Source organism: Nesoenas mayeri (genome assembly GCF_963082525.1).
Source record: "Nesoenas mayeri genome assembly, chromosome: 15".
NCBI classification, from domain to species: Eukaryota; Metazoa; Chordata; class Aves; order Columbiformes; family Columbidae; genus Nesoenas; species Nesoenas mayeri.
This window is the reverse complement of record NC_137559.1, coordinates 16,954,192-17,098,370: the sequence shown is the minus strand read 5'-3', so window position 1 is coordinate 17,098,370 and position 144,179 is coordinate 16,954,192. Positions and strand designations below refer to the sequence as shown.

The 144,179-nt window shown below is 41.8% G+C and overlaps 2 protein-coding genes across 4 annotated transcripts in view; both read right to left on the bottom strand.

The window, feature by feature from the left end:
- Positions 1-52,735, bottom strand: part of MRTFB (myocardin related transcription factor B) — a gene marked incomplete at both ends in the record, with an annotated part of 54,649 nt that extends 1,914 nt beyond the window's left edge. The window contains 15 exons of the mRNA XM_080354001.1: positions 577-637; positions 2,488-2,625; positions 2,925-3,083; positions 5,919-6,074; positions 7,476-8,501; positions 10,170-10,323; positions 11,860-12,107; positions 13,522-13,662; positions 20,396-20,580; positions 21,143-21,304; positions 22,341-22,416; positions 24,355-24,410; positions 26,485-26,550; positions 51,292-51,426; positions 52,615-52,735. Coding sequence (XP_080210127.1) covers positions 577-637; positions 2,488-2,625; positions 2,925-3,083; positions 5,919-6,074; positions 7,476-8,501; positions 10,170-10,323; positions 11,860-12,107; positions 13,522-13,662; positions 20,396-20,580; positions 21,143-21,304; positions 22,341-22,416; positions 24,355-24,410; positions 26,485-26,550; positions 51,292-51,426; positions 52,615-52,735 — 2,884 coding nt within the window. The remainder of the gene's footprint in view (positions 1-576; positions 638-2,487; positions 2,626-2,924; positions 3,084-5,918; positions 6,075-7,475; positions 8,502-10,169; positions 10,324-11,859; positions 12,108-13,521; positions 13,663-20,395; positions 20,581-21,142; positions 21,305-22,340; positions 22,417-24,354; positions 24,411-26,484; positions 26,551-51,291; positions 51,427-52,614) is intronic.
- A 33,993-nt stretch (positions 52,736-86,728) lies between these two features.
- ERCC4 (ERCC excision repair 4, endonuclease catalytic subunit) lies at positions 86,729-101,462 on the bottom strand (the record flags this gene model as incomplete). 3 transcript variants are annotated; one of them, XM_080354036.1, is made up of 11 exons in its annotated part: positions 86,729-89,809; positions 90,849-90,961; positions 91,625-91,717; positions 92,906-93,497; positions 94,617-94,727; positions 95,244-95,372; positions 95,718-95,898; positions 96,874-97,081; positions 97,889-98,084; positions 100,099-100,279; positions 101,289-101,462. In XM_080354036.1, the coding sequence occupies 11 exons, from the start codon at positions 101,460-101,462 to the stop codon at positions 89,076-89,078; spliced, it is 2,712 nt and encodes a 903-aa protein (XP_080210162.1). In that variant the 3' UTR covers positions 86,729-89,075. The 3 variants fall into 3 exon arrangements, with proteins under 3 accessions (XP_080210162.1, XP_080210164.1, XP_080210163.1); XM_080354038.1 differs by lacking the exon at positions 101,289-101,462 and adding an exon at positions 98,482-98,571 and having other exon boundaries at positions 100,099-100,108; XM_080354037.1 differs by lacking the exons at positions 100,099-100,279; positions 101,289-101,462 and adding an exon at positions 98,482-98,897.
- Positions 101,463-144,179: the final 42,717 nt, after the last annotated feature.

Below are 144,179 nucleotides of genomic sequence, written 5' to 3'. Positions count from 1 at the left end.
TATGCCCGAAAGTAGCCGTCTTTTACTGCAAAGCTACTTTGTGTATTACTTCAGTTGTTTCAGTTCCTTTCTGCTGGCTCCCTTGTTTTAACTGACATAGAAAGTTGTTATTCATTACTGACTCTATGTAGTTCATACATACTTTTCCCAGTAACATATCTTTGATGTTTAGAGTTGATAATACATGGTTACGTTTAATGAAATTTTAGTATCGATGTGCTTTAACTCTTACCTTATTCTGTTTTATGTATAATTTCAGTTTACATTACATGGATTTGCTCAACTTCTCCAATTTTGGTTTTAAACCAGTTTGTGCTAACCCAAGGTGTTATTTTAATTGTTTGAATGCTGTGTGAATTATTGCAAAGGTCTATTTTACAAGTAGAAAAGTTCCACGGCAGGTTGACTGTGTGTTTTGGTAAATGTTTTCTTTAATAGATAATTATTTCAGAAATACTAGTTTCATCCAAGCCAAATAGCTTCTACCTTGGAAGAATTCTTTCCTTTTATTTCTTTCACTGAGTTTTTATTATCAGGTTTTAAATCTCTCCATCGCAGAGATGTCAATTATCTTACCTCCGCTCTTGATGAGAATATCAAAAAGGTCATCCATCTGCTGACTGTGGGCACTGGAAACCTGCAGTGCATGAGACAAGGGTTATTCTTTTTCTTGTAGTATTTTTCTCCTAAGCTGACTGATTCTAGCTTCTCTCAATAGTACGTAAGTACTAACCTATGATCAAGCCTAAAATTGTTCATCTGAAATGGTCAATCTAGAAAACAGAGAAACAGTTTGGAGAGACACCTGTAATCCCTGTGGTCGGTTTCTGTACAAGGGAATAGGGGAAAAAATCTGAAAAGGAAGACAAAGATTTCATGAAGGGAACCTGCAAGTGAGGTGCAGAGAACCAGGGATGAGGAGGGGAATGACGAACCCTGTTTTGTACCAGGGTAAGTATCTGGAATAAGTGCAGGACTTTGGGGGGTGCACCCTGAACTGCTTTCTCTCAGCAATATCCTGCAAATAGCTACCCTGTAAGATGCATGTTGTTGGTTGTTGTGGTGTTCGTTTGTTTGTTTTTTCTCCAGATGTAGATTCATGTTTTCCTTTTTAAAGGGGGGAAGCTTTCATCAGCTGTTTATCTGTTTGTTTTTAGCAGCCACCTCTGAAATGTCCGAACATTAAGCAAAAGGTAACAAAACCCCCACAAACTGACTGAAGGGAAGAAGCCAGAGAGTCGTGGTCAATGGGGTAGAGTCCAGTTGGGGCCTGTATCCAGTGCAGTGCCCCAGGGGGCAGCACTGGGGCCGGTATTATTCAATATATTCATCAACGATTTGGACGAGGGAATAGAGTGACTGTCAGCAAGTTTGCTGATGACACCAAGCTGGGAGGAGTGGTGACACTGGAAGCTGTGCTGCCATCAGAGACCTGGACAGGCTGGAGAGCTGGGCAGCGAAAAACTGAATGAAATAGAACAAGGGCAAGTGTAGAGTCTTGAATCTGGGCAGGAACAACCCCAGGTTCCAGTAGAAGTTGGGGAATGACCTATTAGAGAGCAGCGTAGGGGAAAGGGACCTGGGGTCCTGGGGACAGCAGGGTGACCATGAGCCAGCACTGGGCCCTTGTGGCCAGAAAGCCAATGGGACCTGGGGTGGGTTAGAAGGGGGTGGTCAGTAGGTCAGAGAGGTTCTCCTGCCCCTCCGCTCTGCCCTGGGGAGACCACACCTGGAATCTTGTGTCCAGTTGTGGCCCCTCAGTTCCAGCAGGACAGGGAACTGCTGGAGAGAGTCCAGTGCAGCCCTTCCAATCCCTTACATTCTGTGATTCTGTGAAACCCATTCTTTCAAAAATGGTCTGGGAAAAGTGAAGACTTTTACGACAGTCTCAAAACAAACCCAGCATTTTAAAGCACTGGTTATACTCTGGAGATGGGAAGCAGTTTGTCATCAGGAGATCTGCCTCCAACGTGAACGGTATTATGGTAAACTGACAAAGCACCCTGTAAGATTATTCATTAAGCTCACTAAATACAGACTCTTTCAAAGCAAGCACCTATGCTCATGTGGATATATATATATATATATACACACATACATACATATATGTTTGCATAAGTATATAAACACATTCTTCTCAAGTTTACACACTTTGGAAAATATGAATATAGTTTAAGTCTGAAGTTTGGCTATCATACATGTTTGAAACGAGTCAGTTGAAGGCTAGTTGTAGTTAAGTAGCAATAGCAGCATTATCCCAATTATACATATAACCAACTGGATACTGTAAAACTTATTGACATGTCAGTTGCTTTAATAAAAAGAATCATGGAATAGGAGTCCAGTAGTTAAACAGAGTTATGAAAATATTAACAAGGTACATTAGGAAAATATTAACACCAAACAAAAAACTAAAATAAGTAATGGCTTGGATACTTCTAAAGAAAAAACCTGTTTTTAATAGACTAAACAGGAGAAAATGATTACCTCACATTGCGGTGTCTGAATATTCCGGGTCTGTTTTATGGCCTCTTCATAACGAGGAGGATCTTTCGCCTTGGATACTGTGTTGTTGAAGAGGGGTTGTTGAACAACATAAGGCTGGGCTTGAGATGGAGAGCCAGGCTGCGTGAAATAACAAAGTAATACCTAAACAGTACGTTTTAGTGAATTCAAGATGTATAAAGGCCACAGATTGGTTTTGTCACACCAATCTACTTATATACAAATAACAGTGCAATAGGTCATTTGAGGGACAAAATAATAGTTTATATCTCTTTCTCGCACATACATACATGTAAGCATTATTACAATCTACAAAACATTCCTCCTCCTTGAGTGAATGGCAGTATGCACAGTGTCACGTTATTTAAGAACAGTAACATAAAACTGAGCTTTATGGAACACTGGTGAGCTAATCTTACCTTATTAGGAGTAGCAGGTCCGTTCTGCACAGAGGCAACCTGATTACCAGCAGGGTGAATGGTAGAGTTTGATGCTTTATTAAGAAAAGATTGTGAAGGTGTTGTCACTGGTGCAGTCTGATAGGAAAATACTGTATTTGATGTGGTAGCTGGAAAAACCTGTAAAGAATTAACGTATCAGTCTTAGGTTATGGGTTTTTTTAAATTAATAACATTGGGTAAATGACGTCAATCAAGATTAAGACTTTTTTTTTTTAATACTTGCTTGCTTAGAATACCTGTTAGGGGAATGTTATTTGTACTGATTTTTCCCTCCAGTGTAATCATTTATAACAATTACTCTTTGAAAAGAACCTTTGTGCTGTGACATATTTTCATTCTTCACTGATAACTGAAAATACTTTCCTGCGATTTTGCAGTGAGCGTATGTTTTTGCAAAACATGTTCAAAAGTGTATGGAAGTTTAATAGATGTGCATGATCTCCCCACCTAGTGGACAGTCAATAAAATGAGCTTATTTCTGGCCTGATACAAACTAGTGTATATATCCACACATGCTGTATACTGCCTAAGACAGAATGGTTTGGTTTGTGCCATATAATTCTAGATTATTTTACCTAAAGATATTTATGAATACTAATGGAGAGAGAGGCAAAAGATATAACTGATTAACTCGAGTATCAAATGTAAACTTGGTTATGGGTATTTAAACTTGTGATTTCTTCAACTGACTGTCCACATGCTCACTGCAAATGATTCCAAACAGTACCCTACTTCTCATATTTTGAAGTTAAAGGGAGAGCAGGAGGAGCTATGAATGTCTGAGTGCATAATTCAGTATCACTCCCAATACCTTTGTGCTAAAGGTGTGACAAATCTTAGATCAGGATGGAGATAAATCCAGGGTAAGCTTTGTGGAGTACAGTCTGAATACCAAATCAAGTCTGCTGTGCGAGGGTTTAACACAGCTTTTGTTAGCCACCCGGGTCATGTCTGGAAACTGTTGTGCTTTTCCAGCTGTCTACCACTGAGGTGAAGGGCTGTGGAGATGTTTCCTTACTACTGAGTGAACTGAGGAACAAGTGCCATGTGGTACCGAGGATGTGAAGAGACACTTCAAACACATAGGAGAAAATAAATAGAATAATCAGCTGGTTTACATAAAAAAATCTGAGCTGCTTGAGGAAGTCTAGATGGATTCAAGAGAAACCAGTTCTGGAAAAGAACTTTCTGTGGAGGTGATTGCTATTAGGAAGACAAACTTCACTAAAAAAGTGTTAAATTAATTAGTAGCATTACTCACAGTTCATTACCTCAATCTGCCCACTGAAATATCCAAGCCTCATGAAAGGCAAACAGCAGACAGGCAGATGTAATGCTGAAGGCATGAAGATTGTCCTGATCTATTGTATCACATCAAGTATTTTACATTCTGGTGTAAAAGCCAGTGCAATGACGCTGCCTGGTTTGCTATGTGAGAGGGCAGGAGATGTGAGCGGAACAGCAAGGGCAGGCCGGATGCAGCCACACGTCTGCTGGGAACCATGTGGGCTCCAAGACAACTGGGCTGAACAGGGGGAAACACCAGAGCGCACAATTGGTATCTCCTGTAATCACTTCAAGGAACTTGTAGACAGCACAGGAAGCAAACTGCTAGTCTCTGGCACGAGTACGTGCCTCAGGGTGACTGGAAAAATTCTATATGGGACCTGTCAAATAAACAAGGTAAGATTAGGCCCTCACTGAATCCCAGAGAACCTGAACGAAATCTGCTTTTGGGATGTGAGTCAGTTGTGACTTCTGTAGGATAACCTCATTGTCTATGAAATCAAACAGACTGAACAAGCATCCTGAAGTGTGATGATGCTCATTTAGTTGTGTTCCCCTTTATTAGCCAGCTGCCTAGAGAATGGCAGGGCGTCATCATATATCTCATAAGATAAATTCTTATTAGATTAGAGGACACTGCACAGGTAGAGGCCTCAAATCGCATCAAAACATGGATTTTATGATGCACTTCTGTAAACTGAAATATAAACCTTAAAGGCTGAGATATTTTGTAAGTTATATAACATATGGTAAAAATTACTGTCTTCATCTTGAAATGTCAGTTCTTTCTGAATTATCCTTTCCTTGAGGCAGGCCGGAAAACCTTGTTCTCCTAAGTGTTAGGAGCCTTAGAGTTGACAACACTGGTAAGGAAGCAAGGAAGGTCCAAAACCAGTCTCTGAGTTGCTAATAACAGAGCTCAGCCTGGAAGAAGCTCCGATGAGGAGAAAGCCTTTCCCTTTGTGACGACCGGAGCCGATGGCTGGTACCAGTTACCATGTGACCACTGGCACTCACAGCTGTGTGTCCAGTGCTGATGAACATCTGTTTTGGAAGGGGAAATTTCAGAGTGGATCGTTTTGGGTAGGCAGGGAAGGATGTCTCTCTGAAGCATTCCCCCCATTCCCCAGGAAGAGATGTATTGTAGGCATAGTGGAGTTCCTACTGCCTGGAACTGCTGTCCTCAGTACAGTCCATTAGCTTTCTGTGTAAGGAAGGATGAAATGGACAGGGAAAGTATGAAAATTACAAGGAACTCCTATAGATAATAAACCTCTGAAGCCATAGGCAAAAGCTTTCTCTGAACAACTGCCTGCAGGATTTTGAGCCAGTGACAAATAACAGGAACTGACTGCAATACCTGGTACACCGATTGTGCCAAGCATGAGGAAGAACGTAAGAGTGCTGCCGTAAGAATACTGTTAAGATAAAGTCTTTAGCCTTACGTATTTATTTGCAACTGAAAAAAAGTCCTGCACAAACTGAAACTTTGGAAAAAGTGAAGGAGTTACAGCCCATTGTAGCACACAGAAAAACACGGTACAGAGGTGTTAGGTGACTTGATCATTTATATACGATGCAGATGACACATAAAAGATTCTAAAAGCACTGCCTAGAGTTAGATTACACAACTCTTTATCTTAACGCTTATTGCTATCCACAAACCTTTCTCATTTGTTGGGTCTGACCGAGTGCGTGCTGCGTGATGGTATTTTGTTGTGACTGTGGAGTATGCATCTGAGGTGCTGTCTGGACCAGGCCAGAGGAAGAAATAGGAGCAGGTATTTGTGATGGGGTCTGTATTCCAGCTTGTGATTGAGCCTAAAGGACGAAGATAAAATATTTGCATTATTTGTATCTCACAGTAAATCACATCATGTAAAAATCAATTGCATAGATTATGCAGAATACCAATAGCACGTGTTCTGGGACGGATGAGTGTGAGCTGTGTACAGGAGACAAAGCGTTTACTCTGTCTGGTACTGGTGAGTTCCCGGCTAAAAGGTGGTGTGTATTTTGCCAAGAGAATTTAAGAAAGACAAACTGGAGAGGGTCCAGCAGAGAGCAATGAAAATAAGAAGAGACAGAGCATAACCAGTAAGAGAGGACTATAAGAACTGCGCTTGAGTAACCAGAAAGACAAAACTGATGATACAAGGAAAAGGTTGTTTTTAAGAAGATCATAGCAGTTTTTAATGGCCACTGAAAGACAAGAAGCATGTCTGACCTCAGGAAAGACAATCTGAGCTGGCAGTTAGGAAAACCTGCTGCAGCATCAGTGAAGTGAAATACAAGAACAAGCTGCTTAAGGTCATCACAGAATTCTAGACAAAATTCTAGAACAATTTAGACAAAGATCTGTCTGGATGGGTAGTTACCAGGAATAGCTGAGGGCTCTGGGGCTCATCCCCATCAACCTTTTACAGCCCTCATTAAGTATTGCTGAATGTGATGGCGCACAAGCTAGCACCAAAGCCTGGGCCCACAACACGCCACAACAGCCATGCACAGGCTGGAGCTGAGAGAATGCTGTGCTGGCACAATAATCATGCGGCTGGCAGGGATTTCATCCAGCTGTGGCACAGGAATGCCACTGGGAAGTACATGTGTAACTCTGCCTTAGACCAACAGGGTAAACTGTTTCAGCTTGGTCACACTACTCTCTACCTCTTCATTTAGAACCCATCTTGGTTTATGCTGTATTTATTCACTGTGGTATTACCTGTAATCACCCTAGAAATAATACTTGTGTAACCATGGTTTCTTTTTATAACTCCACTGGAGTTCTACAACCTACCATTCATGTTTTTTTAATATAACGAGCCATCACCACACAAGGAAGCTCAAACACACATTTTGCAAACAGGTATTCCTCAAAATAAAAAGTAGTGGGAGTGTAGCTCTCTATTACAATTTGGAGTTAACAAAATGGTGGTATACGTGGGTATAAATCAAAATTGACTGTGCATGGAGGCAGTAGATGATAAGACAACTACTTTTCAGGAAAGGGTTATCTGGGAACAAAAACCACAAAGCAAGCAAGTACTAGAAGAAGTTATAAAGAGATTTGCTTTTGAGTTTTTCTACTGTTTTCCCTAAGGCAGAAACAAGTGAGGCCTCATTTTTTAAGTTAGTCTTACAAGCAGCATATTTACCTATTTATACTAAATTATGCAAATAGTGCCATGTAGTTTGCATGATGAAAAACAGAAACACCCTTACCTGCAACTTTATATTTCCAACTGGCAGCTGCACTGCAGTGGTAGAATTGGGTCCCTGGATCGATAGCGGGAGGAGCAGCTGTGCAGTTCCTTGGGTTGTTAATAACGCCTGAGGTTGGGCAACAACTGCAGTTTGTGGCTGCCTCTGTGGACTAACATAAAACTGAGAAATGGCATTCTGAGGTTCGGCTTTGGCCACAGGTATCTCCTGCTTGATAACAACCGCCTTTTTGGCAACTGGATTCTGGCCACTGGTATATACAGATTGTCCTAAAGAATGACTAACTACAGGTACAGATTGACTTGTACTAGAGCAGTCAGTTAGAGCATTTTCATCTTTGACAGCAGCACTGAATTGTTTCTGTTCCACAGCAGCTGAGTTACCACAAGTCTGAGACTGCTGCTGTTGTCCCCGTTTCTCAACCTCAAGTTGCATTTTCAGTACTTCCACAAGCTTTTGCTCTTGTTCCAGTTTCCTTTTGAGCTCTTCAATCTGCTTTTCTTTTTCTTGAAGCTTGCGGTCCTTTTCTGCTACATCAAACTCCATGGCTGAGATGCTTCCACTGGTGCGATTCTGATTATCATCACTTGTATTTGCTCTTAGTGGCGAAGTACTTAAGAACTGGGACGGTGACACCATGGTCATCATTTCTGTGAAGGTATCTGCCATACTAGTATCATCTGTGCTTAGACTCGATTGTTCTGAAGGAGAGGGAGATATAGGCAAAGGTGAGCTGATGTTTTCAGTGTTTACCCCTTTGCCGCCAGGTCCGGTAGGTGTTTTTTCTGGAGGAAAGCTGGATATCGTATTAGCCGCTGGTTTATTTAGTGTTGCAACAGGAAATGCCACAGTCACTTCCCCAGTGTTACCCGTGGCCCCAGTGGAGGTGGTTACCGTCACAGAGCTACTAGTAGTGACGCCATTGTTATTAAGATCTTGATAGGGCTTCAGACGCTCGATAAGATCTGTTTTTGTTCCAGACACTGGTAATCCCCGCAATTTCAACTCCATTTTAAGCTCTGCTACCTGAAATATGATAAAGCACAATAGTAAAAACATATTAAAAGTTATTCCTATACATTTTACCTCATTACATCCTAGTAAGAAAAATTACTTTTCAGCATATTTGCTAGTTGGTACAGCTCTGAATTCTGAGAGCACGCATTATTTGTAAGTGCATTCCCATGACCTGCTACTTACTTCCACTGTTTAAGTGGCCAAAACCTTAGTGTAGTGTTCAGTTGTACAATGAATAGTAGCAAAGTTATGCTGATTTTTCATAAATTTTCAAAATGGTAAAATGAATGCACAGCTCCGGTTCTGGGCTGGGAACTCCTGTCGACGGCAGCAGTGCAGATAAAAGCACGGAACGCTAGCACACGGAGCTCCTTTGTTCCACCTTCAAGGCAGATTGGTCTATTTTTCAACAATGTTATCAGGTCAGCTGGGTGATTTAACAAACTTATCAACCACAAAAGGCTCTCTCTAATTAGCAACCGAACAGTTACAGCTGTGTGCCGTCTGGGTTTCTTTTACAAACATAAAAAGTATAAGCAGGTAAAATGAATCTCATTTCTGATAGAAAAATGTTCTCAATTTTCCAGTAAGCTTACAGGCGTATACAAATGTATTGAGTGTAAATAATTCTGTGCTTCAACATATCAGTTAAAAAGAAGAGTCACAATGAATGGCTTCTGTTTATGATATACATATACCGCATCTAACTGTGGAGTGTGTGGGCTCTACCTACGTTAGAACCACCTCTGCAAGAATACAAGGTAGTGACCTTGGTGATATTTCTGTACATTGCCAGCCTAGAATTTTAAATCCTAGGTCTTTGTGATCTGGAAATGATGAAAAGACACAACAATCCATTTGTGTAGTATCTCTGAGAACGACAGCAGTTTTATGTTAAATAGCTGTCTATGTAACAATGATTATCGGCCGTTTCACCCAGTCTGGTATCCTCTACACTTGCTGCAGAGTGCATTCACATTTTCTGTTTTTCAACAGCGCATTTCTGAATTCTCACTCAGAACTGCTTTAGATTCAAAGTTAAAACCACCACCACCAGGCCTGCACGTCTGGCTACCATGTTAGCAGGAATAAATTATGCAGAAATGGATAAGTGGACAGCTTTAATCACTGCAAAGCACAAATTCAGATACTAACTTAAATATCTTTAAATGTTATTAATTAATAACTTAAAGTTTGAAAAGCTTATTTCAAACACTGTTGCTTGAATTGCATTTTATACACTTGTTTCATATTAAAAGATTTGCTTTAACTGATGACAATACATTAATGTCTTGAGAATCTGATCTTCTGAAACCTCTTTTTTAAAGCCTAAAGAAATACTGAGTCCCGTCCCGCAGCTGCCCAGCCCCTGCTCAAGGAAGGGAGCACTGAATGCCCCGCGCAGCACAGCCCCCTCTGCTCCCTCAGCTCCGGCACACGGGGAGAGGCTCTGAATCCAACCCCACCGCTTCTGCCCATTCAGTTTTGTTATGTGTTGCTGAACGAACCAAAAACTATCCAACGCCTTCAGCTTACAGTTAAAACGGTTATTTGTACCTACACGAGGCCTTTATGAAATGTCACGCTCATTTTCAGATAATGTGTTGAGCTCTGGCAGTGGTTTGCAAGTTGCCTACGGTGACGCACAGGAATGGACAAATCCCTCTTATTTTTTACCTTCAGGTCATCCAAGCTGGAAGGCAGAGGCCCGGGTTTGCGGCTGGGAACGGTGCTGTTCTGCCGCGGCGAGCTGGCCGCTGGTGCCGGCGAACTGTTGTTCAGAGCGTTCAGCGGCGTGTTCCCATTGTTACCCTGTTTGTCATTCAGTGGCCTTCAAGTGAGAAGAAAAAGGGGGACAGTAACGTCAATGCTAAATGCATGGTGTTTTCAGGCAAGCAGCTGTGATTCTGAAGCTACTGTCTATCAAACTGATGAACATTTTTTTTAAATATATATTTACATAAGACATTACTGCTAAATATTCTTAGTAGAACAACACATAGAAGAAAACGGAGAGTAGTATATTGATATTTTGTGTTCCTTTCAGTACTAATTTATGCTTCATAGTTTTTATTACTGTCATGGTATCCCCGAGGGATACTATGGACCGCAGAACCAGTTCATATAAATGAACCATCAGCTAGGGCAACTAGTTACGTGTTTGTTTGCCATCAACAAAGAAGTCCCACAATACCGAACTCTATAACCCTATACACATCTCCAATGTTCATATATAATAAGGACGGATGTGAAGGCAGTTTACTGGAAAGATGACACATTTTTATCAGCTGTACTTAAAAGAAGAATCTCATACAAGATCTCAAAATAATGGTAAAAACATTAAAAATGCCATCAATTACACCAGGTACTGTAAGTCAGCTTTTTTATTTTATTCAACTGATTTATGGAGAAATGTTTCTGAAATGTCAGTAAATGGAACATAAGAAGCGTGGGTAAGCAGGCAGAAACATCTCTAGTCCAAATGTTAGGATACATGGTAATTATAAATATAACCACAGATGGTATCTTTAACTTTTCTAGCCTCACTTGCTGAGGAAAAATAACTCAGTGAACACTCATTAAAAAAAAAAATAATTGGAATTGAGGTTTGTATGACTGTGCCAGGTTACACTATAAGCACTTCCAGGAAACAATTGGTGTCAGATGGTGAGGATGAAGCTCTGCAGATCGTCTGCTTCTCATTCTGCTATAGGGCGCTGGCGACTCTTTAAAGATTTATTTTTGACCGCTTCTCCCAATAAATCAGAAAGCGTACTTCCCACTGTTACACGTGCTGAAGTTAACACTGATGAGGAACTCCTGGAAGCATCAGAGATGCGGCTATCAACAATATACACATTTCACCTAATTTAAAATGACTCTTCTTACTAGTAAACTGCAGAAGTGTGGTCTGTCAAACTGACATAAAAAGACAAAACCACAAGAATGTCCTGTGTCTTTGCAAAAGCCATCATCTGTAAGCTCTCTTCTGTTCTGCCTATGTCATACTTGAGTGACAATGGTGTCAAAACTTTCTTGCCTTTGCATAAATGCTTTAGGATTTCAAATACGCAGCTGGTCAGAAAAAGTGCATCTGACAGGGAAGACATTCTGTTTCCACGTCACACAAAAGTAACCAGAACCATTGAAAGCTTCATCACAGTTCAGGAGCATTTTAACAACAGAACTACCTCATCAACCTGTTAAATGAGGCACATAATACCCCAGTGATGCACACTGCCATTGACGTTTTCTTGGATCCCAACTGTTTCCTAGTATTTGCAACACACGGCTACTCCTAAAGCACTAAGTCTATAACTGAGGTGTATATCTTTTCTTTAAAGGACACAAACAATGCTTCACATACTTCAGTGGTGCAGGCAGAATTGTCTGGTAGTTGTAGTGTTGTTGCTGTTGGCTCAGGATCTGCAGCTGCAAAAACAGTTGCTGCTGTTGTAGCAGACGAGCATAGTTGGAGTCCATCTGTGGCTCATTTTTCTCACCTTTCTGATCAGGTGGAATATATTGATGATACTTCAATTTTTTCACCCTTGGCTTAGGTTCTTTACATTTCTTGCTTCGATGCTTATCGTTGGGATTCTTTGGGTGGCTTTGCTGTTTATGGATGGTAAAGATTGAAACAACGGTAAGAGCTCACTCACAAGCAGTTACGCAAGGTACAAAGATACAGCATACAGGATGCATCTGCTGCAAGGAGTTGCTGAATACAATTATCCCTGCAAACCTGCCCAAAAGGATCCCCTACCATCCTTGCAAAGTCAACATACTCCGGATGGCTTAGACTGCGCACAAGATGGGGTCATCAAATCAGTTTGGGAATGTTTTTTAATGGATGGCACAAATGAAGCTGAGGGATTCTGCCAGCCATGACCTGCCATTGCAAAGAGGGATCGCTCTTAAACAGGCAAGGTCAAAGCCACTTAGCACTTCGTGCAAGCAAAAGCTGGTGTCTTCAACTCCACCTGTAAACACTCAGAAGTACTTACAGGCTAGATTAAAAGCAGGGACAGCCAGTCCTATGAATGACAGGATTACTCTCACGAAGTTTCCACAGTATCCCTTGTAGCAACACCTGCACATGTGGTACAGCTTCTTTAAAGATCTTGGAAATTATTTTGAGTGAAAAGTTGAAGGGCAGGTAGTCACCCAGTCACACAGAGTGCAGCAGAGCAGAAATCCTCTGTTGGTCTATGCACATTTATTACACATATAACCTGTTCTGGGGGATGTCTGAATTTGTCATTAAGGTCCTGCATTAAGTAAGCTGGTTCAAGTCCAGTGATTTCACTATATATAGCCAAATTTATACTAGAAATTGACTATTAAAGGTCATCCTTGCAAATGCAACTGAGAATTAATTTAATGTAGTTAGGCAGAAGTCTACATACGGAGCTGAAAACCTTTGGCAAAGTTGCTGAAATATTATAGACATCATCTAACACAACTGTGTTTGAAAAAGTTTTCCATGCTACTGGCTATGTCAGTGCAGAAAAGAGAACTGAGTATGTTCAAGTACAAGGATACAGCAGCTCCTCTCACACTGTGTGTTCTGCTTATACAATAAATGGACTAAGAAAATAAGTCACAGAAAAGGAGTGATGCTGTTCACCAGTTTGGTTATAGGTAGACTAGGAATGCAGTTGCCTCTGTTCCTATTAAATGATTCACCATAAAAACTAGATTAATTAATTTCACCTATAGGAAGCAGAAACTCAATACTGCAAAAATCTCATCCCTGTTTCTTAAGATTTGTAAAGTGCAATTGAAAACTTGTGTCAGCTGTACTGGAAGGACCTCCTGAAACAATGAGCCAGTGCCTCCGGGTGCCGGTGGCTCAGCTCAGCACACAGAAGCCTTCAGTCAACAACCCGCTGTGTTCTCCCGGACACCAGTACAGTTGTTAGTTACAGGCACTATAACGTTACTCATGCATTTTTTCACTAACACGAGCACTGGGTAGGACATGGATCAAGAACATAGAACAGATGCCACGACTGCAGACACTGACCTTTACTAACGTTGGCGCAGGCTTTGCCGCAGGCGTGGTGCTGGTGGTCGGCGTGGGTGCAGCAGTAGAACGTGTAACGTGCTGTTCAATTGTAGAGGGGGTTTTGAGAAATTCAGGAACTGGAGAGGTTAAAGGTGGATACTAGTATTAAAAAAATATAAGGAGAAAGAGAAACATTAAAAACATCCACCATCTGAGTCATTGAAAAAATGTGATAAAGTTAAGACAATTTACTTAAATTCACAAAATATTTTTGGGAGGAGTAGTGAAAACTGGCCTTTCTTGTATTTGTGCCTACAAATATTCTAACAAGGCATATATTGGCACACTACAAATACACTGAGTGAGATAAACTGGTTTCTTACCTTGACTTCTTCATTTGTATTATAACTACTGCATGTAAACGCATCCAAAATCTGGTTTTACTAATACAGAATTTACTTTTAGTTTCACCAAAGGGAAACAGTAATTGACTTTAATACCAATTTTGGGGTGTATCATAAATATTTTTCTGACATCATTAACATTTTTCTTTATTATTATGATTATTATTCTTGTTTTTTTCTGTGGGTAGAAAGAATGATAACCACAAAGGATTTAGAACAACATACAAGATAGCCCTCAAGAAAGGGCTTTGTTTTTATAACCTTTACACTACTGTTTTAATTTGCAGTGTAATTTAATTTTCTCCTTCTAACACACATGCAAACAAATAAAGAAGTATCATCAAGACATTTTCTTTCTTTCCTTCTTATAAAACCATCAGAAAGAGCTGGAAGTGCCTTCAGAACTAACCTCACCCATTCAAGTCAGGAACATGTTACTTAAAATGTTCCTAACACGTATTTGCCCCTGGCTGGTGGCCCAGAATCAGATTAACTAATTGATGCCAGCTCTTAACTTGATAATTGCAAAACTCTTCTAGACCTGACAGCTGTCATTAAAGAAACCTCCTCTTCATGCAGCCTGTCAGAATTACAGCAAGAGCTTATGTCTACTATTTTTTCTGGTTAGCATTACCATGTTTCATAGATGAAGGCTTCTAGAACCAAAGAATTACAGCTTTTAAGAATATAACCAATACTTTCATATGCAACTAAGTACAGAAAAATAGTTCAAATAAAATTGTATTAATTACAAAACAAGGAGAGATAAGGGTTAAAAATAATTAAAGGAAGAATGGAGTGCATTGTTAGCAAGTGTTAGCAGAGATACCACCATTTGTTATTACTCTGCTTGAAGCAGCATTACAGCCTGACCCCGGGCACACCAGGGGCACACCAAAGCAGCTGCTGAATTCACAGGAAACCCGCTTTATTACTACACGCTTGAGGCCTTCATTATTTTCTGTCTGTGGAGGCAGAATCTTGTGAACACAAGAACCTTCCCACCCAGACCAGGACTGCCAGCAAACCTCCTCTCTTCCATGAGGGCCAAACAGCAAGATAGGAGAACAGACTTTGCTCCGGAGGACCCCGCGGCAGCAGAGCAGCCTGTGTTGAACAGACAACTTCCCGCGGTGTTTTCGTGGCAACCACAGCCCTGCCTGCGCCCGGAGCTGCGTTTCTTCTGTATGTGCCCCCCAGCACCATTACATGACTGTGTAGGTACAGTCCAGCAGCCTGAGCGTCACTGCGTTGGTTCCCTTGCTGTTACAAACACCATGTGTGTCATTTCTTCTGTAAACTTACTCAGTTCCATACTGACTTAAGACTTCTTTATTATGATTCTTTTCCTGGCACCACTACACCTACCAGAAGATTGCCAAAAGTTTTCCTACATAATAAGCAAACTTCACCAAGCTTAACTTTGTCATATCCATTTTTCTTGTTCTGAAATTGTTTTCCGATTTAAAACCTATTTCCTTCTATAGTCAATATCCCTCTGATGGGATATAGACCCTGTACACAAACAGATCTCAGCCCTTGTTTTTTTAGCTACACAAATGAATTTTTATTCTTTTCTCATAAAAGAGACTTTTCACTTTCTGCTCATCCTTTCCTATTTGTGTTACAACTTTCATCAGTGTTTCTTGGCTCTAAGTGACTGGAAATGTACAGGATATTCCATGTGGGATCCTCTCTGAGACACATGGAGCAGCTCGCTGCGGCCCCTCCGTGTGCCTTCCCGCTTGTCCTGGTTTTGTTAAAAACAAGTCTCTCTTTTAGTGAATTTGCCCGTCAGCTAAAGCTTCATATGAGCTGCATTTTCCTGGAGAACCAGATCCATGTTTTGGTGAACACAGCAATGGAATGTGAAGTTATTGATAAGAACAGAGGCCCATCTCACAAGAGGGATGAGAAACAGGTGACCAAAAACTGACCAACTGAGTATAACATCCCATTCACCTGATACTTCAGATAAAAGTGGGAGATCACGAGGATCTCGTCCCTTTTCCTTATGGCGACATTAGGAGAGGGCCTTGCGAGTCATCCCTGCGAACTGAGGCCAGTGACAGACTGAATCCAGCTCCGGCTGGCTGCAGAGTCCAGTCCAGGACTTCGGGTGCCGCTCTGCAGTTGCTGAGACTTTCAAGATTGGTTTTGTATATTTTGTATTATTTTCTCTATCCTTATTAGTAGCATTAGTAAAACATTTTAAATGTTTCCAACTCTCTTCTCTCTGTCCTTCTTTCCCTCCCGATCGCCTGTGCTGAGCGGGAGGGGGGAGAGGGAGGGGCAAAAGGGGGAAGTGGGGGGGTGAGAGGAGGTTAACAATACATCTGCCAGGGTTTGATTGTCACCCTGCAATCTAAACCCTCAACACCGCTGCGTGTGCCTTCCCCTCCGCCTGCACCGGAGGCCCCAGCTCAACACAGTTCCTTTTCACACGAAGGAAATGTCTTGTGTATTTTTTTAAGAACTGTTCCGTTCTACTGGAACTCCATCTCTCTCCTAAAAGCCAAATCAACCAGTTCTTTCTGCATACCAGCAACCCAACTGTGCTGACTGTGCCCTCCAGCTTCTGGTACGTGACCGATTCTTATGTCAAGGTTGTTAATAACATGAAACCAGAATGCCCTCAGATCAACTCCTGCCAACTTCCTTTCAACCCCGTGCTTTCCTCTTTCTGCCTTATCTCTGCTAATCTCCATCTTCTCCGGTTTTGCCAGCATTCAATATCATACAGAATTAAATCCAGACAAATGAGATCACTTTCATTTCCATTGTTTAAGAAAGCAATTAGATCACCTAGTACAATATGCCTTTTATAAAAGTCCATCCATTTCCCTATATTCCTATCAGTAAATATTCTTTTTCTTCAGAATACCTTCTAAAACCTTGCATTCCAACTAAGGCAGATGGGTACTTCTCCCTAATTAACTTCTTCCCGTGCTTTACTATTCTCCCATGAGATTGCACCAGAAAGGGCTTAAATCTGCATGCTAAAAACACTTTGTACACATTTTGCAACTGTATTCTTTTGTATTTCTGGGATGGCGTCTATCAGGCTTCCCATCTGCATGCGCTAAGCTGAATTTTGCTTGCAATTACATGATAGTTGTTTTCCCTTCTATCTCTGTGTTTGTTCTACACGTTTTGCTGTGTCTCCAGCGGCCGTTGGGCTCGGCAGGTCTGCTCACTCACCGCGCCACGGCTGCGCGGGGTTGTGTCAGTTCATGGTGGCAGCCTCAAGATATAAATGCCTCTATTTTTAAATCCAGCTTTCAAAGCATTTGCTCTGGAAAGCATCCGATAGCTACACAGTATCTGTTCTTCGCTGGACTGGCATAAGAATTGGCAGGGGACTACAGAGGGACTTACCCTTTAAGAAAGAGCTCTGGATGCCGTACTCCAACATATTGCACGGGAGAATTCTAATGATCTCTTGATATTCATTGATTCCTACATTTTCTTTTCCTGAAGTCGCATCTAAAAAGCATTTTAAATGTTTGATCCTACAGCTCATTCATTACTTAATCTTTCACCATTCATCATTCTGATCCTTCTTGAACCTAAACAAATGACTTGATATCAAATACACTACTCAGCAACCCTTTATAGCTTATGAAAACAACAGCACAACAGAATGCTTTCAAAGAGGAAAGTTAGCAACTTCCAAAACAATCTGACAACACCACGAAACAACAAACCAACACCAGAACAAAACCAAACCCCCTCCACCTCCCTTATTCATAATGCATTGCTTTTTCCTTATATTAGTTATCCTCATCTACAAAGGGTTATAATGGCTACATGAAATGCAAAGGTTTTTACCGTCTTCCCAATTTTACCTGCAGGTGTTAAGTACGGCAATGAACCATGCATATCATTTATTTGATAATTTTTTTAAATTCAAAAAATTAAATTAATAGGTCTCAGCCTCTTAATCTTTCCATTACTTTATGAAGTAATCAGATTATTTCCTTTGAACAGATGTTCTATTTCCGGTTACAGACAGTATGATTTCTGGACCTTTTATTCTGGCTGCAGACAAGCAGGTCAACAAGGTATGTTGGATATATGAAGAGAACAGTCATTATATTCTGTCTCAACGAGTAAAATACTTCAGCTATTTTGAAGAGATGTCTTCAGAACTGTGAACACCACAACTGCTCTATTTAGAGTGGTATAGTTAAAATGCCTATTCCTTACCAGATGCAAATACATGAGGTTAAAGCAAGTTTTAGGTCACCAGTCAACAAGAGCTGAAGGGTCTCCCCACTATGTCACATCCTCGGAGGGCTGGAAGTGTGTGCCGGAGGAAGCCTTGAGAAGAACTCTGGCTGCACTTCACTGTTTTCAAACATTCTTTGTATTTTATGTTGTAATAAAATGTAAAATTTGTCATAGGAAATGAAAAGAATGAAGGAGCAATTTCCCAGACACGTCTCCTGTAGAGACATGAGGTGCTGTTCTTCTTTGTTCCAAAAGGAACAAGATAAGCAGCTGTTTTATTCTGCAGCAAAGCAGCTTCACCTTTTAGATCTGTGCACAGAAGCGGCTGTAATACGTTATGAAATCCATGAGCAAAGGATTGAAGTTCTACCTGAAGTGCTTTTTCAATCAAGTTCAAGCGCTCTGTTATTTTACTGCTGCAATCACATGTCTTATGCTTCCTACTTTAAAAGCTTTTGGCATGTACTGCTTTGAGTATTTTGATTTAACTCTCCATTAGGAACCTAACTCTTTACTTAAGAATCTCATTTCACGTGGTTTGTTTTCAAATTATTGAACACCAATTACGTTCTGTGGATGTGAAATGCAGTTCACGTCTTAATTCATACGCTGGAGAACAACGAAATAAACCAGAAGCGCCAGACTCTGTATCCAGCATTGGTTTGTCATATGAACTTCACAATACTTTTCTGGCTACTCCTGTAATAAGAAAACTGAGGAGAGTAATTCCAGGTCCTGAACTACTCGGCTGTCAAATATCCATGGTCGTTAGGACAATAACATCTTTGGAGCATGAACAATATTTATCTCATATTTAACTGTTTAATTTTGCATTACTTTATAAGGTAATAACTAAATATTCGGTTCTGCCTTATCATTTCTTTGTGCCTTAATTAATAAATTTCAGCACAGTTCCCTATGTAGAGCCCTGGGCTTTGCTACGAATCCTCTTGAGAGTTTAAATCCATAAGTAAATGCATTTGCCAAAAGAATGCTTAATAAAAAGCCGTGAAAATAATTAGAGCTACAAAGTTATGCATCTTTTTCTCGTTTGTCTAGTGGAGAAAATGATGAAGGCACACTCTCAGAAATCCTCCTGTAAAACATCTGTTAGACATCACAGCCGATCAACACCAACCTGAAGAACGTTACACATTTATAGTAGTGCCATTCACATATTGGTCAATTTTGATACCCTCCTAAATTCTTTCAAAATAAAGTATTTTGATGTTTGAGTTACACAGGCTAAACCAACTCGTTTTTGCCAGGTACAGACTTGCATGAAATTAAACAAATTAAAGTCTAAAGCTTTTGAATTTCCATCAAATTCACACTTTCTGCTTTAGCAATACTGTTCAAATTAATATAAAACATTTCAGCTAATTAAACAAAACCGACAACATTATCAAAATGTCTGTGTTTGTACACACGTGATATATTGACATCAAGTACACAAAGCTGAGTGCAATATTATTAAACTGATGTCACTTTGAAGTCACTTCGTATCTGCAATGCTGTGACGAAACCCCATTAATTAATAAACTCAAAGGTGAAGATCAAGACCTGTGACTCAAGCACTGTACACAATACTCTAGAAAGCACCCAGGTCACTGTATGGCCATGCATATAATCCTGTGTTTGCAGTTGCTAATAGAAGATAAAAGTCTCCCATGGCAGGCTTAGTTACCTTCTTTTCTTTCTAAGGAATCTGAGAAAATACTAAAACCCTCACAGAAAAACCCACATAAAGGTTATTTTTATTTCTTATATAGTAAATTTCTTAGGCTGCATTTTAAAACTATAGGAGGGGACATTTAAATTATGCAGGAAAGCTTATTTTTATGGACTTTTCTGGAGAGAATGGAACTGACGTCAACTGTTGTTGTTTCAGCTAAGCTTAATTCTAAATGAGTTCAAGACCTTGCCCAGAAGGAAGACAGACCTCGAGTAATCAATAACAGCTGGAGTAAACCATGGAGATGACCTTTTAAACAACTTCTGGGAAAGCTGTAGATCTGTAACAGGCCATAATGAATTTCAGGGAATTTACGGCTTTACGACAGTCTATGGGAATTTCATCACTGCCAACAGCTAAGCCAGGGTGCTAGTTCATACACCCAAAACCACAACACGGAGCCCCAGGCCCTCCTCTGCAACAGCAAATGTTCATTGGGTGTGAAACTCCGTCCCACCTCCACAGTGCCAGACCAAACAGCGTGCGTAGCAGACTTAGTTTCAGCACTTGTGAACTGTACCTGTGCTGCCGCGGTGGCGCTTGGTGTCAGTGGGGACGGCGAGTCGCTCGCTTTGGGCTCCCCGGGGGAGGCGGCTGAGCCCTGCGACTCCTGGCTGGCCGGCTGCTCTGGGGACAGCGCGTCGCTGCTGTCCTCGTCAAAGGAATAGTCATCCAAAGCCTGAGGATAGTTCTCTTGTCCAACTGCTAGAGTGTTTACAAAGAAACAAGCAAAATAGGGTTTTTTAGTTACACTAATTAAATGTAGATGGCAGAATTAGCTAATTGCTGGAAAATGATTAGTTTTCAGCACAGTCTAAACATACGGTACATAAGTATTTACTGTGTTTCTAATATAATGACGGCCATATTAAATCATATTCAAGCAATCACTAAAACTAAGTGCATATCAGAAGTTGTTTTATTAATAATAAGAGATTAAATGGTACGTACAACATGTGGAGTGCACACAGGTACCTATGACAGACTGAATAATGGCCACGTACTTTTGATTATTTTGTAATAATTTTTCTTAAGAACAAAGTCTTTTTAAAGACAGTATTATACCCCAACTATACAATTGTAACTTAGTTTTGACTAAAATAGGATAACTTTAATTAAATGATGACACTTTAGGACTCAGATGCTGAAAGAGTAAGGAGTAATAAACTTCAAGTATGTTTTTTCTGGTGTACTGTACCCTCCAGAGTTAAATTAACATTTTCCACAATGCCATCTAGACGACAGAAGCTGAGGGACGTCTACTTGCCTATAATGGCTTCTTTAACACTGGAGTCTACGGGAAGAATGTTTTTTTCCACCAGCTCCATGGGGCCGGGCCTCTGCGCAATCTTCTCGTTCAGGTCATCGGCCAGCCGAGCCCTCTTCAGCTTCAGCTGAGTGGCTTGTAGTGACGGCTCTGCAAAGGTCTCTGAAAGACACACTGATTTCAACACTCCGTTCCAGCTTTTCTCCAGTTTCATGGCAAACAGCACTGTGTTGGCTTTGCAATGACCATTCCACTTCTAGCAAAGGCAGGCAAGTACTGTTCAAGTTTATGAGCAAAAATAAGATGATATGAGTAGATATTGTTCATCCCTATGATCATGTTTTCCTACAATCTCTTTTTTAACGGCAGTAATACTTTTGGTAAACGTTTGTATAACATCCGACAATAAAACAGGGAATATAAAATAACAAATGCTAATTATAATCTGAAGATAGCGTTTTCTGCTCTAATGGTTTACTAGTGTGCGCTATGGTGCGGGTTTCATCAATCCATTGATTTTTGAATTCTCTCTTGATAAACATCTTCAGAAGTTTACCTTTAAAAACCACTTCTGTCACAAATTTGAGTGTATTTCAACGAGCCTATGGAGAGAGTCTGTGAATATGCGTGCGATCTATCAATATGGAAACTCCTGTCTGGGTTTAGGATCTAATGGCTATGAAATTAACTTGGACGACAGTTACTTGGCAATTTAAGATTTGGCAAGATGATGGTGAAACACAGTAATCCAGCCCCATTCCTAAACCCACCAGTGCTTCAAATGACCTGAGCAACAAGGAAAACAGCAAAACAGGGTAAAATTTGAGTTTATCAAAGACTGTTTAGGATAGTGGGGGGCAAGGGGGAGAAAAGTACAAGGCAGTCAGGTTATTTTAGGGTATGAGTAGAAATGGAAGCAATATATACACTAGATAGACATACACCACAGTATAATTACCATTATAGAAGAAAAGCAATATACGATTGCAAACAAATACACAGTGGAGAATACTTTCAACTGCCACAGATGTATCTATGATCAAACAGATTTAGAATACAGATTACAAGAGCCACTGTAGAAGTAGAGCTTATGAACCTAGAAATAATTCATACCAAAGCCTAATGCAGTTAGAAAACTGAGTGCATAGCAGAAGTTCCTCTACCAGCAGCTCAGCAGGTGCACACAGCTGGGACGTACCTTCGAGGATGTGCATTCTGACCAGCTCAGAACGGTCCGGCCTGCTTCGAATCTTGTGCTTCAAAAAATTTTCAGTCTGTAAAGAAATGAGGAAATAGTGTTAACTACTGTTTACAAGAGAAGCCCAAGTAGCTTGATAAATCACTGATGTCCAATCAATGAATATTTGCAGTTGCATTCAGATGGGTGGCCATGGCTGTTAGAACATGGGCAGTAGTGGATATGGTTTGCTCTGTTTTTCTATCAGTTAAGCAGTGTTAACGAATTTCTATCTTCCCCAAACAAGGGAGCAATTAGGCAATCTGGACACCCATAAATCCATGGGTCCGGATGGGATGCACCTGCGGGTGCTGAGGGAGCTGGCTGAGGTCATTGCTGGACCGCTCTGCATCATCTTTGCCAAGTCTTGGGAAACGGGAGAGGTGCCTGAGGACTGGAGGAAAGCAAATGTCACTGCAGTCTTCAAAAAGGGCAAGAAGGAGGACGCAGGTAACTACAGACTGGTCAGCCTCACCTCCATCCCTGGGAAACTGATGGAACGACTTCTCCTTGGTGCCATCTCAAGGCATATCAGGGATAAGAGGGTCATTAGGGGCAGTCAACATGGCTTCACCAAGGAGAAGTCGTGCTTGACCAACCTCATTGACTTTTATGAGGACATAACGAGGTGGAGAGATGATGATAAAGCAGTGGATGTGATCTATCTTGATTTCAGTAAAGCATTTGACACAGTGTCCCACAGCATCCTCACAGCTGAACTGAAGGAGTGTGGTCTGGATGATCGAGTAGTGAGGTGACTGTGAACTGGCTGAAGGGAAGAAGCCAGAGAGTCGTGGTCAATGGGCAGAGTCCAGTTGGGGCCTGTATCCAGTGCAGTGCCTCAGGGGGCAGTGCTGGGGCCGGTATTATTCAATATATTCATCAATGATTTGGACGAGGGAATAGAGTGACTGTCAGCAAGTTTGCTGATGACACCAAGCTGGGAGGAGTGGGTGACACTGGAAGCTGTGCTGCCATCAGAGACCTGGACAGGCTGGAGAGTTGGGCAGGGAAACATTTATTGAAATAGAACAAGGGCAAGTGTAGAGTCTTGAATCTGGGCAGGAACAACCCCAGGTTCCAGTGTAAGCTGGGGAATGACCTGTTATAGAGCAGCGTAGGGGAAAGGGTCCTGGGGGTCCTGGGGACAGCAGGGTGACCATGAGCCAGCACTGGGCCCTTGTGGCCAGGAAGCCAATGGTACCTGGGGTGGGTTAGAAGGGGGTGGTCAGTAGGTCAGAGAGGTTCTCCTGCCCCTCTGCTCTGCCCTGGGGAGACCACACCTGGAATCTTGTGTCCAGTTGTGGCCCCTCAGTTCCAGCAGGACAGGGAACTGCTGGAGAGAGTCCAGCGCAGCCACCAAGATGCTGAAGGGAGTGGAGCATCTCCCGTGTGAGGAAAGGCTGAGGGAGCTGGGGCTCTGGAGCTGGACAAGAGGACACTGAGGGGGGACTCATTCATGGGGATCAATATGGAAAGGGGCAGTGTCAGGAGGATGGAGCCAGGCTCTGCTGGTGACAACCAGTGACAGGACAAGGGGCAATGGGTGCAAACTGGAACACAGGAGGTTCCACTGAAAGAGGAGAAGAAACTTGTTGGGGTGAGGGTGTCAGAGCCTGGCCCAGGCTGCCCAGGGGGTTGTGGAGTCTCCTTCTGTGCAGACATTCCAAGCCGCCTGGACACCTTCCTGTGTAACCTCATCTGGGTGTTCCTGCTCCATGGGGGGATTGCACTGGATGAGCTTTCCAGGTCCCTTCCCATCCCTGACACCCTGGGATTTCCCCCGCTTTGATCTGCAAAGGATTAACAAAGTTCCTCTCCAATTTGACACCAATATTTTCTTTTAACGGATTCTTCCAAGATAAAAGTGTATGTTGTTACTGTAACGGTAATCATTTTTTCATGTACTCAGAGAATTTTGTATCAGGTACAACATTTTCAGATGTTAATAACAAGTTTACACAAAGCGGTTTACCCTGGCTCGCTCCAGGCTCTTTATCTGCTCGTGGAATGCAGCTGGACTTTTCAAAGCTGTGAAGGGAGAGTAAGAGTTAAATTGACAGGAACTGATTTCCAAAAGAAACATCCTAATCAGCAGGTCTGTATGGGTGTTTAGCACCATCCCAGAGTTGTGTTTGACCATGCTGACATTTGACTCATGCTAGAGCAACACTGCTCTACAGAATACTTAAATATTTAACAGATATTACCACGTAACAGGTAACTTCCACTATGTACACTGGTGTTTCTTTACCAAAACTGTTGCACAGTAGAAATTTTAGGAGGTGAGGTTCAGAACACCAAAATACTGTTTCATTTATTCCACGGTATTTACTATCTGTCTGTACCTCATACTTGCTGTTACTAGAGGGAACTGGACCGTCCCTTAGGAACTATTTGTGCTGATTTAAAAAACAATTGTAGAAGCCCCAAATGTTCAGATCAGAAAACAGAATGATAGTTGGATGCTAAATAGCTAAAAAGAGTAAAAACCGCTGTTGATCTAGAAATAATAAAATGAATTACAGAGTGCTTCAACTCAACTGGATTGTTGAAAGGAAGTAAAATGGCAGCAGGTATGATCCATCTCACTGGACACACTTTTGGCAGAGATAAGCCACTGCAAAACAAAATCTGTAACGCTTCCGACAGTTTAGAAGTTCTTTCCCAGGTTTCATTCAAAAAGCAGCAGATCATTCTGTTCACAGATGAATCTTTTGACAAATTTGACCTGATGTCTTGAGCCCAGTCTCACCCACACTGTCCACTAAGGGGTTCTCGATGGTTTCTGGGCACCCGTCACTCTGAGGCCAGCCTGACCTCCAAAATGAGTACGTTATACTAAACAATTAGCACAGGCGTTGGGAGCCCAAGTGGAACACCAGAACATCTCTAAGGAAAGAGTTAACTGCAGCTGAATCCTAGGCCAGAAACATCCGTACTCAGGAAGACCATCCAGTGGTTCCTAAATTGCTTTAGGTATCATAGGTGCTGCCGCTGAAACAACCATCATCTCCAACAGACTGAAATCAATAAAGGGGAAAATGGACTCTGGCAAGGTGCAATTGCATAGCGCATGCCAGTTACTTACTTTCAAAATACCAGTGCTGTGAGTGAAGACATACAAATGTGGCAAATATCCAAATTTACAAGCACTAATCGCTTGTGAAAGCAGCATGATCTGCTGTTCAATTCCGGTGGGAGAAGAGAGTCAGAGATACAAAAGGTTTCCTGCAGGACTGGTAAGTTCTGGCGCGGCTGTCACGGGGAGCCAGCCCAGGGTCGGCAGCGCAGAGCCTGAAACCACAACTGCAGCTCCGGCTGCACCCAGGGATCTGGGGACATTGCTGCTTAGCGAGACGCTTCACACTATCAGCAGCAGCGCAGCTCTTCCAAACACAGCATCTAAGGGCATTCAGGGAATCTTTACCACTGTATAATCTTTGTTTTGGAAGAGAATAAAAAAACTCTTCAACCAAGTTTGCCAGATGTAGGAAGTTGATCAGGAACTTCTGGCAACTGGAAAAGTGTGCAAAAACCAAAACAATTTTCTACAAAACCCCCCAAGCCCGTTCCCGTATTCTTGGGAAGGTGTCCATGCTTGGAAAGGAGGGCCTGGGCACAGAAGCTTCTGCATTAGGTCACTGGAGCCGGTGACCGATGCCCAGTGGAATCCACAGCCTGACGTCCCATCACGTCACAGCTACAGGACAGCTCTGTTGGGGCACGAGCGACAACTCGTGTGTCCTTCCGTTTTGTCTGGCAACCCTCGCTCTGTGAAGCCTGCTGGCTTTGCTACTGATGTCCACTCACTTATAGAATTCTATTTTTAGTAAGATTAGTCATAACTTAAAGAGAGAAAATAAAAGGAGAATCAGACTGCAAATCTTGTGTTTTCATCACGATAGCTATTTGAACTGAAACATTAGGTGAGCATGATGAACTGACTTCAGATTCATTTAGATTACCAAAAGGATCCCACAAGTTTTTTCAAATGATCTGGTTATTTTTCATGATTCTCACAGAAATGCTTATCATCGTTATTTTGTATATTCAGCTCTTAATTCATTCAGTACAGTCATACGAGCTACTAGAAACGTCTTACGTGGCATGATGCCCTGGTCCACCAGCTGCTCCCGTGTCCGTCGCTGTTGCAGCCTCAGCTGAAGCACTGCCAAAAGAGAACATTCATTCACAGGCAAGAACACCATCCCTCTGAAGGACAAAAAGCAGTCAAAACATACCAAGTATTTCAACTTTAGAAATACTTTTTGTATGTGTGTAGACTGACAGTAACCTCTACAACACCGATCGTTAAGGATTAACTGCTACTAACATAGCTTGGAGCCATTGCTTCCCCTGGTTCGATCAGAGTGTGCTGCTTTTTGGCCACATCTGCTAAAGGGACATACATCACACATACATCCACTCTTCCCATCGGGGCGGCCTCACGAGAGGGATTCAGAATACAGCTAAACCTAGGAGTTAGTTTTCCCCTTATAGCACTACTGTTAGATGACAGATTCAAGAAAACATAGTGAGGTATAAGGAGTTTATACCATGAACTGCAACACATATTGATTATATAGCCTGCTTGTGTCTTAGACCAATCTTACATGACTATACCATGCTGAAATACAAATTACGTTTGCAGAGCATTTTAAAAACAAGGCTTTATGTGTTTGGTTGATCATTTTTCCTTAAGGATTTTTTTTGATATAACAGCTTATGGTGCATTTAAATAAATCCTGCTGAAACACAAGGACCTGAAGAGGAGCCAGATTTCACCTGGTGTTTTATAAAACACCAAAACACTGATTCAATCGGAAACAGACTTTATCATGTCTCTGAACGCCAGAAAATGCTGTTCTCCTGATTAAGTGTTATAATCATTTCAAGGCCCAAATCAATCCAATACTGTCAAACACTGTTGACTGTTTCAGAGGTAACTTATGTTTCAGTACATTTTATAAAACGTACAAAGGTTCTCATCTTATTGTTACTGTAAGAACAACCGATGTGACACACATTAAATAGTACGCCAGGAACTGCACAAAACCAGGGGCACGGACACAAAGGCTGGATTTCAAAGGTCAGGGCTTTTTTGGAAATGTTCCCAGGAGAAGAAAAACCCAAGGTAGACATTTGTTCCTTCTGTTGTTCCCTTTTGTTTCTGTATCAATGTAGCAGAGAGCTTCATTATTTCTTCAACACATATAGCCATTGCCCTCATGTGAAATTGCATCTTTTGAACAAGAGATGGTCAAGAAACAAAACACATTAAAGATGTGATATTTACATTCCTAAATCCTGCGTCGCCAGCTTATTATGGATGTACGCTTATGACGTGCTGTTCCCATTGTATTCCACAAGGAAGCAAAACAAACTAATGTATTGTCTAAAACATCAAAATGAATGTAATTTCTAAAAAATTACGCTAAGGACAAAGTTCATTGTTTCCAGAACTGAAAAGGAACCAGCTTATTTCCTGTGCTGCGGTACAGGAAGGATACTCCTCTGACTAAGGCATTAGAGCAGGAATAGCAAGTCCTGAAAACAAGGACGTTATTTTCTTGTGTCACACAACACCGAGGACTGAAGCACAAACACGGCGGGGCTGCAGCACAGCGGTTCTGCTGGGACCCCGCGGGACTGGTGCACCAGAGCTGCCACGGACAGCGACGGGAGCAGCAAAGGGACAGCAGGAACATGTACATTGTTGGAAAGTCATTAATTCCTCTGGAAACTTGAAAATACCTCCGAGTAAGTGTCAATTAAGAAAAATAAGGTATTGGGTCAGGACTTTGCCCATTCCTACAGAAATGGACATTTTAATGGAAACGCATTTTTAGCAGACCATATAGTGTTATGATGTTTAAGCTTCTATCCCTGGGACTACTTCTAAGAATGTCCTACCGTGTGAGCACCAAGCACTGAGAAAGGCACCGACTGCTGTGGTGTTTGCACAAACTTCAGGTGCTCTTGTTTTGATTCTCTTGCTTACCAGTGTAAAATGAAGAAAGCCCAGAGTTAGTCTTAAAACTAAACAGGCAATGCCTTTAAAAATCTTAAGAAAGTTCTACCCATCCACAAGATGTGAGAGAGTTCACAAACAGCCCGCAAGAATACCCTATTTCAGACCCAATATTCTTGAGGAGAGGAAAACTGGACTTGGCGCTGTTCCTGGCTCAAACCACACGTCCTTTAACATACCGAAGAAGCCATGGGAAAGGGCTGAAAAGCATGTCCTGCTCGGGGCAGGAATCTCCTCCATACTGTGCAGATGTATTTGGTCCAAATTTATACCATACTTAAACGTGGCTTTCTTGGAAGGCTAAACACACTACAAATGTGTCACCAGTCAGTTCTAAACATACGCCTCTTTATTTCGGGCTCAAGGCTCCAAGGAAAAGGCCCTGCTCCAACACCAGGAAGGCCCAGGGCAGAGCCCATACACAACATCAGACACAGCAAGTAAATCAGAATTAGTATTTTCTTCAATCTCATCACCTGGAACACAGTGGATCAACAAGTGACTATTACGACAGGTGCAAGAACGTTATCACTGACGGGAGTCATGTACCAACGTAAGACAGGCAAGTCATCTATTAAGAAAAAATGCATTTGTGGTACATGGCAGTTCTGATTTCTGATATGCTTTTTTCTCATAGGTTCTATTTTACTGAGCTTTATAAGAGAACCTGTTTTGTAGGTGTAGCCAGCTCAGCTGTGGTTACCCCAGCATTGCTAGGACGGTGCTTTCAAATGGCAGCAAACAGAAGTGGGGAAGTTAAACAGCTTCAAACTGCCCTTCACACTGTAAAGCGATCCCACTTTTGCAGAGCTGATAACGAACACCTGAACGCCCTCGCTAATTCACCAGGTTGTACAGCTGGCTAAATTGGAAAATTATTTTGGTAGGAAGAGCATACACCTACCCTATGAAACCTACTACAGGTAAAAGATCCTTGTTCTTCATCTTATTAGACTTTACTTATTAAAAATTCTGCAGTAATATCACTGCAATCTCAAATGCGATGTGCGAAATAACTCAACAGTGTTTTCTTAAGAAATTCGTTTAACTGTTAGAATTACATATAAAGGGGCAGAGTTTTATCAGAAATTTATTCTCTATTAATTAGCGGTCTGGGTCTCCCAAATCCAGATATTGACGTGACTCTCAGATAAGGCTTTTCATCTTCCATACACAAAGGACTGGACTTGCATTCATCTGCCCCAAGACAGACGATGCCCACTGTTAGGTCCCATGGTTGGACTGGACAGTCTCAACACCCCTCACCGGCTCAGCGTTCAGCAACTATCACATTTTCATTGTTCACTGGTGAGACTGTGGGACGAAAATGATCAGAAAGGCTTTCACCAGCAATTCTGAAATGAAGAAAGTTTAAAAACAGTTTAGTGTCCCATTGTTTTTGTTGTTGTTTGAATGCTGAACACACAAGAAAAGAAAAGGAAGTTTCTAAACAGTGAATGAAACCCCTAAATATATTATTTTAAAACACCTGTCCCTGAGCTGCACAGCGACGGGGCCAAAGAGGACACGGGTCACAGGGCTGTGCCGGAGCAGCTCGCACTGCAGTGACCTTTCTATTGTCGCTGCAGCACGACGGACTGAGCCCTGCACAGGATCTTTATACCCGAGATTCCTGAAGCGGGTAAAAAAGAAGAGAATAGCAATGAGGTTTGTGAAAAGCTCCAAAGGAAATGAGGGCCCACAAAAAGCGGCTCAGAGAGCAGCCAGAAAGATATGGCAAGCGGGAGCCATGGAAACTAAATCACAAGTTTTCAATAAGGAAAATGTGATGAAACTATCTTCAAAGAATGGCCAAGGTGAGAATGGAGCACAGCTTTGCACTTTGGGCAAAGAACTGCTGATTTATTGCAGTGAGAATCTCTCTGCAGAATAGAACGTGGGTTGGTTTAAAACTAATGTCATTAAATCTAATGCAGACTCTGCTTATCATACATACAGATATCCACATAGCAAGAGATTTCTAGAACAGCGACGCACACAGAGGTAAACCTAATAAAGATTCCAAAAAAATCTAAAAACCACAGAGATATTAGGCAAAGTTATGATACTGCACTATTTACGCTGGTGTTGGGGGGGTGGGGGGCTGCTGGTGTTCTTGTTTGCTTGTTTGTTTTGGGGTGGTTTTTTTGCCCTTTATTACAAAGAACCGCTCACAGACACAGTGTGGAACCTGCAGAAGGGAGAACTCAGAACGCATGAGGTGCTGCAAAACAAAGTTCTCCTTAGCACGGTACTTACTCAAACACCATCTTTAACAGATGGTTCTTATCAGGGTAAATCCATTCAGCTTGTTGCCCCATAACTTACATCTCGCTTTCACACTTGTAAGATCAGGTAGTTACCTGCCTCACATCTAAAATCATCTCCAAAATAAAGGCCCAGAGTTGACAAAGCTTTAGGTATGTTAATACACTATGAACATCAGTAATACTGTTCCTCGTATTTAAAATGCACGTGCAAAAGAAGGGCCATGTTAACACTGCTGGGCAAAACTAGTTGCTAAAAGACGACACAGATATTAGGGACTTCACATTACCTGGCAGGAACCCCCTTCACACCACGGCAGCTCTAAGAAATTGTCTTTGCATAAAAGCCACGCACAGAGGTCAGTCAGAGTCCCGTCTGGGCGGAAGGGGAGTGCCACGGAGGGTATTCGTTGTTATTTTCAAGTCAGTGTATGATTTTAAGATTAACACTTTTAACACCATGTGAAGAAATTCCAAAATTTCCATGTGTTTTCCTCAGTCAATAAAATGATCATTACATCTTAGATCCCTTATTTAATACTTAGTGACAAAACCCAAAAGCATAAATTCCTCGTCGCAGTAAGAACGGCCGGTTATCTGACTGTCATAAAGTCTGACTGCCCTGGAGTTCCACCTTTTCCCCGCCTGAAAACCTGAGTGCCGGGGCTGCTGCTCCCAGTCCTACAGCTGCTGTGCCAGCACTGCGGGGACTGGGGATGCCGCCTACAAAAGGAGAGGTTATCGGCTAACCACAGCACTCGATCATTTTGAAACATATTTCTATATAGCAATATATAAGGTTAATGGCCTGTTTCCAACCAGTGAGTACTGTTCAGGTTCACACACGCTGACAAATGACCCAAGGCAGCAGATCCCGCACATACGAGCACCAGCACAACCCGGCAGGTCAGCGAGGACACCCGGGCTGGGCAGGACCAGGACGGGAGACACGCGGAGCAGCTCGGCCAGGGCTCACCCCGCACACGGATACGTGAAAATAAAGCCTGTTACTAAATCACTGGGGACAAACAGCTACTATCAAAGTTGAGCAAGTCATTTCTGTTGCTAATCTGTAATTTGTAGCCTATGGAAAAGATGTCTCAAAAGTGGTGCTATACAATCACAAGCACTGGAATGTAAAGAGGCCAAAAATAAACGGATAGTTGTCCTGCAGGAACAGTGCTATCTGCACTGATTGACATGCTGTCACCACCACTGCTTGCCTTGAAAAACACCAGAACCTACACTGTGCACAGTTCCAGCACTAATAATTCCACATCTCACACAGCTAATTACATAGCCTATTAGTTACAAATCAAATTTACATTTTGTCTTTTTATAGAAGGTACTATGAAACAGCAAAAAGCTGTAGACATTTAACAGTTACAGGGGCTCATTTGACAGCATACAGCTCTTTCAAACGACAGCAGAAGAAAAAGAAATCCACATTTTTTTACATTTTGTATGTAATCATCTCATTATGTCTTGCGAAGTTAAAATCCACTGGATATTGGCTATTTAAACCCTGAAAACTGAAAGTAAAAATGGGAAAATGTAATGTCCAAGATTCCTGTGTATCCCTTGGAAATTTCCGAGGCGGCGTCATCCCGGCGCAGCTGCCGGGCTGCCATGGCAACACCGCGCCAGGGCCGCGCACCGCAGCCTGCTACGCAGACAGCCCGCTGCTTGCTGCCCGCTTAAAACCGGCTTCGTGCAGCCGTGGGCTCCAACACGCGGAGGCTCAAACACAACAGACATCCCGGCTGCAATGGAGCTGCAGGAGATGGACTGCTCTGCTGCACCCTGGATCCAAAGTGATTTGTAACCAGTTATTTGGCATCAGGACTACAACATAAACACAAGTGCATGAAGAGGAGGTGGCAGTGAAGTAGAGGAGAGTCTGTTTTAAGAGAGGGGGTGCACCGTGCATCAGCTTTGTATCAGAATGCTGGCCCAGCCCCTCAGAACAGCTGCAGAGCTGCAGAAATCAAGTATCGAGGACTTAACCCTGCGCCTCTTCCAGCTGTTACCCTGGCACCCTAAACACTATCTGCTTGGAGTCAAAAGTCTATATGGCATATTCTAAACACCACAGTTTACACGGAGTTAATCATCCGGAGACAGACGTTTTGCTTTCTCCCAGTTGTGATTGCTTCTCCCTCAACTCCACATGGGGTAGTGTTCTCTATTTATAATTCGTTGAATGCTTGACTGAGACAAAAACGGTTCATCTTTTCAAATAATATTTGTTCTGTGAATACAACTAAAAAGTTAATAAATGGAATATTTTGTTTGTTAAGGAAAAGAGAGTGCAGGTGCTATCCAGGGCACACATTTCAGGGAGGTTATGGTATACGGCAGCTAGTTCACACCTGGCATTGCTCATTGCACGTGTCCAGGCAGAAATCCGGCAACGCAGCGTTCTCCATTTCTATGGCATGTCAGAGGAGGAAGGAAAGAAGAAAGGAAGGAGGGGAAAAGCCACAACAATATTTAGCTACCTGTAATCTGTTGGAAGTGATTCTCAATGAGATATACAGCATTTTAAAGATAAAATGCATTTAAAGTTGTGGTGCTCACTTCCCATCAGCCTGAAGATGGTGATACAGTATGGTAAATACTCTCCATTTAAAAATAAAAATAATGCATCACTAAAAAATCAGACATCATTTAAACATGAGTGAATATGTTATACTGGGTTCAGTCTTCAAAACTTTCACATTTGCTGGAGTATAATTTAAATGTTTTACTCATTTTTTCTTGTTTTTGTAAAAAACCCCTTATTTTAATGTTCTTTTTTCCATTACTGTAGATGTTATTTTTCTGCTAAGACTATATCCAAAATAATGAGGAGAAGTGAAACAGCCTCTGATGCATGCTTAAGTGATCATCCAGTTCTACTTTCATTTCAGTTCAGAAATGTTCTGATAAATGTAAAGCATGTGAGCAGAGTCTCCTGAGGGGCATTTCAGAGAAACTCTTCACAATTCTGGAGGGAAACCCTGCAGGACCTCCAAATCTTCCCAGTCATACCCCTGTGATTTCAAGCTCTTTCTGTAAGCCAGTAATGATGCACATGGAACCGCTGCCAGAAGCAGCATCATCACACTGAAAGCAGCAAACGAAAGGCTGGATGGGAAAGATAGCTAACTGTAAACATTTAAAACACAAATATAAAGCATAACATTATCGTTGGTGGAGAAGCTTCTAATGACTGGGATATAGGACAATCTGTATTGCAGCCTATTGCTATGGAACATGTTGCTTAGAAACAAGCCAGAACATACACAAGCCTCCAAACACATGACCGCAACATCTGCCGGATGAATATACACATATGCGCATGGATATGTAAAAAGCAAAATCTATACTTTTCACAACTCGGTTTAAACCTTTAAAATGAGAAAAATCACTATCATCCTGGGTGGAAAGTCTAGATAAACTAAAGCTGACATTTCAAGTATTCTCTAACATCGCAAACCTTAAGTATATTAACAATAAGTACATCTTCTAAATCTGCAAGTATTGCTTTGCTTAGTACAGCCTTCTGAGTTTTTAAAAAACCGTTTGCATTTCCCCCAATAGTCCCCCCAAGTCAGCCAAGCGGTGCTCTGTCAGGGCACCCACGGCACTCGGCTTCACTTCCACATCTGCTCTGGACGTGCTTTGTGATCCCCTGGAGCACACTGCACTGAAGGACGAGGCACCCGCTCCCATCTCTGCTCCTGGGCACAGCTCAGCCACCAACCCAGCGCGTCCCCAGAGCACCCGCCACCTCACCAGAGCACACAGGGATCCACCGCTGCACATGTAGATCCACAGTGATCCACACCACCGAGCATGTGGATTCAGTGATCCACACCACCAAACACATGGATCTACAGTGATCCACACCACCAAGCATGTGGATCTACAGTGATCCACACCACCAAACACATGGATTCACAGCGATCCACACCACCAAGCATGTGGATCTACAGTGATCCACACCACCGAGCACGTGGATCCACAGTGATCCACACCACCGAGCACGTGGATCCACAGCGATCCACACCACCAAACACGTGGATCCACAGTGATCCACACCACCGAGCACATGGATCAACAGTGATCCACACCACCAAACATGTGTATCTGGGGCGAGATGCTGCCTGCAGACCGGGTGTCAGCGATGTCCCTGTGTCCACAACACCAGACCCCTGCAAGTGCTTGCTCAGTGTGTGAGGTGGTGGCTTATGCTGACAGCAAAGCTGCTGTGTTAAGAAGGACTCTGCATTAAAAAGGCTGAGGTACACACATGTTTTCTCAGATACTTTGTGAAAAGAAAGAAGAAAACCTCCAGCACAGCAACAAACTCATGGTTTCACATGTGGTTTCATAACTTCATATGACCTGAGACAGGATTAGTGATGAGAAGACAAGGGTCTCTGCAGCCGCAGGGGCTTCTGTTGCAGCAGCACGGGCCAAGCCGCAGCCTGGCGGGTCAGTGCTCCGAGCCGGCTGAACAAACAGTCTGGCGATACCTGTTCCCTGCCCCCGGCTCTGCCGGCCGCGGCAGGAGGTGCTGGTACCGGGGCAGGGCTCCGGCTCCACCTGCCTTGTGTCAAACCTTTCCCAAATCTTGCGGCTGCCATAGCAAGTTTCCATAGAACTCTGGGTTAGCCGCTGTATCCTCTGATCGCATGCAGACCACACACAACATCACATTAACACCTTGTGGCCTCAGTTTGCCCAAGTATTTAAGCATGTGTTTGTTATAATGGGGATTACCCACTATTGACTCTTCATTTAAGTGCTACACTGAAGAAGGAAATTTTGTGGAGTAAGTGCTGATATACTTGTAAAACACACAATTATTCCACTGTCATTAAAGACTATTTATGGTACATACATAAAGTTAAGAATTCTAACACAGCCTCACAGGATCAGTACATTGAATTTATAGTGCTTCCTTTATTAACTAAGATGACATATTTTTCTCATTATCTCTATCTCAATAAACATATCTGATAGGCTGCCACTGATAAGGGGTCTTAAAAACACCTCCAAAGAACGTGTTATCAAACTTGGAGGTTTTTTTCAACAAACAAACAAACAATAAACCAGATACAAAACCAAACGCAGCAAATCAACAGCAGAATCCAAGTCTAACGTGTCCTGGCAGGAGAGCAGCAGAGGTCGAGAGCATCACCAATACTCAACATGCCAGCAATAGCAGGAAATCTGTTAAATAAACAATTCTCATGCAATATTGATTTGATTGCAAGAGAGGAAGGGAAGAAACCCTTCCTGAGTAAATCTGGTAATCTATTAACCAGGCAGCGTGAAGCCATTTCCAGTAAGCACCTGAGGAATTCACTCATTCCATCCTGTATCCTGTTTCTAGCACTTGCCAGTCTCCAGTTCCTCACAAAACAGCAAAATTAAAGAGCGATGTAAGTCCGGGAAATAGATCATGTTCCAAGGTGGAAAGCACATTTCCTTCCTGGTTGGTTTATTTTTTCCTTACAGTAACCTGCAGGCCACTTTGAAGCCCACACTGATCTATGAAAAATATGGTGCAAACAAACTGATCCAATCTCCTTTTAAGTCCCAGCTGAGACAGCACCATCCTGATTGGTTTCACCAATTTAATGCTGTGTCTTCAGAGTTCTGCGTGGTCACACACTCCTGCAGGAGCTCGGTCTGTACATTAAAACAGTTTAGGGCACAAGGCAAGAGCTTCTAAACTCACTCCTCAGTTAGAATCCTGATCTGCAGCCTAAATATATTCCTAATTCCCAATATATGTATTGTTGATGATATCAACTCTTTTTTACTAACTGTATGCACAACGATGTCCTGATTTCATTGAAGGCTTGTGACTTGAATATTCTAAATGTTATGGCCCCTTACTCAACATTAGAAGTCAATGCTACAGGAATTTCTGAGAAAGCCGTATAGTTAGCACTGTAAACTTAAAGGTAATTTAGATAAAACAGATAAAATTAAGAACTGTTTGCACAGGACAACATGTAACGATAACATGAGAGCTATTTACAAGAAAGTACGGTAATTAAGAGGATTTCTTCCTGTGCTGTAGGATTCTATAATGTGTATCTTCTAATAATACTCATTGGCCCAAGCAAAGAAAGAATTTCATCCTTCTAATCTAACTTTCCAATGCTCTCAGTATTAATTTGCTGAAGACAGTGTTGTGATTTGTGCTTCCATCAAAGCCTCTTTCATTCTAAAGAAATATTACCTAAACCCCAAAGAACTGCACCTAACAACTCTCCTAAGGTTTCACTGCTGCAATAAGCACACTGAGCTCTCTCAGGACTTTTAGATTAGTCAAACCCGTGCAGAACAGATTGTGGAGCACAGGCTGGAGCACGTTCCGAGTTACTCAACCTCTGGGTGCTTCAGTTTTGCCAGTAGAATTATATTTTCAATTTTGGCAGTTTAAACCATTCACAGATGATATTCATAAGGATTCTTGTGTCCTAACAAAAAAGGGCTGAGGATTTAGGTGGCAAGAGCAGTCACACCATTTCAGTGAAAGGAAAAAGGGAGGGAGGGGGAAGAAGAAAAAGAGAGGCAGAAGGGCACAAGCTATTTTAGAATATACTGTTCCAGAAAATAATAAGTGGTTTAATGTTATTTATAGTGTTATTTAAATAGGATGAAATTGCAAACTGCAATTGAATTTTTAAAAAAACTAAAAAATCTCCAAAATATTTATTTCGTAACATTATAAACTGAAAAGTTGAAGCTCTGTTTTAGTGTCTTTTAGATGCAACTCAAGCAGATTTGCAATGTTTTCAATAATTCATTCTATATACTACAAGAAAGAAAATATTTGTTTTTTCTAGGCTTCAGAAAGAGGAAAGGCTGGAACATGGGCTCCTGTAGTCATCCACACTCCCAAAAAAGATTCATTATTTTAATCACTGAGCTGCCAAACTCAAGAGAGATAAAAGCAATGTTCACTGAGGAAGAGTGAAAATGGAAAACAGGTACTACAGCAAAGACAGTCATTGCGGAAAACAATTATATCTGCTTTTATGCACTGAATAATTTAAACTCTAAAATATTAATGAATTTAGGCTGGAAGACTGTCACATAATTGCAGATTTTTGCTACTCTGACCATCATTATCGCACTGGACACTCCTTCATCCACTTTCTAGTTAACCAACATCAACATCTGCAAAGGCTGAAGACACAATTACTGGGGTCACTCATTACCCACCTACCCTACCTGCCATGCTCGTTTTCACACATCTGTCTCCCCTTTACTCCTTGGTAGCTCACATGAGCTGCGAGTTTTTCCTACAGTTTGCTGACTCCTCTGAACCTCCCGCAGAGCCCAGCGCTGAATGGGAGCTGCGGGGAGACCGAGCGGGAGCTGCAAAGAGACCAAATGGGAGCTGCGGGGAGACCGAACGGGAGCTGCGGGCAGACCGAGCGGGAGCTGCGGGCAGACCGAGCGGGAGCTGCAAGGCGGCCGCCCTGGCGCAGCAGCCCCTGCCGCCTCCTCTCCACCCCGTGCCCACCAGCACTGTCCTGCTGCACGGGAAGCACAGCTTGGGCTCTCAGCCACGGGCATCACACTCAACAGATTATTATCTGTCCTTCCAATCAATAAGAAACCTTTGATATCAGCACATTATATACAAATCCATGATTTCTCTAGCCCTAACTTAGAGCTAAGGGGTTTTTAAAATCAATTGTGAGTTACTGAATTCAATAATGAATATGGGCTATCTTTCTGACATTTTAAACATTATTAATATCCAAATTTCACAGCAAACAAACCCCCCAAACAACCCAGAGTTCAAATTCTCAGAAAGGTGTGATCTGACGTGGAAGAGGGAAAACCAGCAGTCTTGCCACGACACCAAGGAGGAAACCTCTCAACCATCAGACAATCCAGAGATCTCTGGAATAAAAGCCAAGGCAGAGTGCTGTAAAAGGAAAGACAGAAATTTGGCTACTACAAATATAGTTTGTTTCTGATGGAGAAGTGGAGTTCGAGCAGCAGAGCCGGGATGCTCCTGTGCCCCAGGTGCTCAGCGCAGGGTGAGACAGCTTCAAATCCAGCTGCAAGTAACACTCCAAATACCCTAAACTATTGCTATTTTACAAACTCATGCTTGTGCATTATGCCAATTTAAAGCACAGTCTAAACTCGACCATTTAAGCAGACATAAAAATTTGAAAAGCATACATCTGGAAAGCAGAGTCAAAGCTAATCTAAAATACGAAGGGAGAAGGGAATTCCAGAGAAAGACAGCTAAGAGAAGCACTGTTGAAAATGAGGTCATAATACATGCCTAAAAGTAAAGGTTTGTGGGGTTTTATTTTTGATAATGTCCTATTTAATGACATTTATTTCATTATCTTTATTTCAATAGTGACATTTTGAAATATTTTGTGAAATACTTACAGAACCATTTCAGAGCACTTCATGTATTCAGCACTAAATGCTACTCTGAAAAGAGAACTTAACCACTGATTTTTCTTCATACTACAATTTCTATCAGGCCATTATCAATTGTTATTTTAATAGTCCCAGGTAAATTCTAAATTTAGCTTTTAGCAGTTTTTTAAGAGGGAAAACAATGCCTGATACAACGCACGAAAATTCTCCCCGCCATGCCGCACTACACCACAAATGCTGGTGAACCGAACCTGCCCATTACTTCTGCATTTTCTGTCCCCAAGCAGCAAGCGACTGACCTTCCTTGAGACTCTTCTGGCCGCTGGCCTCAAGGCATTCCTTCTCCTTCAGCGCCTGCACCGCTCCCGCAGGCAAAATCTCAGAGAAGCCCTGTTGCTGCTTCTTGGAGCTATCGATCATGATGAGAATCCTTCAGAACGGCAACATCCAGCAAAGGAAAGATAACCCAGTTGTCAGCGAGCAGCACGCTGCCGTCCCGAGCGCCGCTCGCAGGTCCCGTCTCCTCAGGAGCGAGCAGGGTGGGTGTTTTCAGGCGCTCGCGGCCATCGCCACCGGGCGCGGGTGCCCTGCGGAGCCGCGGGGCTGCGGGCGCGGAGCTGCGGAGCAGAGCCCGGAGCCCAGATCCCACCTCTTTTCCTAGACAACCACTCCCCCTGTTCCTCCAGTCACGCTCGCTTCCTCTGCACATTCGCCTTTCAACGTGCGGCTCCATGGTCAATCATTTGACAAAGAGTGAGTCAAGCAGTTAAAAATAAATCCAGCAGTTGCTGAAGGAGCAGTATTCGCTGATACCTATGACAAATTGCTGCTGAGGACTCTCTCCCTTTCCCCTCCTCCTCCCTTCCCCCAGCGCCCAAACGCCGCAGCCGGCAGCGCGAATACTTGGTGTGCGCTGCCTGGCACAGCCTCTGCTCCCGGAGTGTCACCAGCAAACAAAGCTGCACCGTGGCCTTTGCAAAGGTTACTGGAGGAACCTTCCCTGCCCTGGCTCTGCTTTCACACACATTCATCTGGCAGAGCTGAGCGGGAAAACCAGCGATTATTTCCATGTCTTTCCCTGCAGCGTAAGAGAGATTCTATTTCTTGCTGTATTCTTTTCCTTTTTGCATCACAGTTACACATCTCATCATTCCCAGCGGTTTTAGGAGGATTTGCTCGCCCAGATTCTCATCTGCCACTCTCCCCAGTGTCTCCCATTTATCTTACACAAGTCATCAACTTCAGTACCAACCTGCAAGATTCTGGAGAAAAGGATCCTCTAATTATATGGCACTGGCCATGATGGAACAGCAGACTAGTTTGTATTTCAGGTACTTAGAGAAAATAAACTGTACATAATTCTAAGTGGCCACTACATGTCAACAAGTAACTCTAGCAGGTGCATTCTCCCTTCCCTTTGGCTGAGCCTGCTATCATTAGATATGTTTTCCACATGCCCACTTCATGTTTTAAATCCTTGAGCCTGAAATTACAAAGGACATCTCCACTCAGAAATGAAACGTTTCACTTGTATGGCATCAGATTTCGAAAGATCTCTATACAATAACAAACACCCACTGCAGAATTTTTACGTGTGGAAGCTAGAGGAAAAAATCATCTTGCCGCTTTGGATCTTTGTCCAAGATCAGCTCTTCACCCGAGCAGCGCGTTGGGGCAGATCACGGATCCCGGGGCAGATCACGGATCCCAGGGTGCCGTGGATCCCAAGGAGACTCACACTTACTGCGCTGCATCAACCTGACATCTAAGGAGCTGAAAATACAGGCAAAACTCCCGCAGCATAAATGATCCAAGGCAGCTCTCCCAGCGTAAAGTTTCATTGTTTGCACATAATTTGTATAAAAAGTATCGGTGTAAATTAGAGTTTCCTTCAATACAAATTATAGACTATTCCAATACATTTGCTTTTGCAGTGATTTTTACTGAACACAAGAAAAAAAGGAGCTCCTCCTTCATAAAGCCAATTCCTCACTGCCTGCAGCTGGAACGCTTATTATGCATAAGAAATAAAATTACATGTTCGGGAAAAGAAATATCCAGACAAACCGAATACAAACCATGCTGCTTAAGAAACCTGTGTGAACATCTGACACAGTCAGAGTTATGGATATACCACATTGTAACTCTACATTTTTCTTGTACCAACAGAGAAGTTAACAGTTTGGATGGATTAACTGTATTCTAACAATATAACGGTATGTAACAGCAGCAATTGTTTTATGGGAAGGGTACAGTACACTTCACACATTTGCTGAAAAATCAGTTTGGTCTGAAGCCATTTCCAAATGGTTCAGAGAAGAGAGCATTTTGAAATTTAAAAAATCAACATGCTAATAAAGAAATCTGTAATTAAAGAATTTGAGGAGTAACACATTCTCCTTCGAACATCACAGTTCTGAAGGCAGTTCTATCTATTCCTATCTATAGCGCTTTATAAAAATTAAGAGTGTACCCACTCCACAGCAGGATTTGCAGGAATGAATGTGCTTGTGCTACAGCCACGTGGAGTTACGCCTAAAATTGTGCTTCAAATTCACCTCCCAGTTCAACACAAGCGAATATACACATTAATATTTCAAAACACCCTTGAGGAAGTCTCGTCAAAATCTCAATAGTAACTTGCAAATAACTTTATGAAGAAAAGCAGGAATCACAGACTTTATGAAAAATAAGAATGATGGTGTAAGGAACATTTAAGGAAGAACGGTTGTTTTTATATAACTGAGGACCTGGCGTCTGACCCCAGCAGGGGGGAAGGACCGAGACATGTCGGGCTACAAATTCTTAATGTAATTAATACACAGTCTCTTCCCAGAATATGTACTGCTACCTGTATACATACTGGTACCTGTATTTACAAGTTAATTTAGAGGGAAGCGTAGCCAAAGCACCAGGAATCCATATCTTAAATAGACCTATAAGGGGCGGGGTATTGTGTGCATCGGGATAGTCTGTAAACTCTGAAGCACCAACCAATGGGGAACAGGGGAGGGAAACTGCAGCCGGGATTTTGGGGGGATATAAGCAGGGGGTTTTGCCCTATTATGTGTGTCTGCCTTTAGGGAGAACACCCGCTGTCACAATATCGTTATTAAAATATGCTTTGCCAAGAGATCCTGCCTGGGCCTATTATATTTGCAAAATAATTATTTCCTACAATGGAATTCCTGCGCAGACCAGGAGAGATGTACAGTCAAAATGATGCTGCGTGTTTTCCATGTAACCAAATATTGCAGTTGCCAATCAATGTGATACGTTATTGAATAGTGGGGGCAGAGAGAGCAACTGAAGAGGAAGAAAAGATACCTTGGAAGAAGGAAACTGGTTTTGTTCAGATTCAGTTATACTGTGAATATTGAGGATATCTGCACGTTCTGCCAAGGGAACAGTTTCTCTTAAACCCCTCCATGAAGAACGACATTTATCTCCCATGCCGTTAAATAAAGACTCCTATTCCAAGGACACCTTGCTTTCCTAGCCACCTTGAATATACACTAATCCCAGCTCAACCTATAACGTAGATATACTGGCTCCTTGGGTGATCAACAATATAGTTCACTATTTTTAATGATAAGACTTCAAAGAAAAAAATAAACACATCTATGAGAAAAAGTAGCTCTGTGCCACGAGAAAAGTGGGAGTTGAATGGTGGGAACTTAATACTCACCCATTCGAATTACCCATTTTGTCCTAGTCAAAACACTTCTCTACAACAAGTATTAGTAAAACATTGCAACTTGTTTGTTCTTGGTCTGCTCTTTAAAGCCTTTTCTTTCTTTTAGCGTTTAACACAATAAATAGAACACAACCCATGAGATGTGAAATATATACCAAAAAAACTCCACTCAGTCTGAGATGCTTTTGGTTCGGTTTCCAAAAGGCAGCTAGAATGTGGATTGTCATTTGAAATTGATGGCATTATTAAAAACAGGCCAAAAAACTTCTTCAAATTGTTACATTTTCATCTCGTCTTTCTCTTCTGTGTGCTTGAATACAGAAGGTTTCAGAATAAAGGAGAGAGAACTACTCATTTCCAAAGGAAATACTTAATGGAAAGCCCCTGTGACTTGGACGCATACCTGTTTCCAAAGAGCTATTTCTGACAGTACAAATAGCTAAATGACACCGAGGATCACACAGAAACCTGTAATGAGCCAGAAACAAGAGTTCCCATCCAACAACAGACGCGTCTCTTGCAGCTGAAAACAAATCTAAAGCGGTGCAGGTTGTATCTATCAATTAGTGGTTTAAGCGATTACACACAGCATCGGTGTACCAACACAGAAGCTGAAGACACACAGCAAGCTTTTCGTTTCAATACAAATGAAACACCTTGAAATCCACATGAGGGTAGAAGTACCTCTCATTCTAATTTCTATTGAAGTTCTATAGATTGTATGCAAGTGGGTGAAATGAAGAAAAAAGGCTGCAGAACGGAACACCCCTGTCAGTTCGAAACCCCAAACCCGGTCACATCTCATTCAACAGCGATGTGTTGTGCAAGCTTTTCACAAACAATTGGGTTGCTTCTAATCTAAGGTAATCCATGTTTCCTCTTTCCATCCTCCTGCACCACAGATGTTCAAGTGTTCTGCCAACCTCCAGCCTACAGAAAAAGCCTTATTCACAGGGAGGCAGTGCCGGAGAGATACTCGCCAAAATCACAACGCGCAGGATGAAACAAGAGCAACCTCGTCCCTCCCAGCGCTTATCTGCCCGAGCATCGGGACCTGCGAGTGAGATCACCGACTCCCAGCCACTTGGAACCTCGTTAAACACGAAGGAAGCGAGCAGCAGCTGCTTTAGCAGTGCGTTCCGACTCTTCACACCTTGGAGCTCATGCCTTTGCAATCCCATTAAAACTAACAAACAAACAGTAAAAAAACAACCAAAAAGCCAAACCAAAGCACACACACTATCCAAAAACTACAAATTAAACTCTAGACAGAAAAAAAATAGCCTTAGGTGTTTAACCTATTTCACTACCTAAAGATTTTGAAGTGGGGGAAAAAAGCTTAATTACTCAAACATTTATTTCATTTTGGCTTTACGCACACCTTGATGAATTTCTTGGTCCTTTAGAGTTGTGTTAGAATAATCCAGCTGTTTATCATCATGTAATAATTTCTTCACATAGGAAAACAGTGCTCTGAATACCCAAACTAAAAGATCCCTTTAAGTAATCACTGCTGTACATTATCATTTATTCTATTACATCTTTAAACTTCTGTTAACTCCAGGGTTTTTGCTTTGGGGTTTTTTGTGTGTTCCCCCTTACCCACCCCAGCTCCCCGTCTCTTACACCATGTTTCTGTTCTGCCGCCTGGGTTTGTTAAAGCCCCTTTCTGTTCTCTACCAGCACATCACCTCTTTGCTTTGAACACTTCAGACGTTTGTCAAACAACTCAGCAGTAAATCTCGCACAATCTTACACTTGTGTTTAAGATAAATATATGAGTCTCTCATCTTCGTATTCTTTTACTAGTAATAGGATTGTATACTATGCTGTGACTAAGGAACTACTGGAGACTTCTGCCTATTTTCTCCACCACTGTGGTAACAAAGACCCAAAAAATCCAAATGATGGTCACCATCTGCCTCAGTTAGTCCAAAAATTCCCAAGCACAGTGATATCAAATTTGTAAGTCTGCATATTGTGCTGCTCCTCTCCCACTAAAACCTGCACGAATTCCTTTCAAGGCAGGACATCCAGTGGCAGTGTCCACTGCTCAAGTGAAAATCCCCTACCATTCAGACAGCTAAATAAATCAGTGTATATTTTCAAAGTGCATAGATAATATATATAACATACATTTTCACATATAACTGCATATGTATATCTAAAATTTTATTTATATATATATATATATATATATAAATTTTTTTTTTTTTTTAAAAGAATGATATTGGGTCATCCACCACGCTACCTATGACTTGCAAAAGGCTCCTGTGTAAGTGTCCCCATCGATGGCCAGTTCTGTTGGCACCACATTCCGCTGCATCGGGAGTTAACATTTCAATGCTAACATGCAGCTAAGATTTGGTTCAAATGATTTAAAACAATTATACAGTGGAATGCAAAATTAACTCGACATTCTTTTCTAGCTATGCATTTAGTTATCCACAAGGAATTTCAGGACAAAAAAAGTCAGAATAAGACAGTTTGATGAAGAGATCTCTTTAAAGGAAAACATACTTTCCGTATCTCCTGCCATCACTCACATGCCAAGCCCTCAAACAGGATCTTTTCATATATACCAGATGCCTTAAATTGAGTCAGTCACAGGTCATGTCTCCCATGTTAATCTCTTCACAACAAGCAGATAATTAAAAAAAAAATAAAATCTATAAATCAAACTAAAACGACGGACTGTTTGTTTATAAGTTTACCAAATGGAATGACCCTGCTGGAATTCTTTCATGTAGCCTGTGAAAATGTCAGAATATATTCTGTTTAAGAGGTCATGGTCCCTGGGGAGCTCTGAGTTTTGGCCTGTGTGTCTTTTCACATGCTTTAATATTTGAAAATTGTTCCTTGTAGACACTGACTGATGCCCTGGGAATGCTTGGATTGTGGGAACTGGCAGTACCAATGACAGAGACAGACTTACTGGGAAATCACTACCTACTCGGTTTGCTCTCTCACCTCGCAACAGATAACATTCAAATACCTACAGGCACACCAAAAGAATCCACACTTTAAAAGACCTTTATTTCTTTTTTTCTACTGACACTGTTTGTTAAAAACCAAAAACTTCCAAAAACCATGGGACCTCCCCCACGCCCTAAACCCCAAACGCAAAACACAGAGACAAATGTATATAAATTACAATAGGCCGTGTATGCTTATCGAGGATTACTCAGTAGTGTGTTTGTGCTGGGTGCTCCATGGACTGTCCAAACCTGACAGGAAGGGCAATGGCGGGATGGCCGGGGTGGGAAGGCACCTGCGCCAGCCCCGCTCCGTGGATGGACATGCACAGCAGCACTTGGCAACCCTTCTGCACACACACCTTATGTATACGCTACACTGTATACACACATCTACTGTAAACTTATAGAAATTGTATCATCTAGATAAGTCTTTTAGACTTTGGGGGTGTTTCGGGGTTTTTTGTGCGTTGTTGTGGGGCTGTTTTGTTAATCGGAATATCTGTATGCTGTTTTCCCCGATCTCATGGCTTTCAGCTTAGTGACTACCACACTGCTGAATTTAAGCTGACATTTCCAATTATTTTCTGTGCCAATAAATTACGTTAATCAGAATGAAGTTTTGCATGTGTTGTTCCCTAGTCTTCCCACTAGCCATCTTTCCTCCACTTTATCACTCCCAACTGTCTCAAGAAAATAACTAAGCACAGTAACACACCTCTGTACCACCAGGAGAGGAAAAATCTGCCTAACTGCGGATCTCAAAAGAGTGGAAAAAACTGTCATACCCAGACACAAGGAGAACGTCCCAAATTTCACCTGATTCCTTAGTATCAAATTTGCAGCTTCAGCTCTACCAACTGCACAGAGGATTAAGAATTTGCTCAGAAGCCACGAAGCTATGCCAAGAATGCATGTTAGCAGTGCCACGTCATGCGGGAGTGAAGATAGGAGATAACAGGCAAACTAATATACCCACAACCCTTCTAGATGCCAGAAAACTTCCCTTGGTTCATCCAATTTATTTCAGGAATATTGTTCAGTGTGATGTAAATTCATTCAGTTGTTTTAGGACCGTCCGTCTCCCAGCTGGCTGCGCCAGCCCCGTGGGAGGACTCAGTGTAAACCACTGGGAGTATTTGTTTTCATTTCGGTTCGGGCTTTTTGTGTTTGTGGGGGTGAGCTGATGAAAAGGTAACTTGTGCTGCTTTTTGGCCTCTTGTGTGCTGCACGGCCGGGTGCTGCAATAAACAGGGCACAAGTTCACATGATCGATGCACTGCATGAAATGCTTAATTGTCCAGAAAGATGCAGACTACTGAGAAACGGAAATTAATTTCATTAGTAATCCAGCATTGCCCACAGCCGTTAACTTGAAAACAGCTCAAAAGAAAACGGGAAATCTTCAACTTGTGACAGTCCAGACAACCCACATACGACATCCTGGAAACACGATTCTTTGTTATTGCACCCAAATACATACAATTGCACCCAAATACATGTTCTAACCCCAAATAATTCAAGTGTTTGCTTTCGAGACAGTTCAGTTGCAGTGTTCCACAGCCCTGCAAGAAAACCTTTATCTAGCAAGTTGGCCTGAAAACTCCCATTTCTTGCCCTACTATTAAAATCGGAAACAGTAACTGGTTAGGTTTGTGTTTCGCAAACATTTTATGATGGAAGACATCCATCTGAAAAATGACATTTGAGATGACAAGAATATATCGCTGCCCTTGTCTCTCTCTCTCCCTTCCTCACTTTCCAAATTATCTGTTTGTCTTTAATCACTTGCATGTAGTAAATGGCTGAAGAAGATTAAGATGCTATTGCCCTCCAATAGCAATTTGTTATTGATCGTGCAATTTGTTACTGATCCTCCACTGTAAGTTACAACCTCTTCAGCAGAGCTGGCAGAGCATGTGTGTTCCTTTGTCAACTCGAGGGACAACAGTTCCAGTGCAGCTTAACTTAACCCCTGGGATTTTGCACCAAAACCACTGAGCTATGCTGACCTGACCCCTCCTGTCAGCTTTGTTGTGTGCCCGTGATCTCCGGGCACGCTGGGCAGGGCAATGGGAGCAGCAGGTACAGAAAGGTGAAGCAGTCACACCTCACCAGACACACGCGCGCAGTCTCCCCGGTGTTTCTGTGGCCCTGCCGTGAACACCTCCGTGTCAAACCAAACCAGAGCACGAGCCTCCCACATGGCCACTGCCATTGGAAAAGCCTGAAGTGCAGTTCCTGTGCTAACTTGTGCAAGTCAGCTTAACAATACGAGAATAAATCAGCCTTCTGCTGGGCTACTGCCAAAAGGCTCACTCGAGTCAACAGAAGGTTTAAAGGATCACTACAAAAGCTCACAGTAAGCACAATGCTTACTGCATAAAAATATTCAACAAAAAACCACTTAAATGGTTCAGATGTTGTCAGATCTTCTGCACAAGGACAGGATAAGACCTAGGAGGCTCCTCTTAAATTAATTTAGAAATTTTTTAATACTACTAAAGCACCATTCTCTCAGCGGCAGGATGCTTAAACCGCATCAGAAAGATCTATAACACTGAGAAGGATAAGAAATTGCACCAGTGTCCATCAAATGCTCCTTACCATGTCTATCAGCCTGTATTCCTCCAGAAGTTGCTCCAATTATATGATTTTTCAACCTGCCTTGCAGACTGTTGAGCCTTTTCCTTTCACAAAGCCATAGGGCTGTGCTAACAAGGCCCTTGAAAGCGAGGCCTGCGGCCGGGCCCGGGCAGGCGACGCGGCGGGGAGGCCGCGGCCCACAGTGGGGACTCGGGGAACCTCCTCAAACACACTAAAATCTTTGTGGGAGGCCTGACACACACTGTGGGCAAACGCCCTAAAGTATCCTAAGTCATCAGAGGAATTGTGGTAAATAATAAAGAGAAGCGTAAGAGGGCAATGGCTCTGAAGCGCGCAGGCACACAGGGCTGAGAGGCAGCTTTTCCAGTTATTCATTTCTCCCTTACCACTTTATTTATGAAAATCTCCTCCGTTACTTCAACAAACCAGAGCCCTTAAGCATTAAAACCTCTTGCCACTGGCTTTTCTTTGGAAAATAAAAAAGACACAGATTACATAACGGAGACAATACAAAACTTACATATAAATTACTTCACTAATTCATGAAAGCACAAAAATACTTTCGAGTTACAGGAAGAATGCCTAAGAAAAGAAGCAACTGCCCAATACAGAAGAACAAAAATGAAAGACTGAACACCAAACCAGTGAACATAGCACCTGAAGTCGCATACCTGGTCTTACTGCTTGTTTGGCGATCTATCTTTATTACTAAAAGCACAAGGATAACAAAACAATTAAATGAAGTGAAGGGAATAAATACATACTGAACAGTCACAGCAAGGTTTGTGCAAGAGAAATCTGCAAGCCTGACATCTTACAGGGGGGTTTCCTGTTTAATTGAGTGCATTCTTGTGGTAATAGCCTTCAGAAATGAAGTTTGACTTAAGACTCAACACAGATACCCATTTCGGTTTTACCGGCAATTAAAAACAAAACAAAAACCCAGACAAATTTTCCAGAGGTAGAATTACACACGGGATGCAAAAAAACCCACTTGGTGTCATAATGAAATAGCTTTCTTTAAATGTATATTTCTGTTGCTACCTTGATAGAAAGGTAAAATGTTGTAAGCCAGCTTAAAACAAGCTTCTAGGGATACCTGATATCACTTGGATATCAAATAGTAGCCAACAAAAATTACTGTTACAGGTTTTTTTTCTGCCTTGCAAAAAATAATTCCTAAGGAGCCAAAATATTAATAAACAAGCAACAGGTCCCTTAGTTTAAAATGCTTTGAATACCACATTAACTGATAAACTCTGTTTCAGGATAGCCCATTTTTTCTGCTGTAAAGCTGGGATATTCAGATAGTTTTCTTCTTATTTAATAATGCTCATACCATTAAAACTGAATTAATAGCTAAACTGATTTTAAAAATGTGTCAAAAAACAAATGCTTCATTTACATACTCAGTGTTCCCACTATTCAGTACAAATACTGGAAAACAAGTCTCCATTATTAGGAGATATTAGTGTGAACACAAATACCACAAATAGAAATGAAAGGTTTGTGCCCCTTCCCCCATAAAAACGAGCCTTGGTTGAGGCCTAACTCTGCCTGATCCTTACTGTGACACTGGAAACCCGTTATTCCCAAATTGCCATGCCAGCACCAACAACGAGGAAAGACAACAGAAAGATTCCCATCATGTAAATCTTATTTTTCTTTCATTGTTCAACCTTAAACCAGGTGGTCAATTAAACCTTATGGGATACAATGTGCAACTTCAATTCTGTATTATTATTGTGGAGAAAAAAAAAATGTTCTCAATAATTATTCCAATTCTCAAAAATATTGGATTAATACTTCTATTATACAGTAGCTGAGGTTTTAAAACCATTTAGAAGTATAAACAACTCAAGTCTATATGCCTCAGGAAACTCTTGCAGTTGGGGTTTTGCAGTCAGACGACAAGCTGGCAGGACGGGCTTCCCACCAAACACCGTGGAGCTTCCAGGCTGGGCTGGAAGAGTCAAGGAGGGGATGTGCTAAGAGAGGGTCTGAACATGGAGCACTACTTACCTGAAACATTGTCATCAGGGACTGAGAGAACTGAGGCCCTGACATAAAGAACTCATGGACAATGACTTGGAGTGAGGCCTGAGGAGAATTGTGTTGCACTGGTCTCTCCAACATGGGGAGCTATTGTTAACAATGGCTGCTGTGTGGGCTTCGCCTGCTGCCTCAGCCAAACCAGCCCCCGCCTCCTGAAAGGCATCGTTACAGGGGTCTCTCCGAGCGGGGGACGTTAGCTGCCACCCAGATGTGTTCTCACCTGCAGCCTCAGTCACACCTGCTCTCCACCTCTTCCCTCAAGCAAAGGCCAATGAAGAGGAGCATGCCCAGCAGCTCGCCAAGGGGCGAGGTCACCCAGAGGGACCCATGGACGCAGGCCATGCAGGTGCAGATGGGTCCTGGCACGCAGAACAGGGAGTTTTTTGGGCCTGCACAGTTAAGCCTGGATTGCGAAACAAAGGTGGAGATTTGGCCTCAAACAGTGGGAGCGAGGCGGGGTGAAGAAGCATAAAAGACGACTCTCGAATGGACACCATTAAGATCTTCCCACCAGAGGATCCCAAACCACAACACAGGACTGGCAGGACTCTACGGGACCAGAGACCAGAGGGACACCTTTGGAACTCGTCTGGTGGTAACCAAATCTTCATTCCCACCTTTTTCTTTCCTTTCCCTTTTTTCTCTGTCTCTCTATTGCATGCCGCTTTATGGGCAAAACAATAAAGTAACACTGTTTGATTGAATTATAACCCCTTGGCATTTTGGTTGCCTTAATTTTGCACTTCGAGATCAAGGTAAATGAACCATCACGAGTCCATCACCGAACGGACCGCGAGAGAAGCGAAGGGAGTGCCCGCGGGCCCGGCGGAGCCGCGGCGGGGGCTGCACTCACCGTTCCTGCGCTCGGTGAGCGGCGGCAGCTGCGGGCCGGGCTGCAGCGACAGCTCCCGCAGCTCGTGCGCCACGGCCTCGCTGTGCGGGCTGGGCGCCCCGCGCGCCTCCATCGCGGCCTCCGGCACCGGCGCACCTGCCAACGACAAACAGCACACACAGACGTCACTTGGGTGTTCAGTTCTTGGGCTGGTCAGCTCCTCCGCACAAAATGCTTCAGCTTGCAGTGATGTACACATTATCTACTAATTTTCCACAAATATCAAAATATTACAGGTTTGCAAAAATATAGTTAAGCAGTGTATTTACAAGCAGTTTAACAGTCAGGACAGTTTTTCTGCTCACTTTGACTCTCAGTAGGGATTTTGGAAGCTCCTTCTAACAAGCGACACAGCCCCTGTATCACCCAAACATTCTTGTTGTTCAATAGCTTATATTAGAGAATGCTGAATTAATGTATAACATGCAAATGGCTTTTAATATTTTGAAGCACTGCACAACTCCCCTTTGCACCAAAACCAACTTTGGTATTAATACAGGACTCCACACCACCAAAGAACTCTATTAGAATTAGTTCATCTTCAACCTCCCCAGCAAGGGAGGCTTTTTGCCCTGAATTATTTTCAAATTAATTTTATTGCATACCAGCTACTTATTGTAAAATACTCTACAGAGTGGAATAAAAGTCCCACTTTATTATTTCTTTCCTTTCTATCAGTAATGTGGTACTTGAAGTATGAATTACTGGCTTTTTACAGCTCACAGAACCCTATCAAGTAATTAAAATGTCCATAAATCAATACGGACTTCAATGAAGTCTATCCCTGGATTCTTAGAAACTCAAACAATATAAAATATTACCAATTCATGAAGATCCATAAAAGCACAGAAATGTCTTATTATTGTTAAATTGTTTATTTTTAGTTATTTTTCTTAAGAAACACTGCTGCCTGTATCCGATCTCAGATTCCAGACTTCGGGTATGCTGAATATAACTACTGCACGTGCTGGGTGTGTATTTAAAGTTTATTAAAACACAACATGTGTTCCAATGACTATACCCCAACTATTGCCAAAGATACTTGGTGTTTTAAAAAATCAAAATGACAAAAAATGATCATGATGACCAAAGAATGGTCTACACTACAAAACCAGCTGAAGAATCATGTTGTGGAAAGTACCAATTGAAAAATAAGAAATATAAGCAAGTACTTCTCGATGTATGCCTCATTAGAGCAATTACCGTGGTTAAGTGCATATTTTTCATTATTTTCCATAGTTACCAATTGATGCTTTCACATTAAAAGAAGACACATTAACTTACTGTTATACAAGATGTTTTCTTTGTTCTTAGCTTTTAGAAGCATAATGTACCCAGCTCTCCTTCGATCTCCTGATATTGCACTCTCCTCCAACTCCCACTCACCCATACGAATGAAGTACATTATTAACCAAGAAATCTCTTCAGAGCAGAATTTAAGCGAAAATTTAGCTGCTTACAAGCTCATATTCACAGCATTTCATCCACAATTTATTGGCTCTGAGTTACGCCTTGGAGTCGCTTTTCCGAGAGATTAAACCACATTAGCTGTATTCATGCCACCAAATCCATATGAAATTAATAGAAACACCTTGTACTAAAGGTTAAACATTTAGTCTGCGGCATGTCAGCTTTGACAACTCTTGTCCCCATGACAGATAAGTAAAGATCTTTCTTTAAATTAAACCAGTTGAACTTCCATCACTTCTGCTACATTAGTTACATGTTCATTTTGCTGCAGGAATGTAGGTAAATGTGGTTTTATTGTCCAGATTCAACTAACAATGAAGCATGCAAGAATTACACGCAACACATTAAATGGCAGCGACGGCAACTTTGCAGTGCAACTCAAACCAAGCTGACTTCTCCCCCAAAATGTGCGTAATCTGTGGTGTGAACCTGACCAAACCAGGTGAGAAGGGACCTCTGGAGCCCCCGGGTCCAGCCCATCCGCGCAGGGCTGCCAGCTGCTCCGGGTCTGGACGGCTCCAAAGCTGGAGACCCAGCACCTGAGGGTAACCTGGGCCTGAAGGCTTTGCCCTCCCTCCACATGGAACCTTCCCTTTCCTTTCCCCTTCCCTTTCTTCCCCTTCCTTTCATTTCCTTCCCCTTCCCTTTCTCCTTTCCTTCCCTTTCTCTTTCTCCTTTCCTTTCCCTTCCCTTTCTCCTTTCCCCTCCCTTTCTCCTTTCTCCTTTCCTTTCTCCTTTCCTTTCCTTTCTCCTTTCCTTTCCTTTCTCCTTTCCTTTCCTTTCTCCTTTCCTTTCTCCTTTCCTTTCTCCTTTCCTTTCCTTTCTCCTTTCCTTTCTCCTTTCCTTTCCTTTCTCCTTTCCTTTCTCCTTTCCTTTCTCCTTTCCTTTCCTTTCTCCTTTCCTTTCTCCTTTCCTTTCCTTTCTCCTTTCCTTTCCTTTCTCCTTTCCTTTCTCCTTTCCTTTCTCCTTTCCTTTCTCCTTTCCTTTCCTTTCTCCTTTCCTTTCTCCTTTCCTTTCCTCTTTCCTTTCCTCCTTTCCTTTCTCCCTTCCTCTTTCCCTTCCTTTCCTTTCTCCTTCCCTTTCCTCTTTCCTTTCCTTTCTCCTTTCCTTTCCTTTCTCCTTTCCTTTCTCCTTTCCTTTCTCCCTTCCTCTTTCCTTTCCTTTCCTTTCTCCTTTCCTTTCCTCTTTCCTTTCCTTTCTCCTTTCCTTTCCTTTCTCCTTTCCTTTCCTTTCTCCTTTCCTTTCTCCTTTCCTTTCCTTTCTCCTTTCCTTTCTCCTTTCCTTTCTCCCTTCCTCTTTCCTTTCCTTTCCTTTCTCCTTTCCTTTCCTCTTTCCTTTCCTTTCCCCTTTCCTTTCCTTCCCTTCCCTCTTCTCCTTTCCTCTCCTCTCCCACAGACATTTGCTGGGCGCAACTCTCAGATTCCAGCTTTTCCTGTGGTTACACACAGCACACAAACCTGGGCGTTGGGAAACATCTAAACCCAAAATTCTCCGACGCAGAACTCTAACCCTAATTTGAAAGTTTCCAATTCACAGCAAAGCCTCAGTACAAATTCTTTGTCTGAAATCTTTTTGGATAGACAATTTTAAACATTAAAACCAAGGTTGCTCATGAACAAAAACCTGCACAAGCAGAAACATCCACTGTTTATCCACTTACCAACTTCTACCACTACAGAATTTCACAGGAACTGGTCTCTGGGAAGCAAAACCGAACCGGGCTGTAGCACGCACGCAGATATACCACCACCAGTGCCTGTTCTGGTTTATTTGAAGCCTTCTCAGTCCTGAAGGATTATTTCATGTTTGCCATCTGCGTTTACAGATGGTAACCATTACCTATGTAACCCTGACTTTAAGCAGACCTGTACAGAAAAGTGCATTAATGAACATCACTGAAATTCAACAGTAAAAACACGTCCAGGAAAAACACATTTAAAAAAATAATACCCATACTGCTATATTCTCAATATTCTACTCTGCATAACCCAAGAAAGCGCCATTTTCCACAAGGCTGATCTGACAGAAATCAGGTGTCACTTCAGGGGCTTCCACTCCCCTCCTTGAAACCAAGACATCTAAAGGTTCATTAAGCTGTATGAACCTTCATTCTATTTGTATGAAAAGCATTTCTACTTTTAAACTGCTGGAAAGTATAACAGCAGCCGATTTGTAGAAACAAAAATAGAACTACTCCACTCTTTAATAGCCCCGAAGGATTTCAGGGTTGGGGATTGGCTGTGCTGGGGTTTGTTTGGGGGGTGTGTGGTGGGTTATTGTTTGCTTTGTTGTGGGTTTTTTTTTCTGTTTGTTTTCTTTTAAACAGAATTCAGCAGAGCAGCAGCCGCCCCAGCGGCGCAGGGGGGTCTGCAGGGGACTGACGTTTGTCTGACAAGCCATAGGCACCCAGTTCAGAGCTGGCCCAGAACCCGAGCGGTGCAGGGGCCTTATGTAAGTGTTCTCACAGATGGTAGGCGGTTGCTATCTTTCTGATCTGCTGAAGACAAACATTACTTTTATTTTTAAACATTTTACCTTCAAAAGAAAAAGTATATTTCCCTAGGAAAAAAAAAAAAAAAAATCTTCGAAGGGGGGGAAATACATACTTCTCTGCCACTTGAGACACTAGAACTGGTATTTTTTTCTGCACAAGCTGTGAAATCTGGATGACAGGTAGTAAATCAGCTTTTAGTTTAGAAATCTGCTGGAAAAAAAAGGTTGAAGAATCGCAGAGCATTCAAACTCTGGCCAAATCAAAGTGTTGACTTTACCACTGCTCACTCATTTACACCTGCAAGGAACTTAGGTCACTATACACATTGTTAAATATTATCAGTAGCCATACCAGATTAAATATTAGTAATACCAGGCTCCAGTACAGAATCTATTACAGAATCATGGTGTGAATAACAGCAGTCAAATCTACCAAGGTTTAAGTTTCTCCATTTATAAAACTCAGTAAATTTAAAATTATACAGCTAGCAGTCTGTAATACCCCAGAATCTGCAGTGGGAAGAAGAACAAAATTGCAAAATGGTGAGTGTGGTGGTGGTTGTTGTTGTTTTCGTCTGTGTGTCAGGAAACATGATAAAAGCTGGTCCAAGAGCTCAGGAATCACGCTCGGCAGGTCCTCTTAGCAGCTGCCAGCCAAGGCCGTTTGCATTAAGCTCTCCCGTCTTGTCAATGCCAGAAAGATTCAAATATCTGTTCGGCAGGCAGGACAATCTGGAACACCGAAGTGGTAACGGGCATTTACAGGACCATTACCGTTTCAAATACTACTTCAATTTGAACAATGATTTGTATCTGAGCTAATGGGCCAAGTCACTGCATGAGACTAACTTGGCAATTCCTCTTTCCATCTCGTAAAGAAGGCCAAGAGCCGCGCTTTGGGAAGGCTGCTGGCCCTGTTGTCCTGGTTTTGTTCAAAACAAGACCAGTTCCCTTTCTGCCGCCTTGCCTTAAACCTTGACCCCTGTCCACTGCGCAGATACGCATACAGCAAAGCTAATTTCTAATCTTCAAATGAGCCAAGTCCCAGCAGCTGAACCCTTGGAAAGTTCAGAACCTCCTTTTTCCCCAGGATCAATACAAGTGGGACCTGGACACAAATATTCCAAATCCAGAGGAACATCCAGCTCACCGAACACGGTTACTCTGAGCCAAGAGAGTCATTTCCCAGAGACAAGAGTGGGGTGAAATTCGTGCCTCCTCGAGCAGCAGACGCGCTGTTTTCGGAGGACGGCTCCGCTGGCACGCCGCCTGTCCCAAGGGTGACAGGGAAATCAAGGAACAAAGCGCAGTGTTGGCTGCAGGAAACGCAACTCGGCAGCTGCTGGAGCAACACCAGCTCTGTGTCTGCTCCTCGGCCAGGACACAATGCTTTCTCTGCACCTCTAAAATGCAGCATTTTCTATCTGGCAGACACCAGCACACACTGTATCTGCACAGTGTCATTTTGGCTGTGCTTACATCCTATTATACGTCTGAGATCTTATCAAATTCCTACATGAAAAGCTATTGGGGCTCCCTTTGTAATTGTTCTGAATACCTTTTTCCCCAAATTCTGAAGACTACTGTCCTGGTTTTGTTAAAAACAAGTTTATCTTTTAGTGAATTTGCCTGTCAGCTAAAGCTTCATATGAGCTGCATTTTCCTGAAAAGCCAGACACATGTTTTGGTGAACACAGCAATGGAACACGAGGTCACTGATAAGAACAGAGGCCCATCTCGCAAGAGGGACAAGGAGAAAGAGGTGACCAAGAAACTGACCAACTCAGTATAACATCCCATTCACCTGATACCTCATATAAAAGTGGGAGATCAGGAGGATCTGGTCCCTTTTCCTTATGGCGACATTAGGAGAGGACCTTGCGAGTCGTCCCTGCGAACTGAGGCCAGTGACAGACTGAATCCAGCTCTGGTTGGCTGCAGAGTCCAGTCCAGGACTTCGGGTGCCAGCTCTGCAGTTGCTGAGACTTTCAAGATTGGTTTTGTATATTTTGTATTATTTTCTCTATTTTATCAGTAGCATTAGTAAAACATGGTTAATTTTCCCAGCTCTCTTCTCTCTGTCCTTCTTTCCCTCCCGATCGCCTGTGCTGAGTGGGAAGGGGGAGGGGTGCGGGGCTGAAGGGGGAACCAGTAAAGATAAATTATATGACTGAGTACAAAATGAACATAAGCATGGAAAGTACTTGCTATTAATAATCATGCAGGTTATCAGTAAGTTAACTGAATGTTAGTCTCATTCATATTTGACATCATAATTTCACTAATTGGAGAAAATGTCTCGAATTAAGGTTGCCTCTGTTGCAAGAACAATGCTCATGCTGTTGAGATTGAGGCCCCCATTTGGTGTATTCCACAGTGGATTAAAAGACCAAAAGATATTTTGCATGAAAAAAGTCTTGAAAATGTTCAGCTTTTTATTATTCCAGTTCACACAGTGATGCTGCTGCTCCTTTTCCCAAAGAAACGGCATCGACACCGCAGACAACTTGGTGTCTCCTGCAAATCCTGCCGTCAGCTCCTCACACAACCTCTCACATTGAAAGTATTTGGGGTGCATTATATATATGTATGTGTATATATATATATATATATATATCTTTGAAATTAAAACTGATATTCAATTATTACATTGAAAGGCAAATTGCAATCCTACAGTTAAAATACCGTGTTGATGTATTAATTAATGAAGACAAATTTTGTGGTAAAATCCATAGCAACAAGGACTGAAACCATACAGCTATTTTTACAAAGGTAGTTAGACAAAAGCAGAAAAAGATGAGAAATATCAACAGCTGACTAACGATGAGTAATCAGCTTGGATTATGCATGATCAGAAACTGTTACTATTCATTTCTTCAGAAACAAGGTGCAGAAGCGCAGGGCAGAGCTGAGGCCCTGGTGCGCCGAGAAGCCCGACGGTCATTAGAATCGTCTGCAATCTGACAAGGCTACAATGAGATTCTATTTCCTAATTCTTAGAAGGAAATCTTTAAATCTTAAGTCTTTGTGCTGATTAAGTCACAGGAATGTTGTGAAGTGTTTAAATACTTCAAGGTCTCATAAAAATGTTTGAAGTGATATACTACAATTACCTTCTGTGTTCGCGCTTAGTGAGCTTTAAAATGGCAATTAATTACAACATTTATCCAATATGTTAAACTTCTTACAAATATTTAAAGTAAAGCAAACCAAGGTTCAATAAGCATCATATTCAAGTCACTGAAACAAAACAAATCCCTTTAGATGGAAGTAACGTTTCAATTGTTTGATGACTATATAATATTTTCCAAATCTATCTGCCTTTAAGAAACAGTTATGAAAGTAACTTTGCAACATGCACCAAAATCAATAAACAAATGGTAAGATGGAGCAAATGCAAAAGCAGAGTCTGGGATTAGCTGCTTTTCAAAGACAGTGAACAACCAGGCTCCTTAGAGAAGAGCATGACCCGTGTTGTTCGATCATGTTACAGGGATGTGCCCACTCAGGGCCAAACCAGGTATCGAAGCTCCTGCCTGTTGGTGCATCTGGATAACCCAGAGCAGCCTTGAACAGCCAGACCTTCTGCACACACAACGCTTCCATTATGCATAACTTACAGCGCTGTTTGTGGCAGGAAGGTCACAAAGATTTAACTCCTGTTGAAAGCTCTGGCTCATGAGAAGACGTTACCTCAGCTCCACCTGAGGTTCCATCCCAGCTCTGCCCCAGCACCCGCAGCAACAGGAACTGCAGCAACACCACTTGGAAGTGTAAGAGATAAACACTGTCCTCTGACTTGTCCTAAGTGAAGGATTTCCAGATAGTCTTCAGCAATGTTTTAATCACCTTTAATCAATTTCATTTCATCTCAACCTTTTTGTGGATATCGTTAGTCAAGGATGCTCATACTGAGGCAGCGCTGAGTCATTCGGTTGGGTCACCTTGATTAAATAAAACATGAAGCTCCTCCAGCATGTATCCTTCCTAGTTCCATTAAAATAAACAGCTTCATAAAAATACTTTAAACTAGAAAGGTAGAAGATGAAGTAATATCTTGTTTAGATGCCACGCACACACACTGTGCATGGAAATACACCATTTACAAGTGCTCCAAAAAATCTAGACGTGACATTCCTATTTTTCAGACTATTAACATGATGTTGTCAATATTTTACATCTGCTTTAATACTCTACTAAAATTAAAAATGCCTGTATTAACACTGGCAGCAAATCAGCTTAGAAAACAACACAAGGTTTGTTTTATATTACCTAAATTTAGCAAGACAAAAACCAAAGCCAAGTGCATTAATGGTGTACAAACAAATGATGCTTCTGGTTTCTCATCCTCACAGATCTTTACACATTTAAATTAGATCTTTTATCCAATAAAATGTGACATATCATTTCAGAAGCATTTTATTCAAATTCCACTCAGAAACAATTCAAAAGGTCTTAATGTCAGTTTCCATATGAAGTGCTCAGCAGTAGAGTTCAAATAATTGCAACAGCGACTCAGATTTACCTGCCAAAAAGCAAGTTCTGTTCTCCTGGTCTATGACAGAACTTTGTGGAAGGAGTTAGTAAGGTAACGTGTGCTCCACGGTTTTCTGTGGCCAGCAGAATCTACGTACAGAACTGACGGTGAAAACATTAAAAAAATACCAAAGCACAAGTGTTCATTTTGGTACTATAAAAGCGCTTGATAGCTCAGGTCTGGGGGAAGGGTCAAATATTTAGATGAGCACATCACACAATTGCTCAACATTTTAATGTCACGTCCCAGAAGTGGGCATTTATTTAAAAAAAGGAAGAGGAAATACACAGGGCTTTTTGCAAGAGGTGTTCTGACAGCTCAGAAAATAATCAATTAGTAACTTTTATCAATAAATTGGATCATAATCTTTAACAATTCCTTTATGTGTTCAGAGTCCTTCGATAACCAAAATGCTGATCTATTCTGAAAACACCTGTTGGTAGAGCACCTAGAGCATTTAGAAAAGGTTGAATTCCTGGGTGATTTCATTTGTTTGCTGGGCTCCTTCAAGCTGTTCCCATTTATGAGTAAGCCGCAGGTGCTGCTGTGGTTATTTTCGTGCCTGTAACCCAAGCCCTTGAAGGGAACAAAGCGAGGAAGGCGCTGGGATGCAGGTCCAAGGGGAAGGACCGCGGGGCTGCTTCCCGTCCAACCTGCTTCTTCATAAGCATCACTGACATTACACACTCATTGCTCTTAAATGACATTTCTTGAAAAATACATACTTTGCTTTTTTTAACGCGTATACGCCGTTACAGAGACTAGCAAAATCTTACTATTATAACATTTGGCGTAGCAAAGACTGATACATGACCTCTTAAAAAACACCATCACCTTCTATAGGACAAAATTTAACTCATTACTGACATTCAGCAATAACCTAAATACCGATTGACATGAATCAAAACAATGTAGCATAGAGATTACTAGCAACTTCAATGTAGGGGATACTGCAAGTATCACACTGAGGACGTTTGAACTGAAGTCGGTGCGCACTGCAGGTGATAATCAGCTCAACAGCCCCTGCTCACAACCTCGGGACAACCCAGAAGAAAATCCCACTCTCACAAACCTTTTCCTGCAGATTGACTTGTACCAACACAGCTACTTTCAGATATTAACAATGCGAACAATAACTTGAATTAGCTCCCATGGAAACCACTCAACTTGTTGCTCTTAACTGCTGAAACTAAAACTTGTAAAATTTAACCCGCTAATGGACAAAAGAAAAACTCAGAAGGTGACAGATCAATGGTTAAATAAAAAAAGACAAAAATCAACTTTCTGTACATCTTAAGCAGCAATTTACCATGCGTTTCTTTATTTGATTTATGCTAAATGTTTAGAGATTATCTAAAATACTCTATTTTCTGTTCTTTTCTTATTTATGATCATGTAACCAGCCTGTAAAAGCCCAGCAGGGCGTTACAACACAGCTGGCCCAAATGACTGGTTCTACTTTGCAAGTTACTAGAAGCATTTAACATTCTCCTCTATTCTATTTCCTTTAACTACAAAGAAAACAGAGGCCTAGAACCAAACAATTAATGTGCCTGATGGTTCATGGGACCATCTCTCCTTTTCAACAATTCACTTTACACTGGATGATGTGGCACGTACGGAATAGCAACAACAGTATGATTAAGGGCTAATTAAAGAAGCTGATGGAAGTTTTAAGATGATTTTTTTATGGTGCTGCTGTCCTGCTCAGACAAAACCACTGGGCAAGCTCCAACCATGGGATTTTGAAGGCTCTCCTAGTGCTCTCAGAGGTAACTCACAGTTAGGTACATACATTAAATACATGTATTCATCACACACATGCTGCGTGGCTATAAATGCTCATCTTTCTCAACAGAGGCAGTGACACAAAATTTTGGCAGTCCCATAATACCACTTCTTGCTATTGCCAACTCTTCTACTTGACACACATAAATTATTCTGCACGATATTTGTAATTAGCCTAGAGTCAGAATGAAGTCAATATACTTCTCATTTCACATAGCTAAAGCTGCTGCTGGAACTGGACAAATAGGTTTATTTGCTTGGCTTAAAAGTATTGCTTTCTATTATGAGTTTTAAAAAGCACTTAAAAGGGAAAGAGCACAGTTGTCCCATCACTTGTATATCAGCTCCTGTTTAGACTGGTGGCTTGAGAACAACCTGCTCCCTCCTCAGTCCTCACCCGACACAGGTTACAAATGCCATTGCTGCTGCACTGGGAGCAGCAGAACCAGAGGCCACCTCAGCTCCGTCCCCACCGAACCGCCACTCAACAGCCACAGCCCATCGAGTGACCCCTTTTCATACAACAGTGACAATGGGAATGCAGTTATATCAGCGGTAATAGATTTACACCTTGCAGTATCTTCCTAAGAACTTAAGTGGTTTTTTTTTTTTAATAGATACAATAAGGTTGCATGCTAAAAGAAGGCTAAATTCCATGCGTTTAAGCAAAGACTTTCAGGTACAGGGAAAACAAACCAAACAACAACAAAACCACAAACCAAACCCAAAGGAAACCCAAACAAACCGCCACCACAAAACCACAGCCCCCAGCTTGCTAAACGTAAGAAATTAAGCATGAAGACAGATCACAAACTAATATTATGACTTTGACAGAAAAATAAATATGTTTCGTTAAAGACAAAATAACACTCTTTACTACACAAAAGCCAAACTTTTCCTTCTCAAATGAAGAACATTTCTTCTAACAAGGCCAATAACACTCTCTGTGAACAGGGTAAGACCACAGGAAGGAATCTCACCAAGATTACCAGTGAACAAGCTCAATCCCCAGATCAACACCCATATTCTAAAATAACCAGAAAAAGCATGTCATTAGTACAGTGCCTGAAAACGCTAGTGTTCTACACAGTTTAATGCTATAATCCACAGTACATGCCCTCAGTGCTTTAAGAACCAATTTCTCACGATCTCCAAAGCTAAAATGAACTTGAATCCCATTTTCCACACTGAAATTAGCTGAAGACTAATGGGGCAGAAACTCCGGGTCAGGCGAGTTTATGTTGCCTGAAGCCACTTTCAAAGCAGCCTTATCTGTTAAACTATTGTGTGGTCCACTATTTCATTCCCTACAAAGCTGCTTGTTTAACAATAAATAAATAAAAAAGAGAGAGATGGAAACCATAGAATTGCTTACAGTAGATGTCTGCACAAACTGCTGCACTTAACAGCTGTGACACAGCTACATTTTGTATTTCTTGGAATTTTTCTCCTAATGCAACTTGAAGCAAAAAAGCCATTAGACCTTCCACTTATTAAAAAAAAAAAATAAATCATTTTTATCTCCCTTCATTATAAAGGAGAGACAATAGTCTTGTCTTCATGCAGAAATGGCAGTAACCTGATCAAGAAAGAAACATAAGGGCCTTCAGAAATACTTCAGATCTCAAGAACCACTCAACACGAAATTGATCAACACAGAAAAAAAGGCCTCTTGTATTGAAAGATAAATTTCACATGTGGAGACTTAAAAGAGAGGAAGCTTGACTGCAACAAATTATTTCCTTCAATCAGTTAAGACTAATTATTCCCAAAGAACACCTTGAAAGAAAATTATATTTAGAAATTTATGATTACAGTAATTAACACAAAGAATCAATTTAACAGTGATATGATGAGTGTAAAAAAACAGACTGTCTGTAACCACTCCCACAACACCCCAATTAAAAGAACAGGCTATTTCTGAATTAAAAAGGACCATTACTAAGTCTGATACACTAAGGTAGCAGGGACGTCAGACTCATTGTCACCGGGGCCACACCAGCGGTTGCCTTCAAAGGGATCAATGTGGACTGTACAAATGTCCTCTGTGAGGCTGATGTGGCCCCAGTGACAACGAGTTTGACATCCCTGTAATACAGAAAGCTCCTGCATCACTGCCTCGTTAGTAAAAAGCTTAACCAGCTCCTGCTAAAGGTTATTCCTTAGTTCAACATAGGTCACCTGCCACCACTAGAGTATCTACTTCAAAAGTTTAGAGAAATTAAACCACAGTTACAGACTAATGAGGTCCAAGGGCACCTGTTAGAAGCATGAAGCCACCTGGGGCTGTGCGGGATGGAAGCCACCTGTGTGCAGAGGTTTGTCACCAGCCAGGCTGTGGTTCTGAGCATCACCCTGAGAGCTCGACCAGCAGCACCGGTGCTGAGTGTCCTGAGCCCCAGCAAACGTGGCCGGGGTGCAAAGACAGTAGCCACCAAAACGCAACGCATGCCACCTGATCCACATGGCAGTTCTCTCAGCTGAAAAGGTGCTTCAAATGTGGAGTGAACTTCATGAGCTTCAGTGAGACAGAAACATCCTTCAAACACAGGCTAAAACAGTTTTCATTATATTTTGTTAATAGCCTTCTGCGTCATGCTAATGAACCAGCTCTCACTGAGCATTTCTTTCATGAACAGCTCAAAACTAGAGTAACAGTCAATTTACAAACCCATGAGCCTAAAAATACTTCAAGCCATTATTTCTCTCCTACATAATAATTTTAATTTTATTGGTATACTAGACAATTTTGGTCTTCAGCAGCAGAACAGAAAATACACTCTGATATTAAGACACTTCCATCATTTAACAGTTATCAAATGTAATTTATTAGGGTAAGTATGTTTCAAATACTTGGGTTAGATCCATTTACTAACATTAAAACACAAAATGTATTTAATCATGAATAAATCAGAAAAAAAACAAACAACAAAACAACAAACAAACCTGAAAAATCTAAGCAATGCCCCTCTTTCCTCAAAGATGCCTTTTTTTAACAGTATTCAGATTATTTTTGCTAAGAAATACCACAAATTTCTATTAGAAACCCTGTTGGAAGACTACTGATAAAAACAATATATTAATTAAATATTATCTGCTAAGATCTAATTAGTACAGCCCAAGTTCCTACTTTTCTCTCAGCTTATTTTCATTACTTCTTTCGTGGCATCAGACCCCAGTTCGTTTCCTGCCCAGGTCACTGCAGCACCTGCTTTCCTTCTCCCTGCACTCTGTGTTCCCAGTGCTCCGTGTCCCGGTGAACCCCCAGCCCTGCCGGCTGCTCTGTGCGCTCTCTGTCCAGCGCTCACCCGCCTGCACATGCCAGGAACCCACAGCCACAGGATGCTACCAAACTCCCTCTTCTGGCCCGGTACTGCCCCAAATCTGAGGAACAGCAGGTTCAGAACTGTGCCCGTGTTCAAGAGCCTCCCGTCAACTATCAATCTGGCTCAGTCTGCAGAAAGGAAAGTACCTTCCAGTGTCCTATCCATCCCCCAGTTCACACGTCCCGTTTGTTCCACCTCCGCTCAGAACGTTCTCGGGGCAGACAGACGCAGCTCTGGCTGAAGGAGGTTGTTCCCACCTGCATTTCACCCTTTCCCAGAGATTCCACTTGTTTCCTCAGTCCCACGTGACAAGTTTTTAAAACCAGGCATATTTTCCAGAAGCTGGTAAAGGAGCAGTGGGATGGTGAAGCCAGCGCCGTTTGCCTCGCTCACCGCGCTGATCCCAGCCCAGGAATCACCAGCACTCTCTTGGTCAGAGAAGCAAAGTAAGCTGGTTGAAACTGTCTACGGATGTGTGGCAAATTATTTAAAGCTTGATTCACATCAGAAGATTTGTAATTCCTATAACCATAAAACCACTGTGCAGAAGCAGACAGCATTTGCTCGGTAAACCCGTCACCTTACACCAAGGGAAAGTATTTGAGCACTGCTGTATTATTTGACATGAACATAAAGAAGTGCTACTGCAAATAACCCATACAAATTCAGAAATACTACTGTATAATAAAGTAGTAACTGCTCCTGAATTATTTATTAGAAACACAGTAAGTCAGCACTACCCTCATAAACCACATACTAAAACGCTTCTGCTGTTCAGAATTTCCAAATGAGATTACAGTGCCGAATGACCTAGCTAGAAATTGAGAGGTTTACAGCCATTCCTACAACTTCACGCACAGTTGTGTGATGAAGTTGTGATTATTCTCAATATTTACCTAAACCATACAAACCAAACTACAGAAAAATTGGAAATTTTAAAAGAAATAATGGTAAGTTGCAAATAACCAACCTATTAACTGATTGACTTTGCTGTTGGTGCAACTCCTTGGTATTCAGTGAGATCAAGTATTATCAGCACCTTCACTACTTGCAAGTTATATTTAAGTTTTAGATTTCTTAACTGAAAAAAGCTTCTAGGTCTGCAAAAATACATCCATCAGTATGAGTTCATCTACTCCTCTGGAGTACGGGCATTTAATTCTGCAGTTTTACTAAAAACCCCACCACTTTCGTCATAATGAAAAACTTATAAATGAGAACTGCCATTGACACTTCACTGTCAATTTTGCTTTTAATTTCATAGCAAATATCTTTTGGTGACCTGTCTTGAGTTGTTTTTTCCCAAGGAAAGATATTTCTAAGACTATTTTTTGAAAAGAGAAAATATTAAAAAAATAACCTACCAAGTAACATGATATGACAAAGAAAAAACAAACGCTCCAAAATAGTTCAGAGATTTATTCGTCCATTCAAAAACTCCTCAAATAATACGCAAGCGGTACAATTCAGATGAACCATAATGAACATAAAGATCCTGTTAATTTCTGTATAGTCAGCTCAGCATATTCAGCAAGCTCCCTTTTCAAAATCCATGTTCCGAGGCCTGAGTACCACCCAGACAGGTTCTAAATGCACAAACACCCCTGTGCTTTCCCACTTCCAAAGTCACCCACAGGATCGAAACACGCAAGAAAAGATGCCTAATTCACAACATACTAAATGATTGATGATACATCCAACTTACACAGCGCTTTAAAACACTAAACAAGGGTGGTGTGTTCTCTCAGATAAGATTTAAGTATAAATACTTACTACGACCATAATCCACAATTTACACTCAACACCTATCAATGAAAAAGAGATCAACTACACCCTTAGTGCACTTAGAGCACTGTGGTGCACGCAGGAATACATCCACCGCAGTGACATTCACAGATTGCTTTGCTTATGTTAAGTCACAACTATTACTTTCCTACAGATTTACTAACATGTGGTTCTAAATCCTGAAAGGCTTTAAGCATGTGTTCAACTTTGTGCAGCCCACTGAGTCTCATAAACACATGCTCACAGCTTTGCTGGATTACAACTTTACCAAAGACCACATTTCATTTTCAAAAAACGGGAACGAAATTAGGGATTGTTCCAGCAGTGTAATTCGCCACAGTGGCAGTAGCTGGAATTCTGTGTCTCACCTATGTTTTTTTTTCACAGGAAACAGACGAACTTGCCACTTCATGAGATATAAGAACCATTTACGGGTATTAAGTGGACTTTGCTGGAATACACTAACAACTTGAACTCTATTTTAATGAGTTTCTCTGCTGAATTTTTAGGAGCTAACTCTTTTATATTTATCATAGAGAATGACTGACAAACTAATTTTAATGTCTCTAGAATTTCAACAACTGTTCCCTGGCCTTCTAGCAGACTTCTAACATTAGAAACTAAATATGAATATAAAGATACAATGGTCCATCCTTTTCAGGCATAGAAATCAGGGCTAATTATCTAGTAAATTCACTGTTTGAGAAGAGTAGAAAAACAGTGTTCTGTTCATTTGTGTTTCACGAGTTGGTGTGAAGATCAAAAATGAGCTTAACTACGACTCCTCTCTCACGTTGTTGCTTTTGGCGCCATGCCCAGGTTTAAGAAAGTTTTCAAACATTTAATTAGTGGCTTTAGCCAAGTACCCAAATATGAAATCTTAAAACACTGTCTATTGAGTCAACAATCACAGAGACTCAGTTTATTGCACAAACGCAAAACTCTTATATTAACATCTGGATTTAATAACAGTATTCTGAGCACTTTAATAAATTCTGTAATGTGCATCTGCTTTGGAGTTTCAGGATATGGAAGATTTTTGTGGCTGTGGCTCCAGCAGAGCCTCAGCAACACTGACGCGTGGTTTTCCAGCAGCTGTCAATCTCCACCGCACAAGAAAAGTTTGAAAAAGTTATTAATATTATGCAATTTAGGCCCTTGAACTCCGGGTGATAAAAATGCTTAAGAAACAATGCCAGAAGCACTGGTTCGCTGTGCGCAATGCAGCACAGAATAATTTCCTTTAAAGAAGCAAACATAAAACTTTCATGGTTGTCAAGTGCAAACAGGTTTAATTCTAGTTGTTTAACTATTTTTTTTTAAGGCATACTTCTAAAAAAGTAGTAGATATATTCACAGTAAGAAACAAAGGTTGCAGGTGTGCTAAAGCAGGACATGAAGTGAACTGGATTTTGCCAAGTCTAATCAAACCTTCACATAGCCTGAATGCAGCCCTAAAACACCCGTTCCCTCCAGGTTAAAGGAAGCTCCCCCATCATTAAGTGTTTCCAGTGCTAATTTTTTTGCCTAACACTACAGTTCTGGGGTTTATTGGAACACATCGGTGCTCCAGATACCACTCACCTGCTGTGTGTATCCAGGAAATTTTGTATATGGTGCTGTCCTCTGCTCTCTGGAGCAGTTCTCAGCACGCAAGCTGTGCACAGTGCCTGGGCGATTCTGTAGCGGTGGAGCCAATGCTCTGTTTGCTTCACCTTACAGGGGCCTCAGGAGAAATTAGCAAGGAGCCTTTAAGCTTGATGGGCTGTCTCAGTTATTCTGAAAATAAAACAACCCCTCCTGCCCCCTCAGCAAGGCTCTTTTCCCCATATAAAAGATGGGCAGGTGTGAACACATACGCAGGCATCTCACAAGAAAAGCCAGAGGCCACGAATTCATTTGCAAAGAGCAAGTTTTATTTTAGTTACCTCTCTACTGGGGGGTCTCTGAAGTAGCACCTGAGCTCCCAGGCAGAGGTGACACCAGTGGGGACGCGGGCGCTGCAGCAATTCAGCCCCGGTAGAAGATCCCGGGCCTGCTGAGCTCGCCTGTATTTCGAGGCTTCAAGCAAGCGCAGCCTCCTGCTCTTTCTCACAACAAAGCAGGAATCCCGGACAAGGTGATAAGCTGCCTGGAGTTTCTCACAGACCTATGTTATCGAACACAGAGGTTCTACTCGTCAAGCACACAAGGTCAGTAAAACAATTAGTGTGATGAATGTGGTTTTTCTACAGACAGCTGCAAATCACTTGAGTGTATTTACATTTAACCAACCTCCTCGCCATTCTTCCGCTATGTTCCCATACAGCAGAGGCAGAAACAGAATTTTCACGGTTTCACTACCAGCTGAACATCAGAGGCACACAGTTCCAAACCAGAACATTTTCGTGAACATAACCCCAGTTCCTTATTTCACTAAGCTGTTTGAGTCCCTTCCCAATATCTCCTGAAAAAGAATTCTGTCAGCAGTCATTAAACTCTCCTGGCTACTCCCTTCAAGAAAGAAGCTTCTGTTCCTCATCTCTAACTGGATTTCCCGAATCCAGCACACTGTGTCTGGGGGTCCTGTGGACGCGCTGGGCTGTGCTCTGGCATTGTGCTGGTACCGGCCTGGGGCACTGCAGAAGCACTGCTACAAAGAACCAAAGTGCTATAGAGGCCAAAGTTTCACCTACCAATACCAAAAATACTAACGTTTAGAACAAGTCTAACACAATCTGTGAAGGCTTGCAAGCATGATAGTCCTTTGAAAAAGAGAAAATATCATTTAATCAACATAAGAATATTTAAGACAAAATTCTAAGAGGTGATTAAAAACATTCACATCAAATGGCAAAGCAAAAACATCACAATAACTTGCTCTTTGGTTATGTAACATAGGTACTACAGAGCCCCAAATTCCTGTTTGTATGAGAACATCTCTCTTGGAAAACCTTCCATTTTAACAGGATTATAAAACCAGTGCAATTTAAAGCGATACACTGCTCACTAAAAAACAGCAACTTTACAAAAACCTGTATTCAGAAAGTTTTAAATGTTTTAAGATACAACACTTACCTTGTATCTCTGGCCTCCTTCTGTAGTGTCTGTTTCAGCACATTTCTAGGCAATTGGAAAGACAGGAAAAAACAAAAATCACAAATATGCAACAAGGATTCTTGATTTTAAAAGTCACATATTCTATTCCACCTAAGAAATTAACACCTCCAGAATACAAGTTGCTCCTTCTCAATTTCTGCAGTTTTGTGATGTTAGAGTACTTTATTAGGTTAAAATTCTTAAACTCATTTCAATTTGCTATGAGCTTATTTTTTAGAATCCGAGTATATGATAGATGCTAACACACTAATTATTTGTGTTTCTAGATACCTCTAGCAAGAATAACAGTGGTAAAGGTGCACTGTCCCCTCCTTTGAACTCACCTACAGCACACAGGGGCAGTCCCAGCTCACATGGCTCCTGGCAGCGGGCATGTCTCCACACTGGGAAGTTTAAGTGCCAATTACATCTATGAACTACAACTTCATTTCATAACAGAAATATATTTCAGTTTTTGAGAGATTCAAATACGAAGGAACCTTTATAAAGGAAAAGGAAACTGCTCACAGCCACATTTTGGCTTTTTACTATGATGACAAGTCAAAGCATATTTGTTCCATTTGTTGATACATTTCAATTATTAGTATATTCTAGAGTATGTGTGTACATACATGCATACACAGACACATCTGATTGTCAATGGAAACTGCACACTAAACTGAAAAGTTTGTGGTGGTTGGTTTTGTTTGTTTTGTTGGGGTTTTTTTTTGGTTTTGTTTTTAAATCACAGGCATCTTTAAGGCTGGCATTTATTAAATGCCATTTCACACAACATTAATGGGTTTTTCCAGTTCTGGCTTTGAACCCATAGGTGTCATCCTAAAAGGTCCCATACATTGCTCAGCCACACAATGTTGCTTTTGTTCTGAGAGATGAATCCCAGTAGCTATGGGTTTCCTCTTTTTCTTTTCAAGGTCTGCATGCCTAAAGGCTGACACTGACTTATGGTTTCTATACATACTAGTGAAAGAGGTCAAAAATTAAAGAGGTAAAAAACAAATCAAAACACACGAGGAAGAAGTTACAGGACGGAAATGCCAAAAAGGCCTAAAAAAGAAATGGCCCACAATAAAAGGTATTCCCTCTTTCTTCCAATTATTTAATCAGTTATCTAAACACTGTTTAAAAAACACCACCCCCACCACAACTAGGTACATTACCTATCCAATACCATACCAATCCATAATTTCATCAATTATCTCATTTGATTTCTACGTTAACAAGCAAGGGCTCCAACTTATTGAATATTTTACACAAATAAACACTAAATTTGTCTGAGTATCTGTCTATTAACCTCCCTTAAAGCTTTTTTATAACTCATTCAATAGAATCCCACAATTCAATATTAATAAATATTAAGGCAATTTTCATGTTACTGTATGACTGCTCCTAAAAAATCTCCTGTATCATTAAGTCCAGTGTTCTACATTTCTCCAAGTACAGCCAAACGGTGGAAGTTGTTCTGCATTTCCAATAACACCCTAAGGACTTTCCGATGTTTTTATTTTCTTAATTACTGGTGTGACTATCAGACAGCACTCTGTCAAGTTTTAAGTTACACCACAAAACCATCCTTTGCCCTAACTCATTACACAGGAAAGAAAACTTCAGGAAGGAACTAAATAAAACATCACACATTAAGAAAATAATCTTATGAAATGCCAGCTGCACCTCTGTTGAGAGCTTTAAAACATCAATTAATTCAAAACCTGGGCATCTTTCCATGGTAAAGAGGTAGTGTGAGGAAGAAGCGTAATCACCTTCCCATAAACACCAACTCCAGAACACGCTGTACTCAACACAGCGTAAGCTGCTTTTTTTCTTAGGAGGTGACTGATGCGAGCCTAAATCTTTCAGACACATTGACAGCAAAGTTGCAAGATTTCACGGTGCTGCTTGTGAAATATGCCTGGAAAGATAACTTTCTGATATTTACTTCGTGATTAAACAAATTCTTCACTTTTCAATCCTGCAGTTTTCGTTCCAGCTCTATTCCCTGCCGCAGCCGTGCAGTCCCAGTGTCCTCTGGACGGCACTGACAGCCCGACTGCAGATTTCTGCGCTGCGACCTCAGAAACCAGCACAAACCCGCGCAAACGGAATAAAGACAAACGCACTTGCTGGCACGAGCTCTGCACCTCCTGCCTTCGTCCCACCCGCTTCATCCATCCCACTTCACCCATTACCTGCGGCTGACACACAGATCTGTGCGCACCATCGTTATTTTACACACGAAGCTGATTAACCAAGTGCCAGCTACAATCTGTGTATTCCACAAAAAAAACCAAACAAATCTTTCAGCAGCCCCTGCTCCTAGTGCAGCTGCGCTTTCAGCAGCAAGTGAACCTGCTCTGTGGCTGCACGATTTAGGGGAGCGGGGCCAGAGGTGTTGACTTTGCGCCCAACAGGGAAAAGCAACGCACGGATTGCAGGGCCGGGCCCCGCAGCCCCGCCCCTCCCCCCGCAGGCCCCGCACCTCGCCCACGGGTTCGTGTGCCTCACCAAAAAATAATAATTAAAAAAAATAAATCAGTGACCGCAATGCACCAGCAGGAAAACCCATCAGTGTGAGCCGGCCGAGCCGGGCAGCGCTCCCGGGAGACACAGCCCGGCACCGTGCGGGAACCGGCACCGTGCGGGGACCGGCACCGTGCGGGGACCGGCACCGTGCGGGGACCGGCACCGTGCGGGGACCGGCACCGGTGCCGCTCCGGGCCGGGCCCACCTGCGCGGCCCCGCGGGGCCGGGGGCAGAGAAGCCCCGCGGGGCTGAGGTGACAGCGCCGCCGCCAGCAGTGCCACCGCATCCCCGGCAGCCGGCCCCGCGGGGACCCTGTCAGGGAGGGGGCGGCCGCCGCTCCCGGCCCCCACCGCACGTTGGCCGCCCCTCCTGGCGCGGGGCCCGTGCGGCGCTCCCGCACGTCGCAGCCTCGGTAAGATGGCTGTGGCAGGCGGAGCGGGCCGGGCTGGGCCGGGCCGGGCCGGGCCGTGCGGCGGCACCGCGGGGCCGGACGCGCCTCAGCGCCGCCGCCGCGAGCCCGGGGTCACCCTCCGCGCGCCGGGGGCGCCGCCACCGCCCCGCCCGCCACGTGACGCGCGCTCCCCCGCGGCCCCGCGCGCGGGAGCCGAGCCGGGCCGAGCGGCGGCCCCGTCCGCCCCCCGCGCCCGCCCCGCTCACCGCTCGCGCCCAGCTCGCCGCCGCCGCCGCCGCCGCGGACGCGTCCTCTCGCGAGCTCCGCGGCCGAGACCGCCCTCGGGCGCGCGCCCGGCGGTTGGGCCGCGGGCGGGAGGCCGCGCGCGCGGGCACTGTGCAGCCTCGCGCGTGTGGGAGGAGGCGGGAAGGGGCGGGGGGCGGGGCGGCTGCATCCGGGTACTCGCGCCCCTCGGGTCCCGCGCGGAGCGGCGGCTGAGGGGGAGCGCGCCGGTGCCGCTCCCTGCGCCGCCCCAGGCGGGGACCCCAAACCGCTCCCCGGGTCCCTCCCAGGGCCGAGCTGAGCCGACCGCCCCGCTCCCTCACCGCGGCCCCTCGCCCCGCTCTCCGCTGCCCGCTCTCAGGTACCTCGTCTCTCCGGGCACACCTGGCCGGGGCGGGGCGGGCGCAGGGCCGGCGGGGCTGAGGGAGCAGCGCTCCCCGGGCGGCTCCCGCAGCTCTGGCCAGGGCGGCCGGGGCAGAACTCAGAGTTACGGCTTCAGCTCGGGCCGCGCAGAACACACGTAACCAAGATGGGAGTCATAAGTCATGGATTTTCCCTTCAGGCTTAGCTGTAAATGCAACTGAACTGGATCAAACATCAAACCAATCAGCAGAAACAAAAGGTGTTAGAAACCTGAAGATGCATGCTTGACAATGTGCAACAGAAAAATGCGTTTATTCTGCAAGCAGGAACGAGTATGTACGCACACTGTAGTTAGTCTGTTGCAGGTGTTGTGCAACATTGTGCTCACAGCAGCCAATATCTTACTAACAAATGGATTTTTAGGAATAGGGAGCTAGTCCTGTTCCATACGTACGCCGCGTTAGGCCCACAATTATGCAGCTCTGTTTTGTGTTGTTTTCAGCTCACAGATCAAGAACTGAGCTGTGCTCAGTGCAATGATCTGATACAGCTCCTTTATTATTTGCAAATTGCTGGTGTCCCGGAGCTTGCCAGGAGGCTACAACCCGCTTACGGTACGTGGGAACAAAGCAAAGCCAGTTCCCTGCTCCAAAGAGTTTTTCAGCGTGTTTGTCTATCAGTGATAGCACAGGCAAATGGGACACATACATTCATTAAAACAAAATAAGTCAGTTTTAAATTTCTGATGGTTTTGAGATGCTGAACAACATTCTGATGTGCTTCATTATAAACTAATGCTTTGCCATCTAAAGAATTACCTGTTCAAATTATTTAGATGTGCTGGAAGTGATATTATTGGTTTTCCTTTTTAAAACATGCTGCATATCTCTTACATTCCTCTAGATTACATTTAGCTAATCAAATCTTATCCCATTTCAGAAACAAACTAAAACCAGCAATGACCTGAAAACCTACCAATGAACTATGTAAAGATCTCATTAAAACTTGTAATTTGCTCCAGATTTATTTCCGGTATCCTTCAAATAAAATAGTTCAGATGTGAGTCTGCTGTTAAAACCAGAAATGTGAACAACTACAAATAGTTTGTAGGCAGATTGTGCCTGACAAATTTGGTGGCCTGTGAGGAGGTTACAGTGTTGGTGGATATGGGCAGAGCAACTGACATTGTTTGGCACTGTCCTCCATGACGTCCTTGTCTCCAAATTGGAGAGACATGGATTGGATACATGAGCAGGCTGGAGGGGAGGGATCCACCCAGAGGGACCTTGACAGGCTTGGGGGGTGGGCCCGTGTGAAGCTCAGCAAAGCCAAGTGCAAGGCCTTGCACATGGGCCAGCGCAATCCCAAGTACAAATGCAGACTGGGCAGAAAATGGGTTGAGAGCAGCCCTGAGGAGAAGGACCTGGGGTGGTTGGTTGACAAGAAGCTCAACATGAGCCAGCAATGTGCACTTGCAGCCCAGGAAGCCAACCTTATCTTGGGCTGCATCCAAAGCAACATAATGAGCAACATGACGAGGTGGAGGGGGATTCTGCTCCGCTCTGGTGAGATGCACCCCCTGGACGGGGCTCTGAGCAACCTGAGCTGGTGAAGATGTCCCTGCTCATGGCAGGGGGGGCACTGGGGGAGCTGGGAAGGGCCCTTCAACCCAAACCGTTCTGTGATTCTAAGTATTCAATTTACCAAGTAGGATTTAATTAATCAAATCGGGATTATGAAACAGTTAAAGTGCAATTGAATAAAACCAATTTTTATTGGAAATTTCAGATTTCTAAGAAAATGGAAAAAAGCTGTATAATGGCACAGAGATTAAGATCTTAGTCTTGCTTTGCCATTACTTTATCCAGAGAAGGTCTTAAAACTATCGAAGCTAAGGCAGAGGAATTGTAAACATATTAATTCAGTGGATGCCTATTGTGTCCAAACATCATTTTCTCAAACTGAGATAAATGATACTCTAAATTCAGGACAAATTATTACATAAGACCAAACAGCTTTTGCTGTTAACAAAACCAGAAAAAGTAACGGAGATGCATGTAACAGGGAAGTGAGTGAGACTGCAGTCACAGAGAACAGTGCAGTGGAACAGCTATTGCAATACCTTTAGTTCAAGGCCTTTTTACATGGATAAAGTAATTAAAAGCATTTACAAACAGGTTCTTCTTCAGCAGTATCTGTGTTTTAACACAAAACAGGGATTCAACCCAAGATAGCCACATTTCTACTTTCTACATGTACTCTCTAAGGACAAATCAAGGAGGCTTCATCAAGTCATCCCAATGACCACGCCTGGAACATGTATTATCCTTCAAAACGACCAAGTATTTGGTGCTGCCCTCTCCTATAACAACTTTTTTTTTTTTTAATGTTTTGGGAGTTGAAAGTTGGTCTATAGAGTTGTAGAAAAATTAATAATTAAACAACAATAAAACAATCCTCACCTACAAATTCAATAGTGCTCGCAAACCCAGAAGTAATTGGGGAAAACTGATTTATAATGTAATTCTAGCCAAGAATTTTGGGTGTGAATGGTACTGAAGAGGACATGTCAGATAATTATGCCAAAGAAATTATGTGATGCCTTTTTTCTCCTTCAAATGCACTGAATAACTCAAATATTTGCTGTATTAATTGTCTTGGAATGGTTTCCATTCACAAAGAATTCTTTATTTTCTGTTTTCCTAAAAACACAAGACACCCTTTTGCCACAGAGAGATTATGTTGACAGAGTTCAGTCTGCCTCTCCACCTTCTTTGCCTTCAGATTAGCCAACACATTTAAAAACCAGAAATGTAAAAAGCTTAGCTGGGATTTCAGGTGACAATAGCATATAAATCATTTTTCTGTCTTGTGCATGAGCATTGAAATAACTCAAGTATCGCAGACATGCAGATCAACCCTGTACAGAGTGTGTGGAATATGGGAAAACGAGCATGTACAAGAACATGGTGCAGGAGGTGCAAAATCTCTTAACTGTCACAATGCAGTCTGGATTATTCCGGTTATTTCAACTGCCGTGTGTATTAAATTATTGTCAGTTAATTGAGTAGAAGGGCATAGATGTGGTTCATACTATGGAATACCTTCCATAGTATAGGATACTAAAAATCTAAACCAAAAAGAAAGTATCAGAGACAATGATGTGTTAAAAGGTTGAGATTAAGCAGTTGACAGTAATTTCTTGAAGGTATTTGTGCTTTTTAAAGCAACGTGGTGATAGTAGCCAGTGCAAAGGAGGACACATTTAAAGCAGCAAATAACTACTTGGAAACAGTTTCTCCTCTAAAATCCCTTGGTGAAAATTGTCCAGCTCCACACAATAGCTCTTCTTCCTGGGCACCACCTGTCCTGTGCTGGGCATGAACGCGTACAACTCTTCCTTCTCATGACGGAAACGTTCCTCCAGAGCCGCAGCGTTTGTCCCCAGCAATGATGGAGCTCTGGTCTCTGGTGAGTGGAGCAGCAGGGGTGGCAGGAGCGGGGCTGGTCCTGCTGGAGCCCAACACGGAGCCAGCTCTGCCGCTCCAGACCCATCCTGCTGCGGCAACTGCTGAGCATGGAGAGCGGAGACACAATGGCAGCGTTTTCATATCCAAATTAAGGCACAAATAAAAATATTTGTTGTGATTTGTAACAAATATGTATTTCATCATGCAGTTGTAAGCTGCATATTTTAGGGAAGAACTGCTTATTTAATGAAACAATGCCAAACATTTTTTAGAAATTATTCAGAAACTGCAGATGCTTTTCAGTTCTAGTACAGGCTTTATATGACAAATTTGATTGTTCTAGAGATATAAACACTGTGTTCAGATTTGTTAGTAAAGACAATTATTTAAAACACAATAAAAATATTCTGTAATTAATTTTAAATGAGCCCAAGAATTATCAAATTCACCCATGCACTTTTGTGTGGTCTTACATGTCAAAGTCATATCAAACAAGCAGTAGCAGTAAAATCATCAGTGTTCTTGTCTGAGATATACCTGTAAAAATCTTATATATTACACCATGAAGACATTTATTCCAAAATCCTTCCATGAGTTCTTTTTCTCAAGCATACTAGAGGCTTTAGTACATGTCCCCTAGACCAGCAAGCCCATGTATAGATTGATAAAGAGAAGACACTGTTGTCCAGAAATGTTAAGAATACCACGGTGTCCCTCCTGCCCATATATAGAGCATGATATGAACATGGAATTTCAGTGCTGTTAATGCAATAGCCAGCCCACCTGATTTACTAATTGTCAATAATGACTTGGTGCTTTGTTTATAGAAAGATTGTCTCACAGTGCCTGTGTTCTGCAGGTCTTCTCGTCTAGTTTTTTTTCCTGCTCTATAAGTATTTGATAACTCTATACAAAAATCACATTGGCTTTCTGGAGAGGAAGCTCATATGCACCACCCAATAAAGCCACATTCTCTGTAAGCTCTAGTGAAGAATTAAGAAAAATATTAGTGTACATTTTGAAGAAGTGTTTTTTTCATTATCCTAATCTTCAGGCATTGTGAGGTATTCGTAACATCCGTCTCAAGAAAGCACTTGAAGTCTGTATCTGCTAACACAAATAACTGAAGCACTTCATTTAAAACACAGCCAAATTTATGCTATTTCAGAGATGAGCTTTTATTCAGAGGTTGCCTTGCCAACCACAATTGGCACCCACTCAGATGGAGTGTATCACAGTTACACCTCTCTACAAACAGAAGCACCATGGAAATGAAATATATTAAACATAAGTATTTTTATTTATTTTTTGTTATTCACAAGCGCAGTAATGTCTTGGAGCTGTTAAGAATTTTTTAAATGCTGCTTTAGAACATGTTGGAAATGTACCTTCTCTGAAGCACTAAAAAGAATGTATTCACATACATTTCTGGACATGAGATTACAAATCAAGAGTTACAGATAATTTCTGCAAATCTGCCTTCACCCAGGAGCACCAGTTGAACTACTTTGCTTTTTTCTGTTGAGGCTGCAATTAGTACATAGGGTATGAGGGATTTTGCTCAATGTTTATTGAATGATTAACTTTTAAGAAGTTTAATTACACGTTATTAAATTCAAATGCTGAGAAAAGCATTCTGTAATACTTGTCCACTGCTCCAGGTATTTTTCTTCACACTCCACAAAGGAACAAATATGACTGCAGAAATTGTTTGTTAGAAAATGTTGGTCATGTCCAAGCCAAAGGGAAAGAGAAGATATAGAGGAAACTTTCTAGTAATATTGCAGATATTTTCACTTTCCAAAGAAAGACATTTCTCCTTAAGTATGTCTGCAAGTAGGGGATATCTTAGCTTTTGCAGATATCTGTCATCTGTGCTCCTTCATCATTTTAGGCAAGTATATCCTCAAAGATTTGGACTACCTGCAGAAAAATAAATGCAATTATCAGCCTTGGCTGCCAAAGCCAAGTGTCAACTACGTATTTGATGGGGGCTCTTTCACTTCTTGGTAGGATTCATTGAGTTAATATCACAATTTTGCTGTGGAACTTGCAGGATTACAGAATAGTAGTGCAGTTAGTTTACAAGTGAGTAAACTATTTTGAAACTGGGATGAGAATTATGGCTTCTATTAGTGTCATATAATAGTAATTATTATATTCCAATATATTCCTTAAAGGTCTGAGATCAAAATAAGATTGACAAAACATGCTATGCAATGTAAAAATGACTTATTTCTCCAAAGAGCTTTCTCCAAAGGTCTCTTCAAGTTGTTTGAAATAACTGAGGGGGAAGTGGAGAAGATGACTTGGTGATACAGTCATTTGGATTTGAACAAGCTTTTCGCACTCCTGTTCCAAAGGCTCTTATGGAATCGCAGCATGGTTCCGAAGGGGATTCTCCCACAGAGGAACAACTCCTGGAGTCCAACAGGAACCAAAGAGTGGGAATGTTGATGTGTCCCGTTGTGGCTGCTCTTGGACGGAGGATGCTGGTCTAGATGGACTTTTAGTGGAAACCACAGTGCCAGTTCTTATTTCTGTATGACAAGGAAATTGAAACAAAAAAGACAGACTTTTTCAGCATCCTAGCTAAGAATAAAACAAAAAAAATACAAAATCTTCCCACCCGATAACTGGTTAAATTAGTAAGTTCAAATAAGTATATAAATCATTAATAATTTGAAACAGCCATGTTACAGAAACAGGAGGCTGACTTTATCTCTGCCGTAATTTTTCTGTATTCTCTAGAGAAACCCACAGTGATTCCAGCCCAGTGATGATACGGAGGCGACTCGATGTCTGGAAGCAGGGATCCTGCAGACAGCTTTACTGTCCATTGCCAGATGTAGTGGTGCAGACCTTATTGAACAGAGCTCACCGGAGGGCATCAGTGAGTTCTTGTAGAAGAAAACAGTAATACACTTAGGGTTACATCTGAGAAAATAACTATAACTCATGAACGCTGTCTTTTATTACATTAAGTTGTGGCACTAACAAACGTCAGTTATTTCTATTAATTGTAAATTCAGTCTTGCACTGAAACCTGAATAGTCTGTTGCAAGAAATAGATATTTACCAGTGGCATTTAAATTCCATTTTCTAATTTGTGTTTGATGGTTGAATGTCGATGATGCTAAGGTTAAAAGCTTAGAACCTATGTTTTTACTTTCTCCAGCTAAAAGAGCAAACAAACCAACCAGCAAACAGTAAAGGCAAACGTTCATTGAATATCTTTGTTTCTGGAAAACTAAAAATATTTATAATCTTCTGAAATTCGAAGAGTAGAAATAAATACAACTAGAATGCTATTCTGGAGCCTTTTCTTAACCTATGAGAAATACTGGAGTCTGTGCTTGATCTGCTTTCAATGGTGATATTAATGCGCAGGTCATTATAACAGTGTTTTGTCTAAGAAGCAGTCATTGCCATTAATTATAACTCGATTGCCTAAACTTTTTCTCTGGCTAGCTTTTTCTGTATATACCTGAATAGAAGGTGTATCTGTAGTGTTTGAAAGATTACCATGCACAGTTTTTTCTTATATTTTCTGAACTGAGTTTTTGTTTTACTATATAAATGTTACGTTATCACCTAAAAACCAGAAACCAATAGTCAAGTATGGCTCAAGAAAATGGTTTGTTACAATCTGCCAGCTGTAGTCTGGCTATATAGTTTATCCAAATCTTTCCATTCTTTCTTTCCTCTAATCCTCCTAGCAGCTTCCATTTTTTCAGGTATATCTTCCTACGGGGTGCCGTATCCCCTGCATTGATCCGTTTTGCTCGCATTGGACTTTTCTGGCTGTTGTTGGTCGGGTGCAGAGGCCACCGTCCTTCCCTGCTCAGCCGTGGTTCTGCAGCTCTGCACAAACAGGAGGTGCTGGATTAGCAGATCCTGCAAAAACCTTCTGCCTTTTCTGTAGAAATGTAGGAAAAGAGATGCTGTAACTATTGAATATGTCTTTTCTCTCCTTGGAAGGCATGTTCTGCTCCAAGCCGTGCACTCCACAGGACTGCCAATGGCATTCTGCTTTGCCGTTTCTTCTTGGCGTGAATGTCAAAGAAGATTGAGCCGATGGTCAATCCACACTTTAACTGGGTTACCAGGGTAATGTGCTTAAACTGCAGACATGGGAGCTAAGTGTGGGTTGTCAGTAGCCCTCAGTTTGTTGAAGATCCTGAACACTTTCTCAATTGCTTCTCTTGGTCTTCAAAAATGAGGATTTCTGAAATTTCTAGTCATACATCAAAGCATTTGAGGAGGGGCTGCTTGCAGTGGGGATGTTTGGTATTCGTTTTGGAACACTGGCAGCCAGCCCTTTACTTCTAATTAAATGAAAGAGATAATTTGTCACACAGAGAGGTAGTTGATTTAATTTTAATTTTTGTCAGCATGCCCAGAACATCGAATGGGTGTCTGATCCTTGGAACAGTGTCCTTAGTACAGCCTGAGAGAATTAATACAATTAATTCTCCACCACCATGGGAAAAATTCTGGGATTTTGTTTGTGCAGATTGGAAGTGATGGTGAATATACAAAACCAAATGTATGGAATTTTTGCCTTTTTCATGATGCAGGTTCAGTTCCTCATGTGGAGGCAGAAAGCTCTTACTGTGGTACGTGGGAGGTGGACACTGCTAATTCCTGCTTGGAGCCTGGGGAGCCCATGGCCGCCTGTCCCAGGGGTGGCTGAGACCTTTTCCCAAGGGATGCAGAGATCTCGGGATCATCTTACTTGGTTCCAGAGCATTTTGAAATATAGTTATAACGAAAGCTTGGCAAAAAAACAGTTTAAAATGTAAAAATAGCAAAATGTGCGGAGGCTGCTGTTCATTTTGTAAGTCAAAGCTTGTGACTAAGGAATGCTGCTTAGCAACAGATGGGGAAAATCTGAAGGTGATCACATCATTTTGCACTCCCTGAAAATTAATTATTCATGCTCATCCTACCTTGTAAGCACAATCCTTTTCATGGATCTGTTCTGCTTGTTCCTTGTGATTAGGAGGGTGTGACTGGCTCGGTCGTGTAACCCAGTTTTATTGTCACCCACGCTCCCGCTGATGCCGCCGTGAGTCGGCTCAGGCTCCGGCGGCGCTCGCGTGCTGGGCCCTGCGGAGCGGGACGCCACGCACGGCCCGTTCTGCACACGGCGGTTTTACTGAGCACACACTTGTCTCAGCCAGGACCCTTTGCCACCCACCCTGCTGTGACTGCTCCGCAGCTCCTCACACCGGGGCCACAGCAGCGTGACTGCATCTGTCTTTTTGTTTTTATGCTTTCAAAGAGCACAGGGTTGTTTTTACTTCTAAGTTTGGCTTTCCATAGGAAATTAATCAGATCCCAGATTGAGAAATTTATTTTATAAATATTTCTAATGAAATATTCTCAGATTGTGGTGTTTGGGAAGCTGTGAAGTCCCCGTTTGATTCACTTGCTGCTGCCATCATTCAGCATGCACAGAGTGGAAGCACAAGTACAATGTTATAAATTGGCCAGTAGTGTTTGGTTTATTTATCTGCAGATGCTTTCCGTGTGAACCAAGACTTACGTTGACCGAGTCATTAATCAACTTGGCAGGCTTAAAATACAAGCATCTTATACCCAGCTGAAAAATCAACTTGCATAAATAGTTAAGGAAGCGGTGATTTGTGTTCGTATTCGATTGGTACATTCCAGCAGATGAAATCTTGCCTTACAGGTGGTAAAAAGTCTTTCCTGGGATGTTTCTGCTCTTCACCGGGTAAATTGCAACTTTTAAAATGTAGTTTTGACACAACGTAGTGAGGGAGTTATTTAGAAAAGTTATGTTCTCTTTGTTTCCTCTCAGCCCTGAAGCAAAGCACCTTCACGTGAGGAGGGAGACCCATTCTCCCCACACACAGAGCTGAGAAAACTTCAGGGCGAATCAGGTTTTTGGTAAAGACTGTCATCGTATATTGATTATGCTTATTACTTAATGAAAGCATGTTTTAGGACTTGAGTTTTCAGAGCTTAGAAGTTCCTCCCTCCCTCCTTGTGTGCCTCAGTGGCACAAAAATCCATTGGAACAAACAGAAAAGATAACCCTTTTTACAAAGAAAGTAGAAGAGTATTTACCAAGGTGTAAATAGGCACTAATAAAAGTAATTACCATTTAAAATTTCTGAAAGAATGCACTGTATAAAAGAGCCTTTTGCTTGATGAGCAAGTATTCCGATACAGGAATACATTGTGGAGTGATATCACCTGTTACATAGAATGGGTAGAGTGAGTCCCAGCTATATATATGATCTGTTGGAAACCTATATAGGTATTTGAATGCTATTTTAATATAAATGAATTAAATTTTGGTATCTATGGGAAATCCTTCAGTGTTACCAACAATTTTGTGCTGTCTCCATGTTAATGGAAAGCTTGAAAGCCAGAGCAGATGTTAATAAGCACAGTCACAGAAGTAAGTTTAACCTTTACAAGCAATAAGGCCTGGGAAACAACCATTCTTCTTAGGTTGATTACTCTTACAATGTACTCTCATAAAATGAAATAGAGCTAGAATCTAAGCTGCTACTTTGTAAATAACTGTAAATCTAATTTAATGTCGAGTTTATTTGACAATAATCTTGTTTACTGGCATTTGAATTTATTTTCTTGCCTTTATTTTTTTTTACAGTTAGAATAGTCTGGTGTATGGATTATTTGCCTGCATTTGAAGAAAGATTCTTGGCTCCTAAAAGGTACATTGTAAGAACTGCTAAATAATGATGTAATAGCTAGTGCAGTAAGTGCAGGTTGTTACTCGAGGTAAATAAGGTCTGTACAACAGCTTGGAAAAACATGTGCTGGCAGCCTTCCCTTATTGGCTGAAACTGCTTAAGTACCTGAAAGCTTTTTCATTTTTCCATTTTGCATGGAAGGAACTTCATGTCCAGCCCTGTTAGAATCTGTGATCCCATGTCAGGATTTGAACTTCATCTCCAACCCTGTTAGAATCTGTGATCCCGTGTCAGGATTTGAACTTCATCTCCAACCCTGTTAGAATCTGTGATCCCGTGTCAGGATTTGAACTTCTAATAATTTTAACATTCACTGAACAATTCAAACCCTCCCATGCAGAACGCTTCATTCTTGAAATAACGTACTGTTCCTAAAATTGCATTGAGGTAGAAGCTGTTCACCTTGAGATAATGAAACCCTTTAAAAACCAAACCTAACCAAACCCTGGGGAGGAGATAGCTCTGACTTGCAGAGACAATCCCAGCTGACTGTTCTGGGAATGATCTTCAGAATTACCTCATTATTTATTCTTGGTGCAGTCCACCAATTAAACAAACAGTTTATAAATAGCAGCGGGGCTGGGCTCAGCCTACTCTGTCAGGGTCATTTTCCGAGCTGTGGACACTGAAGATGTGCAGGCTCGTGTTACCCACACCACAGATCCCCTGTGTGCAAGTGCAAACGCGGATGTGTCATGTTACACGCTATCGGCAAAGCTGGTAAAGAGTGAAGGAAAGTCAGAGATTCCTGGTGGGTATCAGCTGAAATTCCTCTATTTGGTTAATAATGCATGTGTTATTCAAGCCGCCAGACATATGTCAGGGATCCTGAAGAAGCTGATGGAGTTGAGAAAGAAAAATGCAGTAGATTTGAATATCAGTAACACTTTATGGAAAAAATTCAGATAACTTAGTATTTGATCATTCAAACCTTCTGTCAAGGAACTATTAAAGCAAAAACTAAAATCTTGATGATGACTTCTGTCAGCTAGCGATGTGCAGCACAATGCTAATATTTAACAAGCCCCATTTTCCTGTAACAGGCATACAAACTATAACACAGCAGATGGATTGCTGCAGTTGGAGCCTTGGCTGGGACACCTTCCCTCTCTGGAGGGCTGGCTGTCCAGGCTGCTCACCACCAGGTGTGCACGCGACTGGCTCGAACATCTCCAGGCGTCGGTTGGGGTTTGGTGCGGACAGGACCCGTCCCGCGGGCTCTCTGCACTGCGCTGTGACCTGCACATTCCCGCTCCGGCCCCGCTGCGTGAGGATCGTCCCGCGGCTCCGACCAGCGCTCCCTACAGCGCCAAGAGTGTCCCGCTCTGTGAGCTGTACAGAAAGTGCGTTGTTCACAACGCACCTGTAACAACTGAAACAAGGGGGGCAGGAGGATTTAAAGGCTCTTTTTCTGTTACCAAATTGTGTCTTTGCCATCACTCTGTACCAGATGGAGCACCCGGCCTTTCAAATCCATACATGTTAGAACTTGAACCTTGATTTAAAAATAAACAGACAAAAGCAACCCCAGTTTACAAGAGATCTACCCAGCAATTACACGAGTAGCTTCACCAAACTTGCTGTTAGCAGTTGGGTCACTTTTAACTGATAAACATCAAGAAAGATTCTTGATGTTTAACTCTCCCCCTTCATCTTGCAGATCAGGGATATTATTTTCGTGGTTTGAAGCTGAACTTAAAATAAACTGGAAATTTAAAAAAAGAGAAGCAAGAAATATTATTGACAAATATATGTATCAGTTATGTCTTATTCTTGATTAGGTTGCTAGCCAGCTGTGGAAGAGGATATTAGGAACAGTATTTGAGAGAGGAAGTTTGGAAAGGGTAAGTATAGAAAAATGCAGAAAACCTTAGGAAAAAGTGTATGCAATTGCAAATTAAGAAAAATCAGTGCATATATTGCCAGGGAGTGTATTCCCAGTGCAAGAAAGTAGCTCCCAGTTAGGTAGATATTAAGGACTTCCTATGAAAAACATAGAAGGGTTTATGCTTAGTTTGAGGTAACTCTGCATATATCTGAAGTTCTTGCTCTTATGTCAAGAAAGAGCGAGCACATGAAATAAGTGACAATTACAAAGTATTCCAAAATCCTGGAGCAATCGTTTCTGAACTTTCTGGTTTATGAGCCTACTTGCATTTCTTAAAACCACACATTGTAGAAAACAGACCAACTGAATACTAATACAGGCTCTCTTTGAGTAAGGAGAACTCCATCCTACAGAAAACAGTCCTTATAAAGGGTTATGAACCTCGCTAGCACCCAGCTTTGGGAGCCTGAAATAAAAATGGTCAGTAAGCCCACGTGACAAATCCCTTTAACAACCCTCAGTTACATTCCTTTATGCTGTTTGGCATATAAATAATGTATGCATTTAATAACTATTTTTTGGCAGATGTTTGCTTTTGGATTCTTTTCTACAGTCATAGAATTGGAATTCTGGATGACTAAGGAAAGCTTAAGAGACAAAAGTTTTTATTTTTGAAAGTTATTTGTGGTTGCACTTGGCAAATGAGAAAGCTTTGCGTTCACAGAAATCCTCACATTGAAACCCTGCTACTCTAAAAGTCCATTTTTTACCATCTAGCTGTGTGTTTTATAAGCAGTGTGGATATCTGGTCAACTGGTTTGCATTAAAGTCTTGCAAGCACGAATAAAAGCGATGAACGCAGCTGGAACTAGAAGAGCCCTGCTCTAGGTGCTCACGCAGCACAAGCAGCTTGGTTGCGGTTGGGAAGCGCAGGCAGAGAACCCCGCGGGCAAAGGGACCGACTGCTCTGCGAGCACAGCTGAACACCAAGGGCCAGCACCACCAGAAGCAGTTCCCAGGTAACTACAGCACAGAACTGCATCACCTATCCTCTGCCAAATGTATTTCTTCATGTATATTAACCTGCATTTATTCCTAAGAGATTTTGGTTTTATTGCTATTTTAGAAGAAACTGTGTGCAATCAAAGCCTAGGACAAACTGCAGGAACAAGCAGCTTACTAACTTATTTCCCAACAGTTTATAAATGCCATAGGTTTCACATCTTCAGTGACTCTGAAACGCGTAAGAAAGAACCTGAGACACTCCCAAGCTGAGGGCAGTATTTTTTTAATATAAAAAAATCCCAAAGTCAAAACATCAAGCACTGAGAAGATGACATACAGAATTTCATTCCCGGGGGTGACAGCAAGCTGACGAACACCAGAAGGCCACGGAATGTCAGAGTTCCCCCAAACACCTTGTTGCGCCTCCATCCAGTGGAACCTTTGGTTGGGTGTTTCAGGGTAGGTGGTTTCGGGAGGCAGCTCTGGGCACTGCCTGCACCAGCCGCCCCAGGAGGACACGCCACTGATGAGCAACCCAAAGTCAAGTGCCAAATCACCAAGAAGCAATAACAACGTACAGCAATATTACTGGTGGTCTAACTAAAGAAAAAGCCAAACTCTGCATTGAAAACAAAATATCAAAAAACTTGACAAAAATTCCACACACATAAACAAAAGGCAAATATAAATACTTAGCAAATCACAGTTATTTAATTGCATGATGTGATCATGATTTAGTATGTAACACAAAGCTACAACTTATAACCTCTTCATATACCCTTTATTTTCACCTTAGACATCTTAATGTACCATCTTAATGATGCAAATGCAAAACAAGACATGTTCACAAAGGCTGGTCGGCTCTCCTTTCTAAACCAGGCTCTACAGGCCACGTGTTCAGCACAGCTGTGTTCTTGCTCTGGTTTTCTGTTCTCTTAGCACCACTTTACAGGCGTTCTCAACCCTGAACTTGGAGCTTATTGCTTTGAATAAGCAAAAGTCTCATGAAAAGGCAAACTCTTAAATTAAATAAATTAGAATCTAGGGCAATAGAAACCCTGAGATGTGGATTATAAATCACATACTAAAGATAAAAATGTTCTAATAACAATACAGCCAAATGACAAGCAAGACAATGAACAAATTTTCATCTAGTTATAGATATATTTAATACTGAAATTTGCATCTGCAGAAAAATGCTCACTTTGGAAATCTGTCACAGCTCAGTTCGAGGCTGTAAGGTAACGAATTCATAGTTCACCCTTCAAATGCACAGTAAACACTGAAAGTGCACAGCACAGTTTTTACTGCACCTGAATAGAGAAAAATCAATATTTCCTCCTTTAATGATGGATATTATATTAATCTGCTGTTAGCATTAGAATTGTACAAATACATATGTGCAAGTCATTATAGATAAAGATTTTGTAAATAGCCAATGTAAATACATTAGCACCTAAAGCCCCAGCCCCAGCCCCGCTGGCACCGGCAGTTTGTTACATAGTTGTCATATCAAAGTTCAGTGCCGAATATATGCTTTTAACAATATACACATTGACCAACTATGGAAAGCATAACTTTTCCCTGCTTTATGCTACACGGAATGCTAAAAAAGCTTCATCTTCCAGGTGCCAATAGCTTTCCTGAGTTTATTGACAGGTGGTCTATTTAAGACATAAAAATGCAAGTGTAATAGGACATAGAAAGAAGACAATATTGGAAAATCTTACTTTAAAAAGTATTGCATTTTGTGCGAGGAAATACATCTGGTATAAAGAAATAGGCCCAATGATTTTCCACTTTCAAGTGAATAAGGTGAAAGAGCTATCGAAACTGATTAAAAGAAATAAGGCATCCTAGAAGTGTAAGTAAGGCACGCTGAGCCCTGGGCCGTGCTGAGCCAGCGCAGTCCAGCCAGCCCGTACCACAGGGAGGCACTGTGCAAAGCCCACCAACATACAGCTGCACTGACTTTGGAATGTCAAAATACAAGGTGTAACGTCCAGTAAAGCAAGAAAATATCATGTAGAACATACCATAAAATCGAACTTTACTGTGCCAAAGGCTTATGATGATGTTCTCAAATTCCTGACTGAGTCAAGTATGTTCTACATGAACTTCTGACAAAAGACCGCAATGTCTTTCAATCACTCCGTCATTGTCAACTGGAAATTGGCAGTTTCCAGAGAGTAAGACGTTAATAAAAATGGCAGAAGCACTGATAGATCGTGTGGCACGTCACAGAAGCCAATTAAAACACAGCACATTTTTAGCTTTACCAAGACATAACTTTCAACACCTTTATCCATTAGTCTTAGCATTTAATTCTTATGGACTTGGTGAAGAACTTAATTTAGTTCACTGAATGGTATCACAGAGTTGGTTAAGTGCTGTAGCTTTCTTTTCTTTTTATCCTTTAATAAAAATCATTTGCCTTTCTCTATTAAAATCATTTTTTCCTTCTTGAAACTTGCCTTCAGTAATAATTAACTCAAATGTTAAAATAGATGGAACAGCATTAGCAAGAAAGAGCTGGTTATCTTAGAGGGCACTTGTTAAACCATTTCATGCACTTTGCCAAAGTACTGTGCAAGAAAAGCTTATCTGTGCCCCACGCGGAACAATCCCATGAGTCACCTTTTGCTTGTTCCTTTAGCCATTGCCTCTTCGTAGGTCAGGTGAATAAACTCAAAGAGTTGCGTGGCATTTGCAGTATTACCCAAAATTTTGGCGAGTTCGTCCTTGGACAGCGTCACTAGCTCTGCAATGCTCTTCACGTGGTTCATTATGGCACGGCAGTTTTTGGCATTAACTCCTGGCATTTTTAACAGAAAGTCCTGAGGACCGGGGTTATACTTGTCTGACTCGGGAAGGATTTCAGAATCTGCCGTGATGGCCATTGCTGTTTCCGCGTCGGGTTGGGGGTGGTTTTGTTTTAACTCTTCAAACAGTTCAGCAGTGGCGTGGGGAGAGGGACACCACAGGATCCGTAACTTCGGGAAATGGAGCGTTAGAAGAGTTAGTTTGGAAGTAATATCATTACTGGAAATTTCCTGATGCAGAGAGCCTCGTGGAATCAAGGAGAAGGGTTTGTTAGGATCAAATTCAATCAGGAGGATTGGTCGCTTATAGTAACGGGACATAGAAATGCACTGTGAATACAGCCTGCCGTTGTTTAAGGAACCAATCAGATCACTGATACTTTTCCGCTCTACACAGATATCAGGAGTTAAAATATAATCTCCAACCTCCAAAGTGACCGGCTCGATGTCGATACCGCGCCGATGAATCAGTGACGGCAGCTCACTCCGGAACTCCCGCATATCCACTATTACAGTTTGCTGAACACTCTTCTGTTCCTGTCCACCTAAAGAGCAAAGTGAATACAAGTAAATAATGCTTGTGACTCCTGACTCTGCTTGTATACACGGACTCGACACCTCAAATTATATCTCAAATTCAGCAGTATCATAAATCCAGACCTTATTTAGTTTTTCACTGTTACAGAGAAAAATCCGATGTCTAATTATATACAGTAGTTCATGGAGCATGCTCTGCAGTTTAAGAGAACAATCATGCTACCTGCTATAAGCTTTGTATATGTGACAGTGAAATATGCTAAACTGCAGATGAAAATGATTTAAGTACAGCAGGAAAATCTTTAAGAAGTTGCCTGCAAAACAAGATAACAAAACTGGCCCTTTTACTTCCAGCTGTTTCCCACAGAAATATGGCATTTTCTTGTAGGAGTTAAACTTTAGCCTCTACAGGTCACATGAAGAAACTGAAGCATCAAGGCCACAAAAGACGAAACAACAAAGATGAGAGAGCATATGGTAAAGGAGAGCAGGATTCCAAAAATGACAGCAAAGCAAACAGTGGCAGAGCTGTAAGATGAACTATACATGTCAGAGGAAAGGAACAAAGATGTGGTTACAACTGCAACAGAAGAAAAAAGATGCTTTATTTCACAGCAAGCAGACAAACCCCCAATCTGCAGGTGTTCCCCAGGCAAACTGTTCTGCCAAGACCAAAAGGAGTCTCCAGCGTCTACTGGCTCAAGGACAACACCACCTCTGACTGTCTGCAGGCTTCAGTTCTCATGTTTTAATGTCCCTGCAAGCAATACTAGACAGTCCATAGCCGGCAAGCTGCCTAGAAACAACCCAGGTGTATCTGTCTTAATGGTAAAATGCTTCACTAATCTATATTTGCTTTTCCATGAGAAACACGATTCATTGTCATTGCACAGAGGACGATGGAACACGGGAGGTAATGTTTCCAAACCACCCAGACCGCACAGTTTGCACCGTGCCTCCCACCCAGGCACTTTGGACACATTTAAACACAACAGTTAGAGGTTTTTCCAGGCCCGGAGCTGCGAAGCGCCCTGAGGAGTCGCTCACCTGCTTTGCGCGTGTCAGCAGCAGCAGAGGCGGGTTTAGCATCTCTGGTTAGGTCCAAGTTTGTTTCGTCTCTTCCTTCTCTTTCTTCAGGAATAACCATTCCAGCCTTCTCTCTAAGGACCCACAAACACCAAACCCCACAATTACATCAGAAAAATAGATCAAAATCATTTCATAACCTTCAGCCAGATGTAAAATTATATGTAGTTTAATACTTCATGCAACTCTGATCAGAAACGCAATGTAGTACTTTTTCCAGGTTGCTGGGCTATATGCAATATTTTCATTTTTTATTTTAATTTTTGTTAGCACTTGTTACCATCTGATTTATTTTTACAACTTCTCAAGGCATATGAAATAAAGAGACTATCAACTAGTGACAGCAGTACAACCCGGAGAGAAGACACCGTCAGGAAAAATGCTGTCTTATGTAGGCTAAGAAAATGACTTTGGTGTTCCCCAAAACAACTTAGCAATATCTTACAAGAAATGCTACCTGCGGACCAAAACACATCTCCAGAAATGAAATTCATAGACAATTAGGAAAAAATACAAGTGGTGCTGTTTAGCCTTTGAAATTTAATATTAGCCCCCCCTGCCCCGCCAAATTAAGTAAAATATCAGGTGCTTTGAAAAGGTTTTGACTCTGTGTTGATTCTCAGTGGGAAAGCTCAACATCGGAAAAGCAACTGAATTAAAAGTTTATTTAAAGCCTTCACTCTATTTAAAATGTAACCGATGTAACAATAATAAAGGCAATAAACTGATTTTGTTACCGAATGAGTTTTTCGAAGGCCTCCTTCTCCTTTCTCAGAGCTGTGAGATAGCGCTGCTCTTCTGTTGAGCCCCCATATATGAGGAAATAAACCCTGTAGGGTTGGAGGGGAAGAAAAACCACAAAAATTCATATTCAATTAAAAACCACCACAACCAACATTTCAGATTAGCAACAGTAAGCGCCTGGCAAGTGAAAAACCACGCCGTTTTTCTGTAACTATATTCCAAAGTCAGTAGCAGGAGTTCCCGCAGCCAGAGCTCTGCCTCCCCACGCAGGCCGCTCACGGGGGCTCCGCCATCCAGCCAGCGCGCACCGAGGTTCAGCCACCTTCAGTAGGGACACAGAACAGGGACAATGGAGAAGTGACTTCTAACTGGGTTTAAGATCTTCCCAGTGGAATATATGTAACAAAGTATAGTCTGCAATCACCCTGGGTTAGGGACAGCAGCAGCCAGGGTTTTAAAATGATATATTTGTACAAGGAAATCGCAGGTTCTGCAAAGAACAAGCTGTCATTTATCTTGCAGAGATGAACGCACCCACAACTGAAGTTTTATTCCACAAATGGGTATTTATATGGAACATAAAAGAATTAATAATTATCTTAAGGAATTAATTGCCTATAGCTTTTCAGTGCAGTCATTTTTTAAAATATGTTTTAACGGAGGTGTTACACATGTTGACAGATGGGAAGGGTCTGCAGGGTGGGCAGGCCCCGGCTGTGGAAGGTGTCCCTGCCCATGGCAGGGGTGGCACCAGATGAGCTTTAAGGTCCCTTCCAACCCAAACCATTCCAACATTTTATTCCTATTACGCTTTCCATGCGCTGCATCTCCCAACCCTCACTTGCATGACTGCATCTGATTTTCTCGCTCTGAACTGTGGGAATATGATGCTAGAGGTAGATACAACATGTGCTGATTAGGCAATTAATAGAATGTACAAATAACGCAGTAATTATCCTCATGCAATATACTTTGCGAGTTCTGTTATTTATACCTGCACTAGAGTCCTTACCTGCACGTCAAGTACAGACACACTAAATACTGCCAAACTGATTTCCATTTTCAGTTCGGTTGCATATCTACAAATCTTTGACTGCAACACTGCAAGTGCTCTGTTAAATTTATGCAAATGATTTTAATGAGGTGATGAAAGTAATAAGCACTATAATTCAAGAGGTCATAATTCCATATGCAAATAAATGGTGTTTCAACTGTAGTAAGTAAAGTGTGTTCATTCTAAGACTGAAGAAATTGCCATGATCCAGTGAACTTGCCTCAAAGGCTTCCCAGGCCTGCTCGCCTTGTAGATCTCCAGCTGCCGAACGAAGGTCAGTTCTGCATCATACAACACAACGTATCTCGGTTCTACTTCGTGCAGTACCCGAGTGAGTGCATAGGGATCGGTGCAACCCTGCAACGGATGAATAATTGTGAGCGGGTCCTTGAAAATGCCATAGTAACAATCCGAGGGTAAGTTCACAGGGAAGTCTTCAGGAATGCTCTCTTCAGTGTTACTTTCTGGGCTGCTGCTTAATTGTTTGTTGTCTTCTGCCTCTAACTCCTCTTTCTTTTCCTCCTCAGCTTTCCCCATCATTTGGATTATAGTCCGCTCTTGCTGTTTCTTGTTTTTATTTTGTTTTGAAGAAGCGGCGAGCTTGGCTTTCTTGGCTTGAGGCCCAGTGTCTGCTCTGGCATTTCCTTTGGACTTGACGGCTTTTCTGTCCGTAATCCACACTTCCGCAGCTTTCTCATCCTTTCCGAAGGTTTTATTGTACAGTCTTGTTAAAAAAGCTTCTGCTCCAGCAATAATATACTCCCTGAGCTGTGCACAGGCTCGGTCATCACTGGCACAAATAAGCACTTGCCCTGCAGTCGAGAAACAATATCATGTTTATTAGCTGTTCTGCTGTACTTCTCACCCAGCTACAAGACATCTCTAGAGCAAATGGTTTTCAACGCTCCTGACGCACGCCTGTCAAACGCCATCAGTTTGGTTGTCAGAGTTGCTCTGGATTTCAGGGAGTCTAAATTGCGTGAAGTTTTGCACCAAACAAGGTTAGGGAAGCTAAATGGAAGTTCAGCATTTGTTATTCTTATACTATAAAAATTAGTGAAGTTTTCCTTTTGAGCATCTGAAGTGAGGCAGATACAGCATGTATTGGAATATACTGACAATTAACGTGGAATAAGTGAGAACATAATTTAGACCATTCTAATTTAAAGCCTTCGTCAGTTGTGTTGAAGAGTCTAAAAAATACAAGTTTCACACAGTATTATTGACATTTGTGGGCCTTGAATAACAATTTTCCACAAGCTGACTCAGATTAACTCCTCCAACAGTAGGTGAGAGAGCCAGTTCTCATCCAGAGTCAGAACACTGGGGGTGGGAGAAAAGAGCGCTTTTTTACCCTTACTATTTCCTAAAATAAAGCTTGCTGAAATTTCAGGAGATGAAAAGCCCTAAAATAGGAAAGGCAGCAAAGCTGTTAGTTAGAAACACACTTGCCTTCTACTTTCTAGCCCATTTAGCTGCTTTTCCTGGAGAAGCCAATTTTCAGGTCCATGGGAAGCATGTGAGAGATGGAAAGGGCACAAGACAGAACCCCCGTTTCTCTTTTTAACATGAACTTGAGAAACAAGTGAATAGTACCTTGATTATTATAAATGTTCACCTTATTAGTTTAATTGGTTTTGAGACTAAGGTATCAATACAATATTGAAACATAAGTTAAAATATTTTTTAGTAATAATACCTGTTCTTTCCTAAACAGCATTGCACAGCAAGCAACAGCATTTCTCCTTTAGAACAAGAACTAAAGAGGAGATTATGTAAAACTATGTGTACATATACTACGCAAAACTAAATAAAGTTGTCTTAACTCCAAAAACTATTTAAAACTAGCTCTTTAATAAACTACAGTAAAGAGTGAGGCTCCTTCTCTCCAAAGTCAAGTAGAAAATTCACATCGTTTAGTGTTCTCTCACCTGGACCACCAAGGTCTTCACTGTTCTTATTCTCATTTTCAATCTCTTTCAGCACTTCTCTCAAGGCTTCCCATTTGGGGTTACTTTCTAGAACCAGTTCCCTTTTGAGTTCTGAAACAAAGAAAGAGTGAACACAGCAGCTCCCACAGCCAAAATACCCTTCAGAACTTTAAATTAGTGGCTAGATGTCAACGGTATGATGGTTGTTGGCAAATACGATATTCAGCGGCCTACATGTGCAACTTGTTATGCTAATGGGTTGGACAGAAACATGTAAAAATGGTGATAAGTGCTTTAGTGAAGCGAAAAGTTAAAATACTCACTCATTCTTCAGTTCTGAAACTCCTGAATATATTTTTTGATAAAAGCAACAGCAGCCTCCTACCCCTTCACACAAAAAAGGTCAAGCTAAACACCAATGTAGTTCCTCTGAGCAAGCTTAGAACCCCTTCTTTGTGACTCTCTTTTTTGTTGTTTATTATACACTTTTTGAACTAAAAAGCTTATTCCAGCTAACAGATTGAGATCTCGAGCTGTGTATGATCATGCAGGGAATCATAGCACAAGTAATAATATGCAGAGCGTTTGAAATCGTGTGACACTCTCAAGATTAGGAACGATCAGTACCATTTTCCTTCTTCACATCGCGTTTTTCAGGGACTTTGGCTTTCTGATTCAGTTTCTCATCTGCAATGCGATAAACTCGAGCTCGAGCATTGACAAACATTGAAGTACTGGAGTCCAGAAAGAGCCAACCTAAAGAGGAAAAGAACGCAGCAGCAGTTTGACACTTGCAACGTGTACATGTCTCAATCCTTTCCAGTAAGAAAGCCCCAACCTCTCCTCCGGAACACTCGTGCTACCTGCCTGCTGTGTAATTACCAGATTAACACAAGACAGAACTGTGATGCAAATCTCACACTGTTAAGTAACAGCAGTTAAGTGGGAAGATGAAAGCATTATCTGTCAATAAAAACCTACGTCCTTATGGCTCGTTATATAAAACCTAATTAGATACCTTCTTATGCTTGGGAATGTTAATTAAAAAAGTCAACATTTCCCTGTTTCACCCATTAACTTGTATGGTTATTCAGCATTTACCTGAATTTTCACCGAAAGCTTTTTCACTTGCTTTCAGTGACTCCAGAAGATTAAGGAACGTGATGCAATCATACTGGGTTAGGTACAGTAGCAGAGTACGTAGTATCTTCAAATCCTGGACCAAAGATTTTGTCTTAGCTCCAAGCTGATGCCAGAGAGGATCTAAATAGTGACGTATTGTCTGGAAATATAAATTGAAAAGTTCAGGATGACAAGTATATAATTTTTTTTTTTCCTTTTTAGGGAATGCCACTATATCAAAGTTAATAACCATATCCAATTCAAGATGTGATTGTGAGGTATTTGTTTTGATAAGCAATCATTTGTTGCAAAGTTAACATTGCATAGATGCCTTTCTGTAAAACATTTCAACAATTAGCAGATGTATATCACTTAGTGCTTTCAGTGCTTTTCTTCCCATACAATAAAAAAATACCCTTATTTCATTGGTTCTGGCCTGCACCTTTAGTATCAAATTTTCAAGGTAAGTACCATGCAGACGTGCAACCTACAGAGCACAAGAAAAATACTTCAAAATATTTAAAGTACAGAAGGGCTCACATCGAAATTAAATCACGGCTAACAAATAACCATGTTTCACTATGATGGCTTAAGTTTCTGATTTTACCCTGCAGAAAGCATTTGTACACCAAATGTTGCATGTCTGCCAAAAATTAAGCACACGCAATTAATGGCATATGTTAGGATTAAACGATACGACAGATACATGCATGTGCATGTTATATATTGTATACAGTGCTGCTACTGGGGAAAATAAAAACTGCAGGCAGGAAATTCAAGAGGAAAAAACCAAGGGGGTTGTGTGGAAATAACTGCATAGTTATCTCTGCAGTATTCTGAGCGGAAATCAGCCATCTTTATACTGCTAACACACCATGAATCAGCATGCTCTTACTGTACGGACTTTGGAAATGAAGAACAATAATACAAATACACCAAAACCCCTCCTGGCAACTGCGCCATCACTACTACAGATGAACAACTTCTCTCCTTGTACCACAAATAAACATGTCATGGGAGAAAATCAGGTGATGATGGTTCTTTATTTTACAAATAATATTTTTGTTTGCACGGCAGACAGTTTGAAAATCTACATCCCCGTAGTTAGACAGAGCAAAACTATCAATACAGTTACCTTGTCAAAAGGTTTACCAATAGCATTTTCTAAAGATAGATCTTCTGCTTCAAGAGCTGGATTGTAACGTTTGAGTTCTCTCAAGCACGCGTTCAAAATATCCAGGATTGAAGTCTGGATAGCAAGCATAGCAGGGGTCATCGACACATGGATTTCCACCACTTCAGGTTTATGCTTCTCTAAAAATGAGTTCACTGCTATATGAAATCTAAGAGGAAAACAGCTTATTAGGATTTACATGGATGGTTTGCTTAACCTGCAATTATTCAAAAGTTTGTATAAACTACAATTATGCTTTTTTTAAATGTAAACAAGTAAGTTAATTGCAAAATAAATCAGTTTCTACTGATGTGAATTCTGCAGTCCTGTGAACAGCCTCAGATAACCACTTATGCCACAATTATAACTGTGGTCATTCTAGTGATGCAAGGCTGCAGTGCTGCTGAACGATCCACGGGAAACTGCTGCACTAGATTCTACATCATTATTACACGTAACAACCATTAAACAAAAAACCTTTCGTAAAAGAGAAACTGGAAAGGGTCCGTAAATGCTTTGGAATCACATGGATCCACTTGCAGATCCTGCCACGTTCCTGGCTTCCAACAACAAGTAGAAAGAGACCACGGAGTTTCATCATAATTGGAAACAAACACCTCCATGAATGGCACAACTGACAGACTCTATTCCTGCTACTTCATGGCTTAAGTAATCTGTTTAATAAGTGCAGTTTTTCTTTCTGCTGTGATTTCTATTGCCTAGAAGGACAGCTCTACCATAGAGTTTGGCTCTTTACAGATTTAATTTTGGTCTATTTTGAAAAATACATACAGAAATTTAGCATCTTTAAGACTACCTCTTCCGTCAAAAAACAGATGCAATTTGTTTTGGAATACAAGAGGGAACACAGATTAGCTGTGTGGCTGCATACACCTCATCTTCCCTGGAACCCTTTGTAACATCCTTCATCTTTCTTTTACGTTTAACCCTCCAATGAAGTAAATAGGTGCCTTACCTTGGCCATAGATAAAGTTTCCTGACAAAAAGATTTCTCATCACTCTTTCCACCTGGCAAAAGCCAGTGTTAAATGCAACCGCATTATCTGTAAAAGCTTTAATGAAGCCTTCCTTATTCTTCTGGCGGTAAAGTCGCAAGATAAATGCTTCCTGACAGGACTCAATGATTCTGTGCGCTTTGTATACCAAAATGCCTGGCAAAATAAAAGGTTTTCAAGTTGCAAGTAAAGAAAGCTCCAATTTTGTATAGATTTCTCCCTCAAAACTTTTATTATTTTAACTTTTTCTTCTTAAATAAAGTACAATAGCAATTTAATTCTTCTAAAGTGATGGTTGGATAAACTTTCCAGAGTTCAAACCAAGCAATTCCACAGTTTCAGTATCATGGAATCCCCAAATAACAGAACTGGGTTAATGATACATCTTTAGCAAAACCAACCAAACAAAACCCAAACACAACACAAACCAACCAACCAACACAAAACCAACAACAAAACCAAACAAAAGTAAAACAAACCAACCCCCAAACTTGTGCAGGACTTCTCATCCTGTCTGACCAACCTGATCTCCTTTTATGATCAGGTGACCCACCTGGTGGATGAGGGGAAAGCTGTAGACGTGGTCTATCTGGACTTCAGCAAAGCCTTTGACATTGTCTCCCATAATATACTCCTGCAAAAGCTGGGAACCCGTGGCTTGGACAAGTGCACTCTCATCCTCACAGGAGACACAGGCGTTGTGTTTACCCTAATGCCTCCCTGCTTTCAGTCGATATTCCTGCTTTGAAGTGAGCTCATAGTGCTGTGTAAGCCCTGCCAGAAACAACTTGCCACGCTTTACTACAGCACCTTGCACCAGTTTTACTGTGATACTAAGTATATAATTTCTGTCTGGCACCAGGAATAATAGCTCTTTACTGCAGTGATCATTTCTGACCTTCATTTAGTTGAATTTATGAGTTCATCAGATGTTAATTCACACATGACTCTACACCGATTTTATAAACATTTATAACACCTAGCAAAATAAAAAGAAGTAAAGTATGTTCATGGTAACTCCTCAAGAAATACTATTACAAGCTTTTGTTGTACACTTTCACACACAGGTAATACGCGTTTCCGACAGAACTCAGTGTTACCCACATTTTAAATGCAGCAGGACTGTGGAGGCTGCTGTCACACTGACCTCTAGTGGCAACGCAAAAACTAGTACAACGGTCATTCTATCATTCTACGACAGGGCTATTTTTCAAATCTTCAATATATTTCCTCTTTTCATACTGGCAAAGTCCAAAGGTGGTGGTTTTTGTTTGTTTGGAGTTTGTTTTGGTTTGTTTTTTTTTTTGTCCTTCCTCTTTAGTAGGGCAAAAAGGTAGAGAGGAAGCAGCCAAGGGGAAGATGAGAAACTAAAGTAGGTTGCCCAGAAAACGTGTTCACATTTCTAACCTAGAATTACCGGAATTAACAAATCTGATGTCCTTTGGCTCCAGCATAAAACCGTGGCTGGGGGAGTAGGTGAACAGAACATGAGAGGAAAACAAATCTTTCATGTATAAATCCTACATAACAACAAAAAAAGTCCCAAGTGATAACCAAAATCTTTACAAGGATAGTTACAGCATTACTTCAAAATATTGCTACTCAGATAGTGTCCAAGGTGCATCCAGACAAAGATTAGTATGATATTGTTATTTTTTGATGGGAAAAGGCATCAGGAGAACTCTGTTCATGCAAAAAATTGGTAGTGTGCATTGTTGATAAAACATGGCATCTAAAATCAGTTCTAATCACAGGCCAGTGTCCTATAGACCACAGGACGCTATTTCCCCAAGTTCAATTATTCCCCTTTGAATGCCAGTCTGAATTTTATAGTTTTTTTATGTCAAGGGCATAGTTCAACTGCTCATTTGTTTTGTAGCCAGCTACTGATATCAGAAAGCCATACAAATGCATGATTCAATACCTAAAAATAATGTGGATGTTTTCAAACTGTATGATTAAGTCAAGCAAACTAGTTTGGAGCAAAGAAAACAACTAAAAAACCCCAAACAAACAAACTACATATCTACTCATTTTATCTCAGTCTTTGTGGGGAAAAAAAGGAATACTTCTTCAGCCTCAATACCGGTTAGTAGAACTCTTCTTACGGAATTAAGCTTTGTATATTTTCAAACAGAACAGTCTCACTTTTATTTCATTAAATTCTTACCGGTAATGAGGTTTGCAGGAATTCTGTCGGTAAGGAAATCTACCACAAGGATTCGACTCGTTGCAAAGATGACTCCTCCTTGTGTGTAGAATTCATATCGAGTATTGTTTGTAATTTCATTGGTAACACGGCGAGGAAGATGAACAACTCCGTCTGATCTCAGCTGATCAATAAAATACTCCTAAACCAAATGCAATAAAAATGCAACACTTCCTTGTGGTAACTGATGAAACTTTAATTATACATACTCTGGTAATTTTGAGAAGCTGTTGAAAACACATTAAAAGCATGATAGTATAAGATACTACCTAAGGAGGTCTGAATTATCATTATATTTTTCTGCTTAGGTATGCTTTGTCCAGTTTCAGACTCATCCAGGGTGATTTAAAAATCTATGTATCCTCAGTACTAGCTACACAATACTTACACCTTTTCTTATATTTTAATAGCTCTTTTTCAGAGAATAGGCAATTTTAATACCGTCTTAACAGAGAATTTGGGAGGAGGTCGTTGTTTAGTCCACTGACCAGCTACCGAGGACAACAACAGCAGGCAGGGCACATACATCGGGCTTCACCTTCTGAACTACAGCTGTGAGATTTATTCACCTCAGGTCACCACAAAAAATCCCCAGAGCTTCACCTGCTGATGGGGAGCTCTCCCTGGTCCCGGGCAGAACACAGCAGCGCTTCATGGACACACAGGACAAACCTGCTGGCAAGTTTACCCCTTTCTGCTCGCTGGCTACTCACTGGTTTCTGCTATTTACAGGTTATGTAGATAAGGTTATTTAACCTCGTTATTACTACTGGGACACCATCGTGCTGCATGAGTAGAAATTCGGGCCTTGATTTGATCCCAAACGCGTCTGGTCTGACAACTTCTCCTCAGGAGCCACAAAGCCCGGGACGCAGCGCACAGGACCGGACCCGCTGCCCGCGCCGCCCCTCACCGGCCCCTCACCGGCCCCTCACCGGCCCGCGCTGCCCCTCACCGGCCCGCGCTGCCCCTCACTGGCCCTCACCGGCCCCTCAGCGGCCCCTCAGCGGCCCCTCAGCGGCCCCTCACCGGCCTCTCACCGTCCCCCCGGCCCGGGGCACTGACAGGGCCGCTCCCCCCAAACCCGGGCGGCGCGGCGGGCGCGGGGGAAGAGGCGCGGCGGGCACAGGCCGGCGCGGGACCCCGTTTACCTCCTCGGCGGGGCCGGTGTTGAGCACCAGCACCAGGCTGGTGGGCTCGCAGTAGAGGCGCAGGAAGCGCAGCAGCAGGCGGTCGAGGCCGAGCCCGCGGGCGCAGATGAGCAGCCCGTCCTGCTGGAGCAGCTCCAGGAAGATCTGCGTTTCGTGCTCCAGGAGCGCCGCCATGGCCGCGGCGCAGCGGCGCATGCGCGGCAGCCGAGGCGGCGCCCCCCGCTGGAGCGGCGGCGCGGTCCTCCAGCGGCGCGCGTGGCCAGTTTTCCCGCCTCGAGCGCGAGGAGCGTGAGGCGGAGCTGCGGGGGCGGGCGAGGGGGACCCGGAACCGCCGGGACAGTGACGGGGAGCGGGACGTGTGTGCCCCCAGCTGTGGAAACCACGGCGGTCCGCGGGATCCCTGACGGAGGGTGCGGGAACAGAGGTCAGCCTTGAAGATGTTAAGGGGTACCCGTGAGAAAGAAGGGATGTACCCGTGTGTGCGCACACCCAGGGCACGTCGCAAGAAGAGCCAGAGGCCACCAATTCATTCGCAAAGAGCAAGTTTTATTTTAGTTACCTCTCTACTGGGGGGTCTCTGAAGTAGCACCTGAGCTCCCAGGCAGAGGTGACACCAGCGGGGACGCGGGCGCTGCAGCAATTCAGCCCCGGTAGAAGATCCCGGGCCTGCTGAGCTCGCCTGTATTTCGAGGCTTCAAGCAAGCGCAGCCTCCTGCTCTTTCTCACAACAAAGCAGGAATCCCGGACAAGGTGATAAGCTGCCTGGAGTTTCTCACAGACCTATGTTATCGAACACAGAGGTTCTACTCGTCAAGCACACAAGGTCAGTAAAACAATTAGTGTGATGAATGTGGTTTTTCTACAGACAGCTGCAAATCACTTGAGTGTATTTACATTTAACCAACCTCCTCGCCATTCTTCCGCTATGTTCCCATACAACCCTTGAGAGAGAAGGGAGTAGAAGAGTAACATAGATGATAGCAAAATTAGCCAGTAAGATGTTACTGCTGTAACTTGTAACCAATAGTGAAGAGACACATGAATTGGGGAAACTGTATAAAAATGCACTTGTGGCGTAAATGGCACCTACTGCTTGCATCCTGGAAGAACTTGATGTATGTTGCTTGTCCGTCTCAACCGCGACATCCAGCCTCCCCAGGGGTGCTCGTGTTGGGGCGAATGCAGCCTCCTGTCCCCCTTGTGTGTTTGTGTGTGTGAGCACAGTGCAAACGTGAACACGAGATATGGGAGCTTTTCCTCTTCTCTTGATGATAAATTCTTTGTTACTAATTAGTTGCATTTCTTAAGTAACACAACCAAGCTTGACTGAACTTCAGCCCGTATTCCCCACCGAGGGCGCTGGTAGCGCAGTGTTTGCTGGTACCTCACGGTTCAGTGTCCCCGAACGGGCTGTTTGTGCCACAGGAGACCCAGAGTGGCTGCAGAACTGGCTGAGTGACCGACACTGCTCAGTTACACCATCTCCAGGCCCTCTTATGAACAGTTTTTCTGGGCTCACTGCAGGGAGATAGGACAAGTGATAGGACAGGAGGAAGCGGCCTCAAGTTGTGCCAGGGGAGCTTCAAATTGAGTATTAGGAAAAAATTCTTCACAAAAGGGCTGTTTGGCATTGAACAGGCTGCCCAGGGCAGTGCTGGAGTCACCATCCCTGGAGGGGTTTAAAAGGTGTTTAGATGAGGTTCTCAGGGACGTGGGTTAGTGCTGGAGTTGGGTTATGGTTGGACTCGGTGATCCTAAGGGTCTCTTCCAACTGAAAAGGTTCTATGATTATGAGATGAACGGAGTTTGTGCCAGGTCAGAATCACCTCTGTTGCAGAAGAGGGAGAACGGCGGCTTTGTGAGGGTCAGTGGCAGAAGGACAGCATGGCTGCTGCTTCCAGCATGTGAACGTGTGGAACATGCTCCAAATCTCTTATTTATACCGGGTGTTAATTCCCAATATCATCCTCTTCTAGTAAAATGCCATCATCGTGGCAGTGAGACACACTCAAATGAACACTCTCAGTTCTCTGTTTCACATAGTCACGTGTTGGCGCTTGCAGTGTGCAGTGTGGTGGTGTGTTCTGTTGGGTTGTTTTGGTTTTTTCTAAGTGAGGGAAAATAAATTGTGGAGCTGTTAACATGTTCTCTTTTTTGCATATTTATTCAAGTTGACACCATTAATGAAGATGCACTTTACAGTGCATTTGTAAATTTGCCGCAGGGTCAGGATTATGCTATAGAATCTTTTAATATAGGACAATTTGAAATTATTTTATGACATATATATTTGCATTTTAATATGCAGTAGAAGGACTCGGAGAAAAGTAGAAAGGAGTATATTTAAACTGGCAGAAATTAATAAAATATTGGAACTATTCTTGATTTTGCTCGTGCATGTGCGATATTTCTGAAATTTTATGCTGATAGCTGAACTGTTATTTCTTTGCAAATTGGATCATATTGCCAACTGTTGTACCAAACACCTTACTGTGGTTCTCATTTTTGGTTGGCTGCTACTAAACTCTTTTACATTTGCACTTAAAACTTATTTTAGACCATAAAACAGGGGTGTCCAACTCATTTACAGTTACATTTGTACAGTCCTAAAATTCCATTCGGCTCTTTGAAGGCAACCGCGAGGCTGATGTGGCCCCCAGTGAAAATGAGTTGGACACCCCGCCATCAAATATCAGAAAACCAGTATTTTTACCTGGACAACATTTCATTTTTGTGGCCTGCAGGTCATTTTACTAACCAAAATAAATTCTTACATAATAACATGACGATCATAATTAACATTTATCACTGTTTTGGATACGCTGTGGAAAGCTCTAGTCCAATAAGGCTACCTCTTCATTCAAAGAATTACAGGATTCTGTAGCATTGTCCATGTAATTTGGGAACAGCCACTTCCTTGACTTACCATTTCCTACATGAATTAGAAGTAATGTTGTTCCTAATGGTCCAAATACAGTATTTGAGGCATCCCTGTAGTCTGATTTTATTTTATAGTGTACATATTTTTATATGTTTTTACTTTGACTAAAGATAGTATTAATGTAAAATTGTTGCAAAATGTACTCCTTGTGCTTATAAATTTATTAGCCAGTAGAGGGCTGTCATTTGTTACCTTAGAAGAACAGAATTTAGACCTAAGTCTTGCAGTTCCTTTTTCTGTATTTTTTCTTTGCAAAATATTAGGATAATACTTTAAAAGTATTCATAAAAACACAAGAACAAACCTGTATAGGAACAGGTTAAATAAAATTTGTCTAAGAACTAGGTATAATATATAATTTTAAGGTTTGGAATAATAAGCCAGCAGAATGATATTCAGGGGAGTACATGCTGATACATTTCTATATTGAACAATGAAGGCTTGCTTTAATTTTGAGCCATTTAAAACTTATTTTCTTTAAAAACGTAATAAATATTTTGAGTAACTTTAAGAGTGTCATTCCACATAAAATTGTAAAGAAACACGAATTACAGGCCACTTTCCAACTGACAGATTGTGTGAGGTGGTTGGTACAGCCCATGATCAACTGCCCAAGGAAGACGTTTACTGACACGTTTTAAAAATGCATTAACAGACCTACTGACTTCATCATATCAACACTATATGAAAGGTGAATTCATTGTATGGTTGTGCGATAGAACGAATCACTGTGGGATTGTTATTTGATTCACTTGTTATTTGGATCACCCACACTAATATGGATCTTCTCTTTTGACAACTCATTTCTTTAAAAAATTGTTTTTGACAATTTATTATCCATTATTAGGGAAGAGAAAAATGAAAGAAACCACAACTAAGTCATTGATCGGCCCATTTGTGTAATGAGAACAGCCTTTTCTGAAAACCAGTTCTTGGTTGTCACATTAATAAACTTCTGTTACTGATAATGTAAAGATCTGGGGAGGACTCCCTGTGAGAAGAAAACCAACCTTTAGATAACTTATGCAAAACTTATTTTATATTATTTCTAAAGCATCAACATTTTATTTTGTCTTCCATCCTATCTTTGTATTTAATAAAACTCAATATTTTCAGCTGTGGGTTTTTTGTTGTGCATTTGGCCTGGTTTTTGTTTGGATTTTAGCCTAATCAACCCCATTGTCTACAGCGAAAAGCCTCTGACTGATTAACAGGATGCTCTAAAGCTCACTTGTGTCAGCCAGCTAGAAGACTAGGGCCATTTTCTTTGAAATTACCTAAAAATCGTCACATTTTGAGATTTCCCACAGAGCCAATTTTTAATGAATGAAGTCTACTACATTGACATCAAATACTTTATACATTTTGATTAATTATCTCCAGTGAGATTTATCAACATCCTAGTTCCAGAACTTATTAGCTGGTGAAACGTAAGAGATTAACATCTATAGTCCTGTTATTAGAGTTACCTATATCATTATATCATAGGTATAGATTTATTTTTTGTTACACATTTAGTAAAAACAAAGACCTGTTGGAGGATAAGACTACTGAAACAAAATTGTCTGAATTAGTGTGTAGTTTTGTTATCCAGGTTCCCAAGGAAATAGATATATATTTTTTTTAAATAAGGACAAACTGCCTTTCTAAGAAAAAGAACAAAAATACAAATACTAATATTTATCTGCAGGTGTAAAGATTAATTGGAAATTGAAAAAAATGTGTTCCATGATTTGGAAATTTATTATAAGCTATCTCGTAGCCACATCTGTTCATGCTCTTAGAATATTTGGTTCTGAAATGGGCAACGTCTGTAATTTGCAATTGGCCAAAATAGATTTTTCTCCAGTCTACATATAGAACATTCTTCACAGGTTGAAGAATATTTCCCCTGTAAAGGAAAACCTAATTCTTCTTTTTAAGGAAGCTATTGTGAAAATTCAACATGACATCCGTTTGCTGGGTTACAAATGAACTCCAATTAAGAGCAGATGTGGGCTGTGTTCTGACGATGGGACTGAGCGGACACGAGACCTGCAGGTCCCGACCCTTCACCGGCCCGTCCCCGCAGGTACGACTGCAAGTGTCATCAGTGTGCTCTGTCTTAAGTAAACTTGGAATTAAACTTAAGCAGCTGTCAATGATTTCTATGGTGGTTTTCTCTCCACAATTACAAATCTACGTTTAAACATTTAAAGCTATGTACAGTTTGTCCTTATGTACCCTGAACAACCTTGATTTTGTTTTTTTTTCTTCCCTCTACTTGTACATCTTAGTGACTATAGAGTATTCCACTTTAATAGTTTCTAGACGTAAAAGTCATGGCATACAATGAGGTTTCTTAATTGTAGTAATATATAAAAATGACAGATAGGTGAAGTGCTTTATTATGTTACTTATGTGCAAGTCTATCATACATTTCTAAGGGACGTGGTCATACTCAGAGATGTTTAGCTGTTCATTTGCTAGTGGTTCTTTTACAAATTAACTACGTTATTATTAACGAAAGAAAGAGCAGTTGATGCTGCGATGGGGAGTTTTTCAGCATGGATGTCTACAGGCAGTATTACATAGGCGTAAACATTTGTGCCATTGTGGCCTGTGCAGACAGGTTGTATTGCAGTGACAATGCAAATCTGGTGTTGCAATTTTAGTTTAAGATTTAGTGTTTCTGGACCCTAAGTGGTTGATGAAAAACATCATGTTCAAAGTGCTACTAGAAGTACTTTTTTGTGAAAAGAAATGGTCTTGCAATGTTATTACTTAAAAATTGTTCATCTGAACTGCAGATATGTGACGTGAGTTGCTGGAACATGTAGCTCAACAAGTATTTATTTATCCTTCTGAGTCCAATAGAAGAGTTATAAAATTTAGGAATTAGAACTGGTGTTTTACGAAAATATAGATTCTGCTTGCTCACAAACGAAATATTCTATCAAGTTGTTACTTTTCCAGAGAGCTTGCACAAGATCTTGTAGAGAAAACCCTGTAAGATAAGATTGATGCAGCATTGTGAAGACCGTGCTCTGCAGGCTCCAAGAAAACAGGCTGGCAAGGAGGTAATTTGCACCTCAGCCTGTTGTTCTCATCAGCCCATGTCGGAAGGAGTGATGTGCTTTTCTTTCCGAAGCATATTTGCTTTTGTAGGTAAACCAGATTTAGTCATTGTTTGTAATGCTGTATTCCAAACCAGTGTTTGCTATGTAAGGGAACAAGATAACATTGGATAAAGTATAGAGCAAAACCATTGCTGCAGCAGTGTCCTGAGGGTACAACAGACAAGAGATAATATTGTGACTATTTCTACATTTCACTGGTAAAATATTGTTATCTTAAAAGTTAGTATCAAGTATTGGTTTTATACAAATGTTTTTCCTGTGGTGTTTTATCAAATTTGCTGTTTCCCCAGTACAAAAGCAGTTTAGCAAAGCAATGTACTAACATGACAATTAAAAACCTTCTCATATTAATTTGAAAATTGTAGAAGTGGTATTAATATTGTTTTACATGATAGACATTTGTAATTAGAGTGCTTGTAGCCTATTATTGAAACAGAATATTGCTGCTAATGTATGGTTGCTTATAATTTACTTAACCCTTTAATAACTGAAGGCAACTGCAGATTCTTCTCTGAAGGAATATTCTGATTTTCTCTACAAGACAGAATCATACCTCTGTAGCTTTTCCTCGACTTCTAATGAAAACATAAAGTTAACATGAAGCAAACTTTCCTAATATATGGAACTTTTTATTCCTCTAAGCATTTCTTTATAGAATACATACAGCAAAGGCAGCAAGGGCAGCAGTTTTACATGGTTACACAGCATTCTGTTGATGTGCTTCCTGAACCAATAGATGTGTTCAGGGGAAATTGAGGGTTAAAAATGAGCTGTCAGGATCCAGAGTTACTAGAACCCGGCGCTATCCAGACATGGGCAACAACCAAGCCCAGGAAATCGGGACTGACGTTTCAGGCTCGATCTTCTGAAATTCACACCATGGATTCGTGCCTTGCCCAGTGGTATCAACCCTCCTGCAATGCACCGTGTGGGTGTGACTGTTCAAGAAAGCCAGGAAAATGACATCTTACTTTAGATAACAGTTTTCTAGGCAGAGAGCTTTAGATTTCTGAACAAAGGAAAAGGCTTATCCCTGTTTCTGCTACGCTACGTAGAACAGGACTTGTGGGCAAATAAAATGGCCATCTGCATAACTGCCATTCAGTGAGTGCCATTCAGTTAACTGCCTGTAGGAGAGAAAAACTGGGTGTCTGAGTGAAAATACAATGTATAGAAGCTCTATAGTATGATGTCACTATTTTCCTAGAATGTTTTCATTTTGGGTAGTTAAAAGTGAGAAATAATGCTACCTGCCATCAGTGTTATGTTATCTCAAAAGAAACAGTTCTGGGATTGTGATAATTTCTCTTCTCTTTATTTCAGTGATTGTTGGCTTTTACATCCTAGTTTGGCTGTGTCATATTTCCCAGAAACACCTCAAGAAAGCTAAACTTCTCTTTAGAAAATAGTATCTGGAACATCTTTGGAGCATTTATAAGCTCAAGTGAATTTCCTAGGATTTATCACACAATACAAAAATCAAAATTGCAATCTACATCTTTACTTGCGTTTCAAATCAATATGTCTTTTCTTCTCTTTACTTTCATTAACTCTATCTGAAATATTATTAATAGATATGTACCAAATTATCACACCTCTCAGATTTCTGTCTTAGTAAGATAGTATTACGAATGTGTGATCTGTTCTATTTTTAATGATATTTAAAACTCAGTTTAAAGTAGAGAGAAAACTGTTGGCTTTCATTCTTCGGAGCCTGTAGGGAACCTCTAATTATGAAGCAGCAATAATAATTTCATAGTTAAGACTGAAGCTGACTTCCTATTTTAGGCCTGAATAGTAAATTGTCTTTACTGAGCTCCGAGAGTTCTTTGAATCACTTTTAAACTTCACGTGCTGCATTTTATCCTGCAGTGGATGTTTGTAGGGAATTTGTAGGTTAGTCAGATAAAATGTTTTACAAATATAACACTCAAAAATCTCATCTGACCGTTGAACATTTTCTTAGGTCCTTGAAAGTGTGAGGCCTACAGATGTCCCAATCATATAATTATTTTCCTGCGAAGAAAACTAGTACATTGTTTTTGAGATAAAATCTTTGTATGTTAATGAGGAATTATACAAATAAAAAAGTCTCATGATATGTGAGACTTGAAAAAAAGACTTAAACCTTTTTCCAGCCTGGAAAGCGATCAGAATTCGAGTCCATGTAAGTAACGATAATAAAGATATTGAAGAGGTATGGAGTAAATGATTCTTTATAAAGATGCAGTTTAAACCTGCAGCATAAACATAATGCAATTTGAAGTTAATTTGGCCAGTTCTGTTAGGGATAATAAAAAGTCCTTCTTTAAATATGTTAATAACTAAAGGAGGGGCAAGGAAAACCTCCATTCTCTGTTGGACTTTGAGGGCAATATAGTTAACAAAGATGAGGAGAAAGCTGAGGTACTTAATACCTACTTTGTCTCAGTTTTTACCAGTAAGACAGGTGGCTCTCAGGACAACTGGCCTCTAGAGGTGGTTGACAGAGATAGGAAGCCAAAGAGCCCCCTTGTATTCCAGAAGGAAATAGTTGGTGACTTACTGAGCCATCTGGATCCTCACGAGTCTATGGGACCAGACGGGATCCATCCTAAGGTGATGAGGGAGCTAGCAGAAGAGCTCGCCAAGCCGCTCTCCGTCATCTCCCAACAGTCCTGGCTCACTGGGGAGGTCCCATATGACTGAAAATTGGCGAATGTTACCCCAATCCACAAAAAGGGCTGCAAAGCTGACCTGGCAACTCCAGGCCTGTCAGCCTGACCTCGGTGCCTGGCAGGGTTATGGAGCAGATCATCCTGAATGCAATCACACAGCACCTTCAGGATGGACAAAGGGTCAGACCTAGCCAGCATGGGTTTAGGAGGGGCAGGTCCTGTCTGACCAACTTGATCTCCTTTTATGATCAGGTGACTCACCTGGTGGATGAGGGGAAAGCTGTAGATGTGGTCTGTCTGGACTTCAGCAAGGCCTTTGACACTGTCTCCCATAATATACTCCTGCAAAAGCTGGGAGCCCCTGGCTTGGACAAGCGCACTCTCTGCTGGGTTAAGAACTGGCTGGAGGGCCGGGCCCAGAGAGTGCTGGTGAATGGGGCTGCATCCAGCGGGCGGCCAGTCACTAGTGGTGTCCCCAGGGGTCAGTGTTGGGTCCAGTCCTGTTGAACATCTTGATTGATGGTTTAGATGAGGGGATTGAGACCATCATCAGCAAATTTGCTGATGACACCGAGTTGGGAGGGAGTGTCGACCTGCTGGAAGGCAGGAGGGCTCTGCAGAGGGATCTGGATGGACTGGAAAAATGGGCTGATTGCAATGGGCTGAAGTTCAACAAGGCCAAGTGCCGGGTGCTGCACTTTGGCCACAACAACCCCCTGCAGCTCCAGGCTGGGCACAGAGTGGCTGCAGAGCAGTCAGGCAGAAAGGGACCTGGGGGACTAATGGACAGGAAGCTCAACATGAGCCAACAGTGTGCCCAGATGGCCAAGAAGGCCAATGGAATCCTGTCCTGTACCCAAACCAGCGTGGTCAGCAGGCCAAGGGCAGTGATCCTTCCCCTGTGCTCTGCATTGGGGAGGCCACACCTGGAGTATTGTGTTCAGTTCTGTGCCCCTCAGGTCAGGAAAGAGATGGAAGTGCTGGAGCGGGTCCAGAGAAGAGCAACAAGACTGGGGAAGGGACTGGAACACAAAACCTATGGGGAGAGGCTGAGGGAGCTGGGCTTGTTTAGTCTGGAGAAGAGGAGGCTCAGAGCTGAGCTCAGCACTCTCTAGAACTACCTGAAGGGCAGTTCTAGCCAGGTGGGATTGGGCTCTTTTCCCAGGCATCAGCAATAGGACAAGGGGCCATGGGCTTCAACTCTGCCAGGGGAAATTGAGGCTGGAGATTAGAAAGCAATTCTGTGCAGAGAGTGGTCAGGCATTGGAATGGCTGCCCAGGGAGGTGCTGGACTCACCGGCCCTGGAGGTTTTTAAACTGAGATTGGCCATGGCACTTAGTGCCATGATCTAGTGAATGGACTGGAGTTGGACCAAGGGCTGGACTGGATGAGCTCTGAGGGCTTTTCCAACCCAGTCCATTCTGTGATTCTGTGTAATGTAAAGCAGACAGAACGAAAGCTCCAGAGTTTTCTTCAAGTGGCCTGTAGAGGGCTGGGGCACATCCCCGAGAAGGAAACCCCTGAATTCTCAGATCCAGATGTATGGACAATATGTCAGATAAAGTGGGAAACTAATTCTAATGCTGGTGCAAAATCAAGTTAATAACTACATTTTTTTCTTTGATGGAAGGGCACACATGGTGTAATTTTTTGTTTGTTTCTTGGGGTGCTGCAATATAGAAAGCTCTAGTGGTGTTTTCCTGAAACTCGAGTCTGAATCGGAATATGTTGTATGCAGACAGAGATGTCCTTCTAGTGATCTCCAGATACACTGACTCATTTGCCGAGGTTCTCCATTGCTGCCTTCCCCTCTCTAACTTCTGGTTTCTTGGGTGGTTTCCTCTGCCATGCCAGAATTCCATGCTGTAATCCTAGCCGGTGTTTTCTGTGCATTCCCTGTGATTGCTTCAGTCTGATTTTTTGCCTTCTGTAGGAGGCTTTACTTTAATGTATTAATCTGGATGAAAAAAATATTTTTATTAATCACAGTGAACAGTCTGTGCAGGAAGCAAAACTTTTATTTTTCTGTTAGTCTAAAAAGAATAAACACTACATGTTTCTTTCCTTTTAAACATTTTGACCAGTACCATTTTTAATACATTAGTTCGCTAACTTTGACAATGATAACCTAGTGAAGGATTTTAGAGAAGCGGAATCAATATCCTTGCTATATTGGTGTTACATTTTACAATGTTTTATGAACAAACTTTTTCTTTTTCTGAAATAGTTTTAAGAACCCAACATTATTTTGGCCTGTGCACAAGTGTGTTTAACTTGCCGTATATTTTGGTCACTTTTTCTCCCGAAAACCCGGAGTGTGGTTTGGTATGATAAATCTAGCTTTATATCTGACAAGAGCTCTGAGAAAAGGCCATGATCTCATGACACAATTACGTGGAAGGTTCACATTCTGCCAGTTCACATTTGTGAAAAAAAGTTGGTGGATTAATATTAAACCGTAAAACCAAATAAAGTAACTTTTTAAAAAGTATAAATTGTTGCTTATAAAAACAAAACCTTGGATAAATGAAAGTATTTGGGGACTTCTGTTTTATGAGAGTGCAATGGGCTGGGATGTACCTGAAAAAAGAGAAGCAAGTGGCAAGTGTTTGAAATTCAATGCACTTCTCAAGTAATATTTGAGATGGGATTCTTTCTGGAAATTTTGTACCTAGAAAGAAGAAGTTACTGGTGCTTCAACATATTTCAGAGAAGTAGGTATATGCGTACTGCATTTACTAATTTTATTCAGCAAATGAATTTGCGAAGCGGTACAGTGAAACTCAGAAATAGGTGTTGGGGTTGGTTCGGAACAGTGTGAGCTCACCTGGGGTGTATGAGCAGGCAGGCTGCTGCAGGGAAACAAGAGGAAACGTCGCAAATGTTCTGAACAACCCATTAATATGTTTGTGTGGTACAAATACAATAAAATAAATGGAGAATATTTCATTTACAAGGCATGAAAGCAAGGCATATAATATTCTAAAATAATTGGGGTTTTTTTCAGTCTACAAATACTACCTTCTTATTTTACTTACCTTTATTTACATTATAGCTAATTGCTGTCTCTGGTGATCTCTGAATTCTTGACCCCATTACCCTCTTTGACCCTATTATCTGTCTTCTTGGAGCCTGCAAATGAATGGCATTGCTTGAATGGAGTTGCACATTCTCAGGTTTCCCAAAATTTCTAGTAGTGAAGGGTGGTTAAAATTATGATTACTCAAACAATAGACTAAGGAAACAATATCCTCTTTTTACAGTAACTATAGCTATTCTGCCAGCCCTCAGTGCTACTTTAGTAGCTATTTGGGAAGCCCAGGCAGAAAATGATACCAAAGAGCTCATCCACATAAATATACTCCAGAAAGAAGCTGGAAGATGAAAGGACATGAAGGCTTTTCCTACACAGTGGTTTAATTTTCTCTTGAATTTTGAGCTTTGAAGTCTTAGGCAGTATTACATTTTATTTTGCTGTCATTGTATCATGATTTGCCTCTGACGCTTTGAGACAAAGACTGAATTACTAGAGATGGTTTCCATAGCAATTACAACTATTTGAATATGCATGGAACAGCTTTCTCATTGTTTCAGTTTTTCCAAGAATTTTTATATTTACCAGATGAATAGTCCAAGTTCTAACTTTATTAAGGAGCTATAAGGGGGATTTGTTGAGGTTTTGGGAAAAGGGGGTGGCTGTCTTAATCATGTTTACTGTGTTTCCAAAAACCATAGCGAGTAATTTGGCAATTAAAAGAAATACCATTATTATCTCACCACGTTTGTAGCTTAATGGAACACGTACGTGTGCAACAGCCATTTCTGCTCACAAGGCCTTGTCTTCAAGCAAACAGAGCACAGTTTGAGCTGTGAGCGGTTGGGATCTGTGGACACGCTTAATTTTGCTGTTCCTCAGAGTGGAGTCAAATGGAATGAGTAGTGTCATAGTAATGGCTTGTCAGGTGACATCTGTAAAATCCCTTATTTTGTGTCTGTGCACTGACTGACAGAAGAGGATCGAGCACTATTTGGGATGTTCAGACTCCACTGCGACATAAAAAGTGAGTACTGATTGGGTCCAGTTCTGTGCTGCCTCGAATGACCTATTCACAGGATTTCCTGGTTATGACAGAATTCTCCATTATGTCCACTATATATGTATCATTTTCTAAATTATACTATAGTAATGTAGTAACAATTAATTGTTCTGCACAGTAACTTTTACAAAGAGGAAGAGCAATCATAATTTGTCAGTTAATTCAGCACTGGCAAGTGCCCAGTAGTTCACTGGGAAGTTATGAAAAGAAAACCAGAAGAGCTTGTGTCATGCATAGAAACTATTGGAGTTCTGCATCAGAAATAAATGTCTGTCTTGACTCTTCTCACACTTTGTCAAATTCAATACTGTGGATTATTTGTATTATTTGCTATTTCCTGGCAGGTCTTGTACTGTGGAATCTCTCTTAGTTTCTGTCATTCCTATATTTTGTCTTCTCCTCCCTTGCCAACCTCTATTGACACTTGAGGTCTGGTTTCTACTAACAAAAGAAGGGATATAACTTTCTTCTAGAGAGTTGTGTCTTACATCTGATTATCTGCAGTTTGTTTTGTGTCAAGTTCTTCTGTACTCATGCAGCCAAAAAGTAGTGAGCTACGCAGATTTGTTGTGAGGTAAAATATCTGACTCTGTATAGTTTCACAGATGGAATGGTGCTAGTTTCACAGTGGATGTGCTACTAAAACTAAAAAGGAACAGCATGAAAAACATTTTACGTGTAAGCTAAGATTCTCATTTAATGTCTGTATTTGGTATATGAAAATGGTGACTTGATGCTTGAGGTGTTTGTTAAAAAATGAGCTCAACGTACTTTTCCAAGCCTTGCTGTGACACACATTCTGCCACTCACTTTGCACAGACATTTCAGACAAGAACTTGGAGTTGAGTTCTAGACTCTGCCATGAGATGTGCACGTGCTGCTCCCATGGATCCTAAAGAATCAGTTAATTGCAGTAATTTACTGCTGAGTTGTGAGTTGCATATATTCAAAATATATAGACTGACAAGAAAGTCTACAGTTAAGCATATTGATTTTAACAAATGAACGGTACCATTTCAGTAGCATTAATAGCTCATTATGGGTGTTATTACTTCTGCCGTGCCTTCTTTGACACACTCTTAATGTACCAAGTCTGCCCTCCCATCTTTCTTTGTGCTGTTATCAACCACCATCTCTGCTCTGGAGTTTTTTCACAGAACTTCTCATTCCCCTCCACCCTGTAAAAAAAACATTTTAGTTCCAAACCCAACAACTGCTGGAAGCGACTCCTCTCAGAACGCTGTACATATGGGGAGAGAGACAACAGGCAAGACTTACCTAGGGTTGCGTGGCTGAGCGAGGTTAGAGTGATACATCCGCTGGTGGATTGTCTGGCACCCCGTACAGATGCATACAGTTAAAAATACCTCCAGTGAAGTCTGAACTGATTTTCTTTCTGCGTTTCACTGTACCCCTTTCTTAACCCTTGTTTAGGCTGCAACAGGTTCCAGTGTGCCCGTCCCGTGCTGTCAGCATGTGTGCTTAATGCTGGCTCTTACCATCCTGGAGAGCCTGCAGTCCTGTCCCTATGGTGGAGAGATGGGACAAACTTCTGCCGCGAGTGCCTTCGCATCCTTTGCTCCCAGTGCTGCTGCTGTTCCAATGCCTTTTGTTCTTTGCGGTCCTATCCCATGAATTCTCTCCCTTTGTAACCTCCCCTTTTTGCTGCTCCAGACCTCTTGCCTTGCTTCCTTCAACTTCCTAGCCCCCTTTTCAAGTTGAAGACAGTTGATGTAAGAAGTTTACGTGGGTTTTTAAAAAGTAATGGTGTTATAAAACACCCAAAGCCATGAAATACCAAGACCTAAGCTCAGGAAGACCCACCATACGGTGCCTGTGCTTTCACTCTTGCCCAGGCATCCGCAAGAGCTGCCTGTCAGACAGACCTTTGCTCTTGGGGCTGCCCCGGTGTTCCTGACACCTCCCTGGACGCCTCTGTTGACTACAAGGCTTTTTGCACACCCTGTGTATAAACCAGCTCATCCTTCCTCTGTCGGTACAAAACATCGAAAAAAGAAGAAATTTTATTTGAGCCTAAGCTTCACCATACAGAAGCACCATACAGAAGAGTCTCTGCTCTGCCAGCCCGCAGGCTGACATGGGTGCCAAAGGACTGTTTCCCCTAAGAGAGGCAATTCAGAACATCCCTGATTTTCCCTTTGGCTCGTCCAACATTCAGCTGTGCTGCCATGTCGACTCAGTTCTGATTGCTGCACCCCAGCACTTCACATACATCTGAGGCAATTCTTTTTTCATGTGTTGTTTGATACTGACGGGAATACTTTATTAGCCTCCCAAATTTGTCCTTAGTTAGTACGGAGGTGCAAAGGAAATGAGACTTCATTCAGTTATTTTGCTTTGCATTTTAATGGGTCCTCAGTTGTACGTAAATTTCTGTATTTTTATATTGGGAAGTGGTGAACATTATTGAGAGGGAATTTTTTTGTTGGAATGTGTGCAGTTAAGGAACGGAAAAAATAAAATTGGAAAGCATTTTCCTCATATGAGGCTCTTAATAGAATGCTCATGTCAATATTTAGAGAACCACATATAGATCCTTCCTGCAATGTTGTGTTGCCAACTACTCCTAGCCTTTCTGTTAGAGGATATTGAAAACTGGATTTAAAATTATTGCAACTCATTAACATTTTATATCTTTACTTAATCATTTATGATATTGCTGAACAGTCAAAAGCTGTCTGAAATATAGATTATTTTGAAGATTATCTGGAATAATGTTAAGAGCACCCACCTTCTTCCAGTCTCTCACATAGATCATGAGTTCTAGAATGTAAAAGTGACAGTCCAGGCTTGAGAATTCTATTTTTTTAGAAAACTTTTGGCCTTTTTTCAGTGTTTAATAGACTGCATAAATATTCTTAATTCAATGTCAAGCTTTCAGTTTAAACCAAGCACACATTTGATTTCTGGACTTGGGAGTTGAGTTCGTGTGTTATAGGTTTCTGAATTTACTTATCTTATAAAGCACAGTATCACTCACATTGTCTTTAGTAAGTGCAATATCAGCTTCACTTGAGAACTCACATTATCGGTTAGTCTCCACGTATATATACCTGAACACTAAATAAACTTACCTGTGCAAAATACTGAGTGACCCACTATACACGAATTTAGAAAACGGAAGATGCAACTGTAAGATACTTTTACAAATCTGTAAAGCCCCTCTTGATTCAGCTTTGATTTTTCTTGTTCCTCGAATGAAAGGAAAACTCCTCATAAGGGGTAGTTACAAAACTGCTATAGACGTGATCAACCGTAACTTAAGGGTTTTTTTTAAATCATTCAACACTGTTGCTCACTAAATTAAGTTAAACTAATTAGTTCAATCTTTAGTATAGGTAGCTTTATTTTTTGTAGCTTTATTTTAATTTTATTTAAATTCTTTTGGGTAAAGTTGTGCAGATGTCTTCATCATAGGAAAACAGTGGGGAGGGAGAACAGTTTTATATATATATATATATATAAAGATATGGGTAAAATTCACAAAGAATGCTAGCGCTGTGAATGTGGCAATTTATATTGGGCAGGGCTTCTGATTTTGAAATATCTTGAAGAAATTTGGAACATATGTCCTGATCTAACCTTTTAGCCTTTGAAGCATTACTAAATGACCCCATTGGAAAGGTTCATAATCCTGTTACAAAGGTATATAATGGTGTTCTTAAAAACCCTTGAACATTGGTTAAAGTACTTTAGAATCCAAAGCAACATACTCATAATAATGCATGATAAAACAAGAGCCTTCATATTAAAACGATTTACCTGAAGGTCTTCTAGGCATTTTAATTTTAATTCTCTCTGCCCTAAGTCTGACATTTGATTCCTCCTACAGTCAGGTCTCCCATGTAGGCTACGAGGGAATTTGGGATTATGTTTTCAGTGCCTTCTTCAGAATACACGTGTTGGCAAAGGAACAGAAAAATGAATGACTGGGAAACACAGCAGGTTCAGGAATGTTTATACTGTACTTTCTCCTGTCTTTAACTAGAGTGACCTGCCTCATAGGTAACCTTCACCCATAGAGTTTTCCATCTAAAATAGGAAATACTAAATTATTTCTAATCCCATGTTTTGATAGCATTTGAGTTTTAATGGTATGCATCGAAGTAATTAAAATACATAGGGTTAAGTATGATTAAATGCACCAGACTACTACTGGCAGCCAGTGCACAATTATGCATCTTCTTAGCACCGTATGTAACACAGAGTATTACTGCAAAGTAGTATTTGTAGCATTGGTAATATTCAGCAACTCTTTTGTTGTTTGATTTGTTTTTTAATAATGCTTTAATACTTTCTTAATATTTATCCTAATTGACATCTTTTTTAATCCTCTACTTTTGGGGAATCGAGTAATTGTATTCCTATTGAATGAGTTATCTTTGTGGCAGTAGTCTCTGGGCACTTGCTTGAAAAGCCATCAGCTTCACAATGGAGCTTGGTTTATGAGGGAAAAACGCTTTTCATATCTATAGATCAATATTTCAGCCTGGCTAATCTTGGTAGTAACTAAAGGTTACAAAGTCATACAAAAGTTCTTTAGATACAGATGCAAAGTAAATAGCTAATATCAGCCCAATTTCTCTTGCATAGGTGTCCACATCCCAGAAAAACCTGCCATGACGAGCGCTAATTGGCAACAATTGGCAGATTGTGGATCATGGTCCAAAGACCAACTGGATACAGAGGCTGAACTATTTTATTGCATCCACCTATGTTCAAAGGCAGCTGTTTCTTTTCAGGATTGACAGATATTGGTGGGATATCAACCTTGGAAAATCTTTTTCTTTGCTTCTTTTTTTTTCACACTTTGTGTAGATTTTGGTTTTCAGTGTTTCAGAGTAATACCAGTACTTCTCAGAGAAACAAAAATTACATTAAGACTTAGTAAAAAGAAATCAAATCGATACTGTTCCTGAAATTTCTTACAGTAGAAGAATGTCAGCAGAAGAGATGAGGTGTTTTTCTTGTCAGTCATTTCTGGAGTTACTACTTTGACGTCTACCAGAGGAGAGGACCTGCCAAAATGGTTCTCAGAATGGAAGGGGAATCCAGAGGGGTGAAGTGGTGACAAATCATCTCACCAGGGGATGGAATACACTTTGTATAGAAGGAATCACGGCACCATTCTGGCTTTTCCCCCAAAAGTCTTGGCATGTTAGCTAAAAATAACAGATTTCGAGTGATTTTTGGGAGATTTTTCTCTACTGCATTTTTTTGCCTGTATGTATTCATTCAGACAGCCTCTGACTGTTGTCTGCACCAGTATTTTAATAAGCAGCCGGTTTTGGTTATCGTGTTGAAATTCATCATGCAGATCTGGTGTATCTGAAGATCAGCAGAAGCCCCTGCGCATAAATCTGTTCTTTTTCTCCTAGGGCTTCTGGCTCTCACACTGAAAATTAATTTAAAATTAATTAAAACATATGAAAATACTTAAGATCATTTATCCTTCTAATTAAATTAGAAGGCTTGAGGGAATGTTTGTGGTCATTTGTGACCACTCACGCACTTCAGTTGTAAATTAATGGGAAATATGTTCCAGGAGTCACCTACGAAGAGTCCCACGAGTCACGTTACTCGCTGCTTTTTCCGAAAGCGTCAGTGAATGTGGGCTGGGATAATCTGATCGAGAAGTATTACATTAGACTGCAACTTATGAAAAATGCCTTCTCCTCCAAGCATCAAAATGTGTTGTGAAGTCTTTACCATGAAGTACACACTGAAGTCCAGGGAACTTTCTTCTTGATGGATTTGTTTGCAGCCCTCTGTGGACAGACATGTTTTAATAGGCTTTCCCTAAGTGTACAGCCAAAAATAGAAAAGTTTTCTTGATAGCATGGCATAGCAATTTATGTATAAATACTATATCATTGAATGATTTATGATTTTTCATTTCCATGTTGATTATCCCCTATTCAGCAATTTTTATTACCATTACATTTATAGTAAATCTTTGGGTCCTATCTTTGAGACTTGTTGGTATTAAATACAGAGCTTTGTAACATTTGGATCTTTTGTTAAAATTCCTTTTCCATCACATTCTCAAATGTGATGGTGGTGACCTGGTCACTGTATGTACTGAACGGCGAATGAAAAGAAAGTGTAAAACTTGGTGAATAATTGCCAATAAAGTGACGGATGAAGGAAATAATGAGTAAGTGGGGACAGAGTATATATTTGTTGGAGCACAGTGGATTTTTTTAAAGGTTGCTTTTCGATTTGTTCCCATAAAATTCTCATTTAATGACGAAGTTGATGGATAAATATTAAAACACAAGGGGATGAATAATTGCCATTGTTAAAAGAGGCCCATATTGCTCAGAAATTTACAAATTCTTAGTGGCGTTTTGTCTCTCTAAAAGTCTTAGTTTGCGTTCCTGATATCATCTTACATTTGCAATCTGCCTTTTACAGTAAATGGTGCCATCATTATCTAAAGTGGCTGGAGAGAGGTACAAAGAATAATGATCCATGTGCGTTTGCTCTGTGTCCTTGCAGCGCTGATCTCAGCACAGGGGAGTGGGATGGGTTCGTTCTGACGGGCAGGCCTTTCCCAGGCTCTCATGGACAATGACACTGCGACAAAGGGATGAAGATCAATCCCACAGTTGTCTCCAGCCTCCAGGAAGATATTTTTCGTAATGTTGTGGTTTCATAATGGTTGTGGCTACCTCGTTCATCTGAGGTAAAAGTTGCTATGACTTGGTTTATTTTCACAGAATCACAAAATCCCAGAATATCAGGGTTGGAAGGGCCCTGGAAAGCTCATCCAGTGCAATCCCCCCATGGAGCAGGAACACCCAGATGAGGTTACACAGGAAGGTGTCCAGGCGGGACCTACTGACCTACTGACCAACCCCTTCTAACCCACCCCAGGTACCATTGGCTTCCTGGCCACAAGGGCCCAGTGCTGGCTCATGGTCACCCTGCTGTCCCCAGGACCCCCAGGTCCCTTTCCCCTATACTGCTCTCTGATAGGTCATTCCCCAACTTATACTGGAACCTGGGGTTGTTCCTGCCCAGGTACAAGACTCTACACTTTCCCTTGTTATATTTCATTAAATTTTCATTAAATTAAATTTTAGTAGCATTACATTATGGAAACATTTCAGATCAGAGTTCTCAGTTGATTTATGTGGATGGGACAAACTGCTGCCCTGTGCTTTTGTGCCACCTAAACTGGCTTGCAAATGCTTTCTGCTATGAAGTACCACCAGGCTGAAAATCAAATATTTTTAGTGCTAATCTATGACATGTTCACTGAGGACACTTGTGTAAGATGTTCAGGCTTTTACAGAACCAAGAAAGAGGACAGAAAGAATAAAATGAAGTAACTGATTCTGCACCACTTGGTAGAAACACGAGCTGTTGAAGTATGGGCACGTTTGGTAGAATGTTACGCAAAAATAAAACGAAACAGAAGGATATATATATATATATGTAAAGACTGGGCAGGTGTTCCTGCTCTTGATGAAGCTATGTAAATTACACATTAAAGAAAATATCCACTGTTCCTAAACCCTTGAAGTAAAACCATCTAAAGCTAAATCGTTAACAAAGGCAGAAGTTGGTGAGCTATGACATTACACAAGGAATTGTATCTTCCACAAGATGGAGCTGTGTGATTTCTGCTTTTGGAAGCAATTCAGTCTATTAGTAAATGATTCTTTGATTACTGTACAAGGACAGGCGAATCACAGTGATCTATCATTGCTTTCTTACTCAGGTGCTAAGGAAATGCTGCAATTAAATTCTAGATGGTCGTGTGGGTGCTAAAAGTATTGAATTTAACATGAAGGCCTCTGAATCTAGAAGAAAAGCGATATTGTAAAAAAACAAACAAAAAGACGAAGAAAAATAAATGTATTACCTTTCTCTATGAAGATCTCAGCGATTTGTCTAGTGTGTGGTCTCCTATCAGCCTTTTTTTGTTTACTCTCTTTGATGATGATTGCAATGCAGATTTATTTGGAATGATTCCTTATCATTTATGCTCTGTAACATCTGGATGAGGGAGGAATACAATTGCTTAAATGATAATTCAGACAAGTATTTTCAGTAACATTGATGGGCCTCCAGTTCTGGAGTGCTTATTGGGTCAGAGCACATGTAAGTAAAGGACTTCATCAACAGGATGGAAAACTGTTGCTGAAAGCAGTGACTGGAGGAGATCAAGGATTCATAGTAGAAAGGTTCTGGTGTGATGCCGTTGCATGAAAAGGTGACGTAATCCTTTTCCTGAATAAGCAGGGGAAGAAACCAGGAGAAAGGGTGGAGAGCCGGGCTTGTTTTTGTTCCTGATGTGGGGCTGGCGGGGCTGGCTGAGGCCACGGGAAGGAAACGTTGGAAACTGGAGAGCCAGGGCTGGCATCAGCAGAACCGAACAGAAGCAAAGATGGTGCAGCGTTGTGACTCTTTCTGTTAAATGTGGGCCAAGGATCATCTGGACAAAGGCCTGGAAAGGTAAAAGAGCTTTTCCACAACATACTAAGAATCTTAAAGAGTGAAGTTATTGAGGTGTTAACAACCTGGGATATATCCCTAACAACCCAAGTGCCGACTGTATAATTACCAATGGAGCTTGTGCGGAGCCAGCTAGAAAGGATACAAGTTGGGGAATGACCTATTAGAGAGCAGCGTAGGGGAAAGGGACCTGGCGGTCCTGGGGACAGCAGGGTGACCATGAGCCAGCACTGGGCCCTTGTGGCCAGGAAGGCCAATGGTACCTGGGGTGGGTTAGAAGGGAGTGGTCAGTAGGTCAGAGAGGTTCTCCTGCCCCTCTGCTCTGCTCTGGGGAGACCACACCTGGAATATTGTGTCCAGTTGTGGCCCCTCAGTTCCAGCAGGACAGGGAACTGCTGGAGAGAGTCCAGCGCAGCCACCAAGATGCTGCAGGGAGTGGAGCATCTCCCGTGTGAGGAAAGGCTGAGGGAGCTGGGGCTCTGGAGCTGGACAAGAGGACACTGAGGGGGGACTCATTCCTGGGGATCAATATGGAAAGGGGCAGTGTCAGGAGGATGGAGCCAGGCTCTGCTGGTGACAACCAGTGACAGGACAAGGGGCAATGGGTGCAAACTGGAACACAGGAGGTTCCACTGAAAGAGGAGAAGAAACTTGTTGGGGGTGAGGGTGTCAGAGCCTGGCCCAGGCTGCCCAGGGGTGTTGTGGAGTCTCCTTCTGTGCAGACATTCCAACCCGCCTGGACACCTTCCTGTGTAACCTCATCTGGGTGTTCCTGCTCCATGGGGGGATTGCACTGGATGAGCTTTCCAGGGCCCTCCTAACCCCCAACATTCTGTGGTTCTGTAACTCCTGTGGGCTCCTAGATATAGTGGTGATTGTGTGCAAAGATTCAGGAGCGCTCAGGGATACTGGCCTAGTGGAATTAACACTGGGGAATACAAATGGAAACTTGTTTGCAACATTGTTAATCACAGTGAGCCTGACATTTTCTGATCTTTTCCTGGTTTTTATTGTTTTGGGTTATAGTGGGTTAATGATTAAAACCAGGTTGCAAACTTTAATACCTTCATCTGATTACAGTGTATATATATTGAAGCTTAGGTTCAGATGAGATTCTGTCCAAGCAAAATACAGCTCCCTGCTTCATTTTCTTGTCATTGCTAAAATCTAGCTTCTCGGGTGATTGCAAAACACACGGCCAAGCACTCCTCTGCTCCCCAGCTCGGGGCTGGCCGAGAAACACAGGACCTGTGATTGCTTCCGAATTACATGCAAGTGCATTGTGTGGCTGATATATACACAATGATCCACTTGCGGGTATGTCAAGCGTAATAGATAATTGCTGAGCTTACACAGCAATATTTTCCTCACTGGGAAGACTCATGTCAGTCTTCATCTCCTACTCAGCTGTCGGTTCTCATGGAAACTTGTTGGAACTTCATGTATTTGAGACCAGGTCCTTTTGTCAAATTTGATCAAAATTAGCCAATTCATTCAAAAGTTAAGAGGGAGAGGATGAGAACTGACAGGCTGCCATGCATCTGCGGAATTTATTTCCTTGCAAAACTGACATGGAAAGCAAAGTTTTCTAACTTCCAAAACAGGCAATCAGAACTCAGTAACCTGCATTGAACTGAACCTTGTGGAAATACACATGCACAACCGAATCCTCATCGTTTGGGGCTTGTGTGCGTATGGATATATATAAGCTGATATGTAAACCATATCCACCAGTGGGGAGCCTGAGGATAACACTAGATCATCTAGCAGTCTTTCCGTTTGTTTACCTAACAGAAGGCAATTTTGGAAAAAACCCCTCAAACACCTAATTCCAGCAGTGCTAATTGTCCACCTCCTTCTTTTCCTGTGGCAAACATCTTACTGAAATGGGAAAGCCGAAGGAAATAGTTGATAGCAGATGATAACTATGTTTTCACATAATCTTAAGCTCTAATGTCTTTTTTGTTATAGTGAGCTGACCTGTCTCATTTTTAAAATCGGACTAAAGAAAAATATTGCTTTTATGAACATTACACAGACAAGGGAGAACATACAGTTACTGAGTTTGCAGTCTGTGGATAAAAACTCTGTTACAGAGTTAGATCTTACTAGAACTGCCTCTTTAGTTATCTATTTCTGAAAGCAGGTGAAGTGAATGACTTATTTTTCAAAGAAATTAAAATACTGTAGGCACCATGTAGGAGTAAACAATATGTCCCAAATCCATGCATTTTTAATTTATGTTAAACAAAAGTAACTGGACAGATATCTTGGTTTACCTACGGTACTTTGTTACGTGTTTGTCTTGAGACTTTTGAGGTGTAACAGTGTGTAGTTTGTAAAAACAAGCTTACATTTGAAGAAGTCTTGAGAAATGATCCTGTGATCCCATGGTAGAAAATAGAGTTTGGCCAGGCACAGTTGTCTGTCTGGATACAGTTTATAACTTCAACACTATCTGTTTAAAAGATATGGTTACGTATATTCTGTCATTAAATCATACACATCAAAGGATGGAACCCCTGTAATCTGGTTCCTCCCCTCCTTCCAAGGGTAGTAAATGTAAGAACCTGCTTGGTTCAGGCGTACTTGAAAAATTTTCAGAAATGAATAATTCACATCAACAGTTTGAGTTGAATTGCATCCCATGAGGGAAAGCATAAAGAGAAAAAGGCAGACGTTACTAGTCAGGCTTTACTTTTGTGCCACCAATCAACAAGATTTTAAGTGAAACACAAAAGTGTGTGAAATCCATAATATGAAAAGGAGGCATGTAATAACAGGGAGAGCTGCTGAAGGGCCTTAAGAACCAAATGAAGGTGCTTTATTTGCAGGTAAGTACGGTGCAGCCTACACACTTCAATCAAGCCAGCAGTAGGCTTTAATAAGTGATAATAAAGTGTGAAAGGTGGTTTTGTGAGAAGGATGCATGTACTTATTGCTTGTAATTATGTATCCAGTAAACAGACACCAACATAGTTGCACTAGGTTGCCTCTCACTGTGGCACCCAAACATGAGTAACATATTAGTATCGGTGGGCTCAACTGAAGTTGATACAGTGAACTCAAAGTTCCTGAGTAGGAAAAGTCAACTCTGATAATCTGGCTAAGAAAAATATGCATCTAGGTGCTTTGCAGCTATCTTGGACTTACCAGGCTGTAGAATTCAAAGAAAACAAAGTGCTTGAAGATGGTGTCTTGGAACATAATTTATTTAACTGGAATGAAGCAGCTTGCTTATTCACCTGTAAATTAAATAGGAAGTTCATTTCATGTTGGGACTCAGATGTAGAAGTCCCATATATTTGGGGTCTGACTGTCTGTTCTTATGTAGAGTTATATTTCAGTTTCGCTGCCTATTTCAACTTGTTCACACATCGATTATTCCTGAAATCCTGTGGAAACTAACAGAGGCAAAGAACTCTTAATCTGAATGTAGGTAATCTGTGTAACTCCATATACAAGCTAAGGTGAAACCTACTCATAAACAATTTAAGATGAGCCTTATATATTGTGGAGCAGCCTTTTTGTGCAGCCAGGCTGTACCTGCGATGAACACGTAGCTGAGTAGTGCCTGCTGTGCTGTGTGCAGGATCCCCAGGGCTGTCCGTGCCCATCGGGAACACCTTCTGTCACAGAGGCCCCCCGAGGTCAGTTGAAGGGACAACAGGGTCCAAAACAAACTTTTATTAAACCGGTGAGAAACAAGGTTTAGCACTCCAAAAGTGACTTGAATACAGGTTTGGATATTGGTTGAGGAAAATTATTAAGGGTCAGCAACTAACACAACAGGAGGTCCACAGAGTGCATGCACGTGGCTTCACCAGAACAATGCCGGAGCCGCCCTGAGTCCGGGCAGAGCCCACACTTGCCTGAGCACGGTGTGGGGTTATTTTAAAGGGACACACGTACTCGTGTTGAGTACGGAAAGTGTACACTCGCGATTCTGCGAGGGGAAATTTATAATACACTCGCAACCCTGCGAGGAGAGATACACGTGCAAATGTGCACGGAATATTACGCGTGCTTATGTGGAAGCACGGGAGGAAAATACACTTGCGATTCTGTGAGGAATAATTTATACACGTGCTCGTATTGAGCACGGAAAGTACACGTGCAAATGTGCACAGAATGTATAAATACACGTGCAAATGTGCACAGAAAGCAGATACACTCGCAATCCCGCGAGGGTTAGTTTTACTCACACCGTGGCGCAAGGCAAGCGGAGTCTCCGTCCCGGGGGCAGCGGCTCCCGGCGGCAGCGGCTCAGCTCGTGCTCCAAGAGATCCGCGCAAGGGGCGGAGTCTCCACGGGAATCCCGTTTTTATAGGCTGATCAGATCTGACTGTGGGCATTCCAGAAGCTTCTCTGCACCCCACACTGGCTGTGGGTGCCCCTGAAGCCTCCAAACATCCCCCACACTGGCCGCGGGCGCCCAGCGGCTCCCTGGCACCTCTGCGCTCCCTTCTCCTGTCTCTTAACGGCCCCGGCCAGGGGCTCTGGGGCCAAACAGAAGCAGCTGTCAGGCTCAAGCAGCAGAGAGAGGGAGATGTGTCTGCTCCTTCCATAGCGAAGGAGTAGGGGGAGAGAGGGGGGTTTGCATTCTGCCACACACTCTTTGTATGAACACAGAGGTGATTCCAACTCTTTGACTCCACAAGTAGCGTTACTGTAGCATAAACGTAACACAAAGAGAGCCAGGGATTTTGTGAGTCACTTTTTCCAGAACTTTCAGGGAGCTTTTGCATGAGTTATGCATCTGTTTATTTTATTCAATATATCTTTTTTATTTGGAGAAGCAATATACTCAATTTACAAGATCCTGCCCACTGAGGTTGGGTAACTATTCTTAACAGTAGGTGTAATGAGAATTTCTGGATTGGGTTAAATAGCAGGGGGAGAAGGAAGAAGGGAGAAAGAATTAAATGGCACAATTTTAATTGTTACATGTGTGCTAGAGGCCTTGAGTTCTCTGTTGTCCTTCAGCAGGAGGAATTTTGTCTCAGGACTAATTTTTCGCTTACATGGACTCCACAGCAGTGGTGGAATTTCCAGGCTCATGGATGAAAAGACTTCTTAGGATCTCTCTATTTTTTCTTGAACGGTGAACTCACAGCTCTTGTTCTGCTGATGGAGCCTTTGAAGATAGCTCAGTCCCACAACACTTCCTTTGTTTTCCAGAATGTACGCTTCTTTCACACTTTAGAGGAGCTCTTTTGAAGCTGTGTAGTGTACGAAATCTGATTCTGTGATTCTGTGATACCGTACAGCAGATACTTGATCGACATTGTAGCTGAGCCCTTGGTGTGCCCCACATTGCTGTGTAAATACGACGGGGCTGTAATGGGACGTGTCAGCTTGGAGTGGAACGTCCCGGCCGGGTACCAGGGCTCTGTCTCTGGGAATCACTGTGGTGCTGTGTTAATATTGCAGGCCCATGAATGTTTTAGCTTGAGTGAATGCAAAAATCCTTCAAACCCCGTCCTTTATATATTCGGTTGGCTGGAAGAATCTGCTGCGGGGTTAGTTTGCTTTCTATGATGTTTCATGGATGTGCTTTCTCATCTATGTTATTCTTTTATACAGCGAATGTTGCCATGTTCTCCTTTCTTTGAAATGAAATGCTCTTGCCTGTTGTCTAGAGTACTAGAATGGAGATATTTCAAAAAGTATTATTAATTGTCATCAAAAGAATATACAGCTTTTTGGAGGGGTGATTCCTGCTCAGTAATACCTGTTTGCCTGTTCACTCAATATGACTTAATTGGATCTTTATCGTCTCTCCTTCCTTTCTGTATTTTATGTTCCTCTTTGTAGAAAGGCAAAAGTTCAGCCTCAGAGATCTGGTGGAAAAATCTCCCTGCATATAGAAAAATGATAACTATGTGGTGTAGAATAGGAGGGAGAATATGAGGAAAATGGAAGATAAGAAGTACTTTACTCAGATATATTTTTACCAAACAAGAGATACAGGTGTAGAAAAGTATAGGAAAATAAAAAAGATGCCCAGGTTGTCTCCTGCAGACAATTCAGCTGTGTGTTTTGATAAACTCTCTCCTGATGTTTTAGCTGTGCCCTTATTTTCAACTATGGCAATGACACAGGAAACACCTGACAAGATAATTCTGACAGGAAACATTATTTCAATCCAGAAATAGAAAATAGCACATGCATAAAATCCTGATACTTCTATGTATATTTTGACAAGAATTTATATGGAGATCAATATTTTAAATAACAAATAGTTAAAAATAACTTGTATCTAAGAGGACTGGTAGGTGGTCTGCTTTTCAAAAGTGCTAAGTGACAAGTTGCTCTTACTAATGTCAGTTCCAGCAGGACAGGGAACTGCTGGAGAGAGTCCAGCGCAGCCACCAAGATGCTGCAGGGAGTGGAGCATCTCTCGTGTGAGGAAAGGCTGAGGGAGCTGGGGCTCTGGAGCTGGACAAGAGGACACTGAGGGGGGACTCATTCCTGGGGATCAATATGGAAAGGGGCAGTGTCAGGAGGATGGAGCCAGGCTCTTCTCAGTGACAACCAGGGACAGGACAAGGGGCAATGGGTGCAAACTGGAACACAGCAGGTTCCACTGAAAGATGAGACAAAACTTGTTCCCGGTGAGGGTGTCAGAGCCTGGCCCAGGCTGCCCAGGGGGTTGTGGAGTCTCCTTCTGTGCAGACATTCCAACCCGCCTGGACACCTTCCTGTGTAACCTCATCTGGGTGTTCCTGCTCCATGGGGGGATTGCACTGGATGAGCTTTCCAGGTCCCTTCCAACCCCCGACACTCTGGGATTCTGTGATTCTCTGATTCATTGGAGAGCCAGAAGATGCTCAACAGTTCTGATAATCAGGTGAGATGTAATTAGCATTGATTAACTCCACTCCTGTAGAAGTCAGTGTGAGTTTTGTAGCCAAATCTGTGGGCTCACAGATGGGAAGGGGCCTCAGGAACTGGCTAGTCTAACGTGCTGCTCAAAGCTGGGTCCACTGTGCGTGTGCTCAGTGCTGTATGGGTTTGAATATTGGTCCTTAAAGCAGTTCAGAAAAATGCCTGATATGCAAACACTTATCAGAACCAAGAGCTACGTCTGCAACACTCGACGTGAACCTTTCACCCAGCACGTCTGCGACTTTGAGAGCCCGCTGGAGATACAGCTGCTCCTCAGTAGTGCGGTCATCTTTTTTCTTTTTTTAATCTATTTTAATTTTAAGAGCAATGTACTTTTATGCACAACACGTAAATATTAACCACCAAGTGATTTAAGTAATAGTCTTTACTTGCTTCAGTAGTATTCCACAGCAGTAAAAGTAAATAATTATTCTGGAAAGCATTGGAGCACGGGTCAGGAGGCAAAACTACAACATGCAAATAATTTTGAGTTACTGTTTAGAAAACTACACTTTTATAGTTAACAATTTTGCAGGAAGAAACTAAAAAAAGAGTCAGAACTCTGGTTCTGCAAAGTATTGCAGTTCCTTGGCAGCTGCAGGGGTATGGTCAATTATGGCTGAAAATTCTACAACCACAAAAGGAAAATGGACAAAGAAGTGCAGACTAGAACATGTACAACATGGTAGTTTTTAATCCTGAAAGGCATTAAACCTGCTCACTCTGTGCGCAGGGTTTTAAAATAAAGTATTTTAAAGTTAACAGCTACAAAGGAGTGTTCATAACTGAAAAGAGAGGGGTGTTGTGTGGAAGAGTTGGAGAGGAGGGCGGAAGAATAAAATAGTTTGATGGTGTGGTGGGTTGGTTTGTTTGTTTGGGGCATTTTGTGGGGTTTTTTTTGGTGGGTTTGGTTTGGCATTGTGCCAACCCATCATTTTTGGCAAATTAAGTGTTGCTGTTTCCAGGACATAACCCACCGTCCTTCAGGAGCGTCTGCTGAGCTGGGAGCAGAAGGCAGCGGCACACTCGGCTTGAGGAGCGTCCCCTTCCCTTCTCCGTTCCCAGCCTTGCTGCGATGATTGTTTTGTGCCAGCCCTTGAATGAGAACAAAAAAAGCAGAGCAGAGAGAGCCCTGTTCACTGATGAGTTTGTGACGAAAAATGGAATCCGAGCTGTTTGCACAGATAGATGAAGCTGCTTGTATGAGGAGAGAGAAAACAAGAGAGTAACTTAACTGGTAATTTGGGAGATCAAAATATCCTCCGTTAAAGAAAGGGGGCACCTTGATAAGCAGCCTTCCCATTTTTCTAAGTTTTGAATAGATGAGTAAATATATCAAATTGATTAAAATCTCTTCACTCAAATTAGAGAATCTCCTGGGTAGTAAATATACCCACAGAGTAGGTCAGTGGTGTCTTCCTGGTGAAAATTCTTCCCTTCGTTTTAGCTACAGATACTAAATCACTGATTGGAGCGATGCTGGGCAGTCACAATATCAACATTTCATTGTTTTCATGTATCTTGCTAAAATTACTGGAATGACAGAGCTCCTTTTGTTTAGGAGAAGTTTGCAAGGCACTCAATTTTTACATGTGATTTCATGAGGGTTTTAAATGCAGAAGTGAGGGAAAATATTATAAGAGACTGAAGTATCTGTACTTTACATCTCTCCATAGAAAAGATTTGGGGCAGCTGCTTTGAATCATCTCAGTCAGTTATATTGTAAGATCCACTTACTTGGAGTAATAATAACTTTGAGCCAAGACTGAAAAAGAACAAATGGGCTCGTTCCCATGTTGGGACTCAATGCTGCGCGGTGCAGCAGCCGCCTCTGTCCTGCCTGTTCACGTGTGCTGAACCTCCAAAGCGCACGAACACAGGCAGGATGCTGAAAAATAGCAATAACGCATCAAAAGAGCGTCTTTGGCAGATGGGATGTGTGCCGGTGGCTTAGCACCATCTCCTCATCATTTCTCTTCCTGAACTTTGTAACAGAAACACAGGGTATATTTCACTATTAAATATATAACCTTTCACTATTAAATCATGAAACTGGAAGCTTCATGCTTCTACATAGTACAGTACAAGCTTGCTAAAATATGGATATGCCTCCAGACGTGGGTTACGGCTTGAGAGTCACACGAGATGAATGTAGCTTTGTATTTTTTATGAAACCCCCTTCACTCGAAATATGTTTTTTATTTATTTAGAACAGAACTTGCTTTTCCAGTTAATAATTTCTTTTCTATTTGTGCGAGCTGCGGTACAGCCTATATTACTGAAAATGGTGTGACTCTTATCAAACATTTATTTAAATTTTTGGTGATATCAGAAAATATAATTGTAGCAGCAGTTTCGTAATCTGGCACACAGAAAAGTTTGCACTCTGTAAACTCTAGAAAAAGCACGTAGTGCTACAAATATAATGGTTTCAAGAACTAGGTACAAAAGAGCCTGTGTTAAGAATCAAAAAGGCTGAGTGGTATTTATTAGGTATTTATGCACACCTTTATACCGGTGTGAATCGAACAGATGAAAATTAAAGTTTTGTAGTTTGCTTTACCTCCCTTTTCTAATCCTTCCGAAGGAAAAAACTTGCAAAACCAAAACTATGAGTCTGAAAGGCAGGAATCTAACATTCCTATCTGTATGCTTGTATATAAAACACCTATCAAGATTTTCGATTTCTCTGTGTTCCTGTCCTCTCACCTAGAAACAGGAACTGTGCCTTGGTTTTCTTCTTCCCCTCTAAGTGGTGGGGACGTGCTTGTGTGCTTCCTGATGTTTTATCAGACAGATGCAATTTTTAATGTGTTTTTGCAGCTGTAACCTGATAGACATGACAAAAGCTGTTGATTTCTTTAATAGTATTTGATAACACAGTTTTTATAGGGCTCCTTTGTTGGATCAATGTGTGAACTGAAAACTAAACAGTTTATACTAAGGAGCTAGTTCCATATTGCATTACTATAGTGTAGTGCGCTTTGCATGACTTACTGCAGAATTTTGCTATAGTCTTGGTATATAAACTCGTAAAAGATGTATTGTAAGAACATGTAGAATAAGATGCACATATGGATTTCCACAATTGCCACCACCTAGCTTTCTGACAGATAGAGGTCTGTGTCGATATGTCTGCACACACAAACAAGCTGCAATGTTATGTATGCACACAGATACATATTAATTGAGATATAAAAGTATGCATGGATGTTTCTTGAGATTACTGCCTCACTGCTGTGAAAACCGAAGTTTTCTGCTGAGGGCAAATAATTCTAAGATGATTCAATTCTAGCTTGTAGAATCTGGTTTGGTTTTTTTTTCCATTTAGGAATCACGATGTCAGTTTTACCAGCTTAGATACCAAACTCTTCATAGTCTGTGGTGGTAAGAGATGAAGTATCATCTCTGATCTATAAGGAGGTCCTGCAAACAGTAAATTTAAGTTTAAATTCCAGTGTATTTTTCTTTAAAAACCTGTAATGTCTGTATGTCTATAGTTCAGTCACTTCTGTTACTAACTGTATTTATGATCCTTTTTTAAAGAGTAGAGAGAAATCACAGTGTGTTACAAAGAGGTATTTTTAAAATGCAACTGGGTGTTTCATATGTCCAAATGCAAACCGTGTTTAGGGAGCATGATGCGCACCTCCTCTATTTAATAAAACGGGCACTTAGCACCAGCTGCTGTAGTTACGCACCGGGGCCGGGCAGACACGGGGCGGCTGCAGCCAGAGGGCAGGTGGAGCTCAGGAGCCTGCTGGCCATGGGAGCCCCTCACTGCTAGTAAGCAGATAGTAAGTAGCTGATGAATACTGCTCTTAAATATCACAAACAACTAGGGCTCTACAAAATTATGGGCATAGGTTTGCCTGCTCAATATTAGTGAATATTAGTGAAATTTGTCATGTTATCCAGGCTGATCTGGATAACTTGTGTAGCCAGGTGTGTGTGCAGTCACATGTCAGGGTTTGCCTGCACACAGTTCTTGCTTCTCCAGCTCCACACCACTGGCTCTGCACCTCCAGGACGCCTGGGGAAATGAGCCTAAAAAAGGACAAAAATCAACACTAAGCAAGCAATAGAAGAGGCAAAGGGCAGGAGTGAGCTGAAAGGAGAGTTACACACCAAGCAGGAGGTGGAGCAGGAGCAGGGGAATGTTACAAGTCAGCGTGCAGCATCCAGCGATACTTAAGTGGATGAACAGAAATGTTCTTTGGTGAGACACTGTGCATAATATTTCTGCAAGGATGACAAGGAATGCTTTCCATGTCCTCTGGCAACAGGACTAGGCAGGGTTTCAGTGGCCGGATCTGTTAGGTATGGCAGATCCCATGGGGGCCCAGGTGGCAGAGCTAACTATGGTTAAAGAGGAAAGAACAACACATACAATTCATATTGGGCACTCTTCTAATGAGAAGTGAAAATGAAATAAAAGAAAATAATATCAGTCTCTGTGTCTTTACTACATGAAAGGGTTTTTGTGTTCTGACTGCTACATATGTTTTCCCTTGTACTTTTTCTGGAATCAATGTGATAAACTTATGTGTACAGATTTTTGGAGATGGAGTGGCTCACATGCATGAAGAATACATTTCTATAATGATGAAAACTAAGGGAACTATTTAAAGCCTGGTTAAGAAAGAGGTGCTTTTGCAGCTGAATGTATTTTTGTATGTTTTCAACTGATGCAAGGATGAAGGTGCCATCCATATTTATGCTTCATTAAATAAGCATAAGGAGACCTGAAAAATAGAAAGGAAAACCGCAGCTTTCTTCCTCATCAGCATGAAGGAGCTTGTCAGTGAGAGATGCGCTATTTAAGTTGTGCCAGCCAAAAATGGGGATCGGAACAAAGCACATGAATAGAGTCTGCTTCCCAGATTCCAGAAGAAGAAAGAAACCTCAGTTATTCAAAGTCAACAAACACCAAATGCGTGATGTGATTCTGTATTCTGACATGAAGAATTACAGTCACCAGGGACTAGACTGGTTTGATATTTTCGGTATTTCAGAAAATGGAATAATTAATTGTTTCTTCCTTTCTGAAGTTGGAAAGCTTTTTATTTTCCTTCAGTGATGGCTCTAGAAGTTCTATTTTTGTCTCCTTTACAAACAGTTACTAAAGGCGCTTGCAGCTCCACCTCAGCATGGGCAATGTGCCTTATTACAGCACATCACAAATCCTATTTGTGATTCCATCACAAACATGTTGCTGTGACTTTATGAGTTCTGTTATCAGTTCAGTTCTTTAAATATGATGAAACTTCATGAAGGAGATCCTTGAATTGTAAGGTTTTATAAGTTGAAAATATGTTATATATTTGTACTGGAAAGAGCATTTTCTTGATACGTGGAGTGAAACTGCAGTGATGGTCACTATTAATGTTTTTCCTTGATAAGAAATTAGAGCATGGGGAAAGAGAAAATCGGAGGCATTCATGCATGCTAAAACTAAATCTCTTGTGTGATATGTTCTAACTTGTGCATCCTTATACTTTTGTCTGGCAGGGCTGAAGTGCTGCCGCAAGGGAACTGGGACTGGAGTCGTGTGCACTGGCTTCCGCTGTGGCAATGGTATGTGTGCCTGGGCAATGGCAATGGATGCTTGATGTGTAGAGAACAGGGAAGAACAACAATCAGGTTTGGTTATTTGTGTGTTTTAATTATTGATGGTAAGACATAGCTTCAAAGAATAACGTGGAAACCACTTTAAACAGCAGCTGACGATGCAAACCCCGGAGCTCATTCAAACACAGGTTCTAGATTTAATTCCAGTTATTATTGCACTAGGCCTCCTAAATTTGCTCCAGTGTTCTTTGTGTTCAAATGATCCATTGGCAGAGTTATTTTTGCTGTAGTCTCTCACGTTTAGCTGAGTGAATGTTAAGCTGCCTGCTTTCATATCCAGGTACCCTTTGGTTTTGAAAGTCCATCTGCTAAATACCTTGACTGGTTTTAGGTTCCTCTCTTTGCGGAAATGCATAATCAGCTGTTTCTAGACTTATCTATTCCCTGCTGTGATTAAGAAATTCTCACTTTAGTCTCTGCAGTTTATCCAAACAGAAGCTGATGGAAGAGGTAAAGTAATAAACAGGATTTCAACCCTTCTGCATTAGAATATCTTTCTGTATGGAGCCTTCTGGTGTCGTAGCAGCATTCAAAAAATATGTTTAGAACAAAAGATGAATTTGCTCAAGAACTGAAACAGACATGAAAGAGTTTGTACTTTGGGATTAATGGTAACGTGGTTTGGTTTGAAAATTCCTTTTGTCTTCAGGGGTGGCCAGAGGAGCCCCAGGAATGACCCGAGGCTGGAACAGCTCTGCTGGGGACAGGCTGAGAGAGTTGGGGTGTTCAGCTGCAGAAGGGAAGCTCCGGGAGACCTTAGTGCACCTTTCAGTGCTTAAAAGGGGCCCATAAGAAAGATGGGGACACAATTTTTGAGCAGGGTCTGTTGTGATAAGAGAAGAGATGATGGTTTTAAAGTAAAATTTCTTTAAAATGAACTGTTTGTGTTGTTCATATTATCCTCAAAGAAAGATACTAGCTACTTGTGAAAATGAGGAGACCCTCTGCACCTGCCTTTGAGAAATGATGATCGTATGAAAACCAAAAGGTTGAGTTGATATAATGGGTGAATTGCAGATAGCTGTAACACTGTTTATTAACTATTGTATATTTAGATCTAAATTACTTTATTTTTGTAGTCATGATATCTCTTCATTATTACTAAAAAATACATATTCATAAAAAAGAAAATGGGTAGTTATTGCAAATATATATTACCAAGGTAATGTGTGATTAAATGTTATACAATATCTGAACTGCATATAATAGGGAATCAGGATTCAGCAGTAATCTCACCAAGCAATGGGGAAATCTTGCATCAGGAGGCTAGATCAGCTCCTTAAATTTATGTTTCCCTAGTTCCACCATGTGAAAGGACAAAATCCTTGTGCTGTCTGCTGTGATGAAGGGAGATGCTTTATGCCATGGTAAAGAAGGGTTAAGTGGCTTGTATGCTATCTTTTTCTTCTCTCGTTATCAGGGCCAGTTCCAGGAATATAGACTGACAGCGTTTTTAAAGAGAATTCAAGATAGTTTGGAATTCCCGTGAATGTGACCTCTTTCCTCTCTTCCTTTGCCAGTGCCCCCACCTGACTGCGTCCCGAGCTATTCCAGGAAAGCCCAGCAGTGCAAACCGTGCACCTGGTGCCTCATGCCGGGAGAGACGTTCGCTTGCCAGCTTGTAGTAGGGGGGATGCATGTTCCAAAGGCAGGCTGTAGCTAGCTCATGCTCTTTACAACTTTATTCACCTTTGCCTTTTATTGCTGTACCCTTTCATGAGGCGATTAGAAACGTCGCATACTGGGATGTGGACAGAGATGCATGTGCAGTCAGAGATGTTGTTCAGGAAGGAGCACAGAGCCGGGCCGAGCAGAGAGCTGAGCCAGGCTGAGACCCTCTCTTTATTAGCCAGTGACAATTTATAGGATCTACAGGTATGAGCCTGGACTAAGATGTTACATAAGATGTTTTTCCAATAATTGTTATTAAAAACACACCACACTCATGTTATGTTTGTTTCAGTTACATTCCCACTCATTCACAGCCCAGGCCCAAGGACATTCACACATCCCATGCACTTGGGGGCGGTTATCCGGCCCGAGGTACCATTCTCACAAGTCTGGGCTATAACTTTTTACAATTATGAGAAACGTACTTCAAAAGAATCTGTCCAAGGCCCTTTATATATTATTATGTTAGTATTATGTCTTTGACTGTCCAGATGGTCATGTTAGTATTGATCTTCCTTTATCATCCAGGTGGCTGGAACCGCACATCTTGCTTTCCCATATTTTACTTTTCAACACTTTCACGCATGTAATTTCAGAGAAAACTCAGTTCTATCACGAGGCGTGACTTGAGATCGCAGGTATTTTTACCTTGCTAGCACTGCACTGTGGATAAACCCGTGGGATCCAGCTCTTGCCCTGAACAGTTTTGGCCACGTGAAGTCTGTTCCATGTTACCATGCGAGCTGATATCTCACAGAATCGCTGTGTTTACTTTCCCTCTTGATGCAAAATATGTGCATATTTGTTATGTAACCTGGTAGTTACTCATAAATACACTCCACAATGGGCACATTTAAGCATCCGCTATCTGAAAAACAAGTACTTGGGTCTGAGACACCTCGGAAAAATTGGTGGTGAGCACCAGAATTCCCTGAAAGGCTCTGTGATTTGTTCTGATCAGTTCTTCCCAGACAAAAGGATGGCAAATCTTACAACCAGTGGGAAAAGAGCCTTATAATACCTGCCAACATATTATGTGTTGCCATCTATACTGTTATTTGAAAGGTTCTTTCTCAAATTAAAAAGCATTGACTTTTTTTTTAGTACAAAGATCACTGTTCCTTTTCTGTGAAGATTTAGCAGCTGAGATAATTTCTGCCATATAAGATAATCTGGTAACACTGGAATTTCCTTCATATGCTTGGACGGTGGTTATGGCATTCCCTTCCTGATGGATCTCTGCACGCCTTTGTCTCAACATCTGGGAACGGGAGAGCCAGATGCTGACAGAGCCTGTCCCTGCAGCTTGTGAACCCTTGTCTTTCTCACCATTTCAGCATCACAATCTCAGCTCTGTCTCAAGATATTTCTTTTGATGGTTGCTTTGACAGCTAATTAGAAGGTAATATACAAATCTCATATAAGTCTGATTTTTTTTTACATAAAGCAAATTTTCTCTCTTCAGTAGACATCCTTTCTATATCAGACTATAATTTAAATCTTTTTTGCACAGTAAAACTGACATATCAAAACCAGATTATCCTATAGACAACTTGGAACTTTTTGAATTGCGGAGCACGTAAATGCCATGAGATATAAGATTATTGTGTATACACACACACTGAGAAAGGGTTATGTCACCAAATCTGGCAAGAGAGCCCATGAGATGTGTTGCGTACCCTCAGATTGTGTTCTGGCAGTCAGGCTACAGATTTTGGCCTTTGCGTCAGCGCTTGATTCTTGTTTTAGTGCTACAATCAGCCTCAAACCAGAGAATATAGACTCTAGCCAGTTTGGAAGGGCCGTTGTCACTGCAGAAACGTGTGATTACTACAATTGTGGTAGACAAACCAGATGATGAGCATGAAAGGAAAGAGACTGATGATTTATCTGAGGTCTTATCTGGAAAAGAATCCCAGCATCCTGCTTCCCAGGGCAGTGTGTGTGTCAATGGACTGTTGCGTGACCTCCAAGTTGTCTTCAAACAGTCTGCTGGAAAACTGCACAATGCAAGTATTGCTATGAAATACTCCTATGTGCAAGTTTATAGTATTTTTTAAAATCAGGCTAAGCTTTGATTAATGTTCAATAACCTGACTATATTTGGGAAACTTCTACAGCTTTCAATATTTTTCTGCTTGGCTGGGAAAGGTTGAGCTTCGTTATGAGTTGTACTCTACACAATTGTTTATATCTCTATCTCTATCTATCTATCTCTATCTATCTATCTATCTCTATCTCTATCTCTATCTCTATCTCTCTCTATCTCTATCTCCATCATCTCCATCTCCATCTCCATCTCCATCTCCATCTCTATCTATATCTATATCTATTTTTTTTTAATTTAATGATCCTAAACCCATGCCCCTCCATTGCCAGAAAGTGTGTGAAATGTGTGAATCTTTGTGTTATCAAAGATATATATGTAGAAAATATCAAATTTAGGACACATTTTAATCTGATGTCTGAAACACTGAATATTCATAAATCTAAGCTGAAATTAGCAGGAGCTGCAGATAGACAGTGTCTCAGAAGTTCATATATTTTGTTTGATATATGTATGACAGTAAGGTCAGGAAAATAAGCAGATGGTCAGACAAATCAAGGTCTTGACTGACAGCAACGTGGGCTTGAGTTCAATTTTTAGGGCCTATTATTCAAATATTTAACATCATTTTGAACCCTTGCCCAGAAACCTAGGGGATTTTCCATTTTCTTGTAGCTCAGAAATAAGCACTTTGTCCAGGTTTGCAACAGTAAGGCAAGGATTTGAAATAACAGAAATAAAAAGAGGTAGCAGGCAAGAGAAAAGTACGCTAAAACACCAATTTAGAAATACAAAAAAGGCCAGAAAAGGCAGGTTTCCTGTGAAAGCCCTTGAAAGCCGCGCTCCATGCCAGTTATCCTCCCTTCTCCTGCTGGTTCCCGGGGTGGTTAATCACCCCGTCTGTCAGACGCTGCTCTCTGGCTCTGCTCTGGTCACTGTGCTTCACAGCAGCCCCGGCGCTTCTTCAGCGGCTTCGGAGTAACGTCAATGACAAATGGAGCCTGTGCTAAAGAAAATGTCACTCCTGGATTGGAGCCTTTTCTTTAGCACCCTTTAAAAAAACAGAAACAAAACAACAACGAAAAAAAAAACCAAGAGCAAACTGAGCCTGGTTTGCCTACAATTTCTTGTATTGTCTTTGAAAGATGTCTGTTTAGTCAGAATAACATCTTCTTGATGACACTTTATTACTGGAAAAATGGGTACCATCTAGTTCCTGTGAAGGTTTGATTGCAGGGCGACAATAAACAGTGGCAGATACTTTGTTAACCCCTTCTCCCCCATGACCCGCCATAGCCCGCCCTCCCACTAAGTACAGCCGATAGGAGGGCAAAGAAAGACAAAGAGAGAGAGAGCTGGAAAAAAGTTAAAAATATTTTACTAATGCTACTAATAAAATAGAGAAAATAATGCGAACTATACAAGACCAATCTTGAAAGTCCTGGTGGCAGCAGAGCAGACACCCAGAAGTCCTGGGCTGGACTCTGCAGCAAACCTGAACTGGACTCAGTCTGTCACTGGGCCTCAGTTCGCAGGGATGACTCGCAGGGTTCTCCCCAGATGCCGGGCAGAGTCGAAGAAGGGAAAAAGGGATGAGATCCTCGTGGTCTCCCACTTTTATCTGAAGTATCACGTGAGTAGGGTGGAATACTTAGTTGGTCGGTTTTAGTCACCTGTTCAGTTCCATGCCCCTCTCACTTACGGGACATGCATCCTTATCAGCGACCTTGCATTCCATTGCTATGTCTACCAAAACATGTATCCTACTTTAGAAAAGTGCAGTTACTAAGGTGACTTTAGCTGAAAGGAAAATTCACTGAAAGAGAAACTTGTCTTGTTTTTAACAAAACCAGGACAGTTCCCCATCCTTGAATGAAATTAGAAGGGGGGTGGTCAGTAGGTCACGGAGGTTCTCCTGCCCCTCTGCTCTGCCCTGGGGAGACCACACCTGGAATCTTGTGTCCAGCTGTGGCCCCTCAGTTCCAGCAGGACAGGGAACTGCTGGAGAGAGTCCAGCGCAGCCACCAAGATGCTGCAGGGAGTGGAGCATCTCCCGTGTGAGGAAAGGCTGAGGGAGCTGGGGCTCTGGAGCTGGACAAGAGGACACTGAGGGGGGACTCATTCCTGGGGATCAATATGGAAAGGGGCAGTGTCAGGAGGATGGAGCCAGGCTCTGCTGGTGACAACCAGTGACAGGACAAGGGGCAATGGGTTCAAGCTGGAACACAGGAGGTTCCGCTTAAAGATGAGAAGAAACTTGTTGGGGATGAGGGTGTCAGAGCCTGGCCCAGGCTGCCCAGGGGGTTGTGGAGTCTCCTTCTGTGCAGACATTCCAACCCGCCTGGACACCTTCCTGTGTAACCTCATCTGGGTGTTCCTGCTCCATGGGGGGATTGCACTGGATGAGCTTTCCAGGTCCCTTCCCATCCCTGACACAGGGATTCTGTGATTCTGTGAATGCCTCTTTGTATCTCCCTCTGCTCTACAATTCAGCTGTTATTTAAAGGTTCCAAAGTCCAGCCTGTGTGAGCGAGGCTCCTCTCTCCTGCCCAGCCCATGCAAGTGCTCTCCCGGCTGTTGGGTCCATGTGGAGTCTCCTCGCACTGGGACGGACCAAGGGACGGGCAGGGGCAGGGGCTCGGCTGGGGAGATCTGCCCGGCCAGCAGCAATTCAGTGCCTCAGTACGGGTCACTGCGCTGCTGATCAATGCGCCTTTTATATTGCATCCCCAAATAGATACTGCCAAGGGATTTAGTATTTGCCTAATATGAGAGGATGTTACAGCAAACAGTGATGATTAGACCATGTAGATTTTGTTAATGTTTCAAACATCTAAATGTTTGGGGTTTTTTTAATGTCTTTCTTGATTCACGATTCCAAACATTTACAGAAATGAATCACTGAGGATTTGGGTTGCACTTTGCATCCTTACCATGGTTTTTGTTTCTAAATTGTGATGGTAAAAGCCCTCATTTCCCCACAGAAAACCTTCTCACAAGCCTATGGCTGTGAAAGGCTCGCTGTTACAAAGATGGAAAAACCTTTCCAAGTGTCTTCCTTGTGGCTTTGCTTCTGACTCTGAAGAGCTCACGCTGCAAGCTGGTCAGCTTCTTTTTCTTTATACCCTGTTCTGAAGCCGCTCTTACTCTAAAACCTTCCTGTCCTTTCAGGCGGTGCAAGCTGTCTGTGTCTACCTCTTTCCTCAGTCATGGTTTTGGTAGACTTCAAATGCTCATGGTTAAACTCTGGCACAGCTCAGGAGGTGTAGGTTTTGCAGTCCCGACAGGGGCTTATTTAAGATCTTTGTTCCCTGTTGTGACTGGAAGGGAATTTCCAGCTGGCAAAGAACACGCACCTTCAGCCAGTCGACATCACATCAGAGCGCAGCAGCTCTTGTTTACAGTCTCATAATAGCACCATCAGTACAAGAGAAGCATCCTGACAATAAAAAGGACAATTTTTGACATAGGGAAAACAACACAGTTGCCAACCACAGTTAGACAGCAGTGGAATTCCTGCGGTCCTGATACTTTGAGGACAGGCTCATAGGTGGTGATTTGTTACAGATGAATACATGCAATAGGAGAGGTCGCTCTTATTGCGGACGAATTGTTTATAATTTGAATTAAAGATACAGCAGAACAGCCCAAAGGAGACTATAGAAAGTTGACATAAGCTACTTTGAGGCTGAAAGAAAACAAAATCAGGGCTTTTTAGCTGAGTGTGTTTTTAAGGGTCCAGAACTCAAAAGAGTTACCCCAAACCAATAACCAATAACCATAACATGAAGAGAGAAAATCAGGAGGAGCGAGCTGGCAAGTCCTGCTTTTATTGCCCAGTGACAAACCCAACAAAATCCCAAAGGATTATATAGTTGATGTCTCCACTCATCTCGCCGTTTTATTTGGAGAATGGATGTAAATCCCGTGGTTCCTTGGTGCTGACTGTCAAGCTTCTGAGTGTCACCAGCCAGGGTCAGTTCTTTCGAATCTACACATTTCCAAGTATTTTTGTGGGGAAATAGAAAATCTTTTCTTTGCAATGAGTTAATCACAACCTGCAATTATGTGTTCACAGAAAAGGGCATAACTGGAAGTTAGATTATTCAAACAAGATGGTCCTGTCTCTTTTCCTCCTTCCCTCACCCTCCAAGTTGAGCCCATGATGGCATCCTCACACTTGATCCCACTTCTGTTTGCAGCTGCACGTCTGGTGGCTGCAGGACTGAATTACAACGTTTTTAATGATCAGCTCTGACATTTCATCTTACAGTAACAGAAAAAACCCAGGACATGGATGCCAAAGGGTCTTTGTGTTGTTTCCTTTCCATCATTCAGTAGCAGCGAAGCAGAACATTGTAAAAGTGAAATATTAAACCAGAGAGCATGGTAAGAAACTGCATTTTTTTCTTTGCTTTGAGGTCAGTGCTGAAATCTCCTTTCGGGATCACTTCTTAATCTTCTCCACTTGGTCTCAAGAGTTCTTTTCCTGGGGGTGTTCAAAAGGGAGAGGAATTGACCATCCAATGCCCCGTGATATGAGATCACACTGTAAGATTCCTTCTTAATTTCTTCCTTACTCTCTAAATATTTCCTTTGTAAAACAAGATTTAGACATATCAATCATCTGAAAATTTTTAAGTGTTGTATGAATGTTGCTTTAATTTTTGGAAGGTTCTGTGTGCTCTCCTGACATGCAGAAGTATTCCACAGCCTGTTGAACTCCCGCTGTAACAGTGTGGAAAACGCAGCGGTCTGAGGCAGTTACAGCACAGCAGGCGGGTTTGTGGCTCTGCAGCTCTTTGGGGTAACGCTGATCGCACCCACAGTGTCAGCCGGGAAGGGACAGTGTCACCTCTGAGACTCTGCTGGCATACGTTAGCCCCGATTACATGTGTGTTTCGCGGGACTTCAACTTTATTTGGAACATAAGGGGATATTATAAGTTGCAAGATGTATCTGGTCATTAAGCTCACCCTGTCATCAAAAAAGCACAGGAAAATTATATTTATTCTTGTTGCTTATTGGTAGATGTAGAATTATGTTACAGCTGGATTTTCGATCTGGAAAAACAAACGTCATTGGTGAAGGCTGTAGAGTGCTGGATTATCAACAAAATATAAAACCTAAGTGTTTACTTAGGGTATTGAACACGTTTTGAATATCAGGGCCCTTTTAGATATTTCTAGTTGATCACTGAGAAACACGGATTATTTCTGGACAGCTTTACTAGAAGGGTCTAACTGATGTTTTCATTTCTCAAAATAATTGAAGAACCTGGTCTTGGGGAAAGCATCACGAAGATGTCTGTCTTGCTTGTGCTCTGTCTCATCCTGCTCCTTTCAGTGC